This window comes from Sorex fumeus, unplaced genomic scaffold (assembly GCF_029834395.1).
Source record: "Sorex fumeus unplaced genomic scaffold, SorFum_2.1 ptg000033l, whole genome shotgun sequence".
NCBI lineage: Eukaryota > Metazoa > Chordata > Mammalia > Eulipotyphla > Soricidae > Sorex > Sorex fumeus.
Window position 1 is genome coordinate 17602017 of NW_026606090.1, and position 144179 is coordinate 17746195.

General features: G+C 41.4%; 2 protein-coding genes across 5 annotated transcripts; both read right to left on the reverse strand.

The window, feature by feature from the left end:
- Positions 1–32241: 32241 nt before the first annotated feature.
- Positions 32242–50388, reverse strand: GINS4 (GINS complex subunit 4). 2 transcript variants are annotated; one of them, XM_056116866.1, is made up of 8 exons: positions 50268–50388; positions 49050–49150; positions 42440–42526; positions 41301–41414; positions 37567–37664; positions 37314–37402; positions 33943–34033; positions 32242–33716 (listed from the first exon to the last, which is right to left on the reverse strand). In XM_056116866.1, exons 2-8 carry the CDS (start codon positions 49143–49145, stop codon positions 33620–33622), a joined length of 672 nt encoding a protein of 223 aa, XP_055972841.1. In that variant the 5' UTR covers positions 49146–49150; positions 50268–50388; the 3' UTR covers positions 32242–33619. The 2 variants fall into 2 exon arrangements, with proteins under 2 accessions (XP_055972841.1, XP_055972842.1); XM_056116867.1 differs by having other exon boundaries at positions 49050–49145; positions 50268–50367.
- Positions 50389–62495: 12107 nt separating this feature from the next.
- On the reverse strand, positions 62496–83584 carry GOLGA7 (golgin A7). 3 transcript variants are annotated; one of them, XM_056116766.1, is made up of 6 exons: positions 83516–83584; positions 83167–83299; positions 76433–76585; positions 67007–67108; positions 65462–65523; positions 62496–63162 (listed from the first exon to the last, which is right to left on the reverse strand). In XM_056116766.1, exons 2-5 carry the CDS (start codon positions 83275–83277, stop codon positions 65476–65478), a joined length of 414 nt encoding a protein of 137 aa, XP_055972741.1. In that variant the 5' UTR covers positions 83278–83299; positions 83516–83584; the 3' UTR covers positions 62496–63162; positions 65462–65475. The 3 variants fall into 3 exon arrangements, 2 of the variants coding, with proteins under 2 accessions (XP_055972741.1, XP_055972739.1); XM_056116764.1 differs by having other exon boundaries at positions 83466–83568; XR_008792830.1 differs by lacking the exon at positions 83516–83584 and having other exon boundaries at positions 65462–65527; positions 83167–83447.
- Positions 83585–144179: the final 60595 nt, after the last annotated feature.

Genomic DNA, 144179 nt, shown 5'->3' on the forward strand with positions numbered 1-144179 from the left:
ACTCACAGAAACACCAGTCCTTGTGGCTGAAAACTGAGGCAAGTCCTGACCGCCACACCCACACCCAAGGCTCAACTCAGCGGCTTCACTGATACTCTCTGCAGAGACACCAAACAGTGATTGATTTCAGGTACCCTGGGTAACTCATTGGCCCAGACCCCAGATCCTGAAGTCTCAACCATGCGCTCAGCTGCACGACACCTTATAATTCTCAGGGCTGAAATTCCAGTAGGAGCACACCAAACTAGATGGAAAAGTAACACAGAAGCCAACTAACTCAACAGACAAAAACACAGAAGGCTCAACTAGCAACAAATAGCAGAGTAAATTCTTAGACAAGGACTTAACAATCGCATGATCAGGTACAACAATTTTTTCACATAAAATACTGATTTTTTTAAATACTTGCTGATTTTAAGATTAGAGCTTTGCTATCTACTCAATTTCAACTGTAGAATTGTATCAACAGTTGTGACTTTTGACTACTTCAAAATTAATTTTATTTATTTATTTATGTTTGCTTTTTGGATCACATCTGGCGATGCACAGGAGTTACTCCTGGCTCTGCACTCAGGAATTATTCCTGGCGGTGCTCAGGAAACCATATGAGAAGCTGGGAATCGAACCCGGGTTGGCCGCGTGCAAGGCAAACACCTTACCCGCTGTGCTATTGCTCCAGCCCCCTCAAAATTAATTTAAAAAAATTTTAATTAAGGCACTGGGAATGTGGCATAGCAGCAAAGAACTTGCCTGGTATGTGTGAGGCCCTGGGTTAAGCCCAACTCCACACTAAAAAAAAAAAAAGAAAGAAAGAAAGAAGGAGAGGACAAAGTAAAAGAAAAGAAGGAGGAAGAGGGGAAAAGGTAAAAAAAATATAAAATGCCCATATGCAAAAAGCAATTAGCACTGTAGCACTGACCTCCCATTGTTCATCAATTTGCTCGAGTGGGCACCAGTAACCTCTCCACTGTGAGACTTGTTACTGTTTTTGGCATATTGAGTATGCCACGGGGAACTTGCCAGGCTGTGCTCTGCAGGCAGGATACTCTTGGTAGCTTGCTAGGCTCTCTGAGAGGGACAGAGGAATTCAACCCGGGTTGGCCACATGCAAGGCAAACACCCTGCCCGCTGCGCTATCACTACAGCTCTTTAAAAAAAAAAGAAAAAAGAAAAAAATTAGCTGTGACAAAACGATCACAAAATTTGCCACCTTAACCATTTCATAATTTACAAGTGAGTATTAAATACATTGACATTCACATTTCTATGTGACCAATTGGTAGATATTTTCATCTTATAAAGGAAAATTCTACATCCAATTAAACAAAACCCCTCATCAGCCTTTAAGCTCCTAGAGCTAATATTTCATGTTCACCCAGGTTGCAGCATGAGATAGGATCTTCTGCCTTTTTTAAAGGTTAATATATGTATTAACACATTTTTTTTCTCTACTCACCCATTGATGGGCATTTGGGGTGCTTCTGACTTTTGGCTAGTGTGAATAATGTTGCTATGAAATGAGTATACAAATATTGAGAGCTTGATCCCATTCTTTCAAATAAATGCCTCTAAGAGGTATTATCAAAGTATGTAATCATTCTGTTTTTAATTCTGAGGGAAATCATCATTTGAGGCACTATTATTCGATGTAAGTCTAGAGATAGGAGGAGAAATCCAGGTTAGTGATATAAATTTGACCATCACCAGAATACAGATAGTGTAAGAATGCTGGAGGAAGTTACCCTTCCCCTCTAAGATCTTCTCTGGTTACCTTTACCTCCTTTAAGCATGCTGTCCTTGTCCAGAGTGATCATTTCCAACTAGCCTTATCTTCTTGTCCTTCCTCTATTCTTTTTTTTTTTTTTTTATTGAATCACTGTGGGAAAGGTTACAAAGCTTTCAGGTTTAGGTCTCAGTCATGCAAATATCAAACACATTTCCCTTTACCAATACTTATTTTTTACCATGAAGAACCCCAATAAAACCCCACCTCCCACCCCTCCCCATCCCTGTGAGGCAGATGAATTCTAGTTAACACTCTATGTGCTTTGATTAGATTCATTGTTTCAATAAAAGATTCACCACTATTATTTAGAGTTTACCCCCCCCAAATCATCCTTCCTCTATTCTAACTGTCCTCCCCCTTGCCCTTCCACGTGTGGCAAACTATTATATATTAAATATATTTATTATAAATAAAATATATCTTTCCAGAGATTTGTGGCCTTATTTATTTTGCCTATTTATAGTACACAAATCACACGAGCGGGGGGAAATCAATTTAGTAGCATACACAAGGGAATTTACATAGAATATGAGGATTCAAGTTTTAGCCAGGAGATGTGGGTTTATATTCTAAACTAAAGAGAGGGATTGGAGCAATAGTACAGAGGTAGGTCACTTGTTTGGCACCCCATATGGTCCCCCAAGCCCACCAAGTGATTCCTGTTACAGAACCAGGACCCCCCCAAAAAAAAAAACAACAACAAAAAGCAAAACAAAAAAGAATAGAGTGGAAGCCTTGGCATCTAGAGAGGAAAAACAGGGCGTCTCATGATACAGGGAAGGTAAACCTAAATGTTCTACAGATACATGTTTTTCCTGCCAGACAGATAATTCTTTCCAGAGGTAATCCTATATGTGGGTAATATCCTCAATCTCATTCTTCTCCAGGGCCACCACAGGCCTCAAATTCAAACTGCAAATCATTGGGGCACTTCTTTTCTTTTCTTAAATTTTTAAAAACTGAATTATCGTGAATTACAGAGTTACTGGAGTAATAGCACAGCAGTAGGGCATTTGCCTTGCACCCGGCCGGGTTGGCTGACTGGGGTTCGATTCCTCCACCCCTCTCGGAGAGCCTGGCAAGCTACCGAAAGTATCTCACCCGCACAACAAAGCCTGGCAAGCTACCCGTGACATATTCCATATGCCAACCACAGTAACAAGAAGTCTCACAATGGAGAGGTTACTGGGCCCTCTCAAGCAAATCATGAACAATGGGAGGACAGTGCTACAGTGCTACAAAGTTACAAAGTATTATGGCATTTCTTTTCTTTTGGGGTGGAGCATACCCAGTGATGCTGAGGGGTTACTTCTGGCTCTGCAGTCAGGAGTTATTCCTAGAAGTGCTCAGGGGATACATGGGATTGAACCTGGGTTGGTCCCATGCAAGGCAAGAGCCCTGCCCATTGTACTCTCAATCCAACCATCTCAATATATGTAGACACACATATGTACACATACATATACACACATATATGTGTACATATAGATTTTGGGTCACACCTGGCAATACTCAGGGCTTCCTCCTGTCTCTGCACTCAGGAATTGCTCCAGGTGAGCTTGGGGAGCCATATGGGATGCTGGAGACTGAATCTGGGTTGGCATCACATGAAAGGCATATGTCCTACCTGCTGTACTATTGCTCCAGCCCCAATTGCACAATATTTTAAATTCACATTCTTTTGTTACAAACATTTATTTTTACCTTATTTATTTATCATATTTTTACAGTGATTCACGCTTGACAGAACCAATCTATTTTACTTTTCAGATGAATATTGGTGCTACTGAAACTTAATAAACTATGTTTTAGTGAAGGAAATATGTATCCAGTTTTTTAAGCCTATTTTCATTAGACAAGTGAGTGAGGCAAAGATTCTAAGGCAACTGAGACTGGTAGTGAGGGCTTCTACAGGAATAAATAGATGAGAGAGACCAATTTAAAGAGCAGCCAGGTTAGTCCAGTTCAATAAGAATGGGCTGTAGAGAACAGATTCCTATTTGTGATACAGGGTTATTGTGTATATCCTTGTACCTCCTTTTTGCATTCAGTTCTTGTCCAGAATGATCATTTCCAACTAGCTTTATCTTACTGTTCCCTTCTCTATCATAACTATCCTCCCCCCCACCCTTCCACATGTGGCAAACTATTATTTTGAATAAATATATTTTAAAAATAATTATTTATTATAAATAAGATATATATTTACAGAGATTTTTAACCTTATTTAATTTACCTATTTATTTGGACGAGTAAGGAGAGGCTGCTAAAATCTCAGGACTGGGATGAATGGAGATGTTACTGGTGCCTGCTCAAGTAAATCAATGAACAATGGGATGACAGTGATACAATGATACAGTGATTTCTTTTGGTTTAGGTAAATAATTTACCTATTTATTTATCTGGCTGTGCTCAAAGCTTATTTCTGGTTCTGCACTCAAGAATTACTAATGGCAGTGCTCAGGGAATCATATGGGATTCTGGGGATTCTAACCCAGGTCCACTGCATGAAAGCAAACCTCCTACTCTCTGTATTATCTCTCCAGGCCTATTGTCAAACTCTTAAGGACACTTATTTAGAGAATATAGGGAAGGCCTAGTTTGAGCACTTTTGGTGATAGACTTGTTGAATAAGATGAAGTAAGAATATTATGACTTGGAGACTGAAGTGATAGTACAGCAGGTAAGATGTTTGCCTTGCAATTGCCCAACCCAGGTTCAGTCCCTGGCATCCCATATGATCTCCTGAGCCCAACCAGAAGTGATCCCTGAGTGCAGATCCAGGAGGAAGCCCAGGGTATCGCCCTGGCTCTGCATTTAGTGATCACTCCTGGTGGACTCAGGAGACCATATGGTGTGCCAGGAATGGAACTTAGATTAACCACATGCAAGGCAAGTGCCCTAGCCATAGTACTATATGTCTCTGACCCCCAGCTGCCCATTTTTTCTATGAATTCTCACCAAATTTAATATCAGAGAGTGATACACAATCCTGACAACTTACCTTACTCCTCTCTGTTCAGACTCTTGGTGAAGTCAGAGCTCTAAAGCAGGGCAGGGAAGACAGGAAAGGTGCTACTCATTAGACCAAGAAACTGCAACTGGAATCAAATTGTTGCTGGAAGCCTGTGTATTTGCTGCCTCTGTTTATCCTGTTAACATCTGGCTATATATACAGCATAAGTCATACAGTACAGACCCTACAGGGAGAAAACAAAGTGAATATTTAACCACCATGACTGCCGTTGAAACAAGTGTAAACTGGGGTATGGTGCCGCCAACAAGTCAACCTGTACCTGTGGGGAGAGTGCACCAGCAGCCTGATGGTGCCTTCAGCCTTCCTGATACCCCCAAATTCCCGCTGTGCCCTTGGCCACACTCCAACAACTTGGAACCAAGTTTACCAAGAAATTAATCGGCCAAAAGTTAGGTATGTGGGAGCTATACCCACAAACCACCTCTGGCTCAGCTAAACAAGCTCATGGCTTTCTCAGAGTTGGGATGGGCTACCTCCCCCCGCACTTCCCAATACACATGGAAGCACTGGCACTCACCCCCATGAACCAACTCCAGTGCCACTGTATAAGCTCTACTACTGGCCTTGCTTCAAAGTCCCCTAAATAAATCTCGAAAGAGATCAAAAGCCACAGTTAAGCTTAGACCCATGCATGGCTGAACAGACTGAAGTAAATTGGAGGGGGCGGGTTGGCCTGTGCCCACCCAAGCAGAGTCCCTAGCAGCCACTTGCTTTCACAATCCAAAACCGTCACCATACTCCCAGCCTGACTCCACCGTCTCTAGGATGGATCTCACCAAGATATAATCTGTTGAAAATTTTGTAATGTGGATCTTAGAGCACCAACAGCCCTGGCTCAGAGACACAGAGGCAAGTCCCGGAAAACACCACAGCGCCAAGATCTCTCCAGGCCCCATACCGAGCCAATATCACCGGGGCACCCTAGATGGAGCAGGTGCAGTCTCCCCGCCTACTCCAGATGGAATCCCAGTGACCAAGAGCTTCCACAAGCAAGGCCCAGGTATGCGGGTTTCAGGACTGAATCTCCAGGCCACATGGTGGCAGAGGACTTGGCCTGTCCCTCCCCGGGTCCCCACCCACCCAGAAGACTGGCTGTCATGCCCACAATTTGCCTCCAGACACCATCTTAGCACACCAATAGCCCTGGCCCAGAGACACAGCAGCAAGTCCCGGAAGACACCACAGTGCCGGAGATCTCTCTGGGCCCCATACCGAGCCAATATCACCGGAGCACTCCAGATGGAGCAGGTGTTCCAGGTGGAATCCCGGTGACCAAGAGCTTCCACAAGCAAGGCCCAGGTGTGTGGGTTCAGGACTGAATCTTCAGGCCACATGGTGGCAGAGGACCTGGGCTGTCCCTCCCTAGGTCCTTGCCCACCCAGAAGACTGGCTGTCATGCCCACAATTTGCCTCCGAGTGCCATTTAAGCACACCAATAGCCCTGCCCCAGAGACTCCCAATTGAATCCCAAAATGGATTAGTATCATACAGAGATGTCTCTGGAACTCAATCATTTACGATCTAGAAATTTACATTTACAACCATGGCCATGTGAGTTCTCATGATATTCAAAATTATCAATGGAAAATAAGTTATCTAGCATCTGCCCCTGGCAGGTAGGCTTGAACGGTGGTGGGAAAATTTGAGCAAAACATAATGCCCAAAATTAGAGAGAGAGTATTGGGGAGATTGTCTTCCATAGAGGCAGGGTGAGGACTGGGATGTGTGGGGGGCTGGATTCTAGAGACATCAGTGGTGGAGAGTGTGCATTGGTGGAGGGATGGGTGTTCCATCATTATACAGCTGAATCTCAAACACAAAAGCTTTGTAATTCTATCTCATGGTGATAAAATAAAATAAAAAAGTAATGTGGAAAAAAAAAAACAAGTGTAGAGCAGGAGTCAGACTTAGAGGAGATAAAGATGGTTTGTTTGTTTGTTTGTTTTTAAGAAAAAAATGTATTTAGAGCTAACACTGGGGTTAAAGTATGTGCCTTGTACACAGCTACCCCAGTTAGATTCCTGACACTGCATATGGTTCCCTGAGCATCTCCAATGATTATTCCTGAGCACAGATCCAGGTATAGTTCATAAGCACTGCCAGGAAAGAGAGAGGGAGGGAGAGTGGAAGGGAGGACCATAGGAAGGAAGGAAGGAAGGAAGGAAGGAAGGAAGGAAGGAAGGAAGGGAGGGGAGGGAGGAAGAGGAGGGAGGGAGGGAGGAAAGGAGAGTTCAGCCAGAATTCCCAGCTTTGAGGGAGGCAATCAATTCAATAAGCACTTTCAATTCAAGGTGAGAAATAATCTGAAAAAAATAGAGAAAATATGGAGGCCCAAATGAACAAAGAGTGGGTATCTGAATCTAGGTAAATGACAATCCACAAAGTGTACTAAACCATTAAAAATATATTTTTAGGTCTGGAGAAATAGTACTACAAGTACTGTTTTACACATTGTATTGTTTTACATATGACAGATCCTGGGAGAATCCCCAGCACTCCATATAGTCCCCCAAGTACTACCTGGAGTAGGTCCTCAGAGCCAGAAAAAAGCCTTGAGCACTACGGAGTATAGCCCAAAAATCAAAAAAAAAAATTAAATGAACCTATTTTGAGGTAGAAAGTTTTTGAACACTGATCTGATGAAGAAGAGGAAAGGTCAAGCGTTTACAACGTGAGGTGGTAAAGATGCTTTATGGAGGACTTAGGTAATTTGGGGACACAGTGACTATACTCAGGGACCCCGTATGTGACATGGGGGACAGAAACAACTGCTGATCACAGCAAGTGGGTGTCAACCAGTACCCTCCCCGCCTGCTGCTAGGATCTCTGGGTTTCCAGAGGCAGCTGCATCAGATGATGCCATCATGGGAGCCACTGCAGGGCTGGACCGTAATGGTGTCGTGGAAACGGGGGTACCACACCAGGACACTCTGTAGTGTAGGACCTTGCAAAAGCGTAAGTTCTGACGTCAGGGGGGAAGGTCCAGGCTTTCTCAATGCGGAGCAGCCTGGCTCTGACTCCTCCCCTGAGGATTCCTTGTCTGATGAAACTTGGGAGAAAGAAACAGAGGCAACAAGTTGTCATGGGTAAGATGCCAAGAGGGAGTAAGAGTGAGTCCCGGAGACAGGAGTATTTACTCCACTTGGCCCCACCTAGCTGTGCTGGGGAGCTAGAGAGGTCAGCACCTCACTTCCTGTGTGACCATGCTTTCCCTAGAAAAAGTGATTTCTCTCCTCCCTCCCTCCCTCCCTCCCTCCCTTCCTCCCTGCCTTCCCTCCTTCCTGTCCTTCCTCTCTCCCTTCCTCCCTCCCCCTCCCTCCCTTCTCCCTCCCTCCCTCCCTCCCTCCCTCCCTCCCTTCCTTCCTTCCTTCCCTCCTTCCTTCCTTCCTTCCTTCCTTCCTTCCTTCCTTCCTTCCTTCCTTCCTCACTTCCTTCTCCTTCCCTCCTTCCTTCCTTCCTTCCTTCCTTCCTTCCTTCCTTCCTTCCTTCCTTCCTCACTTCCTTCTCCTTCCCTCCTTCCCTCCCTCCCTCCTTCCTTCCTTCCTTCCTTCCTTCCTTCCTTCCTTCCTTCCTTCCTTCCTTCTTCCCTCACTTCCTTCTCCTTCCCTCCTTCCCTCCTTCCCTCCTTCCCTCCCTCCTTCCTTCCCTCCCTCCCTCCCTCCCTCCCTCCTTCCTCCACTCCCTCCCCCTCTCCCTCTCTTTCTCTCCTGACTGTTCAGGGCTTACTCCTGATTGCATTTAGGGATACCTGGTGGTGCTCAGGGATTGAACCCGAGTTGACCACTCACAAAGAAAGCATCTTACCCACTGTATTATCTCTCCAGGCCCTAGGAAGAACAAGTTCTATGTTCTAGTTTCTAAGGCTATTCACTTAGAAAGGCTATTGATGCTTTAAACATTTGGTTAAGTGAAAAGGCTATGACAAGAAGTATGACTCCCAGCCTACCTCCAGGCCCCACTTCACCTTTGACAAGGCAGTCTTATGTGCCACTCCTGGGTTACCTACGGTGGGCTTCTCTGCTAAGAAGTAGAACCAGAAGTAGACAGGTTTCCAATAATGAAGAAGGGTTAACACATTGCACTTGGTGCCACCTTCCCAGGGTGCCAATGTGGAATTTTATGCCTCTCCTGGGACAGAGTCTGCTTTTCCTTACACTCTGACATGTTAACCACTTTATGGTCTCTTATATCACTTCATGTTTCTCCCCACTCATACTTGTTTATTATATTCACTTGATGGTTCCATGCAGATGGTGTGTGTGTTATGTTGTGTGTTGTTTGTGTGTGTTTGTGTGTATGTGTATGTGTGTATATGTGTGTTGTGGTATGTGTTGCATGTGTGTCTTGTGTGTGTGTATGTATGTGTGTGTGTGTGTGTGTGTGTGTGTGTGTGTGTGTGTGAGACAGAGAGAGAGAGAGATCTAAAGAGAGAGAAGAACCCTCTCCAAGATGTGGCACTCAGTGACCAATGCAGAGAGTTACCTCTGGATTGGGCACAGACGTCTGGTTCAGTCAGTTGTGGCTGGAATGACGGTCACAGTATGTGCTTATTGGACCCCACCCTGTGCCCTGTACTGGACACAGTCAGCTCCCTCAGTGGTGAATGGTACCTTCCCAGAGGCATTTGCTCTCTGGTGTCTTCCCCAGCTTCCTCTGAATATCCAGTTTACTGTCTCTGCTCCCCAAACTGTAATATACCCTAAGTCATCTTCCCTCTGTTTATCCACTTTATACCTTTTCCAAAAAAATCTATATAGCTTGAAGCTATGAATATTTTCCTTGGATGTTCCTTTCCAATGTTGACAATCAATTGCATTCACAGGCTACTAACCTCCACTTGAATCTTATGCCACACCACATTCTTGTTATCTCCAAGCTCCTAGATCTATTTCTTCTGTTTCTTTTTGAACCACACCTGGAGGTACCCAGGGCTTACACATGGTTCTGCACTCATGGGTCACTCCTGGTGGAAGTCAGGGAACCGTATATAGTACTGGGGATAGAACCCAGGTTGGCCTTGTGCAAGACAAGTGATCTACCCACTGTACTATCTCTTTGGCCCCTCAAGGACATATTTTCTTACCCACAAATTATAGTGTAACTCATTTTTTACCTTGTTAATTTTTGATAACATGATGCATGGAATTCAAAAACATAGGTCAAGCATACTCTGCTATAGACATTTTAGGTGTTTCTCCATTTCTTTACTAATCAAATAGTGTAGCTAAGGCCCTTATCGACATACTTTTGTGATATGTGAAAATTTCCCACATGATGATGACTGCTCAAAGGGCAGGCACATTTATGGGAGGAGGGTTTATGAATTGTGGTGAAAGGATAGTTATTTTGATGATGGCAGTAATATTGTAACATGAAAAGAAGTGCAGCATACCCTAAAATACATAGTTGTGTAAGCCAATGCCACCTCCTTTTCAAAAATGGGAGTACGCACATTAAAGATTCTAATAGGTACTGGCAAAATGCTTTCAGAAAGATCATATAAATTTTTAGTTTTCCAACAACCTTAAAAATTGCCCCTTTTCCATATATTCACCTGCACCAAAAATAGGCTATGTATATTGAATTTTAAAGTAAACTTTAAAAAAGAAGTAAAACTTTAAAAGATTAAATCATTATTTTTTGATTGATCATGCATATATAGAGATTTTTTGTGTGTGGTGGGGGACCCTCATGAGAGATGCCCTGGAGGCTCAGAGGCCTCTCGCAGAAATGTTAGACAAACACGCATTGTAGTTTAGTGCAAGGGCCCAAGGATGCAGTGCTGCATGGTCTGGAGGTGCTGGGATTGTCCAGAACGCAGACTTTACCACTCCTAGCCTTCCCAGAGGGTCCCAGGTGACAGAGGTGGGTTGGGAGAAGGTGACCGTCTTTCTCTCCTCTCCGACTCACCTGAGCCACCAGTGGGGTCCACCTACATCACTAGGTAGTCTGCCATGAGCTCACGCTCAGCATGGGTTCAGACCCGTCACACCCACCAGGTGGCCATCAGGCCACACCTGAAGACTGCTTGGTCTCCAGGCACGAGAGTTGATCCCCGCCACCCAATTTCTTGGGGAGCCATGGACTCAGGTTGGAGCAAGGATTTGCTATTTGCAGGAAAAGAAAGGCCAGTCCCAGGCCTTAACCAGGGTTTTCAGGATTCTTGTCTCACCTCACAGAAAAGAATTTCAGGAGTAGACAAGCAGTGAAGTAAAACAGATTTCATTTGGAGGGTTTTTGAAGGTGTGGAGGGGGAGAGAGTGAGAGAGAGAGAGAGAATGAGAGACAGAGTGAGAGAGAGAGAAAGAGAGAGAGAGAAATGCACTCAAGAGAGAACGCGGGGGTGGGGTGGGGGGTGGAGCAATAGTACAGCGGGGAGGGCGTTTGCCTTGCACGCAGCCAACCCAGGTTCGATTCCCAGCATCTTATATGGTTCCCCGAACACTGCCAGGAGTAATACCTGAGTGCAAAGCCAGGAGTAACTCCTAGGTATCGCTGGGTATGACCCAAAGAAAGAAAAGAGAACACAGGCTTCTCCAAGGGTGGAGAGAAGCTGTACACACATCCCAGCATTAGACACAGAAGCATGAAAGTACGCATCTCAAGAGGGAGATCCATGTGACACATGTGCTCAGACACCATATGTGCTCGGCCACATGGGCGCAAGCAGCACATGGGCTCAGGCAGTATATGGGCGATCTTCCTTTGTTCAAGGTGACTTTTATAATATTTTTTCAACCTGCCCCCAAGTGGGGCTTCTACCTAGATAAGAGTCTATTGCTAGTGTGCAGAAAGTAGATAAAGGAACAAACATGATAACCTCTCAGGGTCTGTATTGCAAACCATAATGCCCAAAAGTAGAGAGAGATTATGGGGAATCATGTCTGCCATGGAGGCAGGGGGAGGGTGGGAAAGGGAGGGTATACCGGGGATATTGATGGTGGGGAATGTGCACTGGTGATGGAACGGGTGTTTGATCATTGTGTGATTGTAACCTAAACACCCAAACATGAAAGCCTGTAACTATCTCACGGTGATTCAATAAAATTAAGAAGAAAAAAAAAGAGTCTATTGCTAAGTGGGTAGAATTGGGTGTGGCCTTTGAAACTCCTTTTCTTGATTTTTGATCCTGCTGGATCTTCTCTGGGATGAATCACTACAATTAACTGGATTAAGGGAGAGATCCAACAGTATTCGAGGGGTTTCCTTCATGGGGATGGATCCCATCTCTTCAGGTTCCTCTGCTGAAGGTCTTATTTCAGATCTTACTTTCTGTATCCACAAGGTAAACTTTGTTTCCCAGAAATTTCATTTGCCATCATGTGGGGGGAACTTCCCTAATCTATCTGCCTGCATCACTAGTTTCCAGCGGGACCAGGGTGGCAGAGGCGGATGGGGAGTGACCATCTTTCTCCTCCCCACTTCACATAAGCCACCCGTGGGGCCCACCGACATCATCATTACTTAAAAATCATTCCTTTAGACTCCCTGAAAGAAGGCTCGGCTGTCCCCAAACTGGCTTTTGAAATTTCTTGTCTGTATTAGGGGCTGGAGCAATAGCACAGCAGGTAGGGCGTTCACCTTACAAGCGGCCAACATGGCCGACCCGAGTTCGATTCCTCCGCCCCTCTCGGAGAGCCCGGCAAGCTACCGAGAGTATTCGATATGCCAGACACAGTAACAACAAAGTCTCCAATGGAGACGTTACTGGGCCCGCTCGAGCAAATCGACGATCAACGGGAGGGCCTTTACCTTTTATTAGGGGAAGACCTTGCTACATAGAGGAAAAATTTATTTTCTGGGTTTATGCAGATCAACTTAACATATGCCTCAGAGACCTGGACCCTACGAAAACAGGATGAGAACGCTATTCGAGTCTCTCAAAGAGGAATCGAAAGAACTATGCTTGGAATATCACGATTCACTCAAATGAGAGATAGAATCCGGAGTTCTGATCTTCGTCAACGCTCAAGAATCAGGGACGCTGTCTCATTTGCCAAGGCATCAAAAATCAGATGGGCTGGACACGTAATGAGGTTTACAGACAACCGCTGGACTAGAGCCATTACTGATTGGATTCCACGGGACATCAAAAGATCACGTGGACGCCCACCTATAAGATGGTCAGACTTCTTCGTCAAGACCCTAAATGATCGGTTTGAGGCTCTGCATGTTCCTAGAATGAACAGATACCATTGGGCTATGCTAGCACGCAACCGGGATGAATGGAGACGTTACTGGCACCCGCTCGAATAAATTGATGAATAACGGGGATTAAGTGATTAAGTGAAGTGATGCAGATCAACATATTGCTATATAGAGATTTAAATCAAACCTACAAAATAAAGAGTACTAAAGGTTTTAAGAAGAGGGGAAAGCGAATGTGCCACTTTAGTCACAATAAGATGACATCTACCAGAAGCAGGGAGGCAGGCTGATAGGGAAAAGGATTCCACCAACCCTCTCCCCCCACCCACACCCCTGCCCCCATCCTCACCCCATGGCAATGAGTTCTTAGGAAATAATAAAACCAACTAGCCAACTAGCCCTAAGGTTTTCAGGACCTACCCAGTGGATAAAAGAATTAATGCCTGACAAGATCTTTACCTGGCACCACTGCAGTTCAAAGAAAACGGGATATTTCCTTCCCCCACCCCAGAAGCGCCATCGCCATCGGGAACAAAGACCAGGAAATGAGTATCAAAGACCATCAACTGCTCCCAACTCTTCCCCTTGGCAACCGCCCTAGCAATGGACTCCTATCTAGGTAGGCAGCCCCCATGCCGAGCTGGGAAAAGCCCTGTAAAAGCCAACTTAAACAAAGGAGGGGTGAGCATGTGCTGTCTGTCCCCAGGTGTTACTGTGGAGCACACATCACTCACACTTTCCTTCTTTTTGGGGGGGAGGTATGGGGGGATCACACCTGGAAATGCACAGGGGTTACTCCTGGTTCTGCCCTCAGGAATTAGCCCAGCGGTGCTACGGGGACCATATGGGATGCTGGGAATAGAACTTGGTCGACGTGTAAGGCAAACACCCTACCTGCTGTGTTATTGGTCCAGCACCACACTTCCCTTCTCGAGATGTGTACTTTCATATTTTAACCCTGGGACTCTCTGTCCTCCACTCTGGAGAAGCTCTCTCTTGTTCTCTCTTGAGCTCACGTTGCTTCCTCCCTTCCTCCCTCCCTCACTCCCTCCTTGTCCTCCTCCCCTTTCTCAGAACTTCCAAATAAAACCTGTTTTCACTTCACTCTCATCTCCTCCCGAAACTCTTCTGTGAGGGAAAGGTGAAGACCGGAAATGCCGGGTAAGGGCTAGGACCGACTTTCCTGCAGAGAGCAAGGTTCCCTGCAAACTCTCATCAGTTCTAGATTTCCTCAGCCATTCTCTGGAGAGGCAGAGGTGGGTATAGACAAAGCAGCAGATTCCCTCCTTTCTCCTCCCCACTTCACAGAAGTCATACTAAGTCATTTGGGACTCCCACTGGCATCATACCCACTTGCTGTGAGTCATAGGTTAAAAAAGAAGCATTGTTCAAATCTGTAGAGGTAAAACACACAATTCAGTAACAATATTAACATTTGTTGAGTGCGCTTAGTTACTGTGGCAGGAATCCAGGAGTGTGGAATGTAAGCACTCTGGGGTGAGGGTTACAGAGGGTCTCTCAGGAGCGAGACACCTACAGCTCTGGACAAAGGTCTCACCATTGTTCTACTTCCTGTCTACGCTAGGGTTCTACTTCCTGTTTCTGTAACTGGCTTGCTGAAAGTATTTATACATTTTTTTGTTGTTGTTCTGAAGACTTAGATTGCGGATAAGAATCCTCTAAGACCATGACCACACATTTAATAAAATCTCTTCCTAAAGTCTCAGCCCAGGAACCTGTTTCTTGCTGGAGTGTCCTGCAACATTACCTGTAGAAAACCTCAAATTTCTGTAACTTTTCATTTTCCATGACAACTTTGTACTCTATAGTACTTGTTATCATACTTGTTAAAGACTTCTGTGTAGATCTCTCTGAACACAAGACAATAGAATACTATAAATTACAAAAGGTTTTAGATTGCTCACAATTAACCAGAGTATTCTAATCTCCTTTAAAGGGTTTTGAACACTCACAAAGATTACCAAGCAAGGCTTTCACACTTGTAGATAAAACTTGGCTCTCTTAAAATCAGACTAGGGGCCAGAGTGATAATACGGCAGATAGAGCAGGTAGGGCGCGTGCCTTGCATGAAGCAGGCCTGGGTTTGGTCCATCAATACAAGATATGTTCCCCCAAGCCTTCCACGAGTGATCCGAGTGACCTGTAAGTGCAGAACCAGGAGTAAGTCATGAGTACCATGAAGCATGGCGAAAAATAAATAAATAAATAAATAAATAAATAAGACTGTAGGATAACATTGGTTTGTCCTGGCTGCAGGGAGCTTAGGTTTATTGGGTTACACCCATCACAGTATTCCTGAGTCACTCCCATTCCTCTGTGTTTATTGGAATATAGTTCTAAACATTTTAAATTTAACTTTGGTATGTCCTTTCTCCCTTGCCACAGGGAGCTTAGATTTATTGGGTTACACCATTCACAGTGCTCCCTAGGCACTGCCATCCCTCTGCATTTACCTTTAACTTCTCTGTTCTCTGCTTCCCCAACTGGTTAATCACCTTTTCCCCCTGTGACTTGTGTTTTTTTTTTCTTTTTGGGTCACACCTGGCAATGCACATGGGTTACTCCCAGCTATGCACTGAGGAATTATTCCTGGCAGTGCTCAGGGGACCATATGGGATGCTGAGAATCAAACCCAGGTTGGTCGCATGCAAGGCAAATGCCCTACTCGCTGTGCTATCGCTCCAGCCCCCATACCTGTGACTTGTAAAGTCAAATTCCTCAGAAATCTCTGATTTTGTATTTGCAAGTGAAATATTGCTTTTCTCCTTTCCTTATGTTCTTTGCATAGTTTGCTTCAGAGCAATGTCCTTTTTGTATAGACACAGGAAGACAGTTAATAATATGCTTTTGTAAGTTGGGAGTTAACTGACTCTAAATAATATTCACTCCTGGGCATCTGTTTTCTCGACTTAAGTCTTAGTTGCCCTTTGTTTCTAGCACCCCAGAAGCAGGGTCCCAACAAGGGACTGGATGGAGGAGAATCGGGAAGAGGAGAACTGGGAGGGATAGAGGAGGAATACAGGAGTGGGTGAGACTGGAATGAGGCAGAGGGAAATGAGATTGGAACAAACTGCCACTGATCACCAGTCTGACCCTCATTTCCTCCTTCATTCGCCTATTGCCATCAGCCATCTATCTGAAGTGTGGAAAGTGGCTGGAGACTACCAAAAGCAGGAGGTGAAAGATCACCACGGCCTTCAAATTCATTTTTTGAATACACACAAAACCAGACCAGGTAACTGAGAGACCTGTTGACAAAACTGACATGAAATAAAAGTTATTTTAATAATAACATATACTTCCATGTATGAGGCGGTCTAGGGAACAATGTAGCCTGACAACTACATGATTTCCCATGTTTTTCGGGGCTGGAGCAATAGCACAGCAGTAGGGCGCTTGCCTTGCACGCAATCAACATGGCCGACCCGAGTTCGATTCTCCGCCCCTCTCGGAGAGCCCGGCAAGCTACCGAGAGTATCTCGCCCCCACGGCAGAGCCTGGCAAGCTCCCCGAGACGTATTCGATATGCCAAACACAGTAACAGCAAAGTCTCCAATGGAGACGTTACTGGGCCCGCTTGAGCAAGTCGATGATCAAGGGGAGGGCCTTTACCTTTACCTTTACCTCCTTTTCAGTAACCACTAATCAAGGGGACACTTTCTAGCTGTGTGCATTTTAAAGCTACCCGTATCTTGCCCCCTAACTTCCTTTTCACCCCTTCATTCTGTTTCAGCAGTTTCATTTGCAAAAATCCCAATCATTTCCTAGAGCTGCATGTTCCTCCAGGAGGGAGGTGTGAGAACTGGAGTTACAGTGCATCTCTCCAGCCTGGAGAAGGGCAGCTACTGCATCCCTCTTTACCAACCTTGGTCATTGCGGGGAAGTGGCTGGAAAATTTAGGATGGATGAAAGTCTTCTAGTCCTTGCACAGTGTAGGTAGACCTTATAGCTCACCAGCCGTATGAGGTGGTCGTCAAACTGCATCTGGGTTCCTCTTGTTCTACCTGGCATAGTAAATGATCCCTGCCACCCAATTTCTTGGGAGTCAAGCTGGAGTGAGGGATTGTTCTCAGGTTGGAGTGAGGGATTGTTCTTTTCAGGAAAGGAAAGACAGTCTAAAATCTTATCCAAATTTTCCAGGTTCCAGTGGGTAGGGCATTTGCCTTGCAAGCGGCCAACCCAGGTTCAATTCCCAGCATCCCATATGGTCTTTTGAGCACCGCCAGTAGTAATACCTAAGTGCATGAACCAGGAGTAACCCCTGTGCATTGCTGGGTATGACCCAAAAAGCAAAAACAAACAAACAAACAAACAAATTTTCCAGGTCCTTCACTTTCTCTCACAGAAAAGAATTTCAGGAAGAGACAAATAGTAAAACAGCAAAATAGTACAAAAAGTAAAACAACTTTATTTGGGGGATGTAAAAGGAAGGTAATAGAGATGTGTCCTCAAGAAAGAACACTGGCTTCTTCAGAATGGAAAATGCCAGTACATATCCTAAGCAGGGATGCACGGGCCATTTCCCCAGAATGAGAATCTGCTCCCTAAAGCAGTAAAGCATCCATCTGGGTGGGAGGAGGATATAAGAACCTTCTGCCAAGTTCGCTTATATAGTTTTCCTAAACTATCCCCTAAAGACCATTGCTAGAGGGTTTGCTAATGGGGAGACTTTGGAGCAGTTGATGGTCTTGTGGAGCTTCTCCTATGGGGTCCAGCCATGCTCTGTGCCTGAAATTCTGTCATTTCAATAGTGTTTCAGCCTTCTGAGGTGGTTTGTTCGTTTGTCTGTTTTAAATCTTCAAGGTCTTCATTTTAATCTTAAAGGCTTGGGAATATTTAGGTTTCAGACAATGTTTTTCCCAAGTACATGAGCAGGACCCTGTATGTCCTTGATTGTAGCACTCTGTTTCTTTATATCACACACATGAGAAAACCTTGTATTAAGAAGATTCTGCACCACACAAGAAATAATGACTGAAAAAAAAAAAAGACAGTCTACAGACTTGGAGAAAATATTTCCTCACGTACCTCTAACAAAGCATTAATATACAAGGCATATAAAGCAATTGCAAAAGTTAACCAGAAAAAAAACTATCAAAAAATGGGCAGAAGAGCTCAGAGAAGCTCAAGGAAGACATATAATGGCTAATAGAGTGTGTGTGTGCATGAAAAGTGCTCTTCATCACTTTTCACATCAACAAACATCAGTGAAATGTAAATAAAAATAACAATGAGACACCACCTCACACCAGTGAAACCGGCAATACATCAAAGAGATGTGGAATCACTAGTGCAGGTAGGCATGTGGGGGAAATTGGAACCCTCATCCACTGCTAGTGCAAATATTGACTGGTTCAACTTCCTTGAAAAACAATATGAACACTTCCAAAAAGACTGAGTTGAGCTTCCATAAGGCCTAGATTCCAATCTTTACTGAACTACTTAAACTGGTAATTATTGGAGACATACTACATCTGCCAGTGGGAGCAATGTCTATTCATATCAGTGAGCTGTATTGGTATTGTATTGACAATACCAATTTATCCACATGTGCTATTTTAGATTTCTCAAAAAGCTTCTCATATTTCCTATTGCTTTTTCTTACAATTATCCTTTTATGTTGGTATTTTTATCATCCCTATTTTACAGAAAAAGGAAGTCTTTTCCCAATACACCTCAGTTAATAAAAGCGTAGACTCAGATTTAAGCCTGGAATTCTATCTTCAAATCCCAGAATCATTTCATTACATCTTGTTCCTTATAAAAGAATTTGAGAAATAATAAACCACTTGGTAGGGGTTGGAGAGATAGTACAGCAAGTAAGGTGTTTGCACATGTCCAACCTAGACATGCGTTTAATCCACGTATGGCCCATTGAGTACCACCAGGTGTGATCTGAGCTCAGAGTCAGGAGTAAGTCCTGAGGACCACTGGGTGTGACAAACACACACACACACACACACACACACACACACACACACACACACACACACACTGACTTTAAGGAATTAGCATTACTTTTCTGAAAGAGGCATGTATTATTGGAGAGACATGTGAATATGCTGAGACTTCTGGGCTGCAGGTATATTGAATTCTTGAGAAAATAGAGAAATTTTGTAGCAGGTCTTTTACTGAGTTAGGAGAAGAGAACTTAAACCTTGAAGAATGGAAGTATCTGTTAGGGTCTGGTGTCCAAAAGACCACACAAAGCAATGAGCTTTGTAACATAAAGTTTTATTCGGCATAAGTCAAGCAAGCATTGAGTTCAGAAAGCTGACGGTTCAGGGCCGTCCCCTCTAGGAGAGCAACTCCCCTCCTTTGTTCTCACACCCTTTTTATCCTTATTTCTGCAAGTTATTTGACAGGCCACCTCCAGCTGGTTTGTGCTGGGCGAGTGTCATGTCAAATTCCAATTGGTTGTTACCATCTGGGGGTTCATGTCTCATCTCTTTCTGGGGTCTGGCCAAGAGGTTTCCACATCCTGCTGTAAGAATTTCTAGCTAACTCTATAATCTTGAGATATGCTTCAAGGCCATGGTCATGGCTGTACAAATTTTACACTAAGCAAGCTTAGTTTGACATCTTTACAACTCCTTTGGAATTGTGTTACCTGTGTGGCAAAAAGTCTTTTCTTCATGACACAATATAGTTCTCTTTTCATAAAATATTGTTTGGTCTTCCTTCCTTCCTTCCTTCCTTCCTTCCTTCCTTCCTTCCTTCCTTCCTTCCTTCCTTCCCTCCCTCCCTCTCTCCCTCCCTCCCTCCCTCCTTCCCTTCCTCTCTCCCTCTTCCCTTCCTTCTTTCCTTTTGGTTCACACCCAGCAATGCTCAGGGCCTACTCCTGGGCTCTGCACTCAGGAATTACTCTTGGAGGTGCTTGAGGAACCATATGGGATTTTTGGGATCAAACCTAGGTCAGCCATGTGCAAGACAAACATCCTACCCATTGTATTATTACTCTGACTCTTCACTTTAACTTTTCTGATTTTTTTGGTCTTACATAATTTCCTTCCTGAGTACTGAGATGGTTTTTGTTCCCCACTGCTTTCTTCACGTTGGTTAGAAAATGAAAGATTTAAACATTAATTTAAAAATATTATTTGACTCATTACTTCTTTCAGTAAATATCCTATGGATTTTTAAAATCTCACTAAATTATTTTTTTTAATTTTTTTGTTTTGTTTTGGGGTGACAGTTGGCAATGCTCAATGCTTATTCCTATCTCTGTACTCAGGAATTACTCCTGACAGTGCACAGGGTACTATGTGGGATGCCAGGGATCAAACACAGGTCAGAAGTGTGCAAGGCCTGCAGAGATGCTTCTAAACCCTGTGTCAGGCTGTCTTATCCAGAGCACCCAGGAGGGGGGTCAGGTGAGCCCACCCCTAACACAAACAGAGCCTCAGCAGCCAAAAACCTCCAAAACCCAATCGCCACCATGTTCACAGCTGACCTCCACAGGCTCGGAGCAAGCCTCATACATGAGTGAATCTGATAAAAAAAAAAAAACTCAGGTATATGGGATTTATGACCAAAATATCCGGGCTCTCACAGAGTCCGGAATGAGCAACCTCCATCCATCTCCCTGCTCTTCCGAAAGCCTGGCAGTCATGCCCATAAACTGCCTCTGGCGCCATATAAGCTCATTACTGGCCATGATACAGAGACTCAAAAATAAATATCAGAAGAGAGCAACAATCCAGAGCAACAAGCTGCAGAGATGCCTCCTGACCTCAAAGTCACCGTCCAGTTAAAATTTAACTTCAGCTGTATCAACCTATTTAAAATTTTTAGAATGTACCATGATGTACCAGGAGTAGCATGCCATATAGGACAGGATATAAAGTAGAAGGCACCCAATCTCAATTAAAAATATAAGCACTCAAGGTTCAACCTGTAACAACATGTTAATAATCTCTTACACAAAGGCTTAATGGCTCCATGCTGAGATACAATAATCGTCACACATTCTATTCTAAGGAAACCTTTTTTGATCATTTTTAGCAAATTATTCATAACAAGCAATTCTGTAGCCCTGTAGCACTGTCCTCCCATTGTTCATCGATTTGCTCAAGCGAGCACCAGTAATGTGTCCATTGTGAGACTTGTTGTTACTGTTTTTTTAGCATATCGAATATGCCACAGGGAGCTTGCCAGGCTCTGCTGTGCAGGCGGGATACCCTCGGTAGCTTGCTGGGCTCTTCAAGAAGAATGGAGGAATCAAACCCGGGTCAGCCGCGTGCAAGGCAAACACCCTACCAGCTTTGCTATCGCTCCACCCAACAAGCAATACAAAATAATTATTTAGGGCCTGATATTGGGGCATGGTAGTGGTTGGGAAAATTCAAAATAATGGTGGTGAAAAGGTATAATGATGGTGGGACTGGTATTGGAATACTGAACGTAATAAATTATTGTGAACAACTTTATAAAAATTAAATTAAAAAATAAACAGTAAGCTAACAAAAGTCAAAGTCATTGGAACTGAAGATCTTGTTCATAGAACTGAGCTTACAAGGGAGAGTGGGTCTTAGGAGGGACTCACTTGAGACACTGGTGGAGGGATGGGAATGAGTATTAAATTGGAAAGATATATGCATAAAAAGTATTGCAAATCCCAGTACGTCAATAAAAATGGTTAAAAAATAACAAATAAAAACTGGACTCAGGGCTGGAGTGATAGCACAGCAGATAGGGTGTTTGTCTTGCACACGGTCAACCTGGGTTCGATTCCCATATGTTCCCCCAAGCACTGCCAGGAGTAATTCCTGAGTGCAGAGGCAGGACCCTGTACATCGCCAAGTGTGACCCAAAGAGCCAAAAAAAAAAAAAAAAAAAAAAACTAGACTCAAATTGAGTCATCAGGAACCAGTTAATGCTTCTAATTACCACATGCAAACTAATAATAATGCATAATTATTGATTACTATGTCCAGACTCCTGCTGTTGTGGTTAATTTACTAATAGCTAGAAGTTGTGAATATGATGAAGAAATAATGAAATCAAGATTGATAAAGAGAGTATGAAAGCCATTAGGGTCCATTGTCTGATGCTTAGTAATCTTGATTTGTGATTGCTTATATCACTCCCCATTATTATTTTAATTTAGTCACCATGAAGTTACAAAGTTCTTTGTGATCAGTTTTATATATATCACTCCTCATTAAACTAGGATTCTGACAAGTACAATTGGGGACTTTGGAGAAATGGTATCAGTCGTCTTTTAATTTTTTGCATTTTTATTTTTTAAACTTTCTTATTGAATCACTGTGAGACCATTACAAAGCTGTTCATGATTGGATTTTAGTCATACAGTCTTCCAAAACTCATCCCTCCACCAGTGTACATTTCCCAGCACCAGTGTCCCCATGTTCCCTCCCATCACTCCCCACCTGCTGACTGCTTCTATAGCAGGAGCTTTTCTTCTCTCTCTCTCTCTCTCTCTCTCTCTCTCTCTCTCCTTTTGGGCACTGTGGTTTACAATATTGAGTATCAGTCTTCTGACAGGAATCAGCAAACACTAGCAGGTTCTATTTCCACAGAGGACAATATATTAACTGCACTGACTTAATATATTAAGTATTTATATTCTTTTACAAGTTTTTTATTTTCCTCTTTAATTATATTATTTTAGCAGTAGGAGGAATCTCTGTCTCTATAATTTTTGCCCTCCACTTTGGAACACTTATATGACTTGTCTGAAATAGTGAGTCCTAAATTACAATTCTAAAGACTCCAAATATGCCTTTGTTGAAGACTGAACTCTGGTTCATTGCTGTATTATTCCCAACAGAGTTTAATTTTAAACATCACTGGAGTTTAAGGTTACCTGTGAATCCATAAAGAAGGTCCAGCTTACCATCATAGAGACAGAGCTCACTTTTCTTAGAGTTTCCCAGAGATGGAAATTCCTGGGTCTCTTGATATCACTTAATCCATTCAGACTATATATAGTATTTCTTAGGGCTGCAGAGACCACTATCTCTACTTGTTCAGTTCTCATTCCATTTTCAGTTCTGGTAACACGTTCTATTCCCTTGCCCTAGCAGGACCAGTCTTAATCATAATTTGTTCAAGTGGTGGGCACAAGTCCCAAACTGTGTAGCAGTTGTGCCTTATAACATGAAACAGGGTGCACTCCACTGCAAGATCACCACCACCCATCTCTGAGTGCATAATTTCTCTTCTTTTATGGGAAAGTGTCCTTTAATTTACACTCTTCTCTCCTTTTCTCCCCTCTTACTCACTCTTTTCTCCCTCTTATTTCCTTAATAAAATCATTTACTTTTCTTGAAAAACAGAAGAAAAACCTGAGGGGAAAAAAAACTGGAGTCAAGGAGATACCATTCCATGGAAAGTGGGGAGAGGTAATCACAAAGCTACCTGCAGAAATATCTTCGGAGCAAATGAAGACACAAATAGGAGAACACAAACAAGAGAATGTGTGTGTGTGTGTATAATATAATATGTATAATATAATGGGGTATGGTGCCGTAAGCAGGTCAATCTGTACCTGTGAGGCTAGAGAAGCCTGATGGTGCCTCCAGACTTCTAGATACCCTAAAACTGTTGCTGTGCCTTTCTTTGGCCAGCAACAACTTGGGGTCAAATTTGACAAGAAAGTAAATGGCCAAAAGTTAGGTATGTGGGAGACACACCCACAAACCACCTCCAGCTCAGCTATATAATTGGAGGTAAGGCCTCCCTGGCTCTTGATCGAACAGCTTAACAGCCATGATCCCAGAGAATCAGAAACAAATCTCAGAACCCAGTGGCTTTTGGCAGAAATGTGTCTGGACCGCATAGTAGGTTACTGTCGCCAGGCCACCCCAGGTGGGAATAGGTTTTGTGCCTTGGCCTATTCCTCCTGGCGATTCAGTGGCCACCATCCTTTGAGGCCATTGGACAATCTGGTTTGGGCCCGCAGTGACGAGACACACAGGGCCTCAAGGGATGGGGGTGGAGCCGGCCCTTCCTCCCTGCCCCAGTGAGATCCCGAGTCGCAGCCCACAAACGGCCTCTCTGGTTCCTGATCAAGCTGCTTAATGGCCATGATCCCAGAGACTCAGGAACAATTTTGGAACCCAGCAGGTTTTGGGAGAAATCTTTCCAGATTTAATTGTTAAAATTTCGGAATTCTGGGGCTGGAGAGATAGCACAGCGGGTAGGGCATTTGCCTTGCACGTGGCCGACCCAGGTTCGATTCCCAGCATCCCATATGGTCCCCTGAGCACCGCCAGGAGTAACTCTTGTGTGCAGAGCCAGGAATAACCCCTGTGCATCGCCAGGTGTGACCGAAAAAGCAAAAAAAAAAAAAAATTTCAAAATTCCAAAATTGCTCGGCCACTACTGTGGCCATGCGTCATCATATATTATTCATAACCAGCAATAGAAAACAAATTGTCTAATGTTGCCTTTTCAGCAGATCTGAGTGTTGGGGGAAAATCCCAAATTATAATATGGTGGGTCTGGTGTCAAAATATTGAATGTAATCAAAGTAGAGAGAGAGAAATGTGAAAATGATCTGCCCCACAGGTAGGGGGAGGGTGAGAGATGGGGGGTATACTGGAGTTTTGGGTGGTGGAAAATGGGTACTGGTGAAGGGATGGGTGTTTCATCATTGTTTGACCGAGACTTAGACCCGAAAGCTTTGTAACTGCTCTCACAGTGATTCAATAAATAAATTTATAAAAAAGAAAAAAAAAAGTAAGATGGAGTTCAATTCAATTCAATCAGCCTAATAATTGGCTGAATAAACAGCAATTCTCCTACATTAAAATTTTAAAATAATTTAAAAAATATGTATATGTATACTATACATCTGTCATATATAATACTATATTATGTGTGATATAGTATGCATTGATATAGTGTAATATGCATGTATGTAATATGATGCATATATTATATGTATTATTATGCCATGATATACAATATATTACATATATATCTTATATATATAATGTAATTTTAATATCAAGACAACATTAGAATATATGTATCCAGTTGGTCACTGGAGACCAGCTACCACTTTCAGCTACAGGAACTAGTAATTATCACCCTTGTCTATAAAAAGGTAATTAAAAGCCAGTTTCACTAACTTTAATCTGAATCTCTGATCTTTCCTAATACTCTACACTTGTTCTTTGATTATCTTATACATTCTTAGGACTTCAGCTTCACTTGAGTACTGATGATTATTTTGCTATATTCCAGAACAGACATCTTCCTAAGTTTCAGACATTCAGACTCCTATTGGAATGTCCACTTGAATCTCTTTGAATATATCAAATTGTATAGACCTGCAACAGAACTCATTATTCACTCCACTCCCACCTAATCAGGCATTCTTTTCTTTCTAAATTCCCTGTAATATTATTTATTTTACTCCCTACCCACATGCTCACCTATGTACTATTATTTTATTTTGGTTGTGGGGCCATACCCAGCTGTGCTCAGGGCTTACTTTAGCTCTGCGCTCAGGAATCACTCCTGGCAATGCTCGGGGACGACATGGAGTGCTGAGAACAGAACCTGGTTCAGCCACATACAAGACGAACACCTTGTCCACTTACATCTCTTCAGCCCATAAATATTATTTTAATTTCCACCCACCTCTAATCTAAAATGGTCTTCTCTCAGATATATGCATCAGATCCATAGTTACTTTTTAATTGCTTCTAGTTTGTCTCACTTAAATTATTTAGTTCATCTTTTCTCCCCATAAACATGACATTGCATAGTCTTTGTCTATTAATTTCACTATTTGGAGTATCAGTTTCTATTAATCTGTTGTTTCACTTAGTTCTCATTCAGATTATCTTATATCCTTCTATGCTTCATTATCTTTAAGGCAAACACTGTATGTGAAAAATTATTTAGAAAGCATTTAAAGATCACAATATTTTCTTTTCTCAGAGACAGCTTTAGTTCTGTCAAGTGCCTGGAGGCACCAGCAGTTCAAATTTAGCTCAATCATATATTTGGCCCATATGCTTGGTCTAAAATCTATGTATGTGAGGACTTAGTTTACTTCTAATTCACTTTTACTCCTAGAGCTTCCATTCTAAAGGAGGATGATTTATCAGAATTCTAGCCTTTCCTAGGCATTGAAGTCCAAGTTTTGTTCCATGAGTCCCACTTCCAAGAGTCCCCAAGCTCCCAACTTTTATTCCATAAGTCCCAAGGTCAGAGATACCCCCCTTTTTTTTTATTTCATTGACCCTTTCAGCATCTAATATATCTAAGAACTTCTCAGAACAATATTTATTAAAGCATAAAACAACATATCTATATAATGATCAAGGGAGACTTACTATATTAAAAGTTATAAAATATTTTAAATTAATGAGGCTGGACAGATAACACACTGGGTATGGAGCTTGCCTTACATGCAGCCAACCGGTTCAATCCCTGGCACCCTTTATGGTTCTCTGAGCCCTGCCAGGAGTGTCCCTTAAGCATAGAGCCCGGAGTAAGTACTGAGCACCACCAGGTGTGGACCCAAAAACAAACAAAAAGACCCCACCTTTTAAAAGTTGATATGTTCATACATGTGCTTCCTTACTGAAACATTAAAATCAAGTTCTAGAATCAGGTACAATAATGATTATAACTTAGAAATACTGATGAACATAAGTAACATTTTGAGATAGCTATGATGGTAAGTGGCCCCAGAAGCCACATGCACATCCCACAGCTAATGCCATGTAAGCAATGGCTGAGCTCCACAGCTTCAACACCAATCTCTGAAGAGATCCAAGCGACGCCAAGCCGCTGAAGTTCATTGGCCCAGTTCTACAGATCCTGGAATTCCTGGAGCCCCAGGCGCACACACCGTTACAACACTGACAACCAGTAGGAGCCCAGGAAATTTCATGGGAAAGTAGTATAGAAGTCAACCAAATTCAGTAAACAAAAACAAAACACAGAAGGTTCAACCAGCGACAAACAGCTTGGTAAACCCTCAGACAGTAATTTTAACAACCCCATGATGAGGTATAAAAATCTCAACGAATTTATCTTTACTAAAGGATTTTTCAATAACTATTAGCCATTTAGTTATAACAAGCAATATAAAATATTTTATGCCTGCTAAAAAGGCAGGCTTGGGGGTATGTGGGAAACTAGGAGTATAATGGTGGAGGGAAGGTCACAGAGGTGGTGGGTTTGGTGATGAACATTGAATGCCAGAAATAACTATTATGAACAACTTTTAAACCACATGTTTAAATAAAGAAAATAAATGTAAAGGTAAAGGCCCTCCCGTTGATCGTCGATTTGCTCGAGCGGGCCCAGTAACGTCTCCATTGGAGACTTTGTTGTTACTGTGTCTGGCATATCGAATACTCTCGGTAGCTTGCCGGGCTCTCCGAGAGGGGCGGAGGAATTGAACTCGGGTCGGCCATGTTGGCCGCTTGTAAGGCGAACGCCCTACCCGCTGTGCTTAAATGTGTTATGAAAATATCTGACTTTTGTTGGTGTCACACTCTACTAATATTACTGGGTTTGTGGCATAGTCATAATAAAAGGAGAGTAAAAGATTTTTTTTCCTTAACCAAGTTCCTAAACACCTTGAAGTGAGTAATCCATAGAATTCCTAGATTAAAGATCACTGCATTTATCTTTTAGAAGCACTGTCACCACTCCTGGGCAAATGTCAGATCTCTCCTGACTAATGTTTTCTTCTTGGTCGTGCAATAATTCCTAATTAACTAATCTGTAGTTTGAAGTCTTTAGAAGTTTCTATTTATATTTTATTCCATTTTTAAATTTTCTCCTGTATAGACGCTGACTCAAATCTTCTAGTCCACTCTCATAGAAAACAAGGAGTCCTTTCCACTGCATGGTATTGCCACTATATTATATACTATGAGGTCATTGTTGCTTTTGACCTGGATTATCATTGGTTTCTTTTTGTTTTTGGGCAACACCCTACTGTTCCCAGGCTTACTTCTAGTTCTTCCCTCAGGGATTACTCCATGTGGGACTTACCATATGGGTGCTGGATATCAAACTCAGGTCAGATGCAATCACGGCAAGTGTTCTGCACACTGTACTATTTCTCCAGCCCCCATTACCACTGCTAACTTTGTAGTCTGATTTTCAACAGACACCAAAGGGATTTTTCTGAATGCAAACAGATTTTTGTTTGTGCCACATCTAAAAGTGTTCAGGGGCTGCTTCTGATTCTGGACTTGGGGTTCATTCCAAGCAGTATCTGGGCTACAAGGTAGTGTGAGTCATCAAACCCAGATCTCCCACGTGAAAAGCATGTGTTCAAATAAATAAAAATAAAAAAGAAAGGCAAGTGCTCAGCCTATTGAGATATTTCTCTAGCCCAAGGATTTCTCAATTATAAATTAGACCATACTATTAAAGTCCAAGCTATATTTTGAAAAATTCAAAATTTTTAGCACAGAAAGCCAGATTCCTGTGATTTATAAAACATTCAAATCAAGTGGAAACTCTTACTCTTACCCTCTACTCTTGCTGTGCCCAACTCCTTCGAGTGCCCTGAACGCTCTATGTGCTTATGGTTTCTGTGCCTTTGCACATCTTATGTGTCTCAAAATAGCCTTCCCCTCTTACCTCCTTGGCCCAGCTGACAAGGCTCATGTTTCAAGTTTCAGTTCAGGGACCACCTCTTCTGGAAAGCTTCAGTGGTTTCTTCTAGCCTTTGAAGACCTCCTAGAGTCTTTAATGAAACCAGGGCCAAAATAATGCTATTCTGTGATTTGTGTTCTCCTTCACTTGACTATACGCTGCTTCAAGTCGGAACTTTCTTCCTCTAAATGCACAGCTCATGTCATAATTTATGACCTTGAATAGTTACTCCAAATTGAATGGAGTTATACTTGGACTGTTAACATTTTTATTGTCATGTTCTTGACCTACTCTTTTTATTTTATATATTTTTGTGCCACAGCATCTGTGCTTAGGGTTTCTCCTGAATCACCGCTCAGGGATTACTTTAGGTGGCGTTTGAGAGACCATCTAGTGTGCTAAGGATAAAACTTAGGTCAGCCAGTGCAAAGCAAGTGCTTCACCCCATATCTCTCCAGGCTGACTCACTTTTTAAAATCTGCTAGAGTGATAGGACACTGCATCCTTACCTCCATTTATCCCTTTTGCCTATGTCTAATGCACCTCATTCTGGTCTCCTGGTCACCATAAGGGGTCACTCCTGAGCACAGAGCCAGGAATAGGCCCTGAGCACCTCCAGGTGTAGCCTAAGCAACTTGCCCCCCAAATAAAAATAAAAACATGTATGGAGATCACAAAATATTGATTCCTGAATAAATACTATTCTCATTATTTATTTTAATGATTCTGCAAGTCAGATATCAAGTGTGCCAAAATCCTATCTTTTGTTTCAGTTTTACTAACATAAAATTATGTATACCTTACCTAACTTCTTAGAGAATCTATGTTGAACTTTAATAAAGATAAAACAGTAACACTTTAAGTATAAAAAGGAGACCAGAAACTCGGAAGGAGCATGGACAGGAAAATTTGTCAGAACACTAGACTATGGAAGGGAGACTAGTGTTGACCTCATAAGGTTCTTATGATAAGGATTAAATCTGTGGAAAGTAATATTCTGTGGAAAGTAATATTCCTACTATCAGGATAGATAGTCAAAGATTATTAATTCCTTCTCTCCTTTCCCTTTATGCAGGCACTGGGTAGCCACAAGATATTTTTGAAGAGCAAGAGTAAAACGGCAAGAATAATGCTTGAGAAAAATGACACATTCAGAGATGTAACAGGAGAAGCAACTTTAGGTTTTCAAAAATTTACATTTGACCTATAAATAATTTTGAGTCCCAAGAAGAATCTCACGGAAGAGGCTTTAAATATTCCCTACGTGCAATTTTCTACTTAAAGCATTACCTTTCAACCCTTTTGGTCCTTGCTGTTAAAACTTGTATTTTTCTGAGCCAAATAATCTCATTTTATTTTCTGATTTATACTTAGGAATCTTCTCTGGATTCACTGTAAACTCCCCGTGGGTAAAAGCAGTAATTTATTTGTGGTCTTATTATCATAAAACTAGTAGAATTGGACAAGAAGAAAAGTTTAAATAAATGGGTGCTGAATTAATTTTGAATGGCATTCCTTGTCTTAAAATGTTAGAAGCATGAAAAGGATATTTATCCAATGAGTGGATCTTCTAAATGAAATCCTAATTAACTACTGACTAGTAGTGTATAAAATTATATTACTGATTGTCATCACTTTTATATATAAAGTTTAAGACTTTTAATGACTATTATTAAATAAAAAGTGTAAGACCACTTTTTTTTTATTAATTTTTTTTTTTATTTTTAGTGAAACACCATGAGGTACAGTTGTAGATTTACAATTTTTTGTGCTTGGGTTTCGATTATACAATGATCAAATACCCATCCCTCCACCAGTGCCCATTTTCCACCACCATGGATAATATCCCTCCCACCCCCATCCCTCCCATCTCACCCTGCCTCTGTGGCAGGCAATCCCTTGTGTTCTCTCTCTCCTTTTGAGTGTTGTGTAAGACCACTTTTTAATGTGATCTTACAGAACTGTGAAAAAAAATGTTAGAAGCATGATGGTAAGTAGCTAAGGATTTGCTTAAAGCAGAAAATATTCTGGTAAGAAAAACGCTATCTCCTCTAAAGTTATGTGAATAATAGTGGTTACTCCTTCAAAGGAGTATTTTTTAAATATCTGAACTACTCCAGTGATGCTATCATTTTCTAGAACATTTGGAGACTTCATTTCCCTTTTACATTAGCAAAGAGGATGGACTCTGGAGCTCTGGGCTCATTAGGATTTTAATTCCATCTCCTCTATATAATACCTTTCACAGATATTAATTTTCTTTCTTCTTTGGGTCACATTTTGCGATGCTTAGGATGGACTCCTGGCTCAGGAGTGAAGTGCTTGGATGCCAGGTACTGAATCCAGGTTGGTTATCTGCAAGGCAAATGCCCTACCGCTGTACTCCATGGAAACTCCAGTTCCCATGAACTGTTTTCTTAGTTATAAAATGAGGATATCAATACTTCCTAACTTGTAAATATGTAAAAAAAATTAAACTTATGTGTATAGGTCCGCATAGGAGAAAGAATTGATTCATATAGAACTGATATACAATGAGCATCACAAATAAACTTTATTTCATTTACTCAAAGGGGAAAATAGAAATAATGTTAATAAATGTTAAGGTTAAAATGAGGATTTGAACTTATTCTCTACAGGACAAAATTAATTTGCATTGTCTGCAGAGTAATCATTGGCATAGCATAGCAAATATAAGTATTGCATTACTACCCATTTTCCATAAACTTCTACCTCTATTAAATTGTAAATAGCCTATTTAAAAAAATGGAATCTCTAGGCTTTCTCGGAGTCAGGATGGGCTACCTTCCCTGATTTCCCTAGACCCCTGGAAGCACCATCAATAACTCCCATGAAACAACTCTAGCACCACTATGTAAGCTCTTTTACTGGCCTCACTTCAGAGACCCATAAATATATCTCAAAAGAGATCAAAAGCTGCAGTTAATTTCAAACCTGTATTAAGGCTGAACAGACTGGGGCAGATTGTAGAGGAGCAGGTTTGCTGGGGCCCACCCAAAGAGAGCTCTCAGCAGCCCCTTGCTCCCACAATCCCAAATCACTGCTGTTCCCCCGCAGACTTCACTGTCTTGGGACAGACCTCACTGAGCTGTTAATCTGCTGAAAATTTGGGTAAGCAGGTTTTGTGACTGAAATCTGCAGGCTTTCGGGGTTGGGATGGGCTACCTCTCCCACCTCCCAGTACCTCCAGAAGCCTTGGCAGTCACTTCCATACCCCAAAACCGCGGCCCAGTTTTGAAAAAAGCAACTCAACAAAACCACTACAGAGCACATTGCTCTGACTGCTCTGGCCTGTTGCTTTTGACACTGTGGCTGGCTTTAGTAGTGACTTTTGTGCAGTCTTGCATGCATAGGACAGGACCTGGTGCCTGAAGATAGAAAGATTAAGCTAGACCCCAGCTCAGCTACTCAGGAATGCAAAAATTTTCTGCCCCACCCCAAGATTGGAACAAGAATCTGTATCTTAATAAGACCTCTAGGCAATTGCTGTTTCTATTAAAGGAGCACTGTTGTTTGCAGATAAGAACATAAGACTTCACATTCTTCTCCTAGCACTTAGCACAATGAGGGCAATGAAGAAAGCAGGCAAATAGGTAAGAAGAAAAGAAACCTGAGTCTGGTCTCAGACTTCTAGCTTAACTGTTTATTCTGTTTCCCATGCATTTTATATTGTTCAGGCCTGTCTCTTCTCACGACTGCTGTGAAGAGAAAATGGGACCCTGGCTAACAGAACTCTAAGTGATCTGGTTAGGCTGCCTCTCTCATATGTTAGCTTGTACCACTTTCCGTTTTATCCATGGTGTTTTTAGGAATACCAACTATAAAGAGAATTTTTCTGCTTTAGGGATTTTGCACAAGTTGTTTACTTTACCTAGAAAGCTCTTTTGTCTCACTCCTGATTATTTAACTCTCAGACTAACTTAATGACATTCACTAAATTCAATGAGAACTTCTCAAATCACCCAATGTAGCTACTTCTCTGTAAGACAACTGTCACCCACCATATGAGCAGGAACAGTGGCTGCTCAATTGGTGCCATGGTGCCTTGCACTGTGTGTGCTAGAACACTGTATACTCAATACATATGTTTAAAATGAATGGTACAGGAGATAAAAATATATTAGAAAAAAATAAAGCACTATAAAAATGGTAAAAAAAACATTCTATACATTCACTTAGTGATTTTTTAAAAATAGCAATGTAACTGATTATTCCAACAGCTTAATCGTGTAAATGAAATCTACTGCCTTTTCGTCAAGAAAGAACAACAATAGATTGCGGATTGATTTTTATCATTCTTCAAGGAAAGACAATCCAACCCCTGTCAAATACACTCCTTCAGGATTCACGCATACTCTTAATCCACACAGTCAGTATCTTCCAGTTCGTTTGAGAAAGTGAAAATCTTCAAAAGGAAAGATGCTACTGAGGTGACAGTATAGAATAGATAAAGAGAGCACATAAAGATGGCCAGATGGCCAAGAGGCTGGCGTGCTGAAGCTTTCTGGGGCTGCAGCTTAGCAGCAGGGAGGATGTATTTCATCAGGCAATAGATGGAAACTGGCTTTAGCCCATAGAAATGAAACTTAACAATGCTGTACTGATTCTTAGTCACATATGACAGAAATTGGTTCTAAATCTAATACCAGAAATTCTAAAAGGTTAATAATGTATTCAGTCTAATAATTTATCAGGGAAAACCACAGCTGTTTCTTTAATCTCTATAATCTTCTCATCATGAACACCCACCCTTTACTGAGGCCTCCCCACCCCCAAAATCATCAGTTCAGGGATAAAATCATAAATGGTAATGTTTTATAATAATCTACCTTTACCCCATTTTCCTGAGCTCAGAAAATATCACAAATCAAGTCTCAGATCTTCTCAGTTCACAGAAAAATAAAGCAATAGCCCCCTCTGCTGACCAAAATGGAAGAAAAGTAGAAGGCTAAGTAATATGAGGTTTCTGAATCTTCCATTCTTATTTTTCATTTTTGGTTCTAAATTAGCTGTACTGCTCCAGAAGCAACCAGAGGGGCAATGGTTTTATATCGGATTAAGTGCTGAGAGCCTTCCTCCAAGTCAATCACGTAGTCTCTGAAAAATGAGGAAAAAAATCAGTATGTGCAGAGCTTAGCTGGTGCTACTCTAGGAAGACTATTTCCCACTGTACAGAAAGAAAGGAAGAAAGAAAGAAAGAAAGAAAGAAAGAAAGAAAGAAAGAAAGAAAGGAAGAAAGGAAGGAAGGAAGGAGCAAAGAAAGGAAAAAGAAAAGAAAAAAGATATTTCCTACTGTCAAGACACACATAAACACATAACTCACCTCTGCTCATCTGTTTCTGGTTCAACCAGTATATTTTCTTGACGTTCTTTCACTCTCAGAAAGACATATGAATCTAGATCTGGTTTTGGAACTTCCAGGAAAAAAAAATCGTCAGAAAATGCTCAGCTAACAAGAACCATGCAATAAAAATTGCTGGGATTAATTATATAGAGCACTGAGGTATCCCAATATAAAAGCATTCTAAACGTGGGGGCAGGAGCCGGATTTGCAGAGACCTGGTTCCTCATAGAAACAGTACATAACCCACCGGAGCTTGCTCATAGAAAATTTCCATTCCACAAAAGATAAATATTGAAAAGGTGGAGGGAGAGGCTTGAGGAAAATACAGGGGATAAAGTATATGTCTTGCATAGGGGCAACCCTGGTTTGATCCCCAGCACCAATGCTCAGGGGACCAATGCTTATGGTTCCCTAAGCATTGTTGGATACAGCTCTAGAAGCCCCCAGAACTGCCGGCTGTAGTCCTGGAGGCTTCTGGGCGCCACGACGTATGAGAAGCATCATCTCCTTGGGTCCTTGCACTGAACCACCAGTCCCTGGGTAAAGAATTGGTGGGAGAAGCCTCAGAATCTCTGAGAACCTCTTGGAAAATTAAAAAAAAAAAAAAGGTGAAATAACATATACAGGACAGTCTGTTTACTGTGGAGGAGACAAGCAGTTTCAACACTCAATTTCTCTAGATGAGATATTAACAGTGCCATTAGGAAGGCTGCATTAGTGGCACATTCACTTAGTGATTCAGGGAGAAAGAGGCTGATAAGAGCTTTGGAGGCAAGGGTAGGACTTGAAAAGAAAAATAAAAGAGGAAAAATAAACCTGAGAGATAATGGCAGGGTCTTTTGAGAAGAAAGAGTTACAAATCTAGTTAGAAAATGTATTGGGGTCAGAGATGCAGGGCAGGGCACACCGTTCATATGGTTCTCCCTGCAACATCCCTGCATGCAGAGCCAGGAGTAAAACTTGAGCACAGCTGGGTATGGCCCCAAACATGTATTAGAAAGAATGAGTCATATAGGGCCAACCTAGAGACCAAAGAATATAGGTTTTAACTTCTAAGTGGGCCCACACTGCCTGGTTTCAGCTTTAAAAAGTCCTCCTCTTCTACCAACTGCCAACATTTCAAGGGTCCTAAACCGTGCTCCTCCGGAACGCTTCTTTTACTGAAGAAGATTCATTATTTATTTAGTCTCTCTTAAAAAAAGGGATTGGAACTTTTAAAAAATACCATAATTAATTTACAAAACCGTTCATAATAGTTTTTCAGGTATTCAATGTTCTAATGCCAATCCCACCACCAATGTGACCCTTCCCTCTACTGGTGGCCCCCACTTCCCACCTCCCCACTCTACCCAGCCTGCCTCCTTAGCAGGCACAAAATATTTACACTGCTTGTTACAACTGTATTTCACAACGGTATTACAAAAGTCACCGAGGATTTACTGAGTTATTAGGTGCTAGCTGAGCCTTCTGTGTTAGTTCTTGGTTGTTGAGTTTAGTGGGAGAAGCTTCATTTGTACCTAGAGCACTCTATCAATTACAGGCAACAAAGAACCAACTGGACAACTCTCAGTTCTAGGAGTCCAGTACAAGTTGCATATTGCCTTGGGTTCACTCATCTATAGAAGGGGGAGACAAGGGTTTCTAAAGTTCTGTGCAGAGTCCTCAGGGCTGAGCCAGGATTCTGGGCCTGCCAGAGATCCCAGCTTCTCATGGCCAGATGGCCCACTGGGCAGCTATTTTGTTCCAGGAAACTCAGCTGTGATCTCAAATCCTCTACAGTGCTCCATAATGATCTAGAGGCCCAAAGGGGCTATCTGGGCTAAGCAAGACTAATTTTTCTAGGGTAGGCTGGTCTCCTGTATGGTTCCCGTTTCTAAAGGGATAACAGTTGGGTGAGTATTGTTAGGAGGGGTTCCACTAACACTAAGTAGAAGCTCTAAGACAATGAATTAAGGTTCAGTTCCAAACGCATATCCAACAATAGCTCCCTGGGATATGACAGCACTGGGCAACGATTAGGGATTATGGTCTCTGCTCTTTTCCTGTTCTAAGGTGAAAACAAATGTGGCCGAACTTGGCTTTTAGTGGTCATCAAGCAGGTTTACCAAAATGACCAAGTCAGAGTTCCACAAATCTGTTGTAGGGTTTGCTTGTACTGTTCTAGTATTGTGTAGCCTACAAATTCATGCCTTGAAGCCCAAGTCTGAGTACTCAGAATGGGAACATAACTGGAGATAGTACTACAGTGCATGTAGGTTCTTGTCTTCCAGAACCAGAAGTAGGAGACGATACAAAATGGCTGAATTCAGAAGGAGTTTTAGTTAAGAAAATAGAAAGAAGGCAGAAAGGGAAGAGATGGTATGATGGAGAGGTCTCCTAGGCAGGATTCCAGAGAAAGTCAGAAACATTTTTCTTTTGATATATCATGCTCTCCCCACCCCCCAACACTGCCTAGCAGTGCTCAGAGATTACTCCTGGCTCTTTAGCAAGGGATCACTCTTGGATGTTCAGTGGATCATACATTGTGCTGGGGATTAAACCTGGGTTAGCCAAATGCATGGCTGTGTCCAAGGCAGGTGCCCTACCCACTAAACTATCACTCTGGCCCTTTATCTTAACTGGAGGGATGGAGTACTTTTCATTCAAAGTTTGCAGGATGGCTAAGATAGGGGTGAAGAGTGGAGAAAAGCAGGAAATTAAAATGATTACCAGTCATTAAAATAATTAGGGCCATCCTCATAATATTCCATCTTTAATCACTGATCTAATTTGACATCCCCCCAACCCATTAGTTTCCCCCGTCCTATCATTCATTCTCTCTTTTAGCAGGAGGCTTCCACACCTGTCAGACCTGCCACATGAGGACCTATGAAGAGGCAACTAAGTTAAAATGAAACCATGAGAGTGGGGTCCTAATATAAGTAGTGTCTCTACATGAAGAGACATCAAAAGAGTGCCTACCTACAGGCTGACAGTTTTCAGAGGAAACCACTCCTAGCATTTTACTTACAGACTTCTAGACTCTAGATCTGGAAGAAAATAAGTATCTGTGGTTTTATTCATTCTGTCTGAACTCTCTGCAACACCTGGACAATCAATGTCTAAGCATTATGTTTTAGCTCTTCTGTCTGTCATAGGGTGTGATCCCTGGCACAGGCTAGGTGGGAGATGAATTCCCGGGTCTCAGGACAAAAGTAATGCTAAAATGACTATCCTTGGCCATGTTAGATTTTAATTCAGAACGCTTCTATTTTCTTTTTCATATTTGACTGACAAAAACAAAAACAAAAATGAAGCTGGTGTATAAATTATGGGCCCTCAGAAAGTCTGAAAGAGAATATTCTACTTACCTGACCTCAAGAGGTCAACTTTCTGTAAGTTAGGTGGCATATGCTTCAAGGCAACATTCTTTAGATAGGTCTCTGTGTTAGCCATATACCTAAAATACAAAAATTCAGATAATTTTAACATTATGAGTGGCAGGAATCCCCAGGGCTCTCAGAAGCACAGAAATAGCTCTAAGACAGGGTTCATAGACACAGACGCCAAACCTCAGACTCATAAGGCTGGGAAAGGCAGGTCCCACACTTACTGCTTACTCACTCTTTGGCAAAGGTAAACTCTTCAGGAGAAAGGCTAGAAGGGTCTCCTTCATGGCTTGTTTTCTCCTTTTCAAGGATATGAGGAAAAAACTTTTCTATCTGTGAGGATGAATAAAAATTATCACAAAAATATCTGTTGAGATTTCAAGTAGTACACATACTAGCTTTCTGAAATAGCTGTGGTTAATCTAGAAATTGACTTTAGATATGGCAAGATGTCTTTTTCTAATAAGACAACCCCTACTCCAGACTTTAAAGCTGTTTTTTTAAAAAAATTTTTATTAGTGAATCACCATGAGGTATAGTTACAGACTTACTAAAACTTTTTTTAAAAAAAGGTTTCAAAGAACCAAGAAGAGCTCTAAAAAGGGGGGGTGGGGCACAATTTTAAAAGTATGATAGGTTTTTATGAAGAATCTGAAAATATAGTTGTAAATGTTATTTAAGAGGAAAAGAAGGGGGTAACTTTTTTATATACTATACAGAAGGATCTATGATACACACACACACACACACACACGCTGGAAAAACAGAAAATATCAGAATAAACAGAATATATCAGAATATACATGGACATAAAAGAACAATTCTAAGAATAAAATTTTTGGTGACAAATTAGTGACATCTATAAGAATAAAATTCAGAATAAGGTGAAGCTTGGAAAAAATGGTAACAAAAAAAAAGCTGTTAAGTCTCAAAAGATGTGTGATTAGGAACTGGGAAGGAATTGGGCTGTTGTTTGGAGTCAGTGCAGTTTGATTATTTCAAAGGTCCCTACAAGTAGAAATATAAAGGTGAGGGGGAACTGAATATCAAGACAAGTTAATTCTTTTTTGGTTTTGTTTTAGGGATTATATCTGGCAGTGCTCAGGACTTACTCCTGGCTCTGTGCTTAAAGATCATTCTTGGTGATGCTTGGGGGACATATGTGGAGGCGAGGATCAAACCAACTAGCTGCATGCCAGGCAAATGCCTGACTCCCTGTACTATTTCTTTGGCCTCATATATGCACTCTAAACAATGAGTTGTGGCTTTTTTTTTTTTTTGTTGCCTTTTGGGTCACACCTGGCGATGCACAGGGGTTACTCCTGGCTTTGCACTCAGGAATTACTCCTGGTGGTGCTTGGGGGACCATATAGGATGCTGGGAATCAAATCCAGGTCAACCACGTGCAAGGCAAACGCCCTACCCACTGTACTACTGCTTCAATCCCTGTGGCATTTATTATTAAGAAAATAATTTAAGAGATGGTTTACAGGCTGGAGATATAGTTTAGTAGGTAAGGTGATTGCCTACCACTTTTGAGACAATTTCTGCAATTTCATTTTTTAAGCTAGATGGCTACTGTTGAGATGGTCAAGTTCCATGGTCTATTTGACAATAATGGGTTAAGATACAAACTTTTAATTTTTTAAATTTATCTTTATTTTTTAGCATTTTATTTATTTTAGTACCTTGCATATGGTCAATCCTGTTTTCAGAATAGGTAATATTCTGATGCCACCCATGTGCTACAAACTGAAAACCTAGAGCTATTTGATACTTTTTGTTAAACAAAGAACAGATTCAAAATGGAGATGTTAATGTATTGGGAAATCTCTGGTAGATTATTATTGGCTTAGTACTATTAAAGAACTATTTAAGATCTTAGATGATAAAGTTTAAAGAAATGGCTAAAGCACTGGTGACATATCAGGATCCAGGGACCAGGGAAACAGCTTAAGTTAGTATGTAAAAGTTTAAGAGGAAAAATGTATTAAGGAAGCCCTATGCTTGATAAAAAGCCATATGGCACAATAGAGCAATAATGACTTAAAAACATCAGATGAGATTCGAGTTAATGGTGAATATAGGATATTAGTGTGATCAAACATGTGTGCTAATGTGATCCTGAGTGGGCATCACTACCAGCTTAATAACAGAATAAGGAGAGCAATGATCCTAATTTCTTACAAAAGTCCAACTGGAATATTATACTCAATTGTACATGGTATATTTAAGTATACTAAGAAAACTATAACCTCTTTTATCTTTTTGAAGGGGAGGGGCAGACCAGTCTGTGCTCAGGGCTAACTCTTTGCTTTGCACTCAGCTATCACTCCTGGTGGGCTGTAGAAGACCATAAGTGGTGCTGGGGATCAAACCCAGGGCAGTCATGTACAAGGCAAGCACCCTATCACTGTAGCATCTCTCTGGCCCGTTTTATTAAAAAAAAAAAAATCATTCTCTCTCTCTTTTTCTTGGAGTCGGGGGGGGAGGGTCGCACACCAGCTGAGCTCAAAACTTACTTTTGGCTCTGTGCTTAGGGAATCACTTTTGGCAGTGCTTGGTGAGCCATAAACGGCACTGGCTTTCAAATTGGGGCTTGCTGCACGCAAGGCAAGTGCTTGAGCCCCTGTACTATGTCTTCAGTAGAGAACAAGGAGTAAATTATTGTTTTTTTGGTTTGTTTTGGGGTCATACTTGGCAGGGGTTGGGGTGGTTATTCCTGAGTGGTTTGCTAGGGTCTCTCCACTGTGCTCAGGGGATTTATGTGGTTGGAAGGGTTAACAGAAAGACTTATGAGCTGACTCTAGATATCCAAAGCACTCTCTTATAAAAGAGATTTGCTTCATTTGCTATATAATAACTAAGGAGCTAAGTGGCAAAACATAAGAAGACACTTCTTAAGGAAGTCAAATTTTCTAGGGTTAAAATAGATATAAAGAATGTCATGCAATTTCTTGTCTGTCTTTTAAAAATTGTTGTGAGAGGGGCAAAGGAAGAGAAAGTATGGCAGGTAAGGCACTTGCCCTGTATACACCTGGTCTAGGTTTGAGGAATTAGAGAGATAGTGAAGTAAGTCACTTGTCTTGCATGTGACTGACCTAGGTTTAATCCCTGGCACCCAATATGGTTCCCAGAGCACAGCCTGAGGCAGAGCATGCAGGGTGTGGCCCTCAAATAAAAACAAAAAATTTTTGTGGGGCCCATATATGGTGCTACTAGGGAGGCCATCAAAGCAACACAGGACAATGTTCTGGGATTGTGCTTGCCTGGGGCATCCTACCTAAAGGGCATCCTACCACTTTTGAGACACATCCTGCAATTACATTTTTTAAGTTAGATGGCTACTGTTGAGAGTCAAGTTCCAAGGTCTATTTGACAGTAATGTTTTAAGATACAAACTTTCAATTTTTTTATTTTTATTTTTTAGCATTTTATTTTAGTTCAGTACTTTTTCTTAGATTCTTACAAAGCTGCTCATGATTAGATCTGTCATACATCCATTACTCATCCCTCTCCCAGTTTACAATTCCTAGCATCAGTGTCCACAGGTTGTTCCCTCTCATCCTTTCTTCTCGCTCTCTCACTTCCCCCTTCCCCCTTCCCCCTTTTTGGGCATGGTGGTTTGCAATGTAAGATGAAAACTTTTAAAACTAATTCTCTGCTAGTCATTTATTCTTTATTCAACCAATTGAAACTCAGCTCTCAACATTACATGCTACAGCTGCAGCACCACCATTTATATAGCAGATAGACTGAAGACTGCCATGTCCCTGAAGGTGTGCAATACATGTCTTATCTATGCTTCTCCAGAATAATCTCTGAACTTACTCCTTAGCAACGTTAAAATTGGTCCTCATATTCATCTTTAGGTTCTAGAGCCTCGCAAGGCCTAACTACTCCCCAAGACACACAATTTGTATTAGTGACTACACTGCCTCAATGCCTGCAGGTATTTCCATTTCAGACCTTCATAAGCCGAGACCGCAAGTAGCTGCTAAGGACATAGCGGATCCTCTCCATTTCCATTCTGTGGATGCTGACCTTCAGATCTTCCCTCTTGGCTCTCCTGAGATTTTCTTCCTATTCAAAGAGAAAATAATGTTTATTTAAAAATAATTGTTTAAAGATTAAGAACCATTTCTGTTTGTTCTGTTTTGTTGGGCCACGTCTGGTAGTGTTTGTGAAAATACAATCTTGGGTCTCCCTAAGTGCAGAGCCAGGTGGGATTTCGGGGACCATATGTGGTTGCCAGGAATTGAACCCTGGTTGGCAGCTTGCAAGGCAAGTGCTTTACATGCTGCACTGTCCCTCTAGCCTCATCTGAGTTTTATAACCCAAGGCCAGGTGTTTGTCAGATCATCCAGTATTTGTTTTTCTCCCTCTGATTTTATTTCGCTTTAACCCTCCGGTTCATTCAATTTTATACAGGTATATATAAAAGACTGGAAACAACGTTGGTGGGAATGTGGTGAAAAAGAAAACCTCATAAAATACTAACATTTTAATGCAACTCTGAAGCTAACAATAATTTAAGTCCAGCTTATCACAGCTAACTGTCACAACCTCAAATGTCTATAAAGCCTAGGAAGATTACGATACATGAGTGAAGTGGGCAGTTAAGAATAGTGGGGGAACTGGAGAGCACAGTGAAAAGTGGGGTGGTCCTGACCATGCTTTTCTCTGTTATTCTCATGTGGAAATGCAGGGCTAATAATGATAGGTTTTTAGACTTCATGGGAAGTTGACAATCAGATATTCACAGGAACTCTCATGCTTTTAAAATGTAGATAACTTATCCAATATTTCAAAATTTAAAAAGTAGGTCAGGAAAGAATGTACAGCAAGTAAAGTGTATGCATGCAAGTAGCTGACCCAAGTCAATCCCTGGCACCCCACATGGTCTCCCAGCACTGCTGGTGATAATCCCTGAGCACAGAACCAGGAGTAAACCCTGGGTACAGCTCGGTGTGGCCCCAAAACAACAGAAAACCAAGGGAAAAAGTTGATTCGGCGAAATAAAATGTCCTATCAGCACAACTTGACACGAAGTTGATAAATCCTTCTACTGTTCTTCCTTTCCTGTCCTTGAGAAAGGCAACTCTTACCATGTGTTCCAGCTGTTCTATGACACATTCCACAATTTCTGATTTGCTTTCCAGAAGCTCAGGGGCAAATTTTTCATTCAGCCAAGCCTAAAAAACAATGAAAGAAACATGTTTTTAGCAAAATAATCCTGAAAGTCAGTACACATGCCATGAAAAAATTACAGCTATCTACCTCCAGCAAAGAAAACTGCTTGCTTAATTAAGTAGAAATAGTACAGATGCTCTGAAGACAAACTTATGTTTAATAATGGCTTATCTACTTTTTTTTAGTGGGGAGTCAGTAATCACAATAATAATGTATTGAATATTAACTTAACCAATGTTATATAAAATCCTAGCGTACTTAATAGGCTGGGGATGTATCTCAATGGTGGAATAATTGCATTGCACGTATGGGGTCTTGGGTTCAATCCCCAGCATCGCATAGGGAATAAAAAAAGATAAAAAACATTAACTTAGGGGCTGGAGCAATAGCACAGCGGGTAGGGCATTTGCCTTGTATGCGGCCAACCTAAGTTCAATTCCCCGCATCCCATATGGTCCCCTGAGCGCCGCCAGGAGTAATTCCTGAGTGCAGAGCCAGGAATAACCCCTGTGCATTGCCGGGTGTGACCCAAAAAGCAAAAAAAAAAAAAAAAACTTAAAAAAAGAAAGTTGGGGACAAGTGTTGGAACACTGTCTGAAAAACAGTCACGAACAACTTTATAATTGTGTATCTCATGGTGATTCACTAAAGAAAAAACAAATGCTGGTTAGCATGACACCTATTGCTTAGTGTTCAAACTTCCTTAATTGCTGCTGGCAAAAACATTACATGCTCCACCATGTAACGCAGACTGTTTTTAATTTACAAACACTCTTTTCAGAGGCTATACTTACCTTTTGATTAAAATAAGTTTAATTTTAGCATACCTCAGAATTACTTGCCAATCTGGAACAATTTAACCTTTAGAACTCTTGGGGTCTACTTTCCTAGCTATCACCATTAAAATCTATTATTAAACATGGATATACCACTGAGTATTGCTACTATCATAAATTCTTTTTTAGGCATTTAAGTCTTGTAATAGTGCTACAGATATATAAAACATCTGCACTTATCAAGTTAGAAAGATAGCCTGTATTTCAAGTTATAGAATAAATAACATTTTTATAAATGACCTTACAAAGCAGTTTTTCTTTTAACTGATTTCATTAAATATTGCACAGGTTCTGGTGGGAATGCCCACTAGTCCAGCCCTTCTGGAAAACAATATGGACAGTCCCTCAAAAACTAGAAATTGAGCTTCCATATGACCCCGCAATACCACTTCTCAGAATATATCCCGAGGATGAAAAAAGCACTGCAGAAATGACATCTGTACCTATATGTTCACTGCAGCCCTGTTCACAATAGCCAAAATCTGGAAACAACCCCAGTGCCCTAGAACAGATGACTGGTTAAAGAAACTTTGGTACATCTACACAATGGAATACTATGCAGCTGTCAGGAGAGATGAAGTCATGAACTTTGCTTATTAATGGACAGACATGGAGAGTAACATGCTAAGTGAAATGAGTCAGAAAGAGAGGGACAGACTTAGAAGGATTGCACTCATTTGTGGAGTATAAAACAACATAACATGAGGCTGACACCTAAGGATAGTAGATACACGGGACAGATAGAATGCTCCATAGCTGGAAGTCTGCCTCATGAGCAAAGGGGAGAAGGCAGCTGGAATAGAGAAGGGATCACTAAGAAAAAGATGGCTGGAGGAATCAGTCGGGATGGGAGATGTGTGCAGAAAGTAGATAAAGGAACAAACATGATAACCTCTCAGGGTTTGTACTGCAAACCATAATGCCCAAAAGTAGAGAAGAGATTATGGGGAATCATGTCTGCGATGGAGGGAGGGGGAGGATGGGAAAGGAGTGGTATACCAGGGATATTAGTGGTGGGGAATGTGCACTGGTGGAGGGATGGGTGTTTGATCTGATCATTGTGTGATTGTAACCCAAACATGAAAGCTTGTAACTATTTCACGGTGATTCAATAAAATTTATATATATATATATACAGCACAGGTTCAAAATGTTTATGAAATACCTATTGACATGAAACAACCACAGCAGGGGGAGGAGCAGCCAACATCTTGGGACACTTAAAGAGTGCACAAGCTTGCAAGCTCTGCTTAGTTTTGCAAGTTCTGAACTTAAACCATTTCTTCAGCAACTTATTTTTATCCTAGTAAATATCCCTGAAAGTCAACTTTGTGGGGGCCAGAATGATAATACAGCAGGTAGGGCATTTGCCTTGCATGCATCTGACCCGGATTCAGTCCCCGGCATCCTATATGGTTCCCTGAGCACCACCAGGAATAACTCCTGAGTACAGAAGCCAGGAGGAACCCCTGAGCATCGCCCAGTATGGCCCAAAAAAACTAAATAAATAAAAAATAAGGCAAATGTTTTTTTAAAAAAAAAAAAAAATAAAGTCAACTTTGTATACTGGTTTTTGAGTTTTTATCCATGTCATTGTTGTTTTACCGACACTGTGTTGCATATGACAATTTTAATCCATTCTATTATTCCATGGTGGGGCTGGACATCACTCTGGTCCTCTGGGTAGAGGACCATATGTGATGGTAGGGATTGAACCTAGGCCTCCTGTATACAAAGTATGTGCTCAGCCAATACAATATCTTGCCAGCCCATCCATTCTGGTATTGATAAATATCTGGGCAACACAATGAACATTTTGTACATGTCTCTGACAGCAGATGAAAGTTTTGTCTAGAATAGAGGACATACAGTAGAATTTTAAGTCACAAGCTATACATACCTTCAACTTCACTAGATAGTAACATTATTTTCCAGAAATGGTACCAATATACATGCCTAATGCAGTATACAAGTGTGTACACTGCTCTACATCTTTGCCAATATAGTTCACCTTTTGAATTTCTGCCATCCTCATGTGTGAAAGACGTATGAAAGTCAGAATTCACTGGGATTTAAATTTTCTTTTTCTTAAGCTTATTTGCCATCCTGGTTTCCACTTCTGCCGGAAATCTGTTTGACTTCACTTTTCTTAGGCAATTTGATGTGTTATGGAGAGTAATCCTTTGTCAGAGGTCACTGTCACTGTCACTGCCCCCCAGTTGTTCATCAATTTGCTCGGGCGGGCCCAGTAACGTCTCCATTGTGACAATTGTTACTATGTTTGGCATATCGAATACACCACGGGGAGCTTGCCAGGCTTTGCCGTGCGGGTGAGATACTCTCGGTAGCGTGCAGGTCTCTTCGAGAGGGGCGGAGGAATCAAACTCGGGTCGGCCATGTTGGCTGCGTGCAAGGCAAATGCCCTACCCACTGTGCTATCACTCTAGCCCTTGTCAGAGGTATGTATTACAAATATTCTTCCAACTAGAAAGCTTATTTTTAACTTAAGGCATAATAATAGACATTCTTGGGCTAGAGAATACGGAGGTTATGGTACTTGCCTTGGATATGGGTGACCCAGGTTCAATCCTCAGCACCTCATACAGTTCCCCAAACCCCACCAGGAGTGATCCCCTGGATGTGTGGATCTCTCCCTCCTCCGCCCCCCAGTGACTTTTTTTTTGGGGGGGGGGCATATCCAGTGGTGCTCAGGGCTTACTCCTGGCTCTGTGCTCAGGGATCACTCCTGGTTGAGCTTGGGGGACTCTGGGGTGATGGGGATTGAAACTCGTTCAGCTACATGCAAGGCAAACGCCTTCCCCACTGTACTATTGCTCCGTCCCACCAATGACATTCTTAAATTTAATGCAGTTGAATGTAGTACGTTTTATTCTTTTATGGTTTTGTACTTTTTGATTTTTGTGTAATAAGTCTCTTTTAATAAAACAGGGTCTCTTAAACTGAAATCCATAAACTAGGTCAACAGACAGATTCAGGATGTCTGTGAACCTTCTAAAACTATATTCAAGTATTCAAGATTTTGCATAGGTGCTTATCCATTATTCTATAAGGGCCAGAATTTTCACCACATTTCCAAAAAAGGTCTGTGCATAAAAGTATAGTAGGAACCATTATTATAAAGAAAATATTCATGCTGATACGTATTAGATATAAAACGGATAAAAGATATAATCTAGAAAGTATCTTCGATTTTTGCCACTCATAATGGTGTATATAGAAGTAAAAGTTAAAGTAACAGAGTTCTGGAAAGGGACAACTAAAAGGAGGAGGCATGAATAAAGTAACAGGTGTAGAGGATGCTCCGGAGACAAGAGTTAGCTCAGGGCTGTGCTGCCACCAACAAGTCAACCTGTATCTGCGGGGAGAGTGCATCAGCAGCCTGATGGTGCCTTCAGGCTTCCTGACACCCCAAAGTTGCTGCTGTGCCTTTGGATGAACCCCAACAACCTGGGACCAAGTTTACCAAGAAATTAAATGGCCAAAAGTTAGGTATGTGGGAATCACGCCCACAAATCACCTCCGGCTCAGCTATACAAGGTCATTTATTGGCCTTATTTCAGAGACCCATAGATAAATCTCGAAAGAGATCAAAAGCCACAGTTAAGCTCGGATCCGCCCATGGCTGAACAGACTGGGGTAAATCAGAGGGGATTGGGTTGGCCTGTGCCCAACCAAGGAGAGCCCTTGGCAGCTACTTGCTTCCACAATCCAAAATTGCTGCCATACCCCCGGCCTGACTCCATCATCTCGGGATGGACCTCACCAAGACATCTGCTGAAAATTCTGGTGTGCAGGTTTTGTGACTAAACTCTCCAGGATTTCTTGGGATTGGGATGGGCTACCTCCTCCCACCTTCTTGTACTTCTGGAAGCCTTGGCAGTCACATCCATAACCCAAAGCTGCCACTCAACTGAAAAGCTCTTCCAGCCTTACCATCCTGATAAAAATACCAAATTCCCTGAACAAATACCATGACCTCTTAGCACCTGCATTGCAAACCATAATGCACAACAGAAAAAGGAGAGAGAAAGCAAGAAGGAAAGTGCCTCCCATAGAGGGAGGCTGGGGGTAGGGGGTAGGGAATTGGGGAATGGTGATGGGGAAACAGTGGACATTGGTGGTAGGAAATATACACTGGTGGAGGGATGTGTGCTGGATCATTGTATGATTGAAACCCTATTATGAACAGCTTTGTAATGGTCTATCTCTCGGATGGGCTGGAGCGATAGCACAGCGGTAGGGCGTTTGCCTTGCACGCAGCCAACATGGCCGACCCAAGTTCGATTCCTCCGCCCCTCTCGGAGAGCCTGGCAAGCAACCAAGAGTATCTCGCCCGCACGGCAGAGCCTGGCAAGCTCCCCGTGACGTATCCGATATGCCAGACACAGTAACAACAAAGTCTCCAATGGAGACGTTACTGGGCCTGCTTGAGCAAATTGATGAACAACGGGAGGACAGTGACAGTGATCTCTTGGATATCCAATTAAAAATTTTTAAAAACAAGTAATGTGGAGTTCATTCCCAATTCTATCAGCTTAATCAATGGCTGAATACATAGCAGTACTCCTACATTAAAAAAAATAAAGAGCTAGCTGACATCACCAGCTACTGTGTGATTTTGATCTGGAGTTAATGAACTAGTTCAAATTTGGGGTCTCCTGCTACTGTGTAATTCTGATCTCTAATCTTTTACTTCCTCATCTGTGAAATGGGGATAAGTATAATACCTGCTTAACTGGGTTGTTGTAGTAGTTATTACTATTTTTAGCTAATATTCAGAGAGTGTTTTTCATGTGTTAGACAAGACGATAAGCTCTCATTTAATCTTTAGATCCTTTGAGGCAGCCACCATTATTAACTCCATGGATTGCTCAAAACAAAATATATAATTTATCTAAAATAACACAATAGTCGGCATGGATGAATTTAATTCAGATATTCTGAACTGAGCAAATATTCTCATGAACCTACAGCTTCATGAGATAGTAATAGAAAAGAACACAGGGGTAAGCGAGATAGTACAGTGGGTAGGGTGTTTGCCCTGCATGCAGTTGACACAGGTTCCAACATCCCATATGGTCTTCTGAGCACCACCAGGAGTAACCCCTGAGCATCACTGGGTATGGCCCAAAAACAAGGAAAACAGAAAAAAAGAAGATAACATGGTTACAGACACATTGTAAATACTCAATAATAAATACACATAGTAAATATCAATACACCATACTTACTTCATATGACTAAAAGGAGAAATACACAGAAACGATTTTAGAAAAGCAATGGAAATAAAGAGAACAGTTTATACGAGAAAGGATTTTCTTGTTAACCCAAAAAATTCTACAGGGAAATAGCAGACACCACAAGGAACTAAGGCATAGTTCCTTACTAATCTCCACTTAGAACATCTCCGCAGTGCCTGCAAATATTAAGTAGATCCTTGCTCTGTGACCTGCTCTAAGCCCCTTACTACTTCCACAGGATTTTCGCTTGGCAACAGGAGTTTTCTTAGAGAGGCTGTATCCTTACTTCCTAGTTTTGACAAGCCGATAAGAGCCAGTCCCTCATCTCTTGAAATGGGCCTTGAATTTTATTTCTTCCTTTTCTGAAATTTCCACAACTGGACTAAAGAAAAAGGCTGGAGCAAGAGGACTCTGTTGGGGGTGCTTACCTGCTCCAGCTTTTCAATGAGCTCTGCAGGGGTCAGGACCACTTCTTCACTGCTCCCATCAGAGTCCTGCTCCAGCAGCTCCAGTTCCTCTGTCATCTTCTCTGAAACCAAGAAAACAATGAGAACAGAGAAACCAACCCTTGCCACGTGTTCTCCGTTTGTCTGTAAGAGGAGGCAACCATGAATCTGAGAAGTGAAAGGTTTACAGAGGGGCTGGAGTGATAGCACTGCGGGTAGGGCGTTTGCCTTGCACGCGGACGACCCGAGTTCGATTCCCGGCATCCCATATGGTCCTCTGAGCACCGCCAGGGGTAATTCCTGAGTGCAGAGCCAGGAGTAACCCCTGTGCATCGCCAGGTGTGACCCAAAAAGCAAAAAAAAAAAAAAAAAAAAAAAGTTTACAGAAGGGCCAAGAGGCTCAGTCGCCACGGCTCGGGAATCATATACTTCCATGTCCCAGTTCGGAATGGTCACCGTTGCACACCTCAAGCTGACCATCTTTCACACTGTAAGACACACCTTTAGTCCTGCCAGCTGTGGCCCTTTCTTCAGGAGCCGTGTCTGTTTCAGTTGAAATGAACAGCCCCGTGAGCTCCGAGCCTGGCCCTTCTCCGGACCCGGCCGGCATGGCTTTTGCAGTGCCTGTGCTCAGTACAGGATGCAACTCAGCACAGGCACCTAAACTGTTGGGAGCACTGATCAGCGCCAGGCTTCGTCCTGAGGCCCAAAGCTGAGAGGGGCTGCGGGGCCCGGGCCGACCCAAAGCTGAGGAACTGAGGGGGGCGTGGACCGACCAAAGCTGAGGAGCTGGGGGGCCCGTGAGGCCCGAAGCTGAAGGGCTCTGGGGAGGGGCCTGGGCCCAAAGCTGAGGATGGACTGCGGGACCGACCCAAAGCTGAGGGACTGCGGGGGCTCGGGTCGACCCAAAGCTGAGAGGCTGCGAGGGGCCCAGGCCGGCCCATAAGGCCCAAAGCTGAGGGGTTGCGGGGGAGGGGGGCGTGGACCGACCAAAGCCGAGGGACTGCGGGGGCCCGTAAGACCCGAAGCTGAGGGGCTGCGGGGGCGCGGGGCCATCCCAAAGCTGAGGGGCTGTGGGGAACCTTGGCCGGCCCAAAGCTGAGAAGCTGAGGGGCTGCGGGGCCGCGGGGCCGGCCTGCGCATCTCAGGAGCCAGAACTTCCGCTCCGCCCCGTCGCGGGCCCCGGCACCGTCCGCTCACCTGACACCTGGCCGGCAGACGGTCACTCAGGTCACTGAGGCAGCGGGCGGCCTGCACAGCGGCTGGGGAAAGCAGCCCGGACGCCCCAACGCGCGCCGTACCTCGGAACCACAAACCCGAGACAATTCCCGCTTCACAGCTCCCGCGCTCCTCCCAGAAACGACCCGCCCAGGAACGACGTCACCGCGCACGGCCGAGTTAGCCAATCATTGCCCGGTACACGCCTTCCCTCGCATGCTGCAGCCTCTCGATTGGAGGGTAGGGTTTGCTCCGCCCACCCCGCGGGACCTGGCAGCTAGTCCCGGCGGACGCAGCTCGGGAGCGCTCGGCCTTTGAGGCGCCCGGGAGGGTGTGGCTGGCTCGCCCGAGCTCACTCTGGCCGGTAGTGCGCCAGCATAAACACAGACGTTTAAAGTCAAGACATGTCCACCTCTTGTACATCCTTTGCTCTCACGATCCTTCTGATTTCTTCTTTCAAAAAAGTTTTTGGACAGAGCTTGCAAAGGTCACAATTTCCAGTTCTAAAGGTGATAAGATCACTGAGCTGAGGGAGGGTTATGGACACATAGGTGCGGTGCATAATTTTGTATATCGACACCACAAACTTCATAACTATTGTAACATCCTAAATATGTATGTGAATAAAACAAAACCCCTTTATTGGTCCCGAAAACCTTGTAACAGACCACCACCTACATCATCTGGGAACCCAGAGAAATTAAGATTTTTCAGGCCCTACCCAGACCTGCTGAATCAGGAACTCTGGCAGGTGTTTCAACAGATTCTTGGGGCATTCATTCTGATCCCAGGGATGTTGGATAACCACTGCTGTCCTCTCAGGAACTTCATCTGTAAACTTTGACACCTACTGCTAATAACTGTAATGTGGCAGGAAAACATTTTACTGCCAATACCTGTAATGTGGCAGGAAAACTTTTTTTTTTTGGCATCGTTTGAGTTTTTTCTGAATTGCCGATGGTTTTCTCTCCAATCCCTCGTCCCCACCTGCTTTCTTTCTTTTTTTTTCTGTGCAAAGTCTCACTTATGGCTTCCTTAGAAGTGTCTTCCCCCATCTGACTCTTTCTGTTTCCTATAATTTCGATTGATCAGAAAATTTTTTTTTCTCTCACAGACTAACAATAACTCCCTAATTACAATAAAGTTCTCCCTAATTATAATAAAGTTCTAAAAATAGTTACAGAGAGTTGGTGTGAATGTTCTGCAAGCATGAGCCCCAGGTTCTACCTCTGGCACTCACATAATCTGCTGGGAAAGAATCCTAAGCACCACTTGATATGGCCCAAAAACCAAAAAATAAGAATTACAATAGAATTACAATAAAAGCTGGAGGGACATCAGAGGATTTCAAAATTAAGGTACATCTGAAGTGTGTTTTGCAGAATGAGTTTTATTAATCACAAATAGATGATCTCTTTCAAAATTTTCTTAAAGTTTATCAATGGTTTATTAATTCAGCCACTTGGTTGTGGCAGGTAGTGTTTCCATGTTTTCTTTACAATATGATGTTGATATTCTTCAATTAAGAGGTGGAATCTCTGCTCTTGCTTCTTAAATATGGGTAGGTCTTTGTAACTGCCTGGACTGAGAGAGTAGGGCCCAAGTGATGCAACAGGACTTAAGCTGTATCATAAATGTATCGTAACTGTATAAATGATGCAGGTTAAACCTTGGTTAAACCTTTCTCTTTCCTCTGCGCTCTTAAGCCATGTGTCTGTGAGTCCTGAGCTGTTCTGTAGAAGTGTAGCTACTCTGCAACATCAAGATGTTAGGTCTGTGTGGAACAGTCACTCAGAGAGAGAAAGAGTCACATTAGGAGCTCTGGGGACTCCAACTGTTCTTCCAAATGTCTGATTTGAATAAGCTCTCAGATGATTATAATTTGAATCTCAGCTAGAATGGAGTGAATATAGGTGAGATGACCATACAGAACTCTGCCCAGAGAACAGAGTTGTGAGCAAAAGAGATAGTTAGCTTAGGTTACAAATTTTGGGGTGATTTTTTTCACTTAACATTAAATGACTAGAACATTGTTTTCTGAGGTCCATGAGTGCATAATTTTTATTACTGCATATTTTGTGAGTGTGTGTGTGTGTGTATGTGTCCCTCTACCAGTGTTAGGACCAATATCAGAAGTACTTGGCTAGTGCTGCCAGCTTGAGGATTTGTTGCTTGTCCTGGGGGGGGGGGGTCACCCTTGGTTCTAGCACTGCTGGAGATTGAAATTGGACTTTATATGCATTCCACTCCTTCGATTCATTATCCCAACACCATCAATGGGTTTTATTGACATGACTTAACTGCTATAGATTTGACTCTAAGCACAGATAATTTTTTCACAGAAATACCAATTTTTTTGTTGACCAACTAACACTCCTTCCCCCTTTGGCACCCCCCCACCCCCCTGCTACACACACACACACACACACACACACACATACATATACACACACAGGCCTTGTGGATTTTTTGGTTTGTTGTTTTGCAATGGCAAGGATCAAATCCATGGCATGACTCATACAGGATAAGTGATCTATTACTGAGCTACATGCCTAGATCCTGTACTACTATTAAGTGAGAATAGTATATCTTCCTGCAGGCAAAGGGTTAGATCTGAATTGGAGAACTTGCTTTCTTTTCACTTCTAAGATCTTTGAATTTAATATAAGAAAAAGTCACTTTCAGAAAACTATTTATTTATTTATTTTGCTTTTTGGGTCACACCTGGAGATGCACAGGGGTTATTTCTGGCTCTGCACTCAGGAATTACTCCTGGTGGTGCTCAGGGGACCATATGGGATGCTGGGAATCAAACCCGGGGTCGGCCACATGCAAGGCAAACACCCTACCCGCTGTGCTATCACTCCAGCCCCAGAAAACACTTTAAAGTAAATGAATTTGTAGAGAAAAACCTTTCTAATATGTAAAGAATGAGATCTTAAGGATACATATATATATTCATATATATATATTCCCATTGTGCTGGAGGAAAAAGAACAAACTTTGGGTAAAACTGTTAGGGGCTAGGGAGATCGCTCAATGGACAAGAGTGTATGCCTTGCTCTGGGTTTGATCCCTAATTCTACATGGGTGTGATCTCTAACTATGGGAGTCATCTCCAACTATGGGAGTGTTCTCCAACTGCTGGACTGATCCCCACGCACTAAGAAGAGAGTAGTTACACTCAGGTAGCACTGTGTATGTCCTTCAAACAAAATCACTCGTCACTTGTCATCCTGTTGTTCATTGGTTTGCTCGAGAGGGTGCCAGTAACATCTCCATTCATCCCTGTTGTGTGCTAGTGTAGCCCAATGGCGTCTACTTGCTCCAGGAACATGAAGAGCATCAAACCATTCACTCAGGGTCTTAATGAAGAAGTCCAACCATCTCGTAGGTGGGCAACCAGGTGTTCTTTTGATATCCCATGGAATCCAGTTCTGGAATCCAGTTTGTTTGTTTGGGTAGTGGGTTTTATTTATTTATTTTTTAATTTATTTTTGGCCATCCATGGCCTCCAAACAAACAAAAAATCACAATACCCAAACAAACAAACAAAAAACCCCTTTGGTCAGGTGAAACTGTAGAAGTTCATGAAGGAGAAGATATGCTAAGTCACACTGTAAGTATAAAGCAAGAACACATGGTGTACGGGGCCTCAGGGATGGGGGTGGAGCTGGCCCTTTTCTCCCCACCTCAAGGAGACCCTGAGTTGCCGCCCACAAATGGCCTCTCAGGCTCCTGATCAAGCTGCTTAATGGCCATGATCCAAGAGACTCGGAAACAAATCTCAAAACCCAGTGGCTTTTGCCAGAAATATGTCTGGACGCTGCAGCAGGTTACTGTCGCTGGGCCACCCCAGGGGGGAAATGGTGCTGTCCCTCCGCCTATTCCCCCTAGGCGGCTTGGTGGCTACCATCCTCCAGAGGCCATTGGACAGTCAGGTTTGGGTCCTCAGTGATGAGACATGTGGGGCCTCACGGGATGGGGGTGGAGCCAGCCCTTTCCTCCCCACCCCAATGGTATCCCAAGTTGTTGCCCATGAATGGCCTTTCTGGCTCCTGATCAAGCTGCTTAACGGCCATGATCCCAAAGACTCAGGAACAAATCTCGGAACCCAGCAGGTTTTGGCAGAAATCCCTCCAGATTTAAGTGCTAAAATTTCGGAATTTTAAACTCATGAGGCTACTCCTGCAGCCTCGCGACATCAAATGTTATTCATAACCAGCAATAGAGAACAAATTGTCTACTGTTGCCTTTTCAGCAGATCTGATTGTTGGGGTAAATTTCCAAATAATGGTGGGTCTGATGTCAAAATATTGAATGTGATCAAAGTGGAGAGAGAGAGTAATGTGGAAATCATCTGCCCCACAGGTAGGGGAAGGGTGTGGGATGGGGGTATACTGGGGTTTTTGGTGGTGGATAATGGGCACTGGTGAAGGAACGGGTGTTTCATTGTATGACTGAGACTTAAACCCGGAAGCTTTGTATCTGCTCTCACGGTGATTCAATAAATAGAATTATAAAAAATGAAAAAAAATTAAGGTGGAGTTCATGCCCAATTCAATCAGCGAATCAGTGGCTGAATAAATAGCAGTACTCTTACATAAAAATAAAAATAAAAAAAAGAACACATGGTGTAAACTCACTGTCAAGTAGTTTAAAGTAATAATTATAACAATAATTGTGCAACTATATAAAAGGAATGTCCTTTTATTTTATTTATTTATTTTATGTAGAGTATTGCTATTTATTCAGCAATTGATTAGGCTGATTGAATTGGGCATGAATTCTGCCTTACTTTTTTATTTTTCCTTTTTATAATTTTGGCATATCGATATGCCAAACACAGTAACAACAAAGTCTCCAATGGAGACGTTACTGGGCCCGCTTGAGCAAATCGAAGATCAACGGGAGGGCCTTTACCTTTACCTTTTTATAATTTTATTTATTGAATCACCGTGAGAGCAGCTACAAAGCTTTCGGGTTTAAGTCATGGTCATAAATGAAACACCTGTCCCTTCACTAGTGCCCTTTCTCCACCACCAAAAACCCCAGTATACCCCCATCCCACAACCTCCCCCTACTTGTGGGGCAGATGATTTCCACATTACTCTCTCTCTCTACTTTGATTACATTCAAAATTTCAACACCAAATCCACCGTTATTATTTAGGAATTTACCCCAACAATCAGATCTGCCGAAAAGGCAACAGTAGACAGTTTGTTTTCTATTGCTGGTTATGAATAATATATGATGTTGTGTGGCTGCATTAGTGGCCACACAATTTTGAAATTCCGAAATTTTAACACTTAAATCTGGAGGGATTTCTGCCAAAACCTGCTGGGTTCCGAGATTTGTTCCTGAGTCTCTTGGATCATGGCCGTTAAGCAGCTTGATTAGGAGCTAGAGAGGCCGTTTGTTGGTGTCGACTTGGCGTCTTGTTGCTGTGGGGGGGGGGAAGGGCTAGTTCCACCCTCATCCTGTGAGGCCCCATGTGTCTTGTCACTTTGGGCCCAAACCTGACCGTCCAATGACCTCTGGAGGATGATGGTGGCCCAGTGCCGGTAACCATTGAGCTGCCAAGGGGGAGCAGGTGGAGGGACAGCACCCTTTCCCCCCTGGAATGGCCCAGCGACAGTAACCTACTGCCAGTCTAGACACATTTCTGCCAAAAGCCGCTGGATTTCAAGATTTGTTTCTGAGTCTCTGGGATCATGGCCGTTAAGCATCTTGATCAGGAGAGAGGCTGTTCGTGGGTGACGACTCTGGGTCTTGTTGAAATGGGGAGGAAAGGGCCGGCTCCACCCCCATCCTGTGAGTCCCCATGTGTCTCCTCACTCTAGGCCCAATCCTGACTGTCCGATGACTTCTGGGGGATGGCGGCCACTGAGACGCTAAGGGGGAGCAGGTGGAGGGATAGCACCCTTTTCCCCCTTGGGGTGGCCTGGAGACAGTAACCTACTGCAGGGTCCAGACACATTTCTGCCAAAAGCCGCTGGGTTTCGAGATTTATTTCTGAGTCTCTGAGATCATGGCCGTTAAGCAGCTTGAGGCTGTTCGTGGGTGGTGACTCGGGGTCTCGTTGGGCAGGGAGGAAAGTTTGGGCTCCACCCCAATCCCGTGAGGCCCCACTTGTCTCATCACTGCGGGCCCAAACCTGACTGTTCAATGGCCTCTGGAAGATGGTTGCCACTGAGCTGCCGGGGCAACAGGCCAAGGCACGAAACCTATTCCCACCTGGGGTGGAATGTCCTTTTAAAATGGTTATGTGAAAAAAAATTACAATTGTTCTGATTTTTAGGAGCATGAAGTGTGACAAAGTGAAAGACAGAACTTGGAGGCAAGCTCAAAAAAAAGAACATGTTGGCTTGAATTCAGATAAATAAACCTAAAGGAACAAACGTGACTAAAGAAGGAAAAGGATGCTGCTTAAAGTTGAAGATGCAGACGATAAGTCCCTAAGCAGTTGAAGAAAGTGAAAAGTCAGTGCAATTTCCACACATTGTTCAATGAAGAAGTTAATTGTAGTTTATTTGCTATATATATATAATATTCATAAATACTAAAAAAATGCAAATAGCCAAAACAGCATGTGTAACTATGGCTATAGAAGAATACATGCATATAAACTTAATCGTTTTTCAATATCAATGATAAAAAGTATACTTAAAAAGACAAAGTATACTTAAATGAGCCTTATTGAAGGAAGAAATTTTGAGAAAACAAGGTACTACATACATACTACACAAATACTATTGTTATTGGTCTCCTGTCATGATTGCCCTTACTCATCTGCTTAACAGCTGTTTCTCCCATTTCTCTTACATCTCTGAATTTCATCACATTCTTGGTCTCACTACCTAAGAGAGATCATTATATTTTGGGAATGTACTTGACAAGCAAGTATAATATAATTTGTTCTCAGTGGATGAAGTTTGAATCAAGATAAGAAATTAAGAGAACAGCTTGCATTCTCGAGATGACAAAAGGTACTCTTAGATGTTTCCTTTCTTAGATGTTTGAACATTCTTGATTAGTGAATTTGCAAGGATTTTTCTGTACTATGATAGAGGTGGAATTTGAACTCACACACACCTCACTTCTTGCATCTACCCCAAGGACCCCAAAACTATATTCATAAAAGATATTTGCGTACCTATGTTTATTGCAACAATATTCACAATAGCTAAAGTGTGGAAACAATTTGTGTCCAAGAATAGATAGATGACTGCATAAAGAAATTATGGTGCATATATACAATGGAATACTGATTGCCTAGATGAAGAGATGAAACCATGCAATTTTCTGGCTACATGGGATCTGGAAAATATCCTGAGTGAAGGTAATCTGGAGAGGGTCAGAACAGAATGCTCTCTTTCATATATGGGACATAAAGAAAACAGAAAGGGAATAACATATCCAAAGGTGTCTCAGATGGTCCCCCAAGCACTGCCAGAAGTAATTCCTAAATGAAGAGCTAGGAATAACCCCTAAGCACCTACAGGTGTGGCCCCCAAATCCCGCCCCTCCCCCCAGAAGAGAGCTCCTATATGAACGAGTGACCCCACTGCTTGCTATTGACCCACAATATGAAAACACGTTAATTCTAAACGATATTCACACCTATGTTCATTGCAGCACTAAGTACAATAGCCAGAGATAAAAACAACTCTGGTGTCCAAGTGACAGAAGAATGGATGATTTAGGTGTGGGATTATATGCAACAAAATATTATGCAGCCATAAAGAACAACAAAATCATACAATTTGCTGCAATCTGGATGAAATTGGAGTATCTTTTTTTTATTTAATTTTATTGAATCACTGTGAGAAAGTTACAAGCTTTCATGTTTGGGTTATAATCACACAATGATCAAACACCCACCCCTCCATGAGTGCACATTCCCCACTACCAATATCCCCGGTATATCCCCACTTTTCCACCCCCCCCCCCCCCCCGTCTCCATGGCAGATGATTTTCCCCATAATCTCTCTGTACTTTTGGGCATTGTTTTTGCTATATAGCTACTAAGAGGCCATCATGTTTGGTCCTTTATCTATTTTCTGCACACATCTCCCATCTCAACTGATTCTTCCAGCCATCATTTTCTTAGTGATCCCTTATCTATTCCAGCTGCCTTCTCCCCTTTGCTCATGAGGCAGGCTTCCAGCTATGGAATAATCTACCTGTGCCGTGTATCTACTATCCTTAGGTGTCAGACTCATGTTATGTTGTTTTATACTCCACAAATGAGTACAGTCCTTCTAAGACTGTTCCTCTTTCTGACTCATTTCACTTAGCATGTTACTCTCCATATCTATCCATTAATAAGCAAAGTTCATGACTTCATCTCTCCTGACAGCTGTATAGTATTCCACTGTGTAGATGTACCAAAGTTTCTTTAACCAGTCATCTGTTGTGGGGCACTTGGGTTGTTTCCAGATTTGGGCTATTGTGAACAGTGCTGTAATGAACATATAGGTACAGATGTCATTTCTGCTGTCCCTTTTTCATCCTCAGGATATATTCTGAGAAGTGGTATTGCAGGGTCATGTGGAAGCTCAATTTCTAGTTTGTGAAGAATGGTCCATATTGTTTTCCAGAAAGGCTGGACTAGTGGGCAGTCCCAGCAACAGTGAAAGTGTCCCTTTCCCCCAAATCCACTCCAACACTGGTTGCTTTTGTTCTTTTGAATGTGTGCCAGTCTCTGTGGTGTGAGGTGATATCTCGTTTTGATTTGCATCTCTCTGATGGCTAGCTATGTGGAGCATTTTTTCATGTGCCTTTTGGCCATTTGTATTTTTGAGGAAACTTCTATTCATTTCTTCTCAATTTTTTAAAAACATTTTTATTAGTGAAACACTATGAGATACAGTTGTAGACTTACAAATTTTTGTGCATGAGTTTCAGTTATATAATAATTGAGGGCTGGAGCGATAGCACAGCGGGTACGGCGTTCGCCTTACAAGCGGCCAACATGGCCGACCCGAGTTCGATTCCTCCGCCCCTCTCGGAGAGCCCGGCAAGCTACCGAGAGTATTCGATATGCCAGACACAGTAACAACAAAGTCTCCAATGGAGACGTTACTGGGCCCGCTCGAGCAAATCGACGATCAACGGGAGGGCCTTTACCTTTACCTTTAATAATTGAGTACCCATTCCTCCACCAGTGCCCATTCTCCACTACCAATGATCAGTATCCCTTCCACCTCCCCTTTCCATTCCACCCTGCCTTCGTGCCTTTTGTTCTCTCTCTCTTTTTGGGTGCTGTGGTTTGCAAAAGAGGCATTGAGTGGCAATCATGTTCGGTCTATAGTCTACTTTCAGCATGCATCTCCCATCCTGGGAGGATCCTCCCAACACCCTTTACTTGGTGTTCCCTTCTCTATCTGAGCTGCCTTTCCCCCTAGCACGTGCGGCTGGCCTTCAAGCCATGGAGTGAACCTCCTGGTACTTATCTTGGCTATTCTTGGGTATTTGTTACGTTATATTCCCCAGATGAATGCATCTTTCTATGTCCCTGGCTTTCTGGCTCATTTCACTTAGAATGATACTCTCCATGTAGTACTTGCGTGTAAATTTCATGACTTCATCTTCTCTAACAGCTACATAGTACTCCATTGTGTAGATGTACTAGTTTCTTTAACCAGTCATCTGTTCTCGGGCACTCGGGTTTTTACATTTTGGCTATTGTGAACAGTGCAGCAATGAACATAGAAGTGCAGATGTCATTTTAACCGTACTTTTTTGCCTCACCAGGATATATTCCCAGGAGTGGTATTGCTGGGTCAAATGGGAGCTCAATTTCTAATTTTTTGAGAATTGTCCATACTGTTTTCAAAAAGGGCCGAACCAGTCAGCATTCCCACCCGCAGTAAAGGAGGGGCCCTTTCTCGCCACATCTGTGCCAACACCGGTCACTTTAGTTCTTTTGGATGTGGGCCAGTCTCTGTGGTGCGAGATGGTATCTCATTGTTGTTTTGATCTGCATCTCCCTGATGATTAATGATGTGGAGCATTTTCTCATGTGCCTTTTTGCCATTCGGATTTTTTCTTTGAGAAATCTTATGTTCATTTTGTTGCGCCATTGTTTGATGGGGTTGGATGTTTTCTCTTGTGGAGTTCAACCAGTACTTTGTATATCCTTGTATCAACCCCTTGTCGGATGTGTATTCGGTGAATATCCTTTCCCATTCTGTAGACTCTCTTTGTATTTTGGTCGCTATTTCTTTTGAGGTGCAGAAGCTTATTAGTTTAAGATAGTCCTGCTATTTTTGATATGTGCCATTCTCACTGGTGTGATGTTCTCTTGCTGTTGTCTTTATTTGTATTTTTCTGAGAAGTGATGCTGAACATTTTTTATCATGTGCCTACTAGCTATCCGCCCGTCTTTCTCTAAGTAGTGTCTATTCATTTCCTCTACCCATTTGTTGTTAGGGGCTTTAAATTTCTTTTTGTTAATCTTTATTACTTTATATATCCTGGATCTGACTTTTTTTGATCACTGGCTACATAAGAGTATTATTTGCTATTTTAATTGGGTAGGAAAGAAACTGAAAATTTTATAAAGAAAAACAAATCTCACAAAAGCAAATAATGGTAACATAGGCTGTTTTAGAACTTCTTAAGTCATTATAATAATATAAAAAGGTGAGGTTGGAGCAATAGTATAGCAGGGAGGGTGTTTGCCTTGCACGTGGCCGACCCGGGTTTGATTCCCAGCATCCCGTATGGTCCTCCAAGCATCACCAGGAGTAATTCCTGAGTGCAGAGCCAGGAGTAACCCCTGAGCATTTCTGGGTGACCCAAAAAGGAAATAAAAAGAAAAAAAATTAAACAAAAATATGTATAAATAGGTGGCCAGGGAGGGCATATGGCTCAGTGACTAAGCACATGCCTTATGTGTCTAAGAATGGGTTTGATCACAGGCACTGCAAAAAAAAAAAAAGGGATCAGCTAACACAAGATAGTGACAATAATGGTTGTAACAATTTCCTAACTAAACATTCCAATCCCTGAAATGGATATTTACTATGCAGAACTATTTTTTGTTTCTTTAACCTATTTAGCCAAAATATTTTCCCTAATGAGAAAAAACAAGGCTTTGGGGATGTAGGTTAACGGTAAAGTACACATGCTTCACATGTGTGAGGCCCTGGGTTTGACAGTTATCTACAAAACAGAAAAAATGCATGTAAAAATTGGAAAAATCCAACTATATATGTGTTTGCTTAAAAATATTAAAGTCACCATAGCAGCAATAGCTGTCAGTTTTAATGCCATTATCATCACTGCTTTACAAATCTCACCAAATATGACACAGAGACAATTTGTTTAAGAAAAGTTTTACTAATATGTTATTGCAACAGGTTTCAAAGGCAGACGATTACAGGCTGAAAAGTAACAGGAGTTTCAAACAATTAAAATATTAAATAAACCAATGAGATTTATTGAATAACAAATCCATAAAGGAAATTAAATTTAAAAGATTATATCCAGTATTAGCACCTACAATATCTCTGAAAGTAAAACTTTTAACTATTTCATTTTCTCCTAATATATTTCTTAACTTTCTTCCAAATACAGTTCTTTCAAACCACAATGATGAACGAGGGCATAAGAAGCCCCAAAGTAAAAAACATGTGTCTAAAAGAACTAGAAATGTTGACTTAAGACAGTTTAGTTGAAAATTACTGTAATTGAACCAATCATAATATTTCTGTGTACTGAATACTGTATATAAGGAAAGTTTATAAACTATAAGTTTTGCCAGAAGGGACAGTTAAAAATCAGCAATGTACAGTATTGTTGCTATCAAATTTTTTTAAGTTATATTTATAACAAAACTATAATTAAAATATTTATTACACTTGCTTATTACATAGTCAGGGACACAGCAGGGACACTGATGAGTTTGATGGGTTAGCATCCACTTTATTGTGCTTACTTATTTTTGTAATGAACAAGCAACACATAGCATATCTTTCCCAACTTTCAAGATAGTGCAATAACAAAATTCTCAAAAAATAAAACCCAATAAAACCAAACCCTCAAAAAAAAAAAAACCAACCAAACAAAACCCCCCCCCCCCAAAAAACCACCCAACCAAATCCAAAACCAACTCCGAAAACCTCCCTCCCCCAAACCCAACCTCCTCAACCACCTCTCATCAGGAAAACAAACAAACAAAGAAACCCTCAAACAAACATGTGGAATTGCATAATTGCATTACATACTGCATTAATTAGGAATAAATCCTAGAATGAAACAAATGATGTTATACATTATTTTTTAAATGAGTTTCACTTTGAGAAAATGAACAGAAAAAAATTGATATTTAGGATTTAAATTATGGTAAAACTGGTAGTTCTTTGAAATCTGGGATTAGCAAATCCATAGGCATACTCTACCATCACCAAAATCCTGGAGAAGAGTATCTTAATTTCAAGGACTAGAACTAAATACTGGTAAAGATATGATTTGAAGACTAGAGTCACCTGGGAAGCTGGCCCAAGGAATGAAGTAAACCATTGATACCGGTGGCAGATATAAAATAAACCTTGTAAATTTATTTTTGCAAATAATAAATTTACAACTGTAAATTTTAGTACTGATTTTAAATTTAAAAAATGAAATGCCTCGTTGTTTTCTCAGAAACAAATTAAAAGATATACAGTCTTACACAATTTGGAGACACAAAGTGGATGCTGAGTGACTAGAGGTCACTCCAGGTGTGGAATTTTAGAAAGTTAGTCCTTGGAGTAAATGGCACCGTGGCTCTGGCAGCAGATACAAAGGAATGACGCTCTGGAGAGGAGGTAGGGAACACTCAGTGATCAGCCAGCAGAGAGATGAGGGGCCCAGCTGGAGGTGGTATCTATAATCAGAGGAAAGAAAAGCAATCAGAAAGGGATGTTAATAATTTCTTTTATATTGACAGATACAAACTCCTAATATGTCAGGTATGTTCTATTAACAAAGGGTTCTACCTAATAAAATACCTGAATTTGTATTATTTGTGAATACTTAGCTAAACAGCCTAGAAATTTAGGCTCTGCATATTCTCATCTCGTGTGAGGTATTATTACACTATATAAAACCTGGAGTTAAGTTACCTCAGTTATCACCTACTAGATGTCAGCCTCTGGTAAACAACTGAAGCTCTATGCCTGAACTTCCTCCTCTGAAAAATTGAGATAATACTTACCTATTAAACAGAACTGATGTGATTAAATAAAGCAGTCAAAATAATGCTATGTAAAAAGTATCAATAAATGTTAGCTATTGTTATATTACTATGAAAATAATATAACCCATTTTAAAATAAAAATATTCCACAGAGAAAATACCACCAAATGACAGACTAAAGAGAAAAACGTTTTTGTTTAAAGCTTTTTAAAAAAGATATGAAGGCCTGCTCCATGATTTATATGTTAAATCATTAATTCCCATATTGATCTTCAATCTGAGACATCCTGTAGAATAACTTTTCTTTCTCTTTTTTTACTGTGGTGCTGGGGATCAAACCCAAGGATTAACACGTGAGGTGTGCACTTTATCACAGAGCCACATCCCTGGTCCCTGAACTAATTTTTTTTTCTTTTTGGGTCACACCTGGCGATGCACAGGGGTTACTCCTGGCTCTGTACTCAGGAATTACCCCTGGCAGTTCTCAGGGGACCATATGGGATGCTGGGAATCAAAGCTGGGCCAGCTGCGTGCAAGGTAAATGCCCTACCTGCTGTCCTATCACTCCAGCCCCGGTTTTGTTGTTTTTGGGGCCACACCAGGCAGTCCTCTTTGATTACTCCAGGTCCCACGCTTAGGAATTACTCCTGGCAGTGCTCGGTGAACCATATGGATTGCCAGGGATTGAACCCGGATGGGTGTGTGTGAGGTAAATGCCCCCCCCACTGTACTATTACTAAGGCCCCTAAACTAATTATTCTTATGGTTCTCCCTCCATCTCTAAGACATTAGCCCACACTGGCACGTGGGTTTGAAGTTCTAAAAAGTACATCTTATTGAACACAAATATTTGCATTTATAAAACTATCACAAGTTAGTTCCTAATGTAAATATTTTCCATTTAAAAATTTCACAGTTGTTGAATATTGATAGATTACTTTCTGGCGTGTAATTGCTTAAAACACCACACCACCTCAGAAATACATTATATTTAGCAACAGTAACTGCAAAATGAGTCATGACAAATGAGCTGTGCCAAGTCAAAGCAGCTGCAATCAATAAAACAAACTTATTCAATGGCATGTAACAAAAACCATACATAAAGTTCCCCATTACTCATTTGAGAAATATCAGTTTGAAAATTGTACATGAGAAAGTGTAGATGAGTATCACTGTTTCACTGCAGTCATTAAAAAAAAAACGGCAACGGAAATCATCATTTAAATCTGACTTTCAAGCATTCATGTGACACATTCACTTTGCTAAAGGCAACTTTGAAATATTAGTTGATTTGTTGGTTCAATAAAGAGTATAAAAGCAGATAAAAGTGAAGCAGAATGCTATTTGTAGAACGAGTACGTGGCTGAAACTGGCACAAATTGAAGTATGATGTTCCATCACTTAGAAAGCTCTCCTATCATATTATGATTTCTATAAGATTCTGTCTATAGATTGCTATATTAGCTACTCACTTATTCAAGGATATTATATGTCTATACAAAGAACAAAAACAGTCTAAATGAAAATACTGAGTGCATAGTTCTACCCAGGCAAGTTTTCTTCTACAGAGCTATGAGGCCATTAGCTACAATAAATATTCAGAATCTCCCTACTCTCCTCTGAAATATTCCATTGGCCATTAAAGTCATCTGTCATTTGGAAAGATCCCCAAACTGATTTATACATGCAAAAATCATTAAAATACCTAGGATAGTTACTAAATAGTAAAAGAAAATAAGAGAACTCCCCTCACTCTAAAACAATAAAACCTAGAGTTAAAACAAAAGATATTAAGAATCAAAATTTTATTTTATAGAAGAGTAAAAACCACATTTAAAGTTATCAACTAATGTGTTAAATAGCTAAAATATTAAACTGGTAAGAGAATATGCCATTAATAATTAGTTGCCTTGCAGGAAGGAAAATTCATAGCTCTGAATTTGCAACAACTGCACATAAGCGATATAATTTCAATATACACCACTTACCTATAATTTATGGTTTATCTCCCACTGGTCATGCTTCTGTCTTCATAAATGGTAATTTCAATCTAACAGCATGGCTGTTAAGAAAACACACTAGAACCCAGCATAGAGAAGAGGATAACTTTGGCAAGATGCATCTAATATGAAGACTTGTAATATTTGCTTTATTTTAAAAATTCTACTTAAACATGATTATTTTCTTAACTTTGTTCAAATTTTTCAAGAAAACTTTTTTCTTTTTTGTTTTGCTGCCACACCTGGCAGTGATCACGGGCTATTTCCAGCTCTGTGCTGAGGGGCAAAGAGGGGGTCCTGGCAAAGCTCAGGGAACTGTGTGGTGCTGGGGATCTAACTGAAATCTCCTGCATGCAGAGTATGCAGTTAGCTCACTCTAAATCTAAGGCTACCTCTAAGGCTCTCAAAATTTTTTTTCTAAGCAGGATATCGCCATAGAAATGGAAGTCTCTTCCCAGAGGCACTTGGCCTGATGATTGGGTCTGACAGTTCATTGGTTGGGCTGGATGAGGTGCAGCTCACCCCAGATGCTGGGGCCACCAGGGTTATTCCTATGGATATTGGTGGGAGCATATTGTGCCAGGGACAGAATTTGGAGTTAATACTCCTTTGAGCTACATCTCCTTGGAGTCTTGCCAAAAATTTTCAAAAATAAATTTTCACAATATTCCACATGTAGTTTGTAAATGCTGTACTGCAAACATTTTCTGAATAAAATATTCTGAGAAATGATGCTTTACCATAGAGCTAGGTTTTTAATTGAAAAATCAATGGAAATAATCCAGAGATTCAAAAATGCCCTAAAATTATATGTATACTTTTTTTGTGGGAAAGAGTTCATGACTTCTAAAACTTTAGGAACTACTGCTGTATAGTACCATAAACTCTTGAGCTTCTGTGTCAGAAGGTCATGGACTATCTAACCTAGGTTTTAAAAATATATATTTCATCCATTATTCCAGCAAGCTAAATTTGTTTTTTTTTCCATTTTTATTTACCAAGTTCACTTTGAGATTTTCAAAACTTACTGCCTTTAAAATATGCACAGTATATCAAAGGTAATAAAATTATATATATGGCAGCTGTAACTGATTTCAACTAGTTAGATGAACCCACAGAACTGCAATTTATTTGGATGACAAGTAACACCACACATTATGAGTTTATGCATTTCAAAGGGGTTGAGGTTCAGAGTTTCTGCAGCTGAAATGCATTACTCACACCACCCCCTTTATTACCACAAGATGCCCTCAAAACCACCAAGAAAGACGGTAACCAGAATACCAAATAATCCATCGAGACCTGCACAATGCAAAAGGAAGACATGTTTCCCCCGCACCCACACCCACACACAAAATGTTGAAGATTGGAGGCTACAGCATGTATACAATTTACACAGAAGATTCATAGGGCAAATATAAGAAGCAGCTAAATTCTCTCTTGTTAAAGCCAAATGGTACTATCATAGTACACAATATTTTTTAAAAATTTAAAACAGATATTTAGACCTTATGATCTAAGCTAAAAAGATACAACTCGAAGACCTCTTTCAATGGGATCTGTCAGGAGCAGGCCTTGAGGAGCATATATCTTCTCATTTTGCTCTTGAATATATTTGGAGACTTTCTTTAAAACCTAACAGAAAGAAACACCACAGATTTTTAAAAAAATTATTAGATTTGCTAAAGTATCAATGGCATCTCAAAATATTCAAGAAGAGGAATTATCTTTCAAAGTAAGTCACAGGAATATTTATATGAAGCTGTGATTATTTACAGCTCTGGTTATTTGGCCCATGTCAGTTGTATACACCCTTTATCTGTGAACCTGAACTAGTCTGCTACGTGATGGTTTGAAACTGACAAACAGCCAGCATTACGAAAACTGCAAGACACAATTATCTCTTTAAGCAGCATAAATATGAAACCATACAAAGCATGTGAAGAACCAATCCCTCTCCTACTTTGTCATCTCATGTCTGAAAAGGAGAAATAAACAGATGATCATACACACACACACACACACACACACAAACACACACACACAGACACACAAACACACACACGGCTAGTTATGCTTTCTTCTTTCCCTATTGACCAAGTGTTATGACACCTTCACACATTCAATTCTGTTCTTGGCCTACCCCTTTAATACTAGAGAACTGCTATTTCTCTCCTTTTAAAGTCTGCATATATTTTAAATAATGATATAGAATTGGTTTAATCCACTTAAACTTAAAAATGTATCAACACTGTCTAGCACATGAGCCTCTGTGCTGTGCACTTTCTCATGATTCTGTGTCCTAGATCATTTCCATGAGTGCACATGGTGCCACTTTGTAGCTGCTCTTTTATCCTGGATGTCAATTTATAAATTTAGCATTAAGGTTGTAAAAGTCAAAGCAAATGTAGACAAAAACCAGATAGAATACAAGGGCCTCCTGGAAACTGCCAAATCTCTAGCTTTAACAAGGGCCATTTGAAGATAGATAAGTTAGAAGAAAATAAATCTGAGTAGCTATATCCATAATCAGAGAGTTACATGTCTTATTTCAGACTTAAAGTCATCACAACTGTTTTCTGGCTCTAATGTTCAAAGAGGCTTTGATCCAGTTGTTTAAATTACTATATATTTTCTTAAATTCATGCTACTAGCTTATGATGAAGTCACAGATAAATATCATCACAACATAAAGGGAAAAAACTATGAAATAAAATGGGAAATTAAGAAATGATTTAAGTCTAAAATATACCAGGTCAAACCAGTCAAGTAGGATGCTACAATTTATGTGAACTGGTAGAGATCGACTTGGTATGGGAAACTTATTTGGTTTATCTAATGCAATCTTTTATCAAAGGAAAAGGAATTTAAATAATTTATTTAGGTTACATCTTTAGGATAATACAATCACAGTTAACTGGCTTTTTGGAAAAACATATCATTAAACACGTAATCAGCAGAGTTCTTCATGCAGTAAGTTAAAAATATCAATTTAAAAGATATATTTTTCACCTAATTAATGTGACATTATCCTCCTTTCAGCTCCCATAGAAATTTGAGCTGTGTTTGGTCTTCATAAGTGCAAAAATGTTCAGCATCCTTTTCTTTTCTTTTTTTTTTTAAATCAGTTTGTCAATAACTAATGACTAATGAAGGGGGCTGGAGCGATAGCACAGAGGGTAGGGCGTTTTCCTTGCACACAGTCAACCCGGGTTTGATCCCTGGCATCCCATATGGTCCCCCGAGCACCGCAAGGAGTGATTCCTGAACGCAGAGCCAGGAGTAACCTCTGAGCATTGCTGGGTGTGACCCAAAGAGCAAAATAAATAAATAAATAAAATAAAATAACTAATGAAGAAAATAGCCCATAAGTGCACCCAACTAAGAATGCACTCAACTTTCTCTTCAATTTCCCTATAGGCTCACCTGGCAGAATTGGAAACTGGGATGAATCTCCCTTCTGCCCAGCCCAATACTAGGAGGGGCACTCCTAAAATGCTTGCATAGTTTTAAAGAAAGTATTTCTGTGGGAATGCTGACTGGTTCAGCCCTGTTGGAAAACAGTATGGATGATTCTCAAAAAATTAGAAATTGAGCTCCCATTTGACCCAGCAATACCACTCCTGGGAATATATCCCGGAGAAGCAAAAAAGTATAGTCTAAATGGTATCTGCACTTCTATGTTCACTGCTGCACTGTTCATAATAGTCAAAATCTGGAAAAAACCCGAGTGCCATAGAACATATGACTGGTTAAAGAAACTTTGGTGCATCTACACAATGGAGTACTATGTAGCTAGAGAAGATGAAGCCATGAAATTCACACACAAGTGGTACTACATGGAGAGTATCATGCTAAGTGAAATGAGTCAGAAAGAGAGGGACACGGGGGGGTATGGTGGCCCAGAGGTCCGGTGGCTGCCATCCTCCAGAGGCCACTGGACAGTCAGGTTTGGGCCCACAGTGATGAGACATGTGGGGCCTCAGGGGATGGGGGTAGAACTGGCCCTTTCCTCCCTGTCCCAATGAGACCCCGAGTCGCCGCCCATGAATGGCCTTTCTGGCTCCTGATCAAGCTGCTTAACGGCCATGATCCCAGAGACTCAGAAACAAATCTTGAAACCCAGCGGCTTTTGGCAGAAATGCATCCAGACCCGCAGCAGGTTACTGTCGCTGAGTCATTCCAGGGTGGAAAGGGTGCTGTCCCTCCACCTGCTCCCCCTTGGCAGCTCGATGGTTACCAGCGCTGGGCCACCGTTATCCTCCAGAGGTCATTGGACAGTCAGGTTTGGGCCCACAGTGACGAGAAACACGGGGTCTCACAGAATGGGGGTGGAGCTAGCCCTTTCCCCCACCACAACAAGATGCCAAGTCGCCGCCAACAAAAGGCCTCTCTGGCTCCTGATCAAGCTGCCTAACGGCCATGATCCAAGAGACTCAGGAACAAACCTCAGAACCCAGCAGGTTTTGGCAGAAATCCCTCCAGATTTAAGTGTTAAAATTTCGGAATTTCAAAATTGTGTGGCCACTATTACAGCCACGCAACATCATGTTATTCATAACCAGCAATAGAAAACAAATTGTCTACTGCTGCCTTTTCGGCAGATCTGATTGTTGGGGCAAATTTCCAAATAATAATGGTGGGGCTGGTATTGAAATTTTGAATGTGATCAAAGTGGAGAAAGAGAGTAATGTGGAAATCATCTGCCCCACAGGTAGGGGGAGGGTGTGGGATGGGGGTATACTGGGGTTTTTGGTGGTGGAGAAAGGGCACTAGTGAAGGGACGGGTGTTTCATTGTATGACCAAGACTTAAACCTGAAAGCTTTGTAGCTGCTCTCATGGTGATTCAATAAATAAAATTATAAAAAATGAAAAAAAATCATAAGGTGGAATTCATGCCCAATTCAATTAGCTAATCAGTGGCTGAATAAATAGCAGTACTCCTACATAAAAAAAAAATGAAAAAAAAAAGAAAACATCTTTACACTACTGTACCATGTTTATTGATCAGAGCAATGTACAACTTGAATTATATACCTGGTAGTGTTGATGATATATATTAGATAATTCAACTCAGTGGGTTTTTTCTTATAATGCAATTTTTCTATCATTTCAAAGAAAAAAAAAGACAGGGACAGGCATAGAAAGATTGCATTCATCTGAGGAATATAAAGTAAACAAAATAGGAGACCAACACTCAAGACTAGTAGAGATAAGTACCAGGATGTTTGCTCCATGGCGTGGAGTCCAGTCGCACATGCTGAGGGAAAAGGCAGCTCAGATAGAGAAGGGAGCACCAAGTAAAGGGTGTTGGGAGGATCCTCCCAGGATGGGGATGCATGCTGAAAGTGGATTATAGACCGAACATGATTGCCACTCAATGCCTCTTTTGCAAATCACAGCACCCAAAAGGACTGAGAGAACAAAAGGTAACGCCTTGCCACAGAGGCTGGGTAGGGTGAGTGGGGATGGGTGGGTCGGAGGGATACTGGGATCATTGGTGATGGAGAATGGGCACTGGTGGAGGCATCCCTCCACCAGTACTCAATCATTGTATAACTGAAACCCAAGCACAAAAATTTGTAAGTCTACAACTGTACCTAATGGTGTTTCACTAATGAAAATTTAAAAAAAAAAAAAATAAAGAAAGAAAGAAAGAAAGAAAGAAAGCATTCCTTCCGAATAGCTTTCCTCCTTTCTCTCCCCCTGGGTTTGAGTTTAAAAAATAGTTCTGTTTTTTGTGAAGCCTTCAACTTTTCCTACACTATTTTGGTAAAAGAAATGATTTCCTAAACAAGATGCTTTTTAAAATCATTCTCTATAGCAACAGGAAAGCGTTAATATGATTCACTTAACAAAATGTTAAAACTAGTATTAATCAAGATTATGTCAATCTCAAACCCTCAACAAATAGTAATTTATATAACACTTAAAAAACCAATATTACAGAACACAGTAAAACTTTGCAAAAAGATTATATTCTCTAAGAATATTAAACTGGACAAAGTTTACATGACAAAGAAAAAACGGTCTAAGTAAGGCTGAGTTATAATAACTCAGTGAACCAGAACTGCAGAATCTTCAGAAAATATCTAAGTTTCTTTGGTGTTCCTTTTACAGATAACAGCCACAGTGAGAAGGATGTTTTCTAATTGATGAACAAGGCAGAGAGGAGACCCTTCTACAAGACCATTTGTTCTCCAATTATAATGGAAGGCAATGACAGAGAATAAAAGAAAGACGTCTTTATTTTAGATCAATAAATAATAGATTTAGTGGGGAAAAAATGCATGATTGTTCCAGTGATTTTTAAAAGGCCCATTTTACAATTTCAAAAAATTTAACTCACATGACAATATGTAAGCACTATTGTATTTGGCTCCCTGTTATAGAAGTTTTAGTGTTTAAAACAATAAAGATGAAATGACTCAATCTATTCTTTCATAAAGTAGAAAATAGCAGCACAGAAATTTCTAATAGACAAACTGGAAAACGGGAGAGGGCAGCTATTCTAGACTTTTATCATTACTATCAAAACTACAAAATCACACTTTTCAAAGTTTTGAAAATAAAAGCACATTATATTTTATTTATGACCATTACAGGTATTCATTCTGGATTTAGTTACTCATTCCTAATTTCTAGAATAAAACAACTCTAAAATTTGTATTTAAGACTTAAATCTTTACTTGCTTTATAATATTTGCTCACTGAATGATAGAGTTTGACTAGACTATAAAGCACTACCTTACATACTGCCTATGAACTCAAGTGAAAACATATGGGGCAATTTACATTGTATTTCTGATAATGAGTTCTAAGATTAACTATCAAAAGAGTTTCTATTAAAAACTGTCCATTAAGATTACTAGAAGCTGCTAAAAAAGATAAATATCTGATTTTTTTAATGTCTTAAAATACCTTTAAGTATTTACCAGATGTAAGGCAATTTACTAAGACCTATTATAGAGTTGAGAAAACTCATTAAACTGTTCAACTTAGTTGACATTCAATTATCAATTTCTTTTTACAGCTGATATCAGGTCTATCTTTTTGGAAAATGCATAAAGATAAATAAAAGTTAAAATTTTATCAACAAATTTAAAATCTACAATGAACAACAAGGCCAAATAAAATATTTAAAAGATGTATTTCAACCTTAATCTGATGACATGTATTCAAAAAACTATGTATCCCTGGATGACAATTTTTTTCTCCATATGAATTTAGCCTTATATTCTCTCTCCTATATTTAGATCCTCATCATGTTTTGGTTCCACCATCAACATTATAAATTTGTTCACATCTATCCTACTGCACTGTTCCTTGTCCAGCCTGTCATCTCTTGCCTGGTTTTCTACACTACTTCCTGACTGGATCCATTTTCATAAGCTTTCCGTGAGGGCAGAGAGAGCTCTTTCAATAGGAAATCTATCAGGTCTGAGAGTTTAATACCAGAGATGAAGTCTCCAATGCAGTCACTGGTTCCACCCAATTCCAAGCCTGCATGTACTCCCAGGGCCAGTACCACCAGGGCTCACTCCCTGAGCACAGGTGACCCCAAGTGTGGCTCACACAGCACCCTGTCTTACTCACCCTCTAGGGAAAATCTGAGCAGACCAACCTCTTGCTAAATCTGTCCGTCGTTTCCCCAGTACCAAAAATCTTATTTAACTTCTTTCCTGTACTATGTACTTTACATAACCCAATGTCTCTGTTAGGGCTCCAATTTCATTTCTAGCTATTCTCTCGTCACACCTCTCCTTCCATATCAGCTTTCTTTCAGTTCTCAGGGCCAATTAAGTCCTCTGGACCTTTGCGTGTATTGATCTCTCTACCTGAATAGTCCAGACTTTTCATCCTTCAATTAGCAGTTCAATGTTATCACCTGAGAGTCATGTTTTCTAACATCTGTTTTACAATCTAAATTAGGTCTTTTATTATTTTTTTATGGGGGGCGGGGGTAGTGTTTGGGCTACAACCAGTGAGGCATAGGGTTTACTCCTGGCTCTGCATTCAGGAATTATTTCTGGTAGTGATCAGGTAACCATAAGGGATGATGGAGATGGGTCCCGGGTAAATCATGCGCAAGGCAAATGTCCTACCTGCAATACTATAGCTCGGGCCCTTAAGTCTCTTATTATTTTCTACCATGGGAAAGTTTGTTGCCTTCAAAGCACTTACCACAATTTATAATTCTGTTAGCTCTATTGTTTGATAGTAGCAAGGGTTATACAGAATTATAAAGTCTCTAAGATCAGCCACAATGTGTGCCCTGGTCAGACCCTATTCAGTTACACTCCCTGTGCACTGTTGAGCAGAGCAGACTTTTACCTTTAAAAGAATAAAGCTCTAGTCATGCCTTAACGCAAGGATTACTAACTAAAAACTAGTAATTACTAAGAAAAAACAGACTAAAAGCTGATATAGACCCTTTCTAACATCTGTTTTCGAGTGTTAAACATGAAGGAAAGCTAGCTATTTTTCTGTGTGACATAGGGAGGGCGTAAACTACTAATTTAATTATTTAGTGGCATACGATTGTAACAAGAGAAATCATGTTAGAACACTAATGAAGAAGATAGCAGCATTTTCAATCAATAGTTCAAAGCATCTATTATTTTTTTCATTTTGGTTTTTGGGCCACACCCAGTGGTTCTCTGGGCTTACTCCTGACAGAGCTCGAGGACTGGGTGGGGTGCTAGAGACTGAATCTGAGTTGGCCGCATGCAAGAGAAGCACCCTATCTACTATACCATCTCTCCACTCCCTTACTCCAAACCTCTTATCTGCAACTTTCTTTTTTTTCTTTTGCTTTTTGGGTCATACCCGGCAATGCTCAGGAGTTACTCCTGGCTCTGCACTCAGGAATTACTCCTGGCGGTGCTTGGGGGACCATATGGGATGCTGGATATCGAACTCTGGTCAGCCGCATGCAAGGCAAACACCCTACCCACTATATGTTATTTTCCACTATGCAAGGTACACGGTAATCTTCAACTGCTTTGTAGGGATATTTCTATCAGGTTTGGTATAATCTAAATATAGTTATAGTATTTCTAAACATGGCTATCTTTCACAAATGATAATATTTTTCTAAACACGGCCAGAATTTAATGATTAGAGTTTACTATGATTAACATTATTTACTTAACAAAAACTTCAATGGTTATCTAATATACTCAAGCCAAGGCTGACATTAGTAAGAGATAGATACAAATATTTAAGGCACTGTCATGGGCCTTAATAAAAATATGTGCCTGAAGGGCAAATAATATAAGAATGTAAAATTGCTACATTCCAAAGTAGTGAGTGATAAGCGTAAGAAAACATACCAAAAAATGTATATAGAGAGAATTTTTTTTTTTTTTTACACTTTTTGGGTCATACCTGGCAATGCACAAGGGTTACTCCTGGCTCTGCACTCAGGAATTACTCCTGGTGGCGCTCAGGGGACCATATGGGATGCTGGGAATTGAACCTGGGTCGGCTGCATGCAAGGCAAACGCTTTACCCGCTATGGTATCGCTTCAGCCCAGAGAGAAAAATTTTTGATTCAAAGAGTAAGGGAAAGTTAGGTGCAAGTGGGACATAAGAGACTAGTGAAACAGCATTTTAGGTGAAGACCTGGAGACAATGCTTTGGCTCAGAGGCACAGAGGGTGACCAGAGTTTAGCTGAACAAAGTGAAGTGAAAGAAGAGTGGTAGGTAAAGCTGAAAAGGGAAACTAGAGGCGGAGAAAGGGATTGCTTTGTCTACAGGCAATAAATGGGAAATAGGAAAGATCTAACTTAGTAGAAGTGACTGGGGAGCAAAGTCTGTTTTAGGAGGACAGCAGCAGACATTCTGGCAAAGTAAAAGAATTAAATAGAGATAATAGGACACAAATTAGAACAGTGACAGAGGAAATCATGAAAATTGGATGGTAAAGTGTAAAGTGTTTGACAAATGATAATATTTTTCTTTCTTATCCCTCATACTAAAAGATGGTACCGAAAAGTCAGGGTGCTATTTAACAAACTGGGAGGTTTGTGGTTTGACTTCTGAAGCTGAGAAGACAACTCTGGATTTAGTAGGCATGTAGACAGAAACTCAGGTGGGAAGATTTAATATAGAAATATGGAGACATTCAGTAAAATGATTATAAGGAAGCTAGGCAAAATTAAGAACATGATTTCTGCCCCCCCCATACTTCTTAGTTGTAGGGTTTTTTTTGTGGGGTCGTGGGGCACACCTGGTGATGATGCTCAGGTATTATAGTGGTGCATGGGGACTATATGGGAAAGTCAGGGATTAAAACCGACCAAGTAGGCTGTGTGCAAGGCAAGTGCCCTATTCTCTCTCCAGACCAACCATGAACATAGAACTTCACTTGACATGTCAATTGTGAAATGTTTTTGAAAGACTCCGAACTCTGTTCTAGACAGAGTATTTTTATATTTCATAAAATTAAATACATTTCCCCTGCAAAATATCTGTAGCCAGAGAGATAGTACAGTGTAAGGGACTTATCTTGCATGTGGCTGATCAAGGTTAGATGTCTAGTACAGCATACTGTCCCCATGAGCACTGCCAAGAGTGATCACTGAACACTGAGCCAAGAGTAAGCCCTGAGCACCACCATCGCCAAAAGATAAAATAAAAAAAATAAAGGACATAGGGCAAGCAGTGGAATTTGATCAACTATGCCTCTTGCAATTCTGTCAGTTGTTAATGAATAATCATAATCATAATCATGGATTGAACTCGCCTTTAAATGATCTTTTGTTTTATTCTAATTTTAGGGCACACCCAGCAGTGTTGAGGGACTTCTCCTGGCTCAGTACTCAGGAAATCATTTGGTGCAGGATTAAACCTGCGGTTACCACAACCAAATCATATGCTACAGCTTTTGAACTATCTCCCTGCCCCGTGTTTTTATTATTTTAATAGATTTGTGAAAACAAATGAACCCTTACCTTCTCATAATGAGTTTCCATGCATAAGAAGATAGTGTATGCTGTTAAACAAGCCAAACAGCCTTCCAGATATGACTGGCCCCCAAGCTTCTCTGCTTCTGCATAAAGGTTATTTAGAGTTCGAACTGTTTCTTCAAACTGCTGCCTATCAATCTGTAGGAATAAAAATTTTGGAAAAATATTATCAACAATAATGTTTGCTATGACTAATTTACTGTTTTGTCAACATTTTTACCAATAATTGGCAAATACTTTTAGGTGATTAAATATGAACTTCTCTTATTGAAATTTAGGACTTAATTTTATTCCTCTTATGCACAATGGATATCTTCAAGGTTCAATATGACATTCCTTGCCATACCTAGCAGTGGTCAGGCCACTCCTGGTTCTAAGTTCATGGATCACTGCTGGTGGGAGATCATACGGGGTACTGGGGACAAAAACACCCTATCCACTGCATTCTGTGGCGTTGATACTACATTTTTTTTTCTTCATGCTGAATTTTAAGTAAGCTATTTAATTCATCAATCTTTCTGTTTAATTGTATTTACATTTACATACCACCAGAATGATCAACAGGTCTCAGAGAAAGATTAATCAGTTCTCAAAGAGTTGACTCTTATGTAAGCAGAACAGCTTTGTAAACAAAAATACAATCAACTGACGGGGTAGTATAGAAGACTCCATATATAAGGTGTAGTGGAGGCATAAGAGAGACTTTCCCTTTACATGGACAGAGAAGGAAATTTCTGTTTATTTACTGCTTCACATGCAAATGAGCCAGACAAGTCAAAGGTGGGGTTTAAGAATGCAGCATGGTGTGGACTCTTCATTGCTAGTGATCACCAGAGCCAACACCTGGTAGTGAAGAGCTGGTCAATTGAGTAACCAAAACATTGGGACTTATTAGGCAAAGAAGGGGACTTTGAAGTAGACAGATCAAGAGGTCCAAGTTTTACATTCTCTTTCCTCAAACTCCCATAATTTTTTTTTTTTTTTTTTTTGCTTTTTGGGTCACACCTGATGATGCACTGGTGTCACTCCTGGCTCTGCACTCAGGAATTACTCCTGGCGGTGCTCAGGGGACCATATGAGATGCTGGGAATTGAAGTCGGGTAGGCTGCGTGCAAGGCAAACGCCCTACCTGTTGTGCTATGACTCCAGCTCTGCTCACATGTTTTTAAAAGTAACTCTGAATACTGAAAGTTTACAATTTGAATGCAAGAATATTAAAATACCCCACAACTCTCTAAATCAAGTCATTCCTATGGTCTAATTTACATTTATATTAATGCTATCATCAACATCATCATCCAGTTTTTGGTCTGCTTTCAGTCACTACACTAGGCTGTGTCTTGGGGCTCAAGGCACTGTGTGGTGCCAGAGATGGACTTGTGCTTCACTGCTAAGCATTCTTTACATGCACTTGGCCTATCTGTTCTTGGTCACCCATCATCTACTTTTTGCTAACCATCTGCATTTCCTCTCTTTTTCCAATGTAAAAAAGTGAGAATTTTGTACAATTCAAACTTGAACACCTTAGAGTTTTACTCTAGGAGTTTCAAAGTACATTAATATTTCATGCAAAACAATCTTTTTAACAATGCAATTTTGTCAGTCCTCACTCTAAGCTTGCTTTTTTATCTTTCACTCCTAAAACTGATAGCTATAATTAGTTTTAGGAAATAACTTCTGTGAATTTTTTGTATAGAAACATTCAGAAAAAACAATCAAAGAAGCTCAAGATGTAGCTTGAGATAAAATATTACCCAAAATATAATTTTAAAGAAATAAAACAATGATTATTTCAAGCTATAAAAATCTTTTAGTGGAGGTTGTTGTAAGCAGATTTTTCTTTTTTTGGTATGGAAAACGGAGGACTGTATGAGTGAGTGAATGCTATGAAAAATATATTATAAGCTTACTAAAATATTGAATTTTTGAAATGGAGCCTTTTTCTTTTTAAATTTCAGAGAATATGAAGTTTCTGACAAGGGTTAGGTGGGTGGAGAGGATGCTAGGAGCCAAAGATGTTTTCCTTTATTTTGAAGATGTGGTATGCCAAGATTGGTCATATAGGGAACCTAAGTCAGAATTCTCATTTCTTGAAAACAGACTGAGAATAGGCCAGAGAACAAAAATCAATGGTAAATTGTTTTATGTTCATCTAATTATGCCTAAGTCAATGTCTTTATTTTGTCCCTCAAAAGTCTAAGTAATCTAAAATAATCTAATTTGCCTGCAATCTTATGAATCAATAGTTTAAAAACTTATTTTTTGTTTCTCTGGATACAATGACATGAAGTGATGGGATCCAACTCAGAAATACCTTATTTCTTTGAGATTAGAATTACTATTATCAAAATTGGGCTGGAGCGATAGCACAGCGGGTAGGGCGTTCGCCTTACAAGCGGCCAACATGGCCGACCCGAGTTCAATTCCTCCGCCCCTCTTGGAGAGCCCGGCAAGCTACCGAGAGTATTCGATATGCCAGACACAGTAACAACAAAGTCTCCGATGGAGACGTTACTGGGCCCGCTCGAGCAAATCGACGATCAACGGGAGGGCCTTTACCTTTTTACCTTTATTATCAAAATTAAAGTTACAAAAAATACTATTTAAAAAAAGTTTTTTTAGGGGCTGCAGTGATAGCATAGCGGGTAGGGCATCTGCCCTGCACGCGGCCGGCCCAAGTTCGATTCCCAGAATCCCATATGGTCCCCTGGGCACCGCCAGGTGTGACCCAAAAAGAAAAAAAATTTTTTTTTAGAAATAACTAATTTTTAACAACTTCAATGCTTTCTAGCATGCAGGTAAAGAATAGATCAATAGATCACAAAGAATAAAGCAGAAAACAAGATGAAGGACTTCTTAAAAGGCTAATAATTAAAATGGGATTATAAGAGTAAAAAAAAATGTCAAGGACTCAAAAGGTTATTTAAAAAGAGAAAAGGTAAAATGCATGGTTATGCAGTAGTCAAATCAAAGGATATTATAAGCATGAGCGTAACACAACAATTGTGGGCTTAAAAAAAAAATCTCCTGCCTTTAGGACCCGTGAAGAAAAGTCATCTGAGTTCTTCCTTATTTACTAGAGCATTAACTTAGGGGCTACATAAAAATTTGGAGTTACTTTAAATTTGAGCCAAACAAAACTTTGGCCCAATAACATGAGAAGCTACAATAGAAATAGAAATCCAACTCATTTTTTGTTTATTGAACTCTTCCTCTCGGAGAGCCCGGCAAGCTACAGAGAGTATCCTGCCCGCACGGGCAGAGCCTGGCAAGCTCCCTGTGCCGTATTCTATATGCCAAATACAGTAACGGCAACAGGTCTCATTCCCCTCACCCTGAAAGAGCCTCCAATTGTTGGGAAAAGATAAGAAGAGGCTGCTAAAATCTCAGGGCTGGGAGGAATAGAGACATTACTAGCGCCCGCTTAAGTAATTCGACAATCAACGGGACGACAGTGATGCAGTGATACAGTGAACTTGATCAGTCTTTTCAAAGTGGACAAAACTGGCCCCACAGGGTGGGCAGGGACACTGGACTGATTCAGAGGTTACAAGGTAATAGTTTCAGTTGCAAACAGGTGCTTCAAGTATGTAGATTTCCTGGGGGATGCTGACTTTTTCTTTTCTGGAAAAGGAAGAGGCAGGTTAAGTATGTTTGAAAACCTCTTAAATACAGAGAGGGACTCTAAAATAGTGGTAGAGGGAGTCTGACACCGGTGTTGGGAGTGGAGTTGGTACACTGTATGACCTGAAACTCTATTAAGAGTACTATAAAACACAGTGCCTAAATTAGTTTTTAAAAGTGTTAAGTCAAAGGCAATTTCTGACCAGACATAGAGATACATTTTTCTAGATGAGTAGAGAAATACTTAATAGTTCACTTTATTTGGTCCAGACTAAAGGAGTTTGAGATGTCTCAAGTGAGGGTAACCCTTCCTTTAAAGCAGAGTTTAAGTATGTCCTCCTATGGGCTCAAGATATTCCAAGGTGGCCACAGGTAGAAAAATCACATAAATGGAGGGGTCACAGCAGGAGATCAGGAAGCCAGACAGTACGACAGGCAGGCCACAGGAAGGAAAGAAGGGGGAAGAAGGTTGAGAAACACTGTTTTCCTGAAATGTTGTGGCAATAAGGAATGTAAGCACCAAAGCATCCCATTCTAACAGGCAGTGGAGAAAGTATGCTTGTTAAGAATATTTGTCCTCACTCTGAAACTAAATGGTACAAATACTTATTACGTATATACATATAAAATGCTTTATAGTAACATAGGCTAACTATATATTAATTCTTCCTCTATCTGATTGCCAAAAAAAGACATTTTTACAAAAGGAAAAAGGCTGACTTCACTAAAGGAAATGCAGCAAATAGTACAATTTACAGGTTAAGTAGAAAAAGAAACCTAAATTTTCAAAGCAAGGACAACTTTCAGCTATAATTTAAATTTAATCACAACATATAAAATAATACAATAACGCTTTCCCAAGCAGTTTAAAGTTTTAAGTTGGTCTCTTTATTTTTTTCTGCTTCTTGGGTGACACCCAGCGATGCTCAGGGGTTACTCATGGCTCTGCACTCAGGAATCAGGAGGGTGGTGCTTGGGGGACCATATGGGATGCCGGGGATCGAACCCAGGTCGGCCGCGTGCAAGGCCAATATACCCTACCCCTTGTGCTATTGCTCCAGCCGCATAGTTGGTCTCTTGATGCAAACATTTATTTGGGTTTTTGGCCACTACTAACTTTGTTCAGGGATTACTCTTGGCTTTGCACTCAGGAGTCACTCCTGGCAGTCCTCAGGGGGCCATATGGGATCCTGGCAGGGATCAAACCCAAGTTGGCTGTGTGCAAGGCAAGCCCCTACCCGCTGTACTATTGCTTCAGCTACGCCCCCATCCCCCCAAGCAAACATTTAAAAAGAAAAAAATCTAAGGCACAATTTTGGAGGAAGGGGGGTTCCCCTCAGCTTGGTGCTGCTTGATGTTAGCTGGAGTGGGGGTGAGGAAACCACTGTGAGGCCTCCTGTATGCAAAGCACGCATTTCAGCTCTTTAAAGTCATCTTTCCTATCTGGAAAGGCACAACTGAACAAAATCATGCAATATTTTATCAAGCACTCAGAATCAGAGTACTTCTAGGATATATAAAGTCAGGAACGTCTCCAGAATTTAGACACATTAATATCCTGTAAAAACCACTACAATGTGATTACGTTTTTCCATATTTGGACTGTAAACTAAAGACCACCACCCGCAGAGCAGAAAATTTTTATCTGATTCTACACACATGACACATGTATTTGGTGAGTTTTAGACTCTAAAACCTTTAATCAAAGGAATCTTTTACTACCCAGTAAATATGATAAAAAGGAATAAAATGCATTCTGATTTAAAAGTGTAGAGGCTAGAGAGAAGGTACAGCAAGTGAGGTGCTTGCCTTGCATGCAGTTGACCCAGGTTTGACCACTGGCATCATTGCCAGTTTGATCACTGCCAGGAGTGATTCCTGAATGCAGAGCCAGGAGTAACCCCTGACCACCACTGGGTGTGGCCCAAAAACCAAAAAAGGAAAACAAAACAAAACAGTGCAAGCATGAGTTCCCAGAAGACACTCAAAAACGTTGATCCATTTTATATTAAGTCCTAATATGTAAAAAACATATTAACTGTGACATTAAATTACTTTATAAACATTTAAGAGCTTTAGTCAATATGCAATTTTCTAACCTTTCAAACAATTGGAATTATCCACCTATTGTCAAGATGAGTTAACACAACACCATGACAACAAACATCAGCATTTATAAGGCATTTCACAGTCTAGGAGCCGTCTTTACAAGGCCAAGGCAAGCTTTGTCTTAAATTTGCCTGAAAGAAATATACTTGAGTCACCAACCAGCCTACAGGTATAAATCTACCTAAAGGCCACTGTCATTGATCATCGTGGGTTTTCCAGCTGTGGCAATCTGGTAGAGCAACTTACCTTACTACGTGCTAATTTTAAACAACTGCTACACATTTCTCCAGCACAGACTCATCTACACCCACTTATTCCACACGTCTCTGACCCACACCCACAGCATGCCTCATCGCCTCAGTCCCTCATGCTTTGTCAGAGGAAGGAGCCACAAAACCTGCTCCCATCCGTGCAGAAACTCACCTCTGAGCAGGAAACAAAGCAAGGCAGAACGGCTCAAGACCAGGAGTCTCAGAAAACTCACACACTCACAGAACAAGCTCACTCCACCGCACCTTTGAAAGAACAATGATGTGTGTGTGTGTGTCCTGACTTTGAGGAACGAAGGCAGGGGCAAAGCCAGGTTCCTGTTTCTGAGGCAAAACTGCCAACAAAGGCTCTCGAACCTGAGAGCTCGTTTACTGACCAAAATTTCGACACTTGTGTGAGTGTTCGAGATTTCAACCCCTTTTAGGGATCAGCTCCTGCTCTTCGATGTTAGGGTTCCGTGCCCAGGGTACTGCTTCCGGCACTTGCCGAACGCCTTCTGTGGAGCAGCGCGTCCGGAGGGGCAGCCCCAAGAGCCCGTCCCCGACAGGCCAACGGTTTCTCTGGTCACGGCGCGCCGACCCCGGAGTGAATCAGCCCCCATCACTGCTGTCAGCGACCCGGGCCGGGCGCGGCGTTAGACGGTGGCGCCGGGCCTCGGCCCCGCTCCCCCGACTCCGCGCGGCTCCGGCCCCGCACGTCCTCCCCCTGCTGCCTACCCGGTTCTCCAGCTCGGCGGGGAACTTGGTCTGGAACTGGCAACGCGTGCCGCTGCTGTAGTCTCGCTGCACGAACACCTTCCCGGACACCGGCGCCTGCTGCGGCCTCATGGCGAGGACAGGCCGGGCGGCGCTGCGGGGTCAGGGGACACGGAGCGCGGTCAGAGGCCCGGCGCGCCCACCCGCCAGGCGCCGCGGCATCCCGCTCCCGCCCCACGCTGCCCCGCGCGGCCTCTCGCTCCCGCCCGAGCCCACGGCCCGCGCCCCCCACAGCCCGGTTCGACCCGGGAAACACGAACCCGCCTCCTCGGCCTCCAGCTGCAGTCGCACCGCCTACGACCTCACTTACGTCTGGCCGCAAAATAGCGTCGTAACCCCGCCCCTCAGCTACACGTCTTACCTCAGGTCTTGGACCCACCCTCCCCTCCGGCCGTAAAGCGACCCTGCCGGGGGCGGAATCAGCGCGGACTCCGCCTCCAGTTCCGCCGTCCAAACCTCTTTGTGGAAAGCCCGGCCCGGTGGGCGGGGCTGTGGTCTTTGTGGGCGGAGTCATTGTCGACCGCCTCTGACAGCTCCGTAGGCGGAGTCAGCGCCGACCCCGCCTCCAGCACCGCGCTGAAAGCTGGGTCGGGAGGGCGGGACTGTGGGCTCCGTGGGCAGAGTCAGCGCTCACCCCGCCTCTGGCGGCCCTGTGGGCGGAGTCAGCGCCGACCCCGCCTCAGCACCGCGCGGAAAGCCCGGCCCGGTGGGTGGGAGGGGCTGTGGGCTCTGTGGGCGGAGTCAGTCCCGACCCCGCCTCCAGCATCGCGCGCAAAGCCCAGTGGGGGGGGGGGGGGAACGGGCCTGTTGAGGTGGCGTAGGCCGGAGGTTGCCGGGAATCGAGACCGGAAATTTCTCGTTGGGTCACTTCGATGATGAGTGGACGAGGTTACTTCCGTCTCGTTGGTGGATATCGGCCCAGCCGGCTCTTACGAAACTGCACGCCGGGTTTTGGACCTTGACAGCAGTCACTAGGTGAACGCAGGCGTGAACTATTGAGTGGGTGGAGGATTGCCGGAGCCCATCCTCCTGTGCCGCCGCTCACCCCAGGGATTCCTTGCCGCCCCTCCCGCCTCCACCCTGGAGCCGCCCTCGGGCCTCTCCAGGGCTGCATGGCTCCCCTCTGATGCCTGCGGTACTTTTGCAAGGCCGCTAACGTTTTAATTATTTCAAACATAGCTTTATGGTGGTGTGAATGGCACACACTAAACCGAATATGTTTAAAGTGGACAGTTTGATCTAATATTTTTACAACCCATGAAATCATCATTATAGTTGAGTAAACGTTCCTTACCCTGCAAAGTTCCTCTGGTAGGATTACTCCACAGCTTAGAAGCTGGGCTCACATACTGGGGGAAAAGGCAGCTCAGTTAGAGAAGGGATCACCAAGTAAATGGTGCTAGGATGATTCGTTTGGTATGGGAGCCGCATCCTGAAAGCAGAATATAGAACAAAAATGATGGCCACTTAATACCTCTATTGCAAACCATAACACCCCAAAGGAGAGAGAGAGCAAAAGGGAAATCCCTGCCATAGAGGTGGGTGGGGATGGTGGGAGGGATGCTGCGACCATTGGTGGTGGAAAATGGGCACTGGTGGAGGGATGGATACTTGGCCATTGTATGACTGAAATGCAAGCAGGGAAGTTTATAAGTCTGTAATTGTACCATATGGAGATTTACTAATAAAAAATATAATATTCAAAAAAAAAAGAAAAGTTCCTCTTGTTCCTTTGAAGTCAATTTCTTTCGCTCCTTCCCAGCATTATTCTGCCTTCTATCCACATTTTCTCCAGGCTGTTGCCTTATACTATCTACTAATTTGCATTTTCATGATCTTTTATAAAAATGAATTTTACAGATATGTACTTTTGGGGCGGTTATGCTCTTTTTGATTTTACCCCCTTTCTCAGGCTAATGTTTTGAGATTCATATGTTTTTCTGTTTCTGGACAGAATTCCCTTATATTGGTATCACGCAATTTTTTTTTAATTAGTGAATCACCATGAGGTACAGTTTACATACTTAAAAACTTTTGTGCTTGCGTTTCAGTCATACAATGATCGAGTACCCATCACTCTACCAGTGCCCATTCTCCACCACCAATGATCCCAGTATCCCTCCCACCACCCCCACCCTATCCCCCACCACCCCACCCCGCCTCTGTGGCAGGCCATTCCCTTTTGTTCTCTCTTTCCTTTTGGGTGTTGTAGTTTGCAATAGAGGCATTGAGTGGCCATTGTGTTCCATCTACAGTCTATATTCGGCATGCATCTCCCAACCCAAGCAGGTCCTCCAAACACCCTTTACTTGGTGTTCCCATCTCTGTCTGAGCTGTCTTTCCCTCGAGCATTTAAGACCAGCTTCCAAGATGAGGAGTCAACCTCCTGGTCCTTATCTCTACTATTCTTGGGTGTTAGTCTCCCATTCTGTTACTTTGTATTCCACAGATGAGTGCAATCTTTCTATGTCTGTTCCTCTTTATCTGACTCATTTCACGTAGCATGATACTTTCCATGTTGATTCACTTATATGCAAATTTCATGGTTTCATCTTTTCTAATGACTGCACAGTATTCCGTTGTGTAGATGTACCAAAGTTTCTTTAACCAGTCATCTGTTCTTGGGCACTTGGGCTTTTTTCCCCCAGATTTTGGCTATTGTAAACAGTGCAGCAATGAATATACAAGTGCAAATGTCATTTCTACTATACTTTTTTGCCTCTCTGGGTATATTCCCAGACGTGATATTGCTGGGTCAAATGAGAGCTCAATTTCTAATTTTTTGAGAAGCATCCATACTGTTTTCCAAAAGGTCTGAACCAGTTGGCATTCCCACCAGCACTGAAGGAGAGTCCCTTTCTCCCCACATCCATGCCAACACTGGTTGCTTTTGTTCTTTTGGATGTGGGCCAGTCTTTGTGGTGTGAGATGATATCTCACTGTTGTTTTGATGATTAGTGATGAAGAGCCAATTTTTCATTTATTCTTTTGCACTGCCTCTGGTTTGGAACTCAACAAACTTCTACTGGTTTTACAAATATTTGTGAAGATACAGTTCTCCCCAATTTCTCTGAGAAAATACAGAGGAGCCAAATGACTGGTTCACAGGGATAGTGCTAGAAAACTACCCAACTGTTTTTCCAAAGTAGTTGTGCCACTTTGCAGCGGTGTTTTAAGAGTTCTAGCTACCACACATCTTTGCCAACACTTGCATGATCTTCTTCTGGTTATAACTTTTATTTTTCTAGGACTAATGATTTTAAAACTTTCTTGTAGGCGTTGTGATTTACAATACTGTTAATGATAGGGTTTCATGTACAAACATTCCAGTACCACACCTCCCACCAGTGTATATTTCCCTCAGCAAGGTCTTTCTTCCTCCTCAACCACCATGTCCCCCAAGATAAGCTTCCTACTAAAGAACTTGGCCTCACTTTCTTTTGCCTTTGTGCATTTATTATTTACTTTCTATGTTTCTTTATATCCTAAAAATGAGAAGAATTTTTCTGTTTCTGTCTCTTACCTTCTAACTGTACTCAGCATGATACTTTCCAGGTCCATCCATATAGCTGTAGCTATAAATTGTATGACTCTGTCTTATGGTCAAATAGTTTTCCATTGTGTGTGTATGTACTATCCTCCCCTCCTCTCCTCTATTCTCCCCTCCCCTTCTCTCCTCTGCTTTGCTCTCTTCCCTGCCCCGCTTCACTCTTGGCATGATTTCCAGATTTTGGCTATTATGAATAGTTTGGCAATGAATTTAGAAATTCAAATCACTGTATCACTGTCATCCTGTTGTTCATTGATTTCCTCGAGCAGGCACCAGTAGCGTCTTCATTCATCCTAGCCCTAAGATTTTGGCAAGTGCCACATTGGAGGCTCTTTCAGGGTCAGGGGAATGAGATCCATCATTGTTACTGAGTTTTGGCATATCAAATACGCTGCAGGGTGCTTGCCAGACTTGCCATGTGGGCAGGATACTCTTGGTAGCCTTCCTGGTTCTCTGAGAGTGAAAAGTAGACAATAAGAGGTTGTTTGGCAGTGTGCTTCCGGGAGCTTGGTTTTATAGTCTCTGGATCTTGGCCATTGATGAGATTACACAGCATTGGGAGCAGTTGGCGGGTGTAACTGTCTAGCTACTGAAAGGTGGGCGATCTGGGTGGAGAAGGCTCAGTCCCGATCCAAGCAGGCTTGGAGATATCAGCCCCACATCCCACACACCTAGGTTCTTTAGGTTCTTCTGCCAGTTCCTTCATGCGTGAGGCTCGTCCGAGCGTGTGGAGTGTGGTCTTAAGCATGGCTGTGTCTGGGTTCTGGAGGTCTTCAGCTGCTGGGGCTCTGCTTGGGGTGGGGAAGGAAACTCAAGATCCAGAGACTATAAAACCAAGCTCCTGATAGGGAACAATGCAGAGTCTCCTCTCCCCGCGCCTGGCTGTCTTCACCAGAGAAATTCAAATGTCTTTCCTAAATAGATTTTTGTCCCCTTTTGGTAATAACCAAGAAGTGTCATTGGTGGATTATATGGGAGCTCAATTCCTAGTTTCTTGAGATGTATTTATACATACCTAAAGTGACTATACCAAAAAGACTGGATCAGTCAACCTTCCCACCAGCACTGGATGAAGGTCTCTTTTTCCCACATCAATGCTGCCTTTTTTTTCCCTCTTTGTGTTGTGTGCCACTCTCCTGTGTGGTGTGAGATGGTATCTCATTGTTTTTGTTTGTATTTCCCTAATGATAAATGACACAGATCTTTTTTTCCCTCCATATACCCTTTGGCCATCTGTATGTTATACTGAAGGACTTTTCATCTCCTCCCCCCATTTTTATGGGGTATTACCCCTCCATTCTAGATGGGGTATGACTATCTTTTCATGAACATCTTTTCGTGTAATTATTATCCATGCATCTTTTGAAAAGTAAAGCATCTACATCTTTTGCTCACTTCTGCCTGCTACAGATATCTCCTGATTTTTATAAATACCTCATCGGTACTTGATTTTTTATCACAGTAGATATGAAAAGGGTTTTTACTGTTCTGAAAGAGGTGAAAAATCAGTATTTGATATTTTCCCTCTTTTGCCTTCCAGTCTTCTGACAAGGGGTTGAACACACACCTACCTGTGGTATTCATATCCCAGCCCACAGAACTTGCATGCCTTTTTAAATTTGCAGTATTGCTGCAGTTGCCATTGTAGTTGTGGTGCACAATCTGCGGTGATAAGCCAGAAATCATGTTATCTGTTGCAGTGCTGGGGTCTCAAGCAGCAGAACCCCTAGAACCATGCTTGGCACATGTGGGTGACATCAGGGCTTAAAGTTGCAGCCTTACACCTTCAAGGGAAGCAAGAAGTGTTTTTTGTTCTGTTTTTTTTTGCCTCTGATCTATCCCTAGGCACCAATATTTGTTTTGCAGCCAACTTAAATTTAAAAAAATTAAAAATGTGATTTAGAAAGTTATTGGTGTGGTTTTAGGGATAACATATTTTAAAAACAATCCCACCACTAGTATCAACTTCCCACCACCAGAAAGGAAGTTCCCATGCTCTCCCTCCAGCCCCTGACCCCTACCTGCCACCTTGACAGGCACATTTCAGTGGTTCAGTGGTTGAAGTTCAGTAGTTGTAGTTTATATCTCATGTTTTCAGTGTTGTTGAGTATGTGTTTTGGTTATGCAACCATGCCATTCTCTTACATCACCAGTTTAACTGAGGTCCTTGCCCCTGCTTCCCCATTACTTCCTGATCTCTTCTTCATTCCACCCTTGATTTCTTTCCTTCTCTATACTTCTCCTTACACTCAAGGTCAAAGATGACCTATACATCCTCTTTTTGCTACATTACACTTTCTTGTCCAGTTATTTTATATACCACTGGTTAGTGAGATCATCTTGTGTTTATCCTTCTTCTGGCTTACTCTACTCAACATAATACTTTCTAGTTCAAATCAGCTTGCAGCAAATTGCATGGTTACATCTTTCCTTGCAGCTGGGTATTATTCTATTGTGGATGTATACCACATATTCATAATCCATTCATATGTCATTGGACATCTAGGTTGATGCCATATCTTAGCTATTCTAATAAGCAGCCAGCTTTTATAGAGAAAAAATGCATCCTGAGCTGTGAGAGTGATAGTGAACAAACTTTTTTCCTGGGGACTACTTTGTACTGGGTGTATTTATTATGTAATTTCTGTTTTTATTGTGTTAGTGTTATTTAAGTTTAATTTGTTACTTGGTAGATATTTTGGGACTAAAAACATTAAAAATTTTTCTATATAAGTTAATGGTAATTGAATTTTCACCTTATGCCATTTCAAATTATAAACAGTTCAGTGAGGATGCTTTATTTTTGTATAACAGGGGAAACCCATATTGAATTTTGCGAATGATTTGTGTATTTTGGGGGGTAAGTAGCTAGACAGTTACACCCACCAACTGCCATGTAACCCCAACAACGGCCAGGATCCAGAGATTATCACACTCAGCTCCCAGGAGAGAACAAGGCAGAGTCTTCTACCCTGTGCCTGACTGTCTCCACCAGGGCCCAACAGCTGAAGACCTCCGGGCCCCAGCCAAGGCCATGCTGGGACCACTCTCCACACACTTGGATGAGCCTCACGCATAAAAGAACTGGCAGAGGAACCCAGGTGTGTGGGACCCGGGGCTGAGATCTCCAAGCCTGCACAGTTTGGGACTGGACCTGCCAGTAGCTAGACAGTTACACCCACCAACTGCCGTGTAACCCCAACAATGGCCAGGATCCAGAGATTATCACACTCAGCTCCCGGAAGCACACAGCCGCACGCGGCCACGCGATATCTTATCATCTCATTCCTACTTTGGACAAACTGGCAGGCTACCGAATGTAACCTGTCCACACGGCAGAGTCTGGCCAACTCCCCGTGGTATACCCAATATGCCAATATACCAGTAACAATGATGGGTCTCATTCTCCTAACCCTGAAAGAGCCTTGAATATGGCACTTAAAAAAAATCTCAGGGCTAGGACGAAGGAGACGTTACTGGGGCCTATTTGAGGCAATCGATGAACAACAGGATGGTCGTGATTGTGAAGTTTATTTTGTATGACATGAATTTCTCAAACATCATTTTCCAGGTCAGTGGCACTCCATTCTCAAGATATTGATGAGTTTGGGTAGGTAAAAGATAAAACACTATTTTATTTATTTATTTTGTCCTTTTTTGTAGTTTTATTTATTGAATCACCATGAGAGCAGTTATAAAGCTTTCAGGTTTAAGTCTCGGTCATACAATGAAACACCCGTTCCTTCACCAGTGCCCATTTTCCACCACCAAGCCCCCAATATAGCCCCCATCCCACACCCTCCCCCTACATGTGGGGCAGATGATTTCCACGTTACTCTCTCTCTACTTTGATTACATTCAATATTTCGACACCAGACCCACCATTATTATTTGGGATTTTACCCCAACACTCAGATCTGCCGAACAGGCAACAGTAGACAATTTGTTTTCTACTGCTGGTTATGAATAACATATGATATTGTGTGCCCACAGTAGTGGCTGTGCGATTTTGGAATTCCGAAATTTTAACAATTAAATCTGGAGGGATTTCTACCAAAACCTGCTGGGTTCTGAGATATATTCCTGAGTCTCTTGGATCATGACCATTAAGCAGCTTCCTCAAGAGCCAGAGAGGCAGTTTGTGGGTGGCAAATCGGGGTCTTGTTGAGGCGGGGAGGAAAAGGCCAGCTCAATTCCCATCCCATGAGACCCTGCATGTCTCGTCACTGTGCGCCTAAACCTGACCGTCCAGTGGCCTCTGGAGGATGGTAGTCTCCGAGCCTCCAGGAGAACAGGCCAAGGCCCAAAACCTATTCCCACCCAGGGTGGCCCAGTGCCGGTAACCTACTGCAGGGACCCAACACATTTCTGCCAAAAGCCTCTGGGTTCTGAGATTTGTTTCTGAGTCTCTGGGATCCTGGCCATTAAGCAGCTTGATCAGGAGCCAGAGAGGCTGTTTGTGGGCAGTGCCTTGGGGGTCTCGTTGGGGTGGGGAGGATTGGGCCATCTCCACCCCATCCCTTGAGGCCCCATGTGTCTCATAACTATGGGCCCAAACCTGACTGTCCAATGGCCTCTGGAGGATGGTGGCCACTGGACCGCCAAAGGGGAGCAGGCAGAGGGACAACACCCTTTTCCCCCTCAGGTGACCCGGCGACAGGAACCTACTGCAGGGTCCGGATGCTTTTCTGCCAAAACCGGCTGGGTTCTGAGATTTGTTTCTGAGTCTCTGGGATCATGACCGTTAAGCAGCTTGATCAGGAGCCAGAGCAGCCGAATAAAAATATTTCTTACTGGCACCCATAGAAGTTGCACTTCCAATCACTGTTTCCCCAAATCACTCTACTTCCTTTTCAACATTTTGACAAAGTTAAATATTTTTTACTTTATCATGAAATATCATGAAATATTACCACAAATAATAAATATTATCACAGATTACCACACCAAGCTCCTGGGAGCGCGCGACCACATTTGCGGCCGCGTGACTTTTTGTTTACATTCCTTTAATTTTTGAGGGTAACTTAAATATCCCACCCACACGGCAGAGCCTGGCAAGCTATCCGTGGTCTATGCCAAATAGACCAAATTGATATGCCAAATCCAGTAAAAAAAAATGGATCTCATTCCCCTGACCCTGAATACGGCAGAGTTGAGAAGGATGTGGAAGGAGAGGCTGATAAAATCCCAAGGCAGAAATAGGCTGCCAAAATGAAGAAAGACAAAAACGATTGTTTGTACTTTTAATGCTTGTACGCTGGCATCTGATGCATCCATCGAGGACCTGATGGTACAAGCGTGAAAGATCAAGTACGGCATCATTGCTCTGACCGAAACGAGAAGACATCAATCACATCACGCCATTTTCGACACTGGAGAAGAACTGTTCCTTGGAACATGTGACAAAAGAGGCGTTGGTGGTGTCGGTATCCTTGTCAACACAAACTTAGCCATGAGCATTGATTCATTTGAATACCTAACAACCCGAATCGGACGATTATACTTGAATAGATGTGGCTAACTGCCGGCAGTTTCTATCTTTGTTGTCTATGCACCAACATCCAATTATGGTGAAAGAGAAATTGAGAAGTTCTACGTGGAGCTGGAGTAGTTCTATAAAGAAGATCACACCTTCTACAAGATCATTGTCGGTGATTTTAATGCCAAGATAGGACCAAGACGACCAGCCAATGAACTCCACATCGGGACCCATGGCCTAGAATGGAACGAACAGGGTGACAGACTGTCTGAATTCATCATGTCAACCAAGACCTTCCATGGTAACTCACAGTTCCAAAAGGCTGAATCTAAACGTTGGACATGGGAGTCTCCTGGTGGACGGTTCCACAATAAATTAGACCACATCATATTCAATCGGCGGTTTTGCCTAACCGATGTTGCTGTTGTCCCAAAATTCCAAATGGGATCGGACCACTGTCTCCTTCTTGCAAAATTCTACCTCACAGAACGAGGAGAAACAAATGAAAAGTTTAAGAAGAGGACTCACAGAACGACCACCAATGGGAGCTCTTTGGCTCTGTTGCGGCAACATGGGAAGATGCCATCATTGACAACATTGATGAGGAATACGATCGAATGATTCAGCACCTCTATGATTGTGTGAGGAATGCCAAGAGAGAGATAACCACAAAAAAATGCCTTTCTTCGAACACTCTTGAACTTATTTGCCAATGGGGCTTGGCACATGCCTCAGGCAACTACAAGCAAATGTCCGAGTTGGCAAAACAATGCAGAGAAGCCATCAAGGATGACCTCAAGGAGAGCAGCGGTTCTGGTAGATGCGGCAGAAGCCGGGAAAAGCATTCGTAATGCCCACCTGTCCTTCACCAACTACAAGACCAAGAGGACTGCCCTCCGACATCCTGATGGATCTATCACATCTTCCAGAAGGACAATGGAGAGGATTATTCATGACTTCTACTCAGATCTCTTCAATCGCCACATCCACTTGCCCACATACCTAACATTCCACATGATGGATATGTCGTTCCCAATGTTCTCCCTTCTGAAATCCAACATGCCATCTCGTCGGTAAAGAAACAAAGAGCACCTGGCCCAGACAAGATCAGACATGAACACCTGAAGAACTTACCATCAGTACTCATCAATACACTGGCTCAGCTCTTCACATGCTACCTGTCTGAATGCAAGGTTCCATCCCAATGGAAAACCAGCAGGACTGTACTACTGTTCAAGAAGGAAGACATGCATGACATTGGCAACTATCGCCTGATGTGCCTATTGTCTGTCATCTACAAGTTGTTCACTCGAGTCATCCTAAATAGGATTGGCAGAACACTAGATGAAGGACAACCATGCGAGCAAGCTGGGTTCCGCAAAGGATTCAGCACCATCGACCATATCCACACGATAACCAAGCTCATTGAGGTTTCTTGGGAGTTCAAGATGCCACTCTGTCTAACGTTCATTGATTTAAAGAAGGCCTTTGATTCTGTTGAGACAGAAGCGGTCATAGAAGCCCTAGCCAATCAGGGCGTACAAACTCAATACATCAGGATCCTTCATGAGCTCTATTACGGATTCACTGCCAGGATCTCACCATTCTACAAAGAAGTAACCATCCATGTCAAGAGAGGGGTTCGGCAGGGTGATACCATTTCACCAAAACTCTTCAGTGCCACCCTTGAGAACATCATGCGATGACTGGAATGGGAAGGAATGGGAGTGAAGATAGATGGTCGGCAATTACACCACCTCCGCTTTGCTGATGACATTGTTCTAATAACCCCAAACATCAGCCAAGCAGCACAAATGCTGACCAACTTCGACCATGAGTGTGGAAAGGTCGAACTACAGCTGAATCTTATGAAGACAATGTTTATGAGAAACAGCCTTGTTCCTGATGCTCCATTCGCTTTCAATGGAACCACTATCTCCGAATGCAACAGTTATATATACCTAGGTCAAGAAATCAACATGATGAATGACCTGGCACCTGAGTTGTGCAGGAGAAAGAGAGTGGCTTGGAATGCCTTCAAGAGCGTTGAAGAAATAACTAAGAGGACAAAGAACCTCCAGCTACGAGCACATCTCTTTGATTCCACTGTTCTTCCTGCATTAACATATGCCTCAGAGACCTGGGCCCTATGAAAACAGGATAAGAACGCTATTCGGGTCTCTCAAAGAGGAATCGAAAGAGCTATGCTTGGAATATCACGATTCACTCAAGTGAGAGATAGAATCCGGAGTTCTGATCTCCGTCAACGCTCAAGAATCAGGGACGCTGTCTCATTTGCCAAGGCATCAAAAATCAGATGGGCTGGACACGTAATGAGGTTTACAGACAACCGCTGGACAAGAGCCATTACTGATTGGATTCCACGGGACGTCAAAAGATCGCGTGGACGCCCATCTACAAGATGGTCAGACTTCTTTGTCAAGACCCTGAATGATCGGTTTGAGGCTCTGCATGTTCCTAGAATGAACAGATGCCATTGGGCTACACTAGCACGCAACAGGGATGAATGGAGACGTTACTGGCACCCGCTCGAGTAAATTGATGAATAATGGGTGATCAAGTGATCAAGTGATCATGAAATAGAATTTTTTTGTGTGATGTTGTTGTACAGTCTTTTTAGCTATACCACATGCAGAGACCTGTTAATTTTCAAATGAGCAACATTTCTATTCTTTTTTTTTTGTCTTTTTGGGTCACACCTGGTGATGCACAGGGGATACTTGAGGCTCATGCATTCAGAAATCACTCCTGGAGGTGCTTGGGGGACCATATGGGATGCTGGGAATCGAACCCAGGCTGGCTGTGTGCAAGGCAACCGTCCTTCCCACTGTGCTATCGTTACAGCCCCCTTTTTTAAAAAATATTTTTGGACCACACCCAGCAGTATGTCTGGCTTTGCACTCTCAGAAATTACTCTTGGAGAACTAAGGGGACCACATGCGATGCCAGGAATTAAACACAGTGGGCCATGTGCAAGGAAAATGTGTCCCTTACCCACTGTACAATCTCTCTGGTCCCTCACATGACTAACTTTTAAGTTGTCTCATTTACTTTTTCTTTGTAAAAACAAACAAGACTTACTCCTGACTCTGTGCTCAGGGGTCACCAATGGCAGTGCATAGGGCATCATAAGAGGTGCTAGACAAAACCCTCTATGACATTGAAGCTAAAGGTATCTTCAAGGACAAAATGCCATTGGCCAAGCAAGTGGAAACAGAGATAAATAAATGGGAGTATCTTAAATTCAGAAGCTTCTGCACCTCAAGAGAAACAGTGACCAAAATACAAGGACAGTCTACAGAATGAGGAAGGATATTCACCCAATACCCCTCTGATAAGGGGTTAATATCTAGAATATACAAGGCACTAGTTGATCTCTACAAGAAGAAAACATCCAACCCAATAAGAAAACGTGGTGATGAAAAGAAGAGAAACTTTCTCAAAGAAGAAATCTGGTCAAAAGACACATGAAAAAATGCTCTTCATCACTAATCATCAGAAAGATGCAGATCAAAACAACAATGAGATCGTCTCACACCATAGAGACTGGCACACATCCAAAAAAAACAAAAGCAACCAGTGTTGGCATGGACATGGGGAGAAGGGGACTCTCCTTCACTGCTGGTGGCAATACTGAATGGTCCAGCCTTTTTGAAAAACAGTATGGATGTTTCTCAAAAAAACAAGAAATTGAGCTCCCATTTGACCCAGCATTACCACTCCTGGGAATATATCCCGGAGATGCAAAAAAGTACAGTAGAAATGACATCTGCACTTGTGTATTTATTGCAGCACTATTTACAATAGCCAGAATCTGGAAAAAACCCGAGTGTCTGAGAACAGATGACTGGTTAAAGAAACTTTGGTACTTCTACACAATGGAATACTATGCAGCTGTTAGAAACAATGAAGTCGTGAAATTTACATACAAGTGGTAATACATGAAAAGTATCATGCTAAGTGAAATGAGTCAGAAATAGAGGGACAGACATAGGAAGATTGCATTCATCTGGGGAACATAAAGTAACAGAATAGGAGACTAACACCTAAGAATAGCCGAGGTAAGTACCAGGAGGTTTACTCCATGACTTGGAGGCCAGCCACACATGCTAGGGGAAAAGGCAGCTCAGATAGAGAAGGGAGCACGAAATAAAGGGTGTTGGGAAGATTCTCCCAGAATGGGAGATGCATGCTGAAAGTAGACTATAGACCGAACATGATTGTCATTCAATGCCTCTTTTGCAAACCACAGCACCCAAAAGGAGAGAGAGAACAAAAGGGAATGCCCTGCCACAGAGGTAAGTTGAGATGGGGAGGATGGGGGGTGGGAGGGATACTGGGATCAGTGATGGTGGAAAATGGGCACTGGTGGAGGGATGGGTACTTGATCATTGTATAATTGAAACCCAAGCACAAAGATTTGTAAGTCTACAACTGCATCTCATGGTGTTTCACTAATAAAAATTAATAAAAAGATAAAACCATGAAATCTGTATATAAGTGGATCTTATAAGTATGATTTTATGATTCCACAGTAAAAGCTACAAAAATGTATTATTTATAATATTTACTAATTAATGAACAAAGCTGGGAAATTGCACTGTCACTGTCATTGTACTCCAGTTGTTCATTAATTTTCTTGAGCGGGTCCAGTAACATCTCCATTGTGAGACTTTGTTGTTACTGTGTTTGGCAGATCGAATATGTCACGGGTAGCTTGCCAGGCTTTGACGTGCAGGCGAGATACTCTTAGTAGCTTGCCAGGTTCTCCGAGAGGGGCGGAGGAATCAAACTCGGGTTGGCCATGTTGGCTGCGTGCAAGGCATACGCCCTACATGCTGTGCTATCGCTCCAGCCTGCTCCAGCCTGGGAAATTGCACATACACATATAATTTATTGTGGAGGTGGCCACACCTGCAAACATAAAAATGAATAGAGCTAATCTGTTTTACCACAAAATTTAAATCAATGATGTATTGATAGAATATTTTTCAAAAACAGAGTATCTTTATTTATTTTACAGACATTTAAAATATCATCAGGCCACCATGGCTATGCCACCAGATTCTGTGCCAGGCTGTTTTCACTCAAGGTGTCCCAGAGTGGGGCGGGTGAGAGCCCTCCCCGGCTCAAGGAACCCAGCCCTGGCAGCCGACCTCCACTACCCAATGGCTGCCATACTCTAGGCAGCTTTCTGGACCACACTTTGTGGCCACATGACACATTATAGGACACTTTCTACCGATTTTCCATAATTAACACACCATATTTGATGGGGTTAAGACAGTAGGCAACAAATCATATAGAGAAATATATAAGTATATGCCTCTCGGAGAGCCTGGCAAGCTACCGAGAGTATCCCACCTGCATGGGCAGAGTCTGGCAAGCTCCCTGTGGTGTATTCAATATGCCAAAACCAGTAACAACAACAGGTCTCATTCCCCTGACCCTGAAAGAGCCTCCAATCATTGGGAAAAGACAAGTAAGAAGAGGTTGCTAAAATCTCAGGACTGGGAAGAATAGAGACGTTACTGGCACCTGCTTGAGTAAATCTACGAACAACAAGATGACAGTGATATAGTGATACAGACATATTAATTTAAATTACATTATGAATAATTATATGCTAATAAATTTAAAAATTTACATGAGATAATAAGTTATACAAATGCAAAATGTAAGAATGGGGTGAATTAAACTTTTTTTCCTTTTTTTTGCTTTTTTTGCTTTTTTGGGTCACACCCAGCAATGCAGAGGGGTTACTCCTGGGTCTTCATTTAGGAGTTACTCCTGGCGGTGCTCAGGGGACCATATGGGATTCTGGAATTTGAACCCGGGGTTACCGCGTGCAAAGCAAATGCCCTACTCGCTGTGCTATCTATCCAGCCCCGAGACAATTAAACTTTTATGGGTATAATCTGAATAGGCCTATATAAGTGTGTTTTATCTTTAAAAATGAAATATTGGCTTTATATTTGAAATGATTATATCTTAGATATAATTTAAGTGTTTGCATTAGTAAGTAAAAGATTAGAATAAAAATATCTATCAGATATATAATATTCAATATAAATCAAACAATTAATTATTGACAATGTTTAAAATACCAACCTGGGAATAAACAAGCCTCTCTTAGTCTAGTACAGGGCAACTGTATGTGCTTTGAGTAATGCCATACTCAATTCCAAGTTCTGAGGAGTTGGTTGCCTTTTAAAGAAGCTCTTTTATCTGTTGAAAAACTCATTTATGCAGATTTTGTGACCAAAATCTCCAGGCTCTCATGAAATTGGAGATGGGCTATCTCCCCCCATTTCCTTGTTCTTCAGGGAGCTTGACAGTTAAGTTCATGAACTGCCAAGTAAACTCATTAACCGACCAACAAGCTGCAAGAGGCCTCTAGCTTTCACACCAGGCTATCCCATATCTGAGAAATCCTGAAAAGGGGTGTGTGAGTTCACCACTTGCCCAAACAGCCCCAGCAGTCAGAAACTCCATACTCCAATTGCCACCATGCTCACGGCTGGATTCCACAGGCTCAGGATGAACCTCATCTAGGAATGAATGTGTTCAAAAACTCAGCTATGTGTGTTTTGTGACTGAAGACCGAAATCTCCAAGTTTTCACAGAGTTGGGGATGAGCTACCTCCCCACATCTCCCATTTCTCCCAGGAGCCTGGTGGTCATGCTCATAAACTGCCTCTGGTGCTTTATAAGCTCATTAACTGGCCATGATGAAGAAATTAATAAATAAATCTTAAAAGAGATCAACAAATTTCACTCCAGCTGTATCATCCCTTTCAAAATTTTAGCATTCTTGGAGCATGTGGCCACATTTGTGCCTGTGCAACATCCCAAACTCTAAACCATGGATATACCAGGAGTAGCACATCACATTGAATGTGATGTAAAGTAGAAGGTAAACAATTGAATTAAGAAAATATTAACACACAAGGTTTAACCTGTAATAATATGTTAATTTCTTATACAAGGACTTAATGGCTCCAGGGTAAGATACAACAATCTTCACACACTTTCTTCTAGGAAAATCTTTTTTATTCATTTTTAGTGAATTATTTTTAACAAGCAATACAAAATAAATTATTTACGGCCTGCTATTATGGCAGGCTTGGGTGATGGTTTAGAAAGTTGGAAATAATGGTGGTGGGAAGGTATAATGGTGGTGGGATTGGTGTTGGAATATTAAATGTAATAAACCATGAAAGACTTTATAAAAATAAAATTAAATTAAAAAACTCTTTTAATCCCTCTTGCAAAACTGGATTCAAGGCTATGAATTCCCTAAGCTGTTGCCCGTTCATAAAGCTCTGTATCATACCTTCAAAACTGAATGGTAATCTATCTGGATAGAGAATTCTTTGTGAAATATTTATTTCATTGATTTTTTAACTATACCCCTCCATTATCACTCTCTTAAAAATGGTACGCATTTATTCTTTGCTACAATTTTGACATATTTTATCATTTATAATTATTTAAAATAGTTAACTTCATATATATATTTATTTATTTGCATTTTGGGTCACACCTGGCTACGCACAGGGGTTACTCCTGGCTCTGCACTCAGGAATCACCTCTGGCAGTGTGCAGGGGACCATATGGGATGCTGGGTTGGCCACGTGCAAGGCAAATGCCCTACCCGCTGTGCTATTGCTCCAGCCCCCCCAAACAATATTTTTAAAAAAAATTTTATTAGTGAAACACCATAAAGTACAGTTGTAGACTTACAAATTTTTATGCTTGGGTTTCAATTATATAATGATTGAGTACCCATCCCTCCACCAGTGCCCATTCTCCACCACCACTGATCCCAGTATTCCTCCCACCGCCCCTTCCCCCCCATCCCACCCTACCTCTGTGGCAGAGCATTCCCTTTTGTTCTCTCTTTCCTTTTGGGTGCTGTGGTTTGCAAAAGAGGCTTTGAGTGGAAATCATGTTCAGTCTATAGTCTACTTTCAGCATGCATCTCCCATCCTGAGAGGATCCTCCCAACACCCTTTATTTGGTGCTTCCTTCTCTATCTGAGCTGCCTTTTCCCCTAGCATGTGTGGGTGGCCTCCAAGCCATAGAGTAAACCTCCTGGTACATATCTCGGCTATTATTGGTTGTTAGTCTCCTATTCTGTTACTTTATGATCCCCAGATGAATGCAATCTTTCTATGTCTGTCCCTCTTTTTCTGACTCATTTCACTTAGCATGATACTTTCCATGTAGTACCACTTGTATGTAAATTTCATGACTTCATCTTTTCTAACATAAATATAGTACTCCATTGTGTAGAAGTACCAAAGTTTCTTTAACATAAATATAGTACTCCATTGTGTAGAAGTACCAAAGTTTCTTTAACCAGTCATCTGTTCTCGGGCACTCAGGTTTTTTCCAGATTCTAGCTATTGTAAACAGTACTTCAATTAACAAACAAGTGCAGATGTCATTTCAACTATACTTTTTTGCTTCTCTGGGATATATTCCCAGGAGTGGTATTGCTGGGTCAAATGGGAACTCAATTTCTAATTTTTGGAGAATCGTCCATACTGTTTTCCAAAATGGCTGAACCAGTTGGCATTCCCACCAGCAGTGAAGGAGGGTTCCTTTCTCGCCACAACTGTGCCAACACCCTTCGCTTTTGTTCTTTTGGATGTGGGCCAGTTTCTGTGGTGTGAGATGATATCTCATTGTTGGTTTGATCTGCATCTTCCTGATGATTAATGATTAGAGCATTTTCTCATGTGCCTTTTTGACATTCAGATTTCTTCTTTGAGAACATTTCTGTTCATTTCGTCGCCCCATTTTTTGATGGGGTTGGATGATTTATTCTTGTGAAATTCAACCAGTACTTTGTATATCTTTGATATCAACCCCTTGTCGGATGGTTATTGGGCGAATATCCTTTCCCATTCTGTTGACTGTCTTTGTATTTTGGTCACTGTTTCTTTTGAGGTGCAGAAGCTTCTTAGTTTAAGATAGTCCTATTTGTCTATCTCTGTTTTCACTTGCTTGGCCAGTGGTGTGACATCTTTGAAGATACCATTAGCTTCAATGTCATGGAGGGTTTTGCCAACTTTGTCTTCAGTGTACTCTATGGTGTCTGGTCTGATGTTGAGGTCTTTAGTCCATTTTGATCTTACTTTTTTACATGGTGTTAGGCAGAGATCTGAGCCCATTCTTTTGCATGTAGCCGTCCAATTTTGCCAGCACAATTTGTTAAAGAGGCTTTCTGTGCTCCACTTCACATTTCTTGATCCCTTATCAAAGATTAGATGATCATATGCTTGGGGGGAGATGTCAGTGTATTCAACCCTGTTCCATTGGTCTACAGCTCTGCCTTTGTTGCAGTACCATGCTGTTTTAATTATTACTGCTTTGTAGTAGAGTTTGAAGTTAGGAGGGTTGATTCCTCCCATTTTCTTTTTCCGAAGAATTGCTTTAGCTCATTGTGGGGGTTTATTGTTCCATATGAATTTCAGGAGTGTTTGCTCCATTTCTTTGAAGAATGTCATGGGTATCATTATAGGGATAACAGTGAATTTGTACAATGCTTTGGGAAGTATTGTCATTTTGACAATCTTAATTCTATCCATGAGCAGGGGATTTCCTCGTGTTCTCTTTTATTTTCTGAAGTAGCGTTTTGTAGTTTTCTTTGTACCGGTCTTTTTTTTTTTTTTCTCTTTGGGTCACACCTGGCAATGCACAGGGGTTACTCCTGGCTCTGCACTCAGGAGTTACTTCCTGGTACTGCTCAGGGGACCATATGGAGCCTGGGAATCGAACCCGGGTTGGCCGTATGCAAGGCAAACGCCCTACCCGCTGTGCTCTCTCTCCAGCCCCTGTACAGGTCTTTTACTTCCTTAGTTAAGCTGATTCCTAGGTACTTGATTTTCTGGGGCACAATTGTGAACGGGATTGTTTTTTTCATGTCTCTTTCTTTTCTCTCACTACTTGCATATAGGAAAGCCATGGACCTTTGGGTATTGATTTTATAGCCTGCAACTTTACTATACAAGTCTATTGTTTCTGGGAGTTTCTTGGTAGAGGTTTTAGGGTTCTCTAAGTATAGTATCATATCATCTGCGAATAGTGAAAGCTTGATTTCTTCCTTTCCTTCCTGAATGCCCTTAATATCTTTTACTTGCCTAACCACTATTGCAAGTACTTCCAGTACTATATTGAACAGCAGTGGAGAGAGTGGGCATCCTTGTCTCGTTCCTGATCTTAGAGGAGAGGTTCTCAGTTTTTCCCCATTGAGGAGGATGATTGCTGTAGGCTTGTGGTATGTGGCTTTAACTATATTGTGGAAAGTCCCCTCTATACCCATTTTGGTGGGGGTTTTCATCATAAAAGGGTGCTGGATCTTGACAAATGCTTTCTCTGCATCTATCAATATGATCATATGGTTTTCATCTTTTCTTTTGTTGATATGATGGATGATGCAAATGTTAAACCATACTTCCATCCCCAGGATGAATCCCATTTGATCATGGTGTATGATCTTTTTGATGAGATGTTGATTTCTATTTGCTAGTATTTTGTTGAGAATCTTCACATCTGTGTTCATCAGGGATATCAGCCTATAGTTTTCTTTTCTTGTGATGTCTTTGTTTTCTTTTGGTATTAGAGAGATATGGGCTTTACAGAAACAGTTTAGAAGAGTTTCTGTTTCTTCAATTTCCTGGAAAAACTTGAGAAGAACTGGCAATAGGTCTTTTTTAAATGTTTGAAAAAAAATCGCTAGTAAATCCATCTGGACCTGGGCTTTTGTTTTTGGGAAGACTTTTGATTACAGTTTCAATTTCCTTGATGTTAATAGGTCTGTTCAGGTACTCTAGATCTTCTTGATTCAGCCTTGGGAGATTATAGGAATCCAGAAATTTATCCATTTCTCCTAGGTTCCTTTTTTTCGTGGTATACAGACTTTCATAGTAGTCTCTGATGATCTTTTGTATTTCTTTGGATTCTGTTGTGATATCCCCCTTCTCATTTCTGATTCCGTTTATTCGGGTTATCTCTCTCTTTCTTTGTGATTCTTGCTAGTGGTTTATCCATCTTGTTTATTTTCTCAAAGAACAAGCTCTTGGTTTCATTGATCTTTCAGATTTTTTTTTTTGGTTTCCATGTTGTTTATTTCTGCTCTAAGTTTTATGATCTCTTTCCATCTGCCTCATCTGGGCTCCTTTTGTTGATCCTTTTCTAAGATCTTGAGTTGTGAAGTGAAGTTGTTTATGTGGACCCTTTCTTCCTGAGAAATGCTTGCAGAGCTATAAATTTTCCCCTTAACATGGCTTTAGCTGCGTCCCATAAGTTATGGTAGCTCGTGTCTTCATTCTCATTTGCTTCCAGGTATCTTTTGATTTCGTCCTTGATTTCCTTCCTGACCTGCTCATTGTTTCACATTGAGTTGTTTAATTTCCAGGTGTTTGATTTGGTTCTTCGTGTCTGTGTGTGATTTGCTTCTATTCTCAGGGCATCGTGGTCTGAAAAGATTATTGATACTATTTCTATCTTCCTGATTCCATTGAGGTATGTTTTGTGTCCTAGCACATGGTGTATTTTAGAAAATGTTTCGTGTGCACTGGAGAAGAATGTGTATTCTTTCTTTTTTGGATGTAAAGCCCTGTATAGGTCTATAAGCCCTCTCTCTCTTCTATTTCTTCTGTCAATGCCAAAGTTTCCTTGCTGAGTTTTGTTATTGTTGATATATCCAGAGGTGATAAGGCGATGTTGAAGTCTCCAGCTACTATTGTGTTGCTAGCAATGTCCACCTTAAAATCTGTTAGCAGTTGTTTTAAATATGTAGCTGTTCCCTCATTAGATGCGTATACATTTAAGAGTGTGATTTCTTTCTGTTGTACGTATCCCTTGATGAAGAGCAAATGGCCTTCGCTGTCCCTTCTAATCTTTTTCAACCTGAAATTTATGTTGTCGGATACTAGTATGGCAACCCAAGCTTTTTTGTTTGTTTGTTTTTGCTTTTTGGGTCACACTCAGCAATGCTCAGGGGTTATTCCTGGCTCTGCACTCAACAATTACTCCTGGTAGTGTTCAGGGGACCATATGGGTTGCTGGGATTTGAACCCAGGTGGGCCGCATGCAAGGCAAACGCCCTACCCGCTGTGCTTTCGCTCCAGCACCTCCCAGGTTTTTTTGAGGGAGCTGTTTGTTTGCAGGATTGTTTTCTATCCTTTAACTTTGAGTCTGTTTTGCTTTCACTGTTCAGATGAGTTTCTTGTAGGCAGCAGAATTTTGGGTTCTGCCTCTGAATCCATTTTGCTACTCTGTGTCTCTTAATTGCTGAATTTAGACCATTGACGTTGAGAGAGATTATTGTTATGGGGTTTTGTGTCATCTTTCTGTAAGGGCCTGTTGTCCTTGTAGGGTTTATCTTATCTTGTAGTAGCCCCTTTAGCCCTTCTTTTAGGTTTGGTTTTGAGTCTATGAAGTTCCTGAGCTGCTGTTTATCTAGAAAATAGTGTATTGTTCCTTCAAGTTTGAGTGAGAGTTTAGCCGGATAGAGTATTCTTAATGAAGCGTTCATTTCAGTGAATTTTTTCTCTATATCCCACCATTGCCTTTGGGCTTGGAGGGTTTCCTCTGATAGGCCTGCTCTGAATCTAAGAGTTGCTCCTTTGTATGTGATTTCCTTCTTTGCCCTTGCTGCTTGCAGTATTGTATCTCTATAAGCAGCACCCATCATTCTAACTATGATATGTCCTGGAGTGTTTTTGTTAGGGTCTCTTTTAGCTGGCACCCTTCGGGCTCCTTGAATCTGAATGGCTGCATTGTCGAGCTCTGGGAATTTTTCAGCAATGATTTGTTTAACCGTGGCTTTTTCACTGGGATTGTTTCCCCGAGCTTCTGGTAGTCCAGTGATTCTAATGTTCTTCCTCTTGGAATCATCTCCTAGGACTCTGATTCACTTTAGAGCTATTTTAGGTCTCTTGCCATTGTTTGTTGTTGCCTGTTGGCTTGGTGCAGCTGATCTTCCAGCTCACGGATTCTGTCTTCAGCTGTGGTCATTCCATACTGTTGAGGGCACAGACTGAGTTTCTTTTTATTTCATCTATGGAATCTTTTAGTCGTGACATTTCTGTGTGTAGTTTTCCAATTTCTGCTCTCATTTCTTCCTGTATTTTCTCGATTGTTTATCTCATGTTACTGTATATCTGTCTGACTGTTTCATTGAGTTCATTGAACATCTTCATTACTTCATATCTGAATTCTTTCTCAGAGAGATCCTTTAGGTGAGTAGCACCTAATGAGGCTTCTGAACTCTTTTCATCGTTCTCCTCACGTGGTGGGGATTTGTGTTGTTTCTCCATGTTGGTGTGGAGGTATGGGGACTGAGATTTTACACTAGATTTCTTGGTATGAATAAACTACCTGTGGCTGCGTGATCAGCCACAGGCACAAAATTAGGCACGTCCACTTCTACAGAAGTCTTGCCCACTTCTGAAAAGGCCACGCCCCCACGGGTACCTGGTGTGTATGGGGGGTTACCAGCTGGGAGTGGAAGAAGACCAGCACAGACTTGGGGACGATGAGGAAGAGGCTCAGGGTTGCTGCCATCCCAGGGTCCTAGAGGACGCCTGGGGCGGCTGTATGTAGAAAGGCAAGTTCCAGGTTCGAATATTGGGCAGGTTAACTGATCTGGGAGGGGAAGAAGATCAGCACAGCCTTGGGGACGAACAGGAAGAGGCTCAGGGATGCTGCCCCCAAACAATACTTTGTCTTTATATATTACTAAAATAATCTCTGGGATAAAATATCTGAGACTTCTTTTACCTCTAGAGTCACTCTGGAGTTCAGTGTATATATCTACATTAACCAAGAAAATGTCCTGAAAAGTGGCCCAAAGAATTTAGAGACATATTTAAAATTGCCAATAAACATTAAAAGATTCCAAAAAGGCTTGCTCTTCAATTCCATAATCTCCCTTGAACATCTATATCACTTACTTGTCTTGATGATTCTCTGCTTGCCTATTTCCATTCTGAAGAAGTCTGTGTTTTCTCTTTCCTCACATCTAAGTAAGTTTCAATAAAAACTACCTTGCTTCACTAAAATAAAACAAAAATTAAAAGATTTCAAAAATACTGAAAGAAAAAGCTTGGAGCCTGCTGAAAATATAATAGTTAAAATTAGAAAATTGTTTTCTAAAATTTTAAAATTATATCTTAAAATTAATAATAAACTTGGCTGGGGAGATATTTCAATAGGCTTTGTATGCAGAAGACCTGGTTGAATCCCCGGCAACTCAAGGTCTCCTGAACATCTCTGGGAGTGATTTCCAACCACAGACCTTAAACCAGAAGTAATCCCTGAGTGCAGTATACTCCTCCATTCTCTTCTGGCTCACAGAATCCCATTCAATATATCTGCTATGACCTTTATGAAATTTCCTTTGTAAGTTCTTTTTCTGATCTTGTTGCTTTCAATATTCCATATTTGTCCTTGACTTTTGTCATTTTTTTTGAAATGTAGGAGTACTGCTATTTATTCAGCCATTGATTAAGCTGATTGAATTGGGCATGAACTCCACATTACTTTAAAAAATTTGAGGGGCTGGCACATGCTAGGGAAAAAGGCAGCTCAGATAGAAAAGGGAGCACCAAAAAAAAAAAAAAGAGTGTTGGGAAGATCCTCCCAGGATGAGAGATTCAGGCTGAAAGTAGAGCATAGACCAAACATGATTGCCACTCAATGCCTCTTTTGCAAACCACAGCACCCAAAAGGAGAGAGAAAACAAAAGGGAATGCCCTGCCACAGAGTTGAGGTGGGATGGAGGGTTGAGGGGGTGGGAGGGATACTGGGAGCACTGGAGGTGGTGAATGGGCGCTGGTGGAGGGATGGGTACTCAATCATTGTATAACTGAAATCCAAGCACAAAAAAATGTAAGTCTACAACTGTACTTAATGGTGTTTCACTAATAAAAAAATTTAGGGGCTGGAGCGATAGCACAGCAGGTAGGGCATTTGCCTTGCATGCAGCTGACCCGAATTCAATTCCCAGAATCCCATATTGTCTCTGAGCACTGCCAGGAGTAATTCCTGAGTGCAGAGACATGAGTAACCCCAGTGCATCGCTGCGTGTGACCCAAAAAGCAAAAAAAATTTTTAATTGTTATCCATGAGATTGATCATTACAAAGCTGTTCATAATAGGGTTTCTGTCATACTGTGATCCAGTACCCATCCCTCCACCAGTGTACATGTTCCACCACTAATGTCCCCTGTTTCCCTATCACCATCCCCCACCACCCCATACTCCAACCCCAGCCTCCCTCTATGGTAGGCACTTTCCTTCTTGCTCTCTCTCTTCTTTTCTTCTTGTGCATTATTGTTTTGCAGTACAGGTGCTAAGAGGTCATGTGTTGTTTAGGGCATTCAGTATTTTTATCAGGATGGTAAGGCTTGAATAGCTTTTTAGTCGGGTGGCAACTTTGGGGTATGGATGTGACTGCTGAGGCTTCTGGAAGTACACAGAAGTAGGGGGATTGTAACCCATCCCGACCCTAAGAAATTCTGGAGATTTCAGTCACAAAACCCGCATATCAGAATTTTCAGCAGGTTATATCTCCAGTGTGGGCTGGAGTGATAGCACAGCACTAGGGCGTTTGCCCTGGACGCAGCCAGCCTGGCTGAGCCAGGTTCTATTCTTTCGCCCTTCTCGGAGAGCCTGGCAAGCTACGGAGAGTATTCAATATGCCAAACACAGTAACAAGAAGTCTCACAGTGGAGATGTTACTGGGCCTGCTCGAGCAAATTGATGAACAACGGGAGGACAGTGTTTATTTGTTTTGTTTTGTTTTACATCTCAGTGAGGTCCATCATGAGATGGTGGGGTCATGCTGAGGGCATGGCGATGATTTTTGATTGTGGAAGCAAGTGGCTGCCATGGTCTCTGCTTGGGTGGGCACCACGCTGACCTATCCCCTCCGATTTACCCAGGTCTGTTCAGCCTTGTGCAGGTCTGAGATTAACTGCGACTTTTGATCTCTTTTGAGATTTATTTATGGGTCTCTGAAGCAAGGTCAATAGTAGGACTTATGTGGTGGCACTGGTGTTTCAAGATTTATTTATGGCTCTCTGAAATAAGACTGATAAATGAGGTTGTATAGCTGAGTTGGAGGTGGTTTGTGGGCGTGGCTTCTATATACCTAACTTTTGGCCACTTAATTTCTTGGTAAAAGGTCCCGAGTTGTTGGGGGTCCTGCCAAATGCACAGTGGCAATTTTCAAGTGTCAGGAAGCCTGAAGGCACCAGCAGGATGCTGATGCACTCATCTTGCAGGTACAGGTTGACCTGAAGCACCATATGCCCAGATTTAGCTCTTTAATATAGGATTTTATTTTTCATAATTGGCTCATGCTTGACTTTTGACACAGAGATTACTTTTAGTTCTGCTTAGCTCTCCATGCTGCAATTTATATCTTTTCTTCAGTTCCTATCGATGCTGATCTTCGTTCTTTTTGTGTCCAATCATTTCCTCCTTGGTCCTTTCAAATATTTTAGTAGAATTAAATATGTACTCACATAAAAGACATTTTATTAAAAAATTAAAATTTTTTATAATAAAGAAATTTTAAACAGTTCTTGGTCATGCTCATGTGCTGAAACATACTCCATTTTATCTAACATTTCTTTTGTTATTTTCTTAGAGAGCATTGTAACAGAATTAGACTGGCAGCTTTGATCCATTTTCCTAATTATTGTTTCTTGTTTCTAGGCTTCACTCACACAATGAACAGAACTCCTAGAACCATTGTCTCTTTGTTTTTATGTATTTGTTGGTAATTTAAAGTCAGCTCCTGTTTCTGTAGCTTGTCTCTTTACTGTATTTTGAGATAATGTAATTAGCATACCTGAATTGACAACATCTGTTTCTTTCCATTTAAACCTCATCATACAAATCAGCATATGTCTCAGTTTTAGAAATAGGCTGAACAGATGCCTAACATTTATAGTGAGCCCTTTTCTTTGCAAAGAATTTTTCTTACCTGCATTTTCCTCTTTCATTATGAGAAAGAATTGTAAATTGAACAATGTCATTAACAGAGTTTTTTTGCCTTTTATAGTTTGGGCTGATGTTGAAGATCTCTTTCATTTTACGTGCTACCGGTGAAAGTCATTAGAAAAAAAATCTTGTTCTTTTTATAATTTCATGTTTACTTTTGCATAGTTTGATTTTAACACAAAAGACTGTATTTTTAATTTTTGTTTTGTTTTGTTTTGGGCCCACACCAGGCTGTGCTCAGGGCTTACTCTTGGATCTGTGCTTAGGGATCATTCTTGGTGGAACTTGCTGGAGATGCTGGGCATCCAACCCAGGTGAGCTGTGTGAAAGGTAAATGACCTACCAGCTGTACTATAGCTCTGGCCTAAGACTTAAAAAATCTTATATTTTATTTTTTATAGAGTTGGCATATTTTGAGTGATAGCACAGCGGTAGGGTGTTTGCCTTAAAAACGGCCAACATGGCCTACCCGAGTTCGATTCCTCAGCCCCTCTCGGAGAGCCTGGCAAGGTACCGAGAGTATCTCGCCCGCAGGGCAGAGCCTGGCAAGCTACCCGTGATGTATTTGATATGCCAAACACAGTAACAACAAGTCTCTTGCTGGAGACTTTACTGGACCTGCTTGAGCAAATCGATGAACAACGGGAGGACCATGACCGTGAATTAATTATCTAGTCTTAGGTGTACAATGTTCCAATACCAATTCCTTCACCAGTATCCACTTCCCTCATCAGTGTCCTCAGTTTCGTCTCACCCCCTGCCTGCCTTTATGGCAGTTGCCTTTTGTTTTTGTTGTTCTTTTAGGCACTGTAGTTTATAATACTGCTACTGATACAGTTTCATGCATAACAGCTTACCACCTCCTAGCACCCCTTCTTCCTACAGAATGACCACTTCACTCTTGTCACAGTGTTCTTCTCTGTGTGCTATCTCTCTCTCAAGTCCTGCAACAACTCTATCCCTAATGGCCCACCTCCTATTTTCATGTTCTTCCTTTCTATTGTCTTTGGGCATTTGTTATTCCTCTACTACATTTCTTTATATCCCACACATAAGAAAGATCATTCTGTATCAGTTCCTCTTCTGACTAACTTCACTGAGCATTCATCCATCCAAAGTAGCAGCAAATTGCATGATTTAATCTTTTCTTATGGTTGGGTAGTGGTCCATTTTGTATATTATGCTCTCAAAATTCATCCATCCAAAGTAGCAGCAAATTGTATGATTTAATATTTTCTTATGGTTGAGCAGTAGTCCATTGTGTATATGTAGAGTTGTTTCTTTATCCAGTCATTTGTTCTAGAACGCTTGGGTTGTTTTCAGATTTTGGCTATTGTGATAAGTGCTGCAGTGAACATAAGAGTGCTAAGGTATTTTCTAAATTGGGTTTTTGGGTTCTTGGGGTAAATGCTGAGAAGTGGAATTTCAGGATCAATTCCTAAAAACTGAAATTCTTAGAGGCTAGACTGATAGTACAGTTGGTAGGGTTCTTGCCTTGCACGCTGTGGTGGACTCAGGATGTTGATCCTGACACTACATATGGTCCTTGGAGCCCCAACAGGACTTATCCTTGGCACAGAGCCAGGAGTAATCTCTGAGCACTGTCAGATGTGGCTCCCAAACCCCAAATTAAAACTCTTAATAAGTTTTTAACACAGTGTTCTCATTTTCATCATCTGCTGGGCCTCATACATTAATACAAAGATTGGACGATTATTTCAGAAAGGTTATAACTCTCTGGGATAGATGATTTAGTTTCCCTGTCTCCGTGAAACCTGATATGCATTTTTAAAAAATTTTATTGAATCACCGTGAGATAGTTATAAGCTTTCATGTTGGGGTTACAATCACACAATGATCAAACACCACAGAGACTGGAACATGATATGCATTTTAAGAAAAAAGATCTCTCTTAAAGTTGTATCTTCCTGGAGTTGGAAATATCTGAGAGAGTGAGAGAGGGCACTATTAAAATTATCTTTATGTTGAGGAAAAGACTTTATAACTCCTCCAGAAGACTCTTTATTTCTTTTTTTATATTGTATTAAATAAATATACTATCTTTATTTTTTTCTGTAGGAGTACTGCTATTTATTCAGCCACTGATTAGCTGATTGAATTGGGCATGAACTCCACCTTACTTTTTTTTTCATTTTTTATAATTTTATTTATTGAATCACCGTGAGAGCACTTACAAAGCTTTCGGGTTTAAGTCTTGGTCATACAATGAAACAGCCGTACCTTCACCAGTGCCCATTTTCCACCACCAAAACTCCCAGTATACCTCATTCCCACTCCCTCCCCCTACCTGTGGGGCAGATGATTTCTACATTACTCTCTCTCTACTTTGATCACAATCAATATTTTGACACCAGACCCACCATTATTATTTGGGATTTTAAAAACACTCAGATCTGCTGAAAAGACAATCGTAGACAATTTGTTTTCTATTGCTGGTTAAGAATAATATATGATGTTGCGTGGCTGCAGTGGTGGCTGCGCGATTTTGAAATTCCGAAATTTTAACACTTAAATCTGGAGGGATTTCTGCCAAAACCTGCTGGGTTCCGATATTTGTTCCTGAGTCTCTTGGATCATGGCTGTTAAGAAGTTTGATCAGAAGCCAGAAAGGCCATTCATGGGTGGTGACTTGGGGTCTTGTTGGTTTGGGGAGGAAAGGGCCGGCTACATCCCTATCCCATGAGGCCCCACATGTCTCGTCACTGTGGGCCAGACCTGAATGTTCAGTGGCCTTTGGAGGATGGTGGCCACTCAGCTGCCAGGGGGAACAGGGTCAAGGCACAAAACCTATTCCCACCTGGGTTTGCCATCGCCGGTAACCTATTGCAGGGACCAGACACATTTCTGCCAAAAGCTGTTGGGTTTCGAGATTTGTTTCTGAGTCTCTGGGATCATGACCATTATGCAGTTTGATCAGGAACCAGAGAGGCCATGCTTCCAATTATATAGCTGAGCCGGAGATGATTTGTGGGTTTGTCTCCCACATACCTAACTTTTGGCCGTTTACTTTCTTGATAAACTTTGCCCCAAGTTTTTGGGGTCTGCCAAAGGCACAGCAGCAATTTTGGGGTATCTGGAAGTCTGAAGGAGCCATCAGACTGCCGATGCACTTGTCTCACAGGTACAGATTGACCTGCTGGCAGCACCATACCCCCCCAGGAGGCTCTTTAAAGCTCATTACCAGAGAAGCCTAGTTTCATAGAAAGGAAAACTATTCATTAAGCACAAAGAATTTATCCTTTAACATTTAAAAAATTTTATTAGAGAACTATCAGTTACATAGTTATTGATAAGTTGCATTTTAGGCATAAAGGATTAATTCTTATAGTATCTTTACATTGACATGTATTTCAGGAGAGGAGCAAATGGGAGATGGGACTATCTATGAATGTAAGAAATAGTGTTGTCGAAGAAGGGTTGCATACTTAGATTTTTGGGGTGGAAAACTCAGGACTTGAAAGTTATCATGAGGAAAAATTGTGTGGGGGACCCTTCTCACTTTCCTCTCCTCATCATGCAACCCCCTAGCTCCACAGAGAAGATACAGGAAGTATTAGAAAATGCTTTTTGAGAAAACTACACTTGTGCCACACACACAGAACTTCTGATTAGTATGTTTTAGAGCTTTCTCTGTTCATTAAATTGTTCCACACAAATCTCATTGACCCTGGCCTGTATAAAGCATTCTGTTAAGTTTCCCCTCAGTATTCCTCACACCTTTCCCTGCTGAGTGATATTGAACCATGTAACCTACATGTTGCTTGTGATGTATTTTTAGCTCTCTAATGTAAGATTTGCATAATGTCCTTATCAAACTCCATTCTACCTTTAAAATCAATCTCATTTGTGAGTTGCCTAATTAGTGACTCTGCTGCATTTAATCAGCAAGGGTTACAAAATGGTTAAAAAAAACTCACATTTTATAATGAAAGAAATGACCCAAAACCTTTTATACCTCCACTATTAGATTTGCTTCTTTGATTTCAATCCTCTTAACTAGGAAGTAACAATTAATAAATGCAAATTTCATACTTGACGCGTGTTTGTATTCATGAATGTGTTAACCTAGACTGATTTCTCTATTTTCTGGAAGCCTAGAGGCCCTTGAACTTACAAAGTAAATGAGTTTCTGAGAAAAGTGGAATAGTGGGAGTCACAGAGAATATAGATCTAAGGTGATCCCAGAGGGATTCCTGAGTGTTTGGATACTGCCTCCAAATATAAGGGACTGTGAAAGGGCATGGACTAGTGACAATGGATACATATCTGGGATGGCATACATATTTGCAATTTTTCTAAGAATTAGCACAGGATAAGGCATTCACCTTATGTAGTGCTGAATCTTCAGAGTAGATTTTACATTTCCCCACTATTTGTAGTAGGTGTCAGATTAGTCACCTGGAAGAACTAGGGATGACAGGAATGAGGCAAACTGAGTCTGTAATAGGTAGCAGAGGAAGGAAGGAGTTTGAAATAGGCGGTATTTTTGTGATCTCTAACATATAGGTAGAATTTGGAATAAGGAAATAAGGAGTAGGTATCCTTAAGACAAAATTTTCCTACTTAATGGTTTTACTGTCATGGTTTTCCTACAATAGAAAAGGTTGTGTGAAAAGCAAGAAATCTATCAGAGCAATCTGCTTCAGGTTTGAATGGGATGAAGAAGGTGACAAGTTTTGCTGACATTCAGTAGATGTAGAATTTTCTCATACTTCTAAATAGCAAAGTAAGTAAGTAAAGGCCCTCCCATTAATCATCGATTTGCTCGAGCGGGCCCAGTAACGTCTCCATTGGAGACTTTGTTGTTACTGTGTTTGGCATATCGAATACGTCACGGGGAGCTTGCCAGACTCTGTCATGCGGGCGAGACACTCTCGGTAGCTTGCCGGACTCTCCGAGAGGGGCGGAGGAATCGAACTCGGGTCGGCCATGTTGACTGCGAGCAAGGCAAACGCCCTACCGCTGTGCTATCGTTCTAAATAGATAACTTAAAATTAAATCCAGTCATTAGTACTTTCAATTTCAGAAGAAGGTCTCCATAATTTTTAAGGTTATATTTAAGAGACAGTTAACTCTTATACATTATTTTAATCAATTGTGGTATTATCTACATTAAAGCTAAATGATCCTTTTGATTATCAAAAAAAGTTCATTTAACATTTCAAAAAATCACACCCAGTAGTGCTCAGGGCTTACCCCTGGCTTTGTGCTTAGGAATTAGTCCTGATGAAGCCCAGGGAACCATATTTGGCATGGGGGACTGGACTCGGGTCCATTGTGTACAAGGCAACCTCCCTACCTGCTGTACTATTTCTCTGGCCACATTCAGCCTCTTTTAGAAAGCTCTGTGCCCTAAATTTACTTGTATGAAACTAGAGATGATTACTGGTTTCACAGATTGTGATGAAGATGAAATGAAGCAACAAGAAACAGTTCCTAAAATAGCTCCTGGTAACTCACTGGTTGCTAGTTTCTCTTTCTAATATTAATTTTTATTTATTCATTCAGTTATTAAATAGAAATATTTAATTTTAATCAATTAAATTTTATTTTATTTAAAAATATTCAGTTATTAAATAAAAAGATTATTAAATAAAAATATTTGTTAAGGACCTACTTTGTGTCAGGCACTGTTCTGAATTCTTCAACTAATTATTACCTTGAAAAAAATAGATTTTTTGGGGGGTTGCTGAAGCAATAGCACAGCGGGTAGGGTGTTTACCTTGCAGGCGGCCGACCTGGGTTCAATTCTCAGCATCCCATATGGTCCCCCAAGCACTGCCAGGAGTGATTCCTGAGTGCAAAGCCAGGAGTAACCCCTGATCATTGCCGGGTATGACCCAAAAAGCAAAATATATATATATATATATATATATATATATATATATAGATTTTCAATGGGCCCAGCTCCACATGTCCTAAACCTTTGATCTCTGCCCCACTTCTCTAGTTGAGACTAATCTCCTGACTGACAACTCTGGGTCTTTTGTGAACAAAGAACGGATTCTCATCTTTCCATTGACGTCCTGGCAGTCTCCACACTTGACTTCTACCGTCTCATTGGATCCAGCCTCACATCTTCTGAACTGTGTGGCTACATGTAACTCATCAAATTTAACACTCCTTATCAAATTTCAGAGTGTTCACAGTTATATCCTATCACTGGGTGAAAACAGGCAGGAAGAAATAGAGCAATTCCTAGTCTCAATCCTCAGAGTGTCTTAGTGGGGGGAAATTACAAAGATTCAACCCCAGCACAGAACGAGCACAGAAAACCCAATGGGAAAGAGATATAGAAGTCCACTGAGCTCAATGAGCAAAAATAGTAACACAGAAGCCCCAAATGTCCGTGCTATTTATTTACTGAGCACCAAGTAGCTCTAGTGACTTTAGTGACAGCATTGTGAGGATTTTTACTGAGCTCAACAAAATGATGGCACAAGTATTCAGCAAGGCACAGAAAAGATAAGAGATGAGATAAGAAAATTAGAAGCAGAAATAACAGAAATTAAGAGTATGGTCAATGATATAAATATTTCAACAGAAATCTGAGCTGTAGAATAACAGCAGCTGAGAAAAAGATTAAGGAGTTACAGGATGAGATGTAGGAAAACTCTAGAAAACAGCAGAAGATAGAAAAATCTGAAAAGAAATGAACAGCATATCAGAAAACTATGGGATGAATTCAAGAGGAACAATATGAGAATCACTGGGGGCCAGAGAGACAGTATAGCAGGTAGGTCACTTGCTTTGCATGTGGCTGACCATGTCTGGATCTCAGGCATCCCACATGGTGTCCCACACAGTGCAGGATCCCTGACTATGCAGAGCCTTGAGAAACACCTGAGCACAGGAGGGTGTGCCCCCACTCCCAAATATAACCTCAAAAAATCATCAAAGTACCTGAAGAACATGACGGTGAATTTTATGAAGAAACAATAGTTAAAGATATAATATATGAGTTTACCAGAGTTGATGAATCAAGGCAACAAAATATAATAGGCCCAAAGTGTCCCAGAGAAAAAAAGACTTCAAGTAGGAAAATTCCAAGATATACTTTACTTAAAATGACAAATTCAAAGATAGAATATTTAAAAGAGCAAGAACTGAAAAGGAACTTAAAAACAAAGGGAAAAAACAATATGATTTACAGCAGATCAAATAAGACTACAACAAGACGAGTATGGAGGGATATAGTACAAAAACTCAAGGAAATGAACACCTTACCAATAATACTCTATCCACTTAGATTATCACTCAGATTTAAAGGAATGATGCAAAACATCAGGGACAGGCAACAGCTTAGGGAATTCATAGACATAAAACTAGTCTTGCAAGAAAGGTTAAATGAGCTTCCTTATGGAAAATTAAACCCCCACAAATAACTAACACAATCCTTGGGAAAAAGAAGATAGGAGGCATCACCTTCCCCAACTTTAAACTCTACTACAAAGCAGTAGTAATTAAAACAGCATGGTATTGGAATAAAGGCAGGCCTGCAGACCAGGGAAATAGAGGTGAGTATCCTGGCACAGACCCTAAAATATATGATCATCTAATCTTAGATAAGGGAGCAACAAATAAGTGGAGCAAGGAAAGCCTCTCTAACAAGTGGTGCTGGGAAAATTGGAGAGCCACATGTGAAAAAATGAACTCTTACCTCTACCTAATATCACGCACAAAAGTCAGATAAAAATGGCTTAAAGACCTCAACATCATACCTGAGTCCATAAGGTACATGGAAGAAAACATAGGCTAACCGCTGCATGACACTGAAACTCATGGCATCTGCAAAGATGAAACACCACTGACCAAGCAAGTGGATTAAATATTAACAAATGGGACTACATTAAACTAAGAAGCTCCTGTACCTCAAAAGAAAGGTGACCAAGATACAAAGACAGTTCATGGAATTGGAAAACCAATTTAATCAATACACATCTGATAAAGGGTTAATATCAAAGATATACAAGGCACTGGTAGAACTTTACAAGAAAAACACACTCAATCTCCATCAAAAATGCGAAGAAGAAATGAATAGAAACTTCCTCAAAGAAATTCGAATGTCCAAAAGGCACATGAAAAAATGCACTACATTACTAATCATTAGGAAGATGCAAAGCAAAACAACAGTGAGATATCATCTCACACCACAGAGACTGGCACACATACAAATGAATAAGAACAACCAGTGCTGGTGCAAATGTGGGGAGAAAGGAATCCTCATTTATTGCTGGTGGGAACGCTGACTGGTCTAACCCTTTTGGAAAACAATATGGACACTCATCAAAGAACTAGAAATCGAGCTCCCATTTGACCAAGCAATACTGCTTCTGGGAGTATACCCTCAGGGTCCAAAACCAGCAGAAACACCATCTGCACTCCTGTGTTCATTGCAGCACTATTGACATTAACTAGAATCTGGAAACAACCTGAGCACCCAAGAACAGACGTATAGATAAAGAAACTATGGTACATCTACACAATACAATACTACAAAACTGTTAGGAAAAATAAAGACATGAAATTCATGACCTTATTTTTGGATGCACTTGGGGAGTATCATACTGAGTGAAAATGAATCAGAAGGAGAGAGACATATAGAGAGTGACTGCATTCATTTGTGGGATATAAAAAAATCAGTATGAAACGAAACTTATATCCAAGGTCAGGGAAAATGGGCCAGGAGGACTGGTCATTGGTTGATCAATGGTGTGGGAGATGGAGGGTAGTTAAGATAGAGGAGCATCCATTATGACAATACTAGTTGGAAATGATCACTCTGGACAAGAACTGAGTGTTGAAAGCAGGTGAAGGGATATAAATGATAACCTTTCAGCATCTGTATCGCAAACCATAATGCCTAAAAAGAGAGAGAAAGAGAAAGAGAAAAGAGAGGTGCTTGCCATAAAGGCAGGTCTGGGGTGGGGAGGTGGCTTGAAGGGATGGGAGGGAAATTGGGGGAGACTGGTGGTGGGTGCAGGGATGGGTGTTGGAACATTGTATGACTGTAATGCAATCATGAACAATTTTGTAATGCTCTATCTCAATTAAAAAAAAAGGCAAGACAAACTTCCCAGCACTTGGTATTGAGTATGGCATTAACGCATGTCATCTATCTACTAGATTAATGAAAATTAGTTTACTCCTCATTTGTTAAATGATTTTATACATTTTAAATAATGAATTAATGTTTAATTTGTATTAAATGTTATATATCCGGTTATTTTTTCATAACCATAGCGATTTTTATTATAATCTTTTACTTATCAATGCAGACATAAGCAGTGTCTACAATACTTTCTAACACAAAGGTAATTTTCCCTTTTGTAGGATAAAACATATCCTAAAAAATATCGCTGGAGTGATAGCACAGCGGGTAGGGCGTTTGCTTTGCATGCGGCCAACATGGCCGACCTGAGTTCGATTCCTCCGCCCCTCTCGGAGAGCCCGGCAAGCTACCGGGAGTATTCGATATGTCAGACACAGTAACAACAAAGTCTCCAATGGAGACATTACTGGGCCCGCTCGAGCAAATCGATGATCAACGGGAGGGCCTTTACCTTTACCTTTACCTTACCTAGGATAAAACATACTTTTATACTTTTATGGGTCTATTCAGATTATCCCCTTAAATTTTTCTTTATTCTTTTCACTCTTACTAAATTTTAAATTTGTAGAACTTGTCCATTTTATGTAAAATTTAAAATGTATTAGCATAGAATTATTTGTATTTCACAATGGAGACGTTACTGGTGCCTGCTCGAGCAATTTGATGAACAATGGGAGGACAGTGCTGTAGTGCTATACAAAGGTATAATTTTTGAATTTTTTTTACTTTATCGAGTTATCAATAATTTATAATTTTGTGGAGTGGGATTCCATATGATTAGCTCTATTCATGTATATGTGTGCAGGTGTAATCACCTCTACAATAAAAAAAGAGATTCTTCCATATGTGAGATTAAAAAATAAAAAGAAATATAGTAAGGGAACAGCGAATGGTCCAAGTCATAAGAACTGAGGTTATTGTCTACAGAAATGACCTTACATGGGTCAGGGAAGGGCTGGGAGGAGTTCTTGGTACACTGGTGAAGGGAAGCGGGCTTTCTGGTGATAGGTGTGGTGTTAAACTGATGTATGTATGAAAAGTAGGCTTAATAGTACTGTAAATCCCAGTTCCTCTCTCTCTCTCTCTCTCTCTCTCTCTCTCTCTCTCTATATATATATATATATATATATTTGGCTTTCTGGATCACACCTGGTGATGCTCAGGGGTTACTCCTGGCTCTTCACTCAGAAATTACTCCTGGCAGTGTTTGGGAAATCATTACTCCTGGGGGTGTTTGGGGGACCATATGGGATGCAGGGGATCAAACCCGGGTCAGCCATGTGCAAGGCAAACACTGTACTATCACACCGGTCCCAATAGAAATACTTTTTTAAAAAAGAAAATATTCATATAGCACTGGATTACCCATAGATTAGTTAATAGTAGTACAAGAGTACTATTAATCAGATTAGTACAATATTATTGCTAATATTAATATTAATAGCATTAATAGTATAATCAATAATTACAATATATTATTTGATAGTATGATTAAATACTATTAATAATTACAGTATGATTAGGAATCACACTATTAATAGGATTATTGATTATTACACTATTGTTTTGTAAGATGGTGACAATTAGTGAAATTAGATGAAAGATGAAGCTCTCACCCCACAAAATTATAAATGTGGTCCTATTTACAATTTTTTTAAAAACAAGTTTAACTACTTTATGTTATTTAATTAATTAAATTTTTTGTTTGTTTGTTTTTTGAGTCACACTTGGCAATGCACAGGGGTTACTCCTGGTTCTGCGCTCAGGAGTTACTCCTGGCTGTGCTCAGGGGATGTTGGGAATCGAACCTGGGTCGGCCGCGTGCAAGGCAAATAAGTGGGCAGGATACTTTCGGTCGCCTGTCGGGTTCTCTGAGAGCAAGAACTAGACAATAAGAGGTTGCCTTTGTGGCCTCATGCTTCTGGGAGCTTAGTTTCATAGTCTCTGGATCTTGGCTGTTGATGGGATTGCACGGCAGTTGGTGGGTGTAACTGTCTAGCTACTGGAAGAGAGGGGATCTGTGTGGAGGAGGCTCAATCCTGATCCGAGCAGGCTTGGAGATCTCAGCCTCGGGTCCCGCACACCTGGGTTCCCTTGACAGTTCCTTCATGCATGAGGCTCCTCCGAGCATGTGGAGGGTGGTCTTAGGCATGGCTGTGTCTGGGTTCCAGAGGTCTTCAGCTGCCGGAGCTCTGCTTGGGGCGGGTAGGGAAACTCAACCCGCCCCCTCCAATAAGTCTCCTTATTAAAAAGCAATAAAATGTATTTTATGGTGTTGGATGAGGGCATTGTAAATATTCCTGGATTCCATTGACTAGATGGAGATTCAGGGATCTAGGGACATAGGTGAAATATACTTCAAACTCCATAAGCCTCAAATTTTTTTTTTCAAACTTTAAAGAACTTTATTTTTTTTTTTTAGACTAATAAATTTTTGTGCTTGGGTTTCAGTTATACAATGATCAAGTACCCATCCCTCCACCAGTGCCCATCCTCCCCCACCACGGGTCCTAGCATCCCTCCCACCCCCCATCCTCCCCCCCCACCTCCCCCGTCCCACCCTGCCGCTGTGGCAGGGCATTCCTCCCTGTTCTCTCTCTCTTCTTTTGGGTACTGTGTTTTGCCAGAGAGGCATTGAGTGGCAGTCATGTTTGGTCTATAGACCACTTTTAGCATGTCTCTCCCACCCTGGGAGGGTCTTCACAACACCCTTTATTTGGTGCTCTCTTCTCTATCTGAGCTTCCTTCTCACCTAGCACATGTGGCTGGCCTTCAAGTCATGGAGCTAAATTCCTGGTACTAATCTGAGCCCTTCCTGGGTGTTAGTCTCCCGTTTTGTTGCTTTATGTTCCCCAGATGAATGCAATCTTTCTGTGTCTATCCCGCTCTTTCTGACTCATTTCGCTTAACATGATACTTTCCATGTAGTACCACTTGTATGTAAATTTCATAACTTCATCTTTTCTAACAGCTACATAGTACTCCATTGTGTAAATGTACCAAAGCTTCTTTAACCAGTCATCTGTTCTCGGGCACTCAGGTTTTTTCCAGATTTTGGCTATTGTAAAGAGTGCTGCAATGAACAAACAATTGCAGATGTCACTTCGACTATACATTTTTGCCTCTCTGGGATATATTCCCAGGAGTGCTATAGCTGGGTCAAATGGGAGATCGAATTCTAATTTTTTGAGAATCGTCCATACTGTTTTCCAAAAGGGTTGGACCAGCCTGCATTCCCACCAGCAGTGAAGGAGGGTCCCTTTCTCGCCACATCCGCGCCAGCACCTGTTGCTTTTGTTCTTGTGGATGTGGGCCAGTCTCTGTGGTGTGAAATGATATCTCATTGTTGTTTTGATCTGCATCTCTCTGATGATTAGTGATGTAGAGCATTTTCTCATGTGCCTTTTTGCCATTCGGATTTCTTCTTTGCGAACGTTTCTATTCATTTCCTCGCCCCATTTTTTGATGGGGTTGGGTGATTTCTTCTTGTGTAGTTTAACCAGTACCTTGTATATCCTTGAAATCAACCCCTTGTCGGATGTGTATTTGGTGAATATTCTTTCCCATTCTGTAGGCTGTCTTTGTATTTTGGTCACTGTTTCTTTTGAGGTGCAGAAGCTTCTTAGTTTAAGATAGTCCCATTTGTCTATCTTTGTTTTCACTTGCTCGGCCAGTGGTGTGACGTCTTTGAAGACACCACTAACTTCAATATCGTGGAGAGTTTTGCCAACTTTGTCTTCAATAAACATTATGGATTCCGGTCTGATGTTGAGGTCATAAATCCATTTCGATCTTACTTTTGTGCATGGCGTTAGGCAGAGATCTGAGCCCACTTTTTTGCATGTAGCCGTTCAGTTTTGCCAGCACAATTTATTAAGGAGGCTTTCCCTGCTCCATTTCACTTTTCTTGCCCCCTTATCGAAGATTAGATGATTATATGTTTGGGAGGAGATGTCAGTATATTCAACTCTATTCCATTGGTCTGCAGCTCTGCTTTTGTTCCAGTACCATGCTGTTTTGATTATTACTGCTTTGTAGTAGAGCTTGAAGTTAGGTAGGTTGATTCCTCCCATTTTCTTTTTCCCAAGAATTGCTTTAGCTATTCGTGGGGGCATAAGCCTCAAATTGAGCTAATTATTTTCTTCTTTTCACTTTCCTTTTTTCTATAGTTCCTTAAATGAGTAACTGACATGCCTCTTTAATGGTGTCTTTGCTATCTAGCTTGCAAATAAATGCCTTTGTTCTCTTTCCGTTTCCACTGCTACTGCCTCTGTTTGGAGCACTTTACCTCTCACCCTGACTGACCTTACTTTTCTTCCTAAGCCATTCATGCTTCTATTCCAAATTTCCCAAACATGTTGGTATGTTACATTCCTGGGGGATAGCTCAAGTGGTAAAACACCTGGTCCCATGGAGTTCAATACCCAAGACTGAAAAAGGGAAAAAAAAATCAAAGAAAAGATAAATGTTCATTCAACTTTCACACAACTCTAAGAATAATCTTTTAAAAAAATTTATTTATTTATTTATTTATTTAATTGAATCATCGTGAGAACAGTTACAAAGCTTTCAGGTTTAAATCTTGGTCATACAATGATCAAACACCCATCCCTTCACCAGTGCACATTCCACCACCAAGAACTCCAGTATAACCCCCATCCCACCCCTCCCCTGCCTGTGTGATGATGATATCCCCTTTACTCTCTATCTACTTTGATTACATTCAATTCTTTGATAGAAGACCCACCATTATTACTTGCAATTTTCCCCCAACAATCAGACCTGCCGAAAAGGCATCATTAGATAATTTGTTTTTTATTGCTGATAATGAAGGCATATGATTAAGCGTGGCCGCGACTTTGGATTTCTGGTATTTTAGTAATTAAGTCCGGAGGGATTTCTGCCAGAAGCCACTGGGTTCCGAGATTGGTTTGTGTGTCTCTGAGATCATGGTTGTTCAGGAGTCAGATGAGCCGGTCATGGGCGGCAACTTGGGGTATAGTCAGGGCGGGGAGAGGGTCAAGAATAATCTTTTTAAAGTGCAAATTTCATTGTTTGACTAAAAGAAAGCTATATTGGAGCACTAAGATTCAGTACTTTAGAATGTAACTGTATTTTATGAAACTGGCCTAAAAGACAGAAGCATTGAACTCAACCTCAGTAAACTTCTCTAGGCATGGGTACTGAGCAAACACAGGCTGACCTAGGTAAAGTGTATTTTGTCCTTTTCAGAGAAGCCTGTACAAGGAAGACAACAATTAGGCAGACACTTTAATCAGAAATCTCTTTAAATTTACATAACAGATATGCTGGAGCATGCATCAAAGAATCAGACAAAAAGAAATTCATTGACCAGCAGTGTACAACATGACCTACCTAAAATAGACTTCCTTATACTTTTCCTATATAAATACTTCTTGGGACAGTGAAGGCAAGATGGATCTCTAGAACATGAGTCTGCCATCTTATAACCCGCAGACTTATTGTTGATAAAACTTGGTATCCCTTTTCTGGTCTTTATTTGTTGGTCCTATCCAGAAGCAATTGAACTGTGTTCCTCGGGATGAATTTAATTGGACAGGGCAGGGACACAGGGAAATTCACAACTCAAGGTAAATTTAGCTTATGAATAGAAATCATCACATTCTCCTGGTTCTGTTCTACTACTTAATATTCCCATGGATGGCATTTGCAACCATTTATCCTATTTCACCTCTTCTTTCTCTTTTCTTCCTTTTACTGTGTATAAAGTTCATGGAATGTTACTTTCCTGTAACAGTTTCTGCTAGTTTCCAATTTCCAGAGAATACTATTTTCTGATCCTCAATTAACAGTTAACTCCTTTTCTTAATCAAACCATAGGTTTTCTGGTTCTCACCAGTCACTGGTTAAATTTAATTGGGTCTGTCTTTTATGTGTCACCATATGGTTTCAATATGTATGTTTTCAGTATCTCCTAATATGTTATCTCCTAGACTCAGAATATTTATAAAGATGTCTCAAATGGAATTTAATTAAAAACAGACGGATACTCTTTGAACTGCTTCCTTATCAATTAACAATACCAGCTGTCTCACTAATGCAGTCCCAGAGAAGAAAGAAACCATCTTCTTTAACTCCCTTTTTTTTTGTACAGGAAGAAACTGGGAGCCAGGGAGGTTTATGTGACTTGCCAAAGGTTACACAGCTAAACATAGAGTGCACTGTGTTTCACTCTGAAGAACTGAGTTCTAGTCCCTCTTCAGCTTCCATCCACTGAGACTTCTCTTTTAATGGGAATCTGACTGCTGCTTGAAGAGGATTATTGAATCAAGACCAGGAAAGGGATAAGGAGTGTCATTAGCAAGTGTGCTGTCTATGAGAAGCAGACAGTGTTCTAAAGATCTTTGTTGCCTGCACCGTCCCAAGAAGCATTTCATAGAGGAAAAGTGCAAGGAAGTGTATGTTTAGATAGTTCATGTTGAAGTCCAGTGGGCGCCAGGGGGGTCAGTGGATTTCCTTGTGGTCCAGTTCTCTGATGCATGCCATATTTCCCTGTCGAAATTGCCAGACCCTTTCCCGTAGGTGCTCAAGGCGCCTCAGGGGCAGTGGTGGTTGTGTGGAATTAAGTTTATTCATTTCCCACTAACTTCTTCTTTGGGTGGGTCGAGGCGCTGGGCACACCCAGGCTTATTTCTGCTCAAGGATTACTCCTGACGGAGCTTGGACCCTGGTTGGGTGGCTGCGCATATGGCAAACGCCCTGCCCCACGCACTATGGCTCCGGGTCCCATTCCCGCTCACTTCTATGTTGTCTTCCCCTCCTTCACTTCTTCAAAGAAATAAAATGAAAGTGCATTTTGAAAGATACAGAGTGACAATAACGGTTGAGAAAATTGGGATTGTGTGTTGAATTAACTTGCATAAATCACACAGAAAGTGGAAGGTTTGAAATTAGAACTCAAATTTGCAGACTCAAGCAGACTGCTAAGAGGTTTCCCTCTAGCCTTCACCATCACCTCTAAAACTCAGCCTGATCTTGCAAAATTGCCTTATGTAGCACTAGGGTGAAGAAGGATATGAAGGGCAAGAAGAGGGGCCTACTTAGGAAAGATTTGAAAATACACCATTAATTAATTTTGTGTGAAGAGGGTCCAATGCTTCCAAAGACACATCCCTGGGTCACAGAGAGCACTGTTGCCCCAGATTGCTTAGAAGATGAAAAGCAGGCGTTTGTATTGGCAAGTCCTCTCTGGCTCACAAAAATAGAAAAAAATGTCTTCTTTTTCTGTGTAAAGACTGCATGATTGTCAATTTTTTGTGTTTTCCTAGGAATTTGAGAGAGTGAAAACAGATTGGCCTTTACAAATATATTATTTTTCAGTTTGTTTTGATGATAAATATATTATTATTTCCTGGTCAATTAACCTTTGACTCCCAGAATTCTGCCTTCACAAGACACAAGCAGTGTCAAAGGTTATTTTGTTCAATGAAATATTTGGATGTTAATTCACCAACTCAGCTGCCTTAAGATATGAAAAACATTTTTTTCCCCTTCTTATGTCTATTTTTAGATGTTTCCTTTAAAGATAAAAACCTATCAGATTTTATAAACAGAGAAAATTAATTATTTGTGAATTATAGATTTCTTTGATAATAAATTTGAACACAGATTTTTAAGCCCTTAGGCACAAAAATAGCTTTTCTTAGAAATTTCTCTGCATTTAAATCTAAAGACATTTTAGTAATTTTGCATGCTAATTAATATCAAACTTGAAATCTTAGTTTTGATGTAGGAAAAGAGGACTCAGGTAGGGCTAAAGTTGAGTATCCTGGTTTTCTGATTTTGCATTCCAGCTTCAGAAAAATTCAGATTTAGTGAAAATGGTTGTTTAGGGAGAAAAACATTGAAAGGTTTGCTCTAAGGGGAGTTTCATTTTAGCAAATTTTATATTGAACAAGTTTCAGTTTAATGAATTTCAAGTTTAAAGAAGAGTGAGTGAGCTAGAGAGACAGAGAAAAGAGAGTGAAAGGAAAGAAAGAGAGAGAGCGAAAGCTCCAGCTTGCTCTAGAAGCATTGATCTAAGAAATAATAAATTTGAGTTAAAAGGAAAATGAATGAGGTGAGCCTTGTGCTTAGGGATAGGGACTTTGGCATGGTCATTTGTGGTGAGTTGCCTCTCCAGTCAAAGCTGGTCTGGGCTAGGTCTTAGCTTTTATTCTTGTGTGGGTAGGATTTGAAAACTCCCATTTAATTCAATAGCTTCCTTACACGTTGTCAGGAAATGTCACATTTGGCTCTGGAATTGCACAGACTCTGCTATCCTACACAAGCCTAATTGGGCATGTAAGGATACCAGAGGACATATTTAAAATGGTCCACAGTGGATATGTCTCCACTAAATTCTCCTTAGAGCAAATCTTTCAATATTTTTCTCCTTAAATAAATTACCATTTTCATAGTGTCTCCACTATGATTGAGTTAGTTTATTAACAGAAGATAGAGTTAGCTTAAGAACTTTTTCTGCTTCAGTTTTATTCTCATTATCTTGATTTTTTATTTCAAATCAAGTATCTCAGTGCTTTGTATAGGGTGTATTATGTACTGAATTGAATCATACTCCCCTACTCCCTCAACCTCCCAAGAATGTGACTGCATTTGGAGATAGGGTCTTTAAGGATGTAATTAGAGTAAAATGAGATCAGCTTACATCCTATATGTGACCTTGGTCAGGAGTATCTGAGCCTCAGGTTTTTCACTTACAAAGATATTTGGGCACAGATGTCACATGTCAGGATGTAGAAGGTAGACAGCTACAAGACAGAGAGAGACGCCATGAAAAAAATCAGTCTTGTCTGCCAACGTTTGACTCAGACTTTTAGCCTCCCTGACTGTGAGCCATTTGACTTCTTGTGTCCTTAAGATGAGAGTGTTTTCAGACAGCACTAAAGCTATTCCATTTCTCTCAGAAGAGTGGGACTCGGACCCTCTCATTGACTTTATGGGGCTGACTGAAACTGATAATGACATAAATTTGGTTAGGAAGCTCTAAGTCAGTGTCTCTAATGCCAGTCTCTTTCCTCTCCCGTGATGTCTCCTGTCCTCTGACAATAGCTTCACAGTGTTGTCCAGTGGACTTTCCACTAGCTAGAGCCCAGGGAGAACTTAGTAAAAATAGAGATCTCCTAGTCTACTTGCAGACTTTCTCTATAAAAAAAATCTCTGTATATGATGCACAGGAAGGTTTAATTAGTTACTTTTGGTTTGGACACCATACCCAAAGTTGCTTAGGGCTTACTCTTGGATATGTTGTCTAGGGCACTATTAGACAAGGACAGGCCATGTGCAAAGCAAGTGTCTTATGTCCTGAGGCCAGAAAACTTCATTTTTTAACATACTTTTTAGCAAAGTCTATCAGGAAGCTGGCCTAGGTACTATGGAATGATCATTTCCAAGATTTTGATCTTGTATTCTATGATTTTATGTATAAGCATAAAATCCCATTTATTTCCTATTTAATCTCTAGTAGGCCAATTACTGATATGATAGTTGTGTAGTTTCCAGGGAAAAATTCCCCACTTTTGGATTCTTCTAAGACTAAAGAAATAAACATATCAATTTCAGACATATTAGCAGGAGAAAATGACCAGATCATATATATGTTTGGTCAACAAAGAGGAATCTGAAATAAAAAGGGCAATAGAATCTTATCTCCACAGCACCCTTATTATGACCCCATCATTTTGCTTATATGCACTCCCACCATCTCAGGGAGTTTCTTTTTTCTTCTTCTTCTTATATTTGTTTATTGGATCACTGTGGGAAAAGTTACAAAGCTTTCAGGTTTAAGTCTCAGTTATACAATGATCAAACACCTTTCCCTTCACCAGTACTTATTTTTCACCACCAAGAACCCTAATATACCCCCCTCCCACCCCTCCCAATGCCTGTGAGGCAGATGATTTCAACTTAACTCTCTCTACTTTGATTATATTCATTATTTTGACAAAAGATGCACCATTATTGTTTAGAATTTTCCCCACAATAATCAGAATTGCTGAAAAGGTATTGTGAAATCATTTGATTTCTATAGCTGTTTTCGAGAACCTTATGATGTCGTGCAGCCACGAGAGTGGCTACACGATTTTGGATTTCTGATATTTTACTAGGTAAGTCTGGAGGGATTTCTGCAAAGAGCCAGATAATTACGAGATTGGTTTCTGTGCATCTGGTGTTACGGCCATGCTGGAGAGCTGCTTGTGGGGGGCAACTTGTGACTTCGGTAGGGCATGAAGGATGAGCCAGTACCACCCTCTTCTCATGAGACTGCAGTTGCCCTGTCGCCACCGGCTCAATAATCTCTGAGGCAGAGGCCACCTTGCTGCCAGGGGTGGGGGGGGGGTGGGGAGGGAAGGCGGAAGGGAGCAACACGCTTTCCCTCCCGGGGAGGCATGGTGCCGTAGGTTAACGCATGATCCATTCACCTTTCTGCTGCAAGCTGGCGGGCTCTGGATTAAGTCCTTTGGCCTCTGGAGCCATGGCCATGCCAAAGAGCTGCTCGTGGGGGGCAACTAGTGACACCCATCTCAGGGAGTTTCAAAGTCTCACAGGATAGCCTGGATTGTGAGGGGAGTAAAGTGTGTAGAAGAGGAGTTTGGGATGCAGTGGCAGCTGCTGTGGGATGCATAAATGGTTACTCAAGGTTTAGGTAATAGTATGAGGATAGTATGAGAGGTTGGAAGGCTCTGTGAGGCTCAGAGCCCTGATGGCACCTAGACGATCATGATCATGATCATCCTGTTCGTCGATTGCCTCGAGCAGGAACCAGTAACGTCTCCTTCATCCTAGCCCTGAGATTCTAAAAAGTGCCAACATTCAAGGCTCTTTCAGGGTTAGGAGAATGAGAACCATCTTTGTTACTGGTATTTGGCATATTGAGTTTGCCACGGGGAGTTTGCCAGACTCTGCCGTGTGGGCAGGTTACATTTGGTAGCCTGCCAGGTTGTCCAAAGCAAGAATGAGATAATAAGATGTCACGTAGTCCATTCACTTTCGGGAGCTGGGTTTTATAGTCTCTGGGTCTTGGCCATTGATGGGATTACACGGCACCGGAGGGGGGGGGCAGTTGCTGGGTGTGACCCCCACCTATTGGAAGATGGAGGATCTGGGTGGAGGATGCTCAGTCCCGATCTGAGGTCTTCGGCTGCCGGGGCTCTGCTTGGGGTGGGAGGGAAACTCAAACCGTCCCCCTCAAGTGGCCCCGGCGAGGACAGCCAGGTGCTGGGGCAGGAGACTCTGAACTGTTCTCTTCTGGGAGCTGGATTTTATAGTCTCTAGGTCTTGGCTGCTGATGGGATTACTCGGCGCCGGGGGGTGGGGGTGGGGGTGGGGGCAGTTGGTGGGTGTGGGCACCTAGACTGGTGAACTAAATTCTGTTCCTAATTTCACAATGTTCTAGTTATGTGACCTTGGTCAGGAGTATCTGAGCCTCAGTTTTTTCAGTTGTAAAATTCATTTATTTCCTATTCTATCTCTAGTGGGCCAATTATTTTTTTTATTTTATTATTTTTGATTGAATCACCATGAGATGCAGTTACATAGCTTTCATGTTTGAGTTTCAGTCATACAATCATTGAACATCCATTCCTCCACCAGTGCACATTCTTTACCACCAATGTCCCCAGTATACCTCCAACCTTTCCAACTCTTCCCCCTGCTTTTATAGCAGAAAATTTCCCCCATACTCTCTTTACTTTTGGGCAACATGATTTGCAATATAGATACTGAGAGGCCATCATACTTGGTCCTTTATCTACTTTCAGCACACATCTCCCATCCCAAACAATCCCTCCAACCATCATTGACTTAGTGATCCCCTCTCTCATCCAGCTTCCTTCTCCCCAAGCTTATGAGACAGGTTGCCAACTATGGAGCAATATTCCTGGCCCTTGTGTCTATTGTACTTGGGTGTCAGTCTCATATTATGGTATTTTATATTCCACAAATGAGTGCAGTCATTCTCTCTGTCCCTCTTTTTCTGACTCATTTCACTTAGCATGATTCTTTCCATGACCATGCACATATAAGGAAATTTCATGACTTTATCTTTCCTAACAGCTCCATTGTGTAGAGGTACCAAAATTTCTTTAACCAGTCATCTGTTCTTGAGCAGACGGTTTTTTTTTTCTAGATTCTGGCTATTGTGAACAATGCTGCAATGAACATACAGGTGTAGATGTCATTTCTTTCTTTTTTTAATTATTTTTTAAAATTAATTCACCATGAGGTACAGTAACAAAACTTTCATGTTTGAGCTTCGATCATAGGGTCATCAAACACCCATCCCTTCACCAGTGCACATTTTCCACCACCAAAATCCCCAATCCCCAGTATCCCCCCTCCCCATTCCACACCTTCCCCTGTCTGTGTGGCAGGCAATTTGAAAAATACTCTTTCTCTACTTTAGTTGCCTTCGATATTTCAATACTGGTCCTACCACCCCTCATACCTGCTGAAAATGCAATGCTAGACAATGTGTTTGTATCGCTTGTTATGGATATAATATAATTATGCGTGGCTGCAAGAGCAGCCATGCACTCTAGGAATTCTAAGATTTTAATAATTAGGGTCTGAAGAAATCGCTGCAGCAAGTTGCTTGGGTTCGAGATTCATTGGTGTGTCACTGGATTGTGGCCGTGTGGGAGCTTAAGTAGTGAGTGGATGTGGCATCATCTCGGCTTTCCATCAGGCGGCGGTGGGGGGGAAGGAGAAGGGCCCACTCTTCCCCTGACCCGAGAGACTTGAGATTTGCTGTCACCACCATTCATACCTGGAGCTTCTCTCTGACTTCTAGAAAATGGTGAACAACAGAGCTCCTAGAGGGCAGGTGGAGGGACAACACCTGCCCCCATCTGGAGCAGTCCAGCGGAAAAGACTTATTACAAAGTCCTGGGCCATCTCTGCAGCAAGTTGCTTGGGCCAGAGATTCATTTGTGTGTCTCTGGATTGTGGCCGTGTGGGAGCTTAAGAGGATGGAGGGAGGATATAGAATCATCTCAGAGTCCCACCGGGGTAGCTGGGAAGGAGAAGGCAGATATAATTTCTATTGTGCTTTTTGAACCCCTGGGATGTATTCCCAGAAGTGGTATTGCGAGGTCACATGGAAACTCAATTTTTAGTTTTTGAAGGAATACTCTTATTGTTTTCCAAAAAGGATGAACCAGTCGGCATTTCCACCAACAGCAAAAGAGCGTACCTTTCTCCCCACATCCATGCTAACACTGATTGTTTTTGTTCTCTTGAATGTGTGCCAGTCTGTGTGGTGTGAGATGATATCTCATTGTTTTTGTTTGAATCTCTCTGGTGATTAGGGATGTAGAACATTTTTAATGTGCCTTTTGGCCATTTGTATTTCTTTTTTGAGGAAGCTTCTATTTATTTCCTCTCCTCATTTTTTGATGGGGTTGGAGAATTTTTTTTCTTGTACAATTCAATTAATACAAGTCTTAGATATCCTGGATATTAATCCCTTATCAGATGGGTATTGGGTACATATTCTTTCCCATTCCATGGGATCTCTGTATTTTGGTCACTGTTTATTTTGAGGTGCAGAAGCTTCTTAGTTTAATGTAGTCCCATTTGTTTATGTTTGTTTCCACTAGCTTGGTCAGTCATGTTTCATTCTTAAAAGATAATTTTAGCTTCAATGTCATGGAGGATTATGCATACATTTTCCTTCATGTCCCTTATGGATTCACTTCTGATATTGAGGTCTTTAATCCACCTTGATCTGACTTTTGTGCCTGGTGTTAGACAGAGGTCAGAGTTCATTTTTTTTTGCATCTATCTGTTCAGTTTTCCCAGAACCACTTGTTGAAGAGGCTTTCCTTGTTCCACTTCACATTTCTTGATTCTTTATCAAAGACTAAATGATAATATATGTGGGCCAATTATTGAGGTGAGAGTTGTATAGTTTCCAGAGAAAAATTCTTCACTTCTGGATTTTTCTGAGGCTAAAGAAATAAACATAAATTTCAGACATCAGTAGGAGAAAATGACTATATCATATAAAGGGAGAATTTACATGACTGTATCTCTAAAGCAAATGGGATAAATTGGAGTTTACTATCTGGTGGAGAGAGAGGTTTCATAAAACCAGGAGAAGATGACTTTATGTGATGAACCTTTGCCTCTGGATATTTTTGCCATGTCTTAAGACATATCTCTCTTATTAAAAGATTTTTTTAAGTATTTCTAGATCTGGGCTATCTGATTCTTTAAGTAATGACAACAGTTCTTCTGGTGCTCCCCAGGCCCCAATGACCTTAGTTCTACATACCAGAATGACATGCATTAGAAAGACCTACCCTGAACATCTTGAAAAATTCCTATATAAGCATTTTTTTCAGAAACAGATTTTACCACTGACATCAAAGTGCTTTGAAAATAGAAATCCTTTTCACTAGTCATTAATTCTGTAGTTAGGAGATATTATCATAATGACCAGGACCGGGATGGGGCCTAAGTGAACAGCATGACTGGGTCAAAACACAGGCCTTTGCATAGCCAAACTGATTAGATTCAATTACATTTTCTGATAAGTAAATGGTTCAATTATGCAACATGGTTAATCCTAGCCAAAACTTGTGAAAACATAAAATGACTTGGAATTGAACACAAAGAAATGATTTACTGTACTAGATACTGGATCAAATGTGGCCGAGTTTACATTTGGGCCATCTGACTACATAAATCAATGCTCCGTAATCATATATCATATGCTGTACACTGACATGGGTCTCATTCCCAGGGAGATCTTTGGAAGGACAAGTTTCAAAGATCATTTCACAAGACCACCATGCCTGTCTATCAAATCTCTTTTATACTAGCCCCCAGTTTGTGGAAGATCTGTTCTCAGAACTTAATATTTGCAGACAAACATATTCTCCCCCATTTGTCCTAATGATTGTTGATTGTTTGTAAATTAGAATATAGCATATATTTACAAATGGATTTTGGTGTGGTCTCTTGTTTATTTTAGTCTTAGATCAGTCATATCATTACCCTTTTCTTCCTTTCATAACATTGGTTATTTCAAAAGTCCAATTCATGGTGTTTTATAGAATATCTTAATTTATGGATTTTTCTTTGTTCGGAGGGAGGTTACCTCCCAAGCAGTTCTCAGAGGGTAGAGGATTACTCCCTGAAATATCTGCCAATTTGTTCTGAGGGTTCAATGCACAGGCCAGGTGATGCTTGGATCCAGGGTGTTCAGGAGCAGGGCCACAATGGGCAGTGCAGTGGTGGGCATTTGCTCCTGGTTTTGGGCTTGGACTTCTGTGTATTCAAACTTATGTTCCTGACTCCTAAGCTATCTCCCCAACCTCTAATAAGATTTTGGGGAGTATATCCCAAGCCGTTCTTAGGAGGTTCCCAGATGGTATCTATGATTCTTGGTCAATTTGGCTATGGGTTCAGGACAAGAACCGGATGACATGATGGTCTTAAGAGTCCTGCAGTGCAAGGGATATTGGGGTCACTGAGCAAGGATCATGAAGTTCTGGGAACCAAATCCAGGGAGGCAGACATCTTAACTGCTGTGCTGTCTCCTGATTTCTGACCCCATAGTATTTTGTACATGTTTATATATCTCCTGCATTTCCTGTAAAATAAAAATTACGTAGCTGAGACTGTGGCTTAGTGGAAGAGCAGAGGCTTTTCCCATGCAAGCACCTGATCCTCTGCACTGATGTGGCAGGATTTCTGAGGGAAGGAGAGAGGGAGAGAGGAGAGAAAAGAAAAGAAGGAAGAAAGAAAAAAGGCAAAATAACTAAAACTTGATTAAATGTAGGTTAAACATTCTCACAAGAGTAAATCATGGGTGACATTTAATTCCTTTTAGTGCACTATGTCAAGAAACTATATGGGAGGGGAGTTGCATGAGTGGGTACATGGTAGTTGCGAACAGTCATGTGGGTAAAGGCAATGACTGATAGATCTGCAAGATACATATTTTCAGCCCCTTGATATCTCAGGGGTTATACTTGAGCATTCTGAATGACTTCCTGCTCCCAACAGCATCTTGTTGAATGGTGCTATCTTCTGGTAATTCTTGCCTAACTTGTTGATTTCTTTGGAGATTGCAAAGCATGACATTCTGAGGACACTATGTCTTTAGTTTCATTTGATCTTCTGTAAAGAACCTTTATCCATATCCATACTCCTGCTATTGCTTTCTCTGAGATGCCATGCTTGGCTAGGATTATTTGGTTAGAGTAAATGTAGACACACGTTTTTTTTTTTTAAATTTCTTTTGTTGGCACCAATTGAGTTGGAAAGCTTAAAAGAGACTGTTTAATCTTCCTAGGACTGCTAAAACAAATAATTGCAAATGGGGCATATCTATATTCTAGCATATCTATATTCTTTTATAAACCAGGAGACCAGAATTCTTAAGTCAAGGTGTGTCAGGTTTGTTTATTCTTAGAGGATGTGAGGGAGAAAATAACATAGTCCTAGCTCCCAGTTTTTGTGGTTGCTGACAATTTGGAATTTTATGGTTTGTAGACATATGTCTTCAATCCCCACACACTGCAGAAAGCAATGTGCCCTCTCTTTACAAGGAAAACTAAAGCCTACTGATTTAACTTCTGCCATATCAGTAGTTTTTTTTTGTAGGAGTACTGCTATTTATTCAGCCACTGATTAGATGATTGAATTGTGCATGAACTCCACCTTACTTTTTTTTATTTTTAAAAATAATTTTATTTATTGAATCACCATGAGAGCAGTTACAAAGCTTTTGGGTCTAAGTCTCGATCATACAATGAAACACCCATATACCTTCACCAGTGCCCAACAACCCCACCCCCAACAACCCCAGTATAACCATATCTCACACCCTTCCCCTACCTGTGGGGCAGATGATTTCCACATTACTCTCTCTCTATTTTGATCACATTCAATATTTTGACACCAGACCCACCATTATTGTTTGAGATTTTACCCCAACACTCAGATATGCTGAAAAGGCAACAGTAGACAATTTGTTTTCTATTGCTGGTATGAATAACATATAATGTCGTGTGGCTGCAGTAGTGGCTGTGCAATTTCGAAATTCCGAAATTATAACACTTAAATCTGGAGGGACTTCTGCCAAAACCTGCTGGGTTCCGAGATTTGTTTCTAGGTCTCTGGGATCATGGCTGTTAAGCAGCTTGATCAGGAGCCAGAGAGGCCTTTCGTGGGCGATGACTCTTGGGGTCTTGTTGGGACGGGGAGGACAGGACTGGCTCCACCCCCATCCCATGAGGCCCAACAAGTTTCTTCACTGTGGGCCCAAGTCTGTCCAGTGGCCTTTGGAGGATGACGGCCACGATCTGCCAAGGGGAAGCAGGTAGAGTGACAACACCCTTTCCCCCCTGGGGTGGCCTGGCAACAGTAACCTACTGTGGGGTCTGGATGCATTTCTGCCAAAAGCCACTGGGTTTCAAGATTTGTTTCTGAGTCCCTGGGATCATGACCAGTAAGCAGCTTGATCAGGAGCCAGAGAGGACTTTCGTGGGCAATGACTTGGGGTCTCGTTGGCCACCGGGCCGCCAGGGGGAACAGGCCAAGGCACAAAACCTATTCTCACCTGGGTTGGCCCAGCACTGGTAACCTACTGCAGGGACCAGATGCATTTCTGTCAAAAGCTGCTGGGTTTCGAGATTTGTTTCTGAGTCTCTGAGATCATGGCCATTAAGCAATTTAATCAGGAACCAGAGAGGCCTTGCCTCCAATTATATAGCTGAGCCAGAGGTGGTTTCTGGGTGTGATTCCCACATACCTAACTTTTGGTCATTTACTTTCTTGGTAAGTTTTGCCCCAAGTTTTTGGGGTCTGGCCAAAGGCACAGCAGCAATTTTGGGGTATCTGGAAGTCTGATGGCGCCATCAGGCTGCTGATGCACTTGCCTCACAGGTACAGATTGACCTACTGGCGGCACCATACCCTCTACATCTCAGTAGTTTTTATCTATCTTGAGAAACATCTTAAGCCAGATGTTTGCCTGCTAGTTTCTTTCAAAAACAACCTTTAGGACCTTTAATAGGAAGGGTCTTCAGGACCTTTCCTGTGAAATTTACCATTTTCAGGGCTGGGTAGGGTGTTTGCTTTGCAGGAGATGGACCTGGGCTTGAACCTGATCCCCAGCATCCTGTATGATCCCTCAAGCACCATCAGGAGTATCCCCTGAGCATTGCCAGGTGTAGCCCTCTCCAATATAAATAAATAAATTGATCTTTTCCCAAATATATTCTGGGGTGGAAATATTTGGTCCTTTAAACTTGTAATAATTTAATAAGTACCAGCAGACTAGGATTTTTAAAGTTGCTATAGGCAATAACAAAAACCTGGCACAGATTAATGCTCTACTATAAACCTGTAATATCTTACTGTCATATACTCAGATCCTATCAGAATATTTACCTTGAGGCCTTGGATGAAGCATGTCCCTCTGTCTCAGTTTGTTCAGCAGAAAAAAAAGGTAAATCTCAATTGACTGAGATTCCCACACTTTGCTTCTAACCTACCATGATTTAAAAATCTAATTGGTCAGATTGCATCTCATGTCAATTAATTCAGAATCCTGGGTGTGCTGTCATTAATGTTCTTTAGAAATTTATTTTCAGGTGATACCAGTGCAGAGTGAGAATGGGTATTTGGCAGATTTAAGTGCTCAAGACAATAATGGTGGAAGGGTGATTTTTATGAAAATGCAAATTCCAGTTCAACAGGTTCTGGGTGTGCATGAGGCTCTCTGATCTCTAATAAATTCCTGGTGGTTGCTGCTTTTGCTTATCTGAGGACCACAATGAGTAGTAAAAACCTGAACATCAACATCCCTGAAACCTATTTTTATTCCTTTCCCCTCTTCTGCTCTGGTTCATTTACAGTCTGTAATGGAGTAAGTTGGGAACAATGTCTGTAGCAGAGAACAGCTTTGGCTAAGAGTTTAGTTTGAAGATGGTTTATACATTCTGAAAATCCTTATGTTGCAGATAACGACTCCAGTGACATTATTTGGAAACAATTTTATGCAACAAAAATGAGCAGCTAGTCGTGTGTGTTCCATTCTAGGTCCTGGAATGTTTCTGTTAAGTATAACCAGTGTTCAAAGAGCCCCCTTTAGACCTCCGCAAACGGACATCACCCTTTCAGGAAACCAAAGTGCTAGAGAAACAGTGGGAAGGATATAAACAATTTTCAACTCCAAATTTTAATCTGTCAAGTGTTGTTATTGTAAAAACAAACTTTTCCACAGCTTGACCCTGAAGTCTGGATTGTGTCAAATTCATCACAAAGCACATGCCACACAGGGCAAGTGGGGAAGAAGGGAGAAGTATATGCCAAGTCCAGGGTTTTCTGCTTTGCTCTGAGTTTCCTTAACTGGACCTGAGAGAGATTTACCTGTTCTTAGCTGAGTCTTCTATTCCCAGAAAATTCTTCCAAAGGTAACATCTCATAATTACCTAGGAAAGTTAGATGTTATCCATACTCATGCCTTCACCAGAGCAATTAAAAAGTTTTTCAGAGGGTGGGATATGGACAAGGCATAATTTAAACCCCTTCAGATGATTTTAGAGTATACTGGAATGCTTCCTAATTTTTCTAAGCAGATGGTAATAGATTGTATGAATATATATGTAGTAGACTGTAGTAGTTATAAGTATCACGACGACCATCCTGTTATTCGTCGATTGCCTCGAGCAGGCCCCAGTAACGTCTCTTTCATCCTAGCCCTGAGATTATATTCAAGGCTCTTTAGAAGAATGAGACCCATCATTGTTACTGGTATTTGGCATATTGGGTACGCTACGGGGAGTTTGCCAGACTCTGCCGAGTAGTTATAAGTAAGAACTATATGCAATGCGTAATTCTGACTTAGTCTAAGTAAAGTGCTATGCTCAGCAGTAGGGCTATGATAGGGAACAGTATGGCTTAAATCCTAGATAGGAAGGCAGTTGGGAAGCCAAAGTGGAATTTACAAATTCCAACTGAGATTGAAAACCATAAAAGCTGAAGTATAGGATACTACAAGAATAGATGATGGGAAGTCTGAGAAGGTGTTCTGAAGAAATTACACTTGAAGAGGAGTTTGGGAAGATGAGTAGGAAATCTCTAAGAAAAATAAGAGGGCAAACATTTTAGATAAAAAGTGAAGCATGTGCCAAAGTCTGGAAGAAGAAACAGCCTAGTGAGTTAGATGAGGCAAGGCTTCTTAAGTTTTTTCCACCTGTGACCCCCTTTCACCCAAGAGAAGCATCATGAGAGAGTGCTGCCAGAAATATCTTGGTTTCATTACCTGGTTGGTTTTGAGTTAAATTTTTCTCATTGCATGCTCAGAAGACTTTTTCTATTGCCCAAATTTTCATGATCCTTATGTTGAGTTATGTGGCCCAATAAGGTAAAGGTATCAGAGGATCTGTGAGAAAGCTAGGGAGGTGTCGTGCAGGAGAAGATGGAGAGTAGAGAGACTCTGGAGGGTGTAGTAGCCTCAGAGACCATGTTGAGGATTCAGTATTTACTTGTTTGTAGCATATAAATGTCCTATTTTTTCCTGTTCACTTTTCTCCCAAAGAAAACACATTCAGAGGAGCAGAATGCATGTGCCTTCTGTAATTTTTTTAGGTGGACTCCAGAGCAGTGCTCTGGGGTCCAGGGCCCACTTATGGTCATTTTTCATAGGATGGCATGAGGTCATGATGCAGCTTGTTGTGGTACTGTGAACCACAAGTGTCACCATAAGGTGCTCAGGAACTATCAAGGGTAATGTTACCCTCATCAGGGTAATGTTGGGGGGCTAGGTGGGTGGTTCATGGGGTGCTGGAGATCAACCAGAATGTCCATAATCTAATTTCTCTAGCTCATATTTAATTTTTTTATTTTATAAGTTAGTTCACAATATTTGATTACATTTAATATTCAAACACCAATCCCACCACCATTACACCTTCCCACCACCAAATCTGGGATGTTCCCAATCCCTGTTCCAAAACACAACCGAAATAGTTTATTTCATATTGTCTGTCATGAAGAACTGCTGAACATGCTTACAAAGTGTTCATATAGGAAACAGTATGAAGCTTGTTCTATTTTGGCAGGAGCCATTAAGACATTCTATAGGATATCACTAGCATGTTAAAGTTTGGGTGATGTGAGCTTTGGTATATATCACTTGGTCACTTGACTTCCCGTTAATCGTCGATTTGCTAGAGTGGGTGCCAGTAACATCTCCATTTGTCCCTGTCGCGTGCTAGTGTAGCCCAATGGCGTCTGTTCGCTCTAGGAACACGAAGAGCCTCAAACCGATTGTTCATGATCTTGATGAAGAAGTCTGACCATCTGGGCGGCCACGGAGTCTTTTGACATCCCGTGGAATCCAGTCGGTAACAGCAGTCGTCTTTAAATCTCATTACGTGACCAGCCCATCTGATTTTTGACGCCTTGGCAAACAAGACAGCGTCCCTGATTCTTGATGATCGACGGAGGACGGAACTCCGGATTCTTTCTCTCATTTGAATGAAACGTAATATTCCAAGCATAGCTCTTTCAATTCTCTTTGGGAGATCAGAATAGCGTTCTCATCCTGCTTGCGTAGGGCCCAGGTCTCTGAGGCATATGTTAATGCAGGAAGAACAGTGGAATCAAAGAGATGTGCCCACAGCCGGAGGTTCTTCGTCCTCTTAGCTATTTCTTCAACGCTCTTGAAGGTGTTCCAAGCTGCTCTCTTCCTCCTGCGCTGCTCGGGTGCCAGGTCATTTGTCATGTTGACTTCTCGACCTAGGTACACATAGCTATTGCATTCGGAGATGGTTGTTCCGTTGAGAGCGAATGGAGCGTCAGGAACGAGGCTGTTTCTCATAAACATTGTCTTCATAAGATTCAGCTGTAGTCTGACCTTTCCACACTCATGGTCGAAGTTGGCCAGCATTTGTGCTGCTTGGCTAGTGTTTGGTGTTATTAAAACAATGTCATCAGCAAAGTGGAGGTGGTGTAGTTGCCGACCATCTATCTTCACTCCCATTCCTTCCCATTCCAGTCATCGCATGACGTTCTCAAGGGTGAAATGAAGAGCTTTGGTGAAATGGTATCACCCTGCTAAACCCTTCTCTTGACATGGATGATCACATCCTTGTAGAATGGTGAGATCCTGGTAGTGAATCTGTAATACATCTCATGGAGGATCCTGATGTATTGAGTTTGAATGCCCTGAATGGCTAGGGCTTCAATGACCGCTTCTGTTTCAACAGAATCAAAGGCCTTCTTTAAATCAAAGAACATTAGACAGAGTGGCATCTTGAACTCCCGAGAAACCTCAATGAGTTTGTTTATCGTGTGGATATGGTCGATGGTGCTGAATCCTTTGCGGAACCCGGCTTGCTCACATGGTTGTCCTTCATCTAGTATCCTGCCAATACTATTCAGGATGACTCAAGTGAACAACTTGTAGATGACAGACAATATGCAGATAGGGCGATAGTTGCCAATGTCGTGGATGTCTTCCTTCTTGTACGGTAGTACAGTCCTGCTGGTTTTCCATTGGGACGGAACCTTGCATTCAGACAGGTAGCGTGTGAAGAGCCGAGCCAGCGTATTGATGAGTACTGACGGCAGGTTCTTCAGGTGTTCAGGTCTGACCTTGTCTGGGCCAGGTGCTGTTCGTTTCTTTACTGTCGAAATGGCATGTCGGATTTTGAAAGGGAGAACATTGGGAACGACATATCCATCCTGTGGAATTTGGTATGTGAGCAGGTGGACATGGCTATCAAAGAGATTTGAGTAGAAGTCATGGATAATCTTCTCCATTGCCCTTCTGGAAGATGTGATAGATCATCAGGATGTCGAAGGGCAGTCATCTTGGTCTTGTAGTTGGCGAAGGACAGGTGGGCATTGCAAATACTTTTCCTGGCTTCTGCCACATCTACCAGCACTTCTCTCTTTGAGGTCTTCCTTGATCACATCTCTGCACTGCTTTGCGAGCTAGGACGTTTGCTTGCATTTGCCTGAGGCATGCGCCAAACCACGTTGGTGAATAAGCTCAAGAGTTTTCGAAGACAGGTTTTTTTGTGGCTATCTCTCTCTTGGCATTCCTCGCACAATCATGGAGGTGCTGAATCAGTTGATCGTATTCCTTGTCAATGTTGTCAACAATGGTATCTTCCCGTGTTGTCGCAATAGTGCCAAAGATCTCCCAGTTGGTGGTCATTCTGGGAGTTCTCTTCTTAAACTTTGCAGCCCTTTCTCCCCACTCTGTGAAGTAGAATTTTGCATGAAGGAGATGGTATATATATATCACTTGATCATTTGATCACTTGACTTCCCGTTAATCGTTGATTTGCTCGAGCGGGCGGCAGTAATGTCTCCATTTGTCCTTGTCGCGTGCTAGTGTAGCCCAATGGTGTCTGTTCGCTCTAGGAACATGAAAAGCCTCAAACCGATCGTTCATGATCTTGATGAAGAAGTCTGACCATCTGGTAGGTGGGCTGCCACGTGGTCTTTTGACATCCTGTGGAATCCAGTCCATAACAGCTCTAGTTCAGTGGTCATCTTTAAATCTCATTACGTGACCAGCCCATCTGATTTTTGACACCTTGGCCAAAAAGGTATTTTATCTTTCTTAATAATCTCACCACCTTTAATTTATGCCATCAATATAATTTACAAAGAATTCTCACTTAAATATTATCCATTTAATTGATACAAAGTAGAATTTGAATATACATAATTTTATAATCCACCTCAGTATTTCATTCATATTATTAAATATTCTTCAAGAATGTGATTTTCTGAAATGTTGCTAAGTATTCTGATATTGGTTTTAGCATCTGATTATAACTAATTAGTATATTTATTTTATCTGCTTTTTATAAATAATCATTGTTCTCTATAACATTTGAGGACGATTTTTGTTATTTTTTTAAATCTGTTTTGGTTTTTGAACCACCCTCAGCAGGCCTCAGGGCTTACTCCTGGCTCTATTTTCAGGGATCACTTCTGGCGATGCTCAGAGGACAATGTATGGAATCAAACCAGCATCAGGTGCATGCAAGGCAGGTGCTATCTCTCTGCCCCAATTAGCATTATTTCTTTAAAAAAATTTATAGTTGGAATTACAAAGTTAAACTATGTTTAATTTAAATTTAAGTTACACATATTCCTTGTTGTTTTCCAGGATGATTGAGCAGATTTAAATTTTCATTAGCAGTGTATGAGATTGCCTGTGGGAAAACAGACAAGTACAATTTGATTGCTGAGAATATTTACTGATTTATATTTAGTATGATGATTTTTATTCACAAATAAACTGAAAGTACATTTCTAATTATTTCTTTTTCTTAGTTTATTTAAAAATAGATTGCCACTCAATGCCTCTTTTGCAAACCACAGCACCCAAAAGGAGAGAGAGAACAAAAGGGAATGCCCTGCCACAGAGACAGGGTGGGATGGGGGTGGGAGGTGGGAGGGATACTGGGATCAGTGGTGGTGGAGAATGGGCACTGGTGGAGGGATGGGTACTCGATCATTGTATAACTGAAACCCAAGCACAAAAATTTGTAAGCCTACAACTGTACCTCATGGTTTTTCACTAATAAAAATTAAAAAAACAAAAAAACTCTAACTTTAACAAAAAAAATATAAACAGGAGAGATATGCTGTAACTGAGTCCTCACAGCTCTGGTCACCACCAGACCCAGATCTCTGGAGCCTCTGTGGGATGTGGGTGGGACAAATTCTGAGTCGCACCCCCAAATTTCACATCACTGACAGCCCAGCAGGAGCACAGCAAATTGGATGGGAAAGATTTGGAGAAGCGTTCAAGCTCAACTGGGGAAAACAGTAACACTGAAAGGTCAACTAGCACCTAACAGTTCAGTAAATTCTCAGACAATGACTGTAGTAACACTATTTGTGAGATATATGGCATAACAAGCAATATAAAATAAATTATTTGGTTGTCAGCTAAAGGTTTAAACTTGGGGGATGAGAGAAAACTGGAGGCACTGGTGGAGGGAAGTCATTCTGGTGGTGGAATTGATTTTGAAATATTGACTACCTGAAACAACAGTGTAATGAAAAACATTGTAAATATGACATTTAAATAAATTTCAAATAAACAATGATGTAACTGGAAAAAAAAGAAGCAACCCCTTCATAAAATGGAGAAAAGAGAAAAACAGAGACTTCTGAAGAGATGACATATTGATGGCCATTAGTCATTTAAAAATTCATTGTCACTATCATGGAAATGTAAATAAAATGACAATTAGATATCATCCTACGTAACTGAAATATTATATTTCAGAAAGACTAGAAATAATCAGTGTTGGTGTGGATGTACTGGAAAAGGAACCCCCTTTTGTTGTTGGTGGGAATGTTTTCTAGTTCAGCCTCTATGGAAAATAGTATGAATATTTCTCAAAATAGGAATAGAGTTTCTTTCTTTCTTCTTTTTTTTTTTTGGTCACACACGATGATGCACAGGGGTTACTCCTCGTTCATGCACTCAGGTATTACTCCTGGTGATGCTTGGGGGACCATATGGGATGCTGGGAATCAAAGCCGGGTTGGCCATGTGCAAGGCAAACGCCCTCCCCGCTGTGCTATCATACCAGCCCCAGGAATAGAGTTTCCATGTACACTAAATAAATTAAATTCTTGGCATCTATACCCAAAATATATTTCATTTGAAAAGATATATGCACACTCATGGCTGCTTCTCCCAGGAGGGAGCATAAAATGAG

Excerpts from the sequence above, each read along its gene's own strand:
- GINS4 (XM_056116866.1), bottom strand. The coding sequence starts at position 49,145 with ATGACAGAGGAACTGGAGCTGCTGGAGCAGGACTCTGATGGGAGCAGT. Across the intron at positions 37,665-41,300 it reads TGCGGTCTCGGCTTATGAAG|ATAGAAAAGTTTTTTCCTCA; the intron begins GTCTGAAATGGA and ends TCATCCTCACAG. Across the intron at positions 34,034-37,313 it reads AGTTGACCTCTTGAGGTCAG|TTCCAAAACCAGATCTAGAT; the intron begins GTAAGTAGAATA and ends TTTTCCTGGAAG.
- GOLGA7 (XM_056116766.1), bottom strand. The coding sequence starts at position 83,277 with ATGAGGCCGCAGCAGGCGCCGGTGTCCGGGAAGGTGTTCGTGCAGCGA. Across the intron at positions 67,109-76,432 it reads TGGAAACTCATTATGAGAAG|GTTTTAAAGAAAGTCTCCAA; the intron begins GTAAGGGTTCAT and ends TCTTTCTGTTAG. Across the intron at positions 65,524-67,006 it reads TTGAAAGAGGTCTTCGAGTT|ATTGAAATTACCATTTATGA; the intron begins GTATCTTTTTAG and ends CCATGCTGTTAG.